Here is a 144,179-nt window from a genome sequence, read left to right on the forward strand (position 1 = left end):
TTGGCTAGTTCTTGTATTTTTAGTAGAGACAGGGTTTTGCCATGTTACCCTGGCTGGTTTCAAACTCCTGGACTCAAGCAATCCTCCTGCCTTGGCCTCTCAAAGTGCTGGGATTGTAGGTGTGAATCACCACACCTGTCTTGAATTCTGAATTCTATGAGTCTTTCTTTTTTTTTTGAAACAGAGTCTTGCTCTGTCGCCAGGCTGGAGTGCAGTGGTGCCAATCTCAGCTCACTGCAACCTCCGCCTCCCGGGTTCAAGTGATTCTCCTGCCTCAGCCTCCCGAGTAGCTGGGACTACAGGCACCTGCCACCACGCCCGGCTAATTTTCTGTATTTTAGTAGAAACTGGGTTTCACCATATTGGCCAGGCTGGTCTCGATCTCCTGACCTCATGATCTGCCCGCCTCAGCCTTCCAAAGTGCTGGGATTACAGGCGGGAGCCATCGCACCTGGCCCTGAATTCTATGAGCCTTTCTAGTGAATTGCTGAACCTAAAGGTGGTCTTGGGGGACCCCTGACAAGAAACCATGGATATCATTTTATTAAGAGAAATAATGATTTTTCTTTACCTTCTTCAGCTCCGCCACTCTTTGAGAATGTAAGAAACATGAGTTGACCCCTCTTCTTGTTGAAGCTGAAACTTCCCTCCTCCCCAAACCTAGGAGAAACGTTTGTTCCCCCTCCCTTGCTCATGCCATCCTTCAAGCCCTCAGCATGTGCTCAGAGAGAAACAGAGACCTTATATACCTTTCATTCCTGCTCCTTTATTTCACTTTTCCCTCCCCCCTAAACGAGTCAAGCAGAACGTGTGTTCAGCCCATGGTCAGTTGGGTGACAGATGTGTCCCCAGGACTCCCCTCCCCAGCCCCCTTCCCTCCTCTCTGGGGGGCAGAGCTGGAGGCCCCTCACATAGCACTCTCGTTGCCTCCCCGTCCCCGGGATGCCCCCTTCTCCTGCGCCATGAGGGACTTGTAGGGTTTCCCCAGGCTGGGGAGGGTGAGCTCAGCTTCCTGAAGCTCCAGCTCCCGCTGAGACAAGTGCTCGATGACGGCCGCTCCAATTGAGTCCCCCAGTACGTTGGTCATTGTGCGAAGCCGGTCACTGGTACAGGGGAAAAAGAAGCTGCCATTAATGGGGGCTTGAAAAACTTCACAGAAGGAGGGTACAGCAGAGGGTGTCCCTGTGCCAGGGAGTCAGAGGCCTCCCATTCCAGTACAATCCATGACCACAAGTCCCCAAGCAGGTTCTTCCCCCTCTCTGTCCTGTTTCTCCTCCTAACAAACAGGATGGACCAGCTCTGAAATGTTCATGTTTGATCTTAGATGTGATTTTTTTTTTAAATGAGGCCGGGCGTGGTTTAAAAAAAAAAAAAGATCATATCATTAAAAAAAATATGATCCCAGAACTTTGTTTGGGAGGCTGACAGGCAGAAGGATTGCTTGAGACCAGGAGTTCAAGGCCAGCCTGGGCAACATAGCGAGACCCTGTCTCTACATAGAATAACTTTAAAACATGGCCTGGGATGGTGGCATGTGCCTGTAGTCCCAGCTACTTGGGAGGCTGAGATGGGAGGGTCACTTGAGCCCAGAACTTCAGGGCTGCAGCGAGCTATGATCATGCCACTCCACTCCAGCCTAGATGACAGAACAAGAACCTGTCTCTCAAAAAAAAGAAAATGAGGCTGGGCGTGGTGGCTCATGCTTGTAATCCCAGCACGAGGTGGGAGGATCACGAAGTCAGGAGTTGGAGACCAGCCTGACCAACATAGTGAAACCCCGTCTCTACTAAAAATACAAAAAAAAAAAAAAAAAAAAAAAAAAAATTAGCCAGGCATGGTGGCATGCACCTGTAATCCCAGCTACTCGGGAGGCTGAGGCAGGAGAATCGCTTGAACCTGGGAGGCAGAGGTTGCAGTGAGCTGAGATCAAGCCACTGCACTCCAGCTTGGGTGACAGAGTGAGACTCTATCTGTCTCAAAAAAAAAAAAAAAGAAAAGAAAAAAATGAACATCTGATACAGACAATTAAGGGTTATGAACTGAAAAGCACATAGAATCTGGAATGGTAAACCAGGGCAGGCCTGAGTCAATACAGGTGTAGACCAGGGCAGGCTGAAGATTATAAAATTGGAACTCAGGCTCAGCTGACAGCTCCCATGTGGGAATGAAAGTTCAGGCTTCTTTTAATGTAAACCTCCTGGCTTTGTTGTTGTTGCTGGTTTTTGTTTTTGTTTTTTGAGATGGCGTTTCGCTCCTGTTGCCCAGGCTGGAGTGCAGTGGTGCGATCTCGGCTCACTGCAACCTCCACCTCTCAGTTTCAAGCGATTCTCCTGTCTCAGCCTCCTGAGTAGCTGGGATTATAGGCGCCCACCACTAGGCCCAGCTAATTTTTGGTATTTTTAGTAGAGATGGGGTTTCGCCATGTTGGCCAGGCTGGTCTTGAACTCCTGACCTCAGGTGATCTGCCCACCTCGGCCTCCCAAACTGCTGGGATTACAGGCGTGAGCCACCACACCCGGCATGTTTTTGTGTTTTTGAAACAGAGTGTTGCTCTGTCACACAGGCTGGAGTGCAGTCGTGCGATCTTGGCTCACTGCAGCCTCAATCTCCCAGGTTCAAGAGTTCCTCCCACCTCAGCCTCCCAAGCAGCTGGGACTACAGGTGTGCCACCACACCCAGCTAATTTTTGTATTTTTTGTAGAGACGGGATTTGCCATGTTGCCCAGGCTGGTCTTGAACTCCTGAACTCAAGCAATCCACCTGATTTGGTCTCCCAAAGTGCTGGGATTACAGGCACATGTCACTGTGTCCTACCCGTAAACCTCCCGTTTTTAAAAATTGAGATTTAAATATATATTTGCAGCTGGGAGTAGCAGCTCACACCTGTAGTCCCAACTACTTGGGAGGCTGAAGCAAGAGGATTGCTTAAGCTAAGGAGTTCAAGGCCAGCCTGGGCAACACAGCAAAACATAATCTCAAAAAAAAACAAAAACAAAAAACAAATCCCAGCACTTTGGGAGGCCGAGGTGGGTGGATCACGAGGTCAGGAGATCGAGACCATCCTGGCTAACATGGTGAAACCCTGTCTCTACTAAAAACACAAAAAAACAAAAAATTAGCCAGGATTGGTGGCGAGCGCCTCTAATCCCAGCTACTTGGGAGTCTGAGGCAGGAGAATGGCGTGAACCTGGGAGGCAATCTCATCTCACTGCCACCTCCACCTCCCAGGTTCAAGCGATTCTCCTGCCTCAGCCTCCTGAGCAGCTGGGATTACAGGCGCATGCCACCACGCCCAGCTAATTTTGTTTTTTGTTTGTTTGTTTGTTTGTTTGTATTTTTAGTAGAGACACCGCACCCGGCCTGGATCACCTTTTTGTGACTTCTACATAAAACAGGTAAAAGAGGAGTTTTTCCGACTGATAGGTAAAGCCCCCATTGCTTGTCTCCAACCCTACTTCCCAAAGATAACTAACTGTGTGGGATTTGGGGTCCAGAGGCCATGGATTGGAGGCCTCTCCAAGGCCTCCTTTTCACTTGAAAATTCTGGACCATTGCATCTTTGCTGGAATGAAAGTTCACAGGTTGAGGACGTTGCAGGGAAAAGCAGTGTGTGCAGAAGCGGGAGCACCAGGGTCCAGCCTGGAGAACACTCACAGGAACCAGTCCACGGCGATGATGAGCGTGATGTCTTCCGTGGGCAAGCCGACCGATGTGAGCACAATGACCATGGTGACCAGACCCGCCTGGGGGATGCCAGCAGCCCCAACACTGGCCGCTGTGGCCGTGATGCTGCAGGGGGAGGGAGAACATGGGGAGCAGGTGGAGGGAAGAAGGCGATGAGGAAGAGAGAGGAAAAGGACAGAGAGAAGGGAAGAGATCAGCTCCCTAAGGCATTTTAAATTAAATACCCAGGCCAGACACAGAGAGAAAAATACTGCTTGATGCCTCGCCTCGCCCCGCCCCGCCCCGCCCCGCCCCGCCCCTCCTTGCCTCCCCTCGCCTTGCCTCCTCTCTCTCTCCCAGGCTGAAGCGCAGTGGTGTTATCTCAGCTCACTGCAACTCACTACTCAATCCCACCTTAACCTCCTGAGTAGCTGGGACCACAGGCACATGCCACAACGCCTGGTTAATTTTTAGTAGAGATGGGGTTTCACCATGTTGGCCAGGCTGGTCTCGACCTCAAGCGATCCACCCACCTCGGCCTCCCAATGTGCCGGAATGACAGGTGTGAGCCACTGTGCCCGACAGAGCTTACATTCTAGTATGGGAAGCAGGCAACAAGCAAAATGAATAAGTAAAATTCATACTATATGGAGATGGTGCTACATGGGGAAACGGTGCCTCCTTAGCAAGACCCAATATGCCATTTTAAACAGGGCTTCCCTGAAAAAGTAACGCTGAAGACCTGAAGGAGATGACAATGTTCACTGTTATTTTTATAATGACTAAGTTGGAACCACTGGATGATGGGACCTATAAATACAGGAATAAATAAACGTATAGGGACTACAAATATAAGAATCTATATACAAGAACCTCGGGTTATCAGGATGCACCAGCCATGCTTTGGACAAATGGATCTCCCACGTGAGAGGGAAACTGACGGGAACGTCTTGGCAGCTCCTGACAGCCTCAGGTGGCAACTTTACCTTTCACCTACCTCATCCGGCGTTGGGCTCTTCCCATATCCCTCTTCCAACATCCGTGGGCTCCTCTGAGCTCCAGCTGTGGCCCCCTCCTCCCTCCCCAACCCTCCCAGCCAAGCTGATGACCTCTTAAGTCTCACCTGCTGGCAGGTCCTACCCAAGCCCCCTCACCTGATGGTTGTGATCTGACCCAGGTTGAGCTCGTAGTTGTTAACTTGAGCAATGAAGATGGCAGCCAGGGCCTCGTAGAGGGCAGTGCCATCCATGTTGACCGTGGCGCCCACGGGCAGCACGAACCTGGTGATGCGGCGGTCCACACCCAGGCCCTCCTCCAGGCAGCGGAAGGTGATGGGCAGCGTTGCGGAGCTGGGGGAAAGAGCCCAGGGCTGAGGACGGGGCGTGGCCTGGTGGGGGGGCGGGGCTGGGAACAGGGTGTGGCCTATTGGGGCAGGGCAGAGAATGGGGCGTGGCCGAAGAAAGGCTGGGAACAGGGAGGGACCTAGTGGGGCACGGCTGAGAATGGGGAGGGCTGGGTCACATGGGCAGGGCTGAGAACAGGGGCGGAGTAGGTGAGGCGGGGCTCAGAGCAGGACGTGGCCAGGTGAGGAAGAACTGAGAATAGGGCGTGGCAAGGCAGGGCGGGGATCAGAGCAGGGCATGGGCTGGGCGTGGCCTGGGCAGAAATGAGCCCAAGGAGCGTTCCCTTTGAGAGCACTGAGCAGGCCAGGTGGGGGCTCCGCAAGAGGCAGAAGACAAGGGTATAACACTTCAGAGGCTGATAACTGTACAAAGGAAAGGAGCAACTCCTTATGATACAGGAAGAAAACAGCAATGAGGGTCTCCCAAGCTGAAGATCTCTTGACCCACTTAAAGCCAATAGCTAAGGCCAGTGACTACACACTAGTTTATGGCACTAGTTCGTTCTACCTATCCATTTCCAGAAAGGACAGGACCAAAGGCCTGCTGACTTCAGGGAGGGCCCCTATTCCAGACTCCCCTGTTTGCACCAGCATTGACCTCAGCTGTGCTAACTTTCACTCTCCATCTCCCCGCCATGTCTTATCGGAGAAAAGTGACCTAACTGATTGGTGAGTTTAGTCAAAGAAGTGGGCATCTCATTTGGGGTAAGTCTGTCCACAAGGCGTATGTTCTGTGGTTCGCTTTACATCATACGGTTGGAATCTTGGACTCATAGAGAGTCTCTGGGTGTCCAGCTCAGCGGCGACTACGTGAGTTTAATTCTAAGATACAGTGACATCAGTCTTATGTAGCCATAGGCCAAGAGGTACATTCCCTGACCAGCGTTATGGGCAATTTTAAAAATTGTGTTTTTGACCAGGTGCAGTGGTTTGTGCCTGTAATCACAGCACTTTGGGAGGGCGAGACGGGCAGATCACTTGAGCTCAGGAGTTCAAGATGAGCCTGGCCAACGTGGCAAAACCCCGTCTCTACCAAAAAAAAAAAAAAAAAACTTAGCTGGGAGGGCTAAAAAATTAGCTGGGAGGACTGGAATCACGCACCTGTGATTCCAGCTACTTGGGAGGCTGAGGTGGGAGGATCACTTGAGCCTGGGAGGTGGAGGTTGCAGTGAGTGGAGATCACACCACTGCACTGTAGCCTGGGTGATAGAGTGAGGCCTCATGTCAAAAGAAAAAGAAAAAAAGATATTTTTGGCTGGGCGTGGTGGCTTACACATGTAATCCCAGCACTTTGAGAGGCCAAGGTGGGCGGATCACATGAGGCCAGATGTTCCAGACCAGCCTGGCCAACATGGCAAAACCCCATCTCTACTAAAAATACAAAAATTAGCCAGGTGTGGTGGTGCACGCCTGTAATCCCAGCTACTTGGGAGGCTGAGGCAGGAGAATCACTTGAACCTAAGAGGCGGAGCTTGCAGTGAGCCAAGATCACACCACTGCACTCCAGCCTGGGTGACAGAGTGAGACTCTGCCTCAAAAAAAAAAAAAAAAAAATTCTTCCATCTTTTTGGCTGTTGTGCTACTTTTCAAATTATTTTGAATTGGGATGATGCTCTTAATTAATCCCCTAAAACTACAAAAGAAGAAGAGGAAGAAGAGGAGGAAGAAGAAAAAGGAGGAAGAGGATGAAGGGGAATAAGAAGGAGGAGGAGAAGGAAGAAGCAGCAGCCAAAAGATTTCCCAGACACCATCTCACAAGTGGAGATGACACTCTCCGAGCCAGGAAACGACTGAGCTCATGGGGCATCCTGGAACCTTCCCTCTTAACCTCAAAATTGGTACCTGGTTCTCCTCCACAGAAAGTTAAAAAACAGGAAAGGAGAAAAGGAGACCAGGAGAGCCAGCCCAGGACAATGACTGGCCCCCAGGTGTTGCGCCAGCTGGAGACCCTCCAGAGCCCTGGACATTATTGGATGACTTAGAAGAGGTGTTTAAGGAACGGAGAGGGCAGATGCCCTAGGAGAGGACATGAAGGACAAGAAGTGCAACCAGGAATGGTGCTGGGGTGGGGAGCAAGGCCATACCTGGAAGACGTGCCCATAGCGGTGATGAGGGCTTGTAGCATGCCCCCAATGAAGGGGAAGGGGTTCCGGTGAGTGACGAGGAAGTAGATGAGGGGAAGGACGCCGCCAGCATGGAGGAACAGGCCCACGATGACGGTCAGGGTGTACATGCCCAGCTGACCCCCCAGGACGGCCATGTCTTCCATCTCCAGAATCTTCCCAGCAATCAGGAACAGGATGCCCACAGGTGCATACCTGTGTGAGGGAGCCACATACCTGTCAGGGCTCCCTCCTGACCTCCCTTGCAGGTCTCCAAGGCTTTGCCCATATAGGGCCGTGGAGCCACACAGTACCCACGATACAGCACCCTACTCCATCCCAGTCTTCCCCGTACACTAATGAATGCCACCGGGCCCCATGAATGAAGCCCACCTCCTCCTCCTCCTCCTGCTCTTCCACATCTCCCCACCATGGTAGAAAAGTTCCTGCAACTCCGGGATATACAACCTTTCAGGTCTCTCCTGTATCTACTCCCCATCCAAGCCCTCTCAATCCTGCCCCAAATAATCACTACCTTCAGTTTCCTTCCTTAGACATTGCCAAGACATTCCCTGTCTCTGGCCTTCTAAGCTTCCCTTATCTTCTGCCCCCAACTCTTTGTTCCACATTTGAAACGTGTATGCCCCTATTCTCTTCCCTATCAGTGCCTGTTATCACTCATTCACCAGCCTAAGCATTTCCCTCTCAAACCACTTGTCCTATCAAAATCACCGATGTATTCATTCATTCCACAGATATTGACTGAGTACCTAATGAGTACCAGGCACATGGCTCCCGTCCTCATAGCACTTACATTCTGTTATGGACTAAATGTTTATATCCCCTCCCCCCTCGAACCAAATTCATATGTTGAGATCCTAACCCCCAATGGGATAGTATTGGGAGGTGATTAGGTCATGAGGGTGGAGCCATAATGAATGGAATTAGTGCCCATATAAAAGACACACCAGAGAGCTCCCTCCACCCTTCTGTCATTCGAAGACACAGCAAGAAGACGCCTTCCATGAACCAGAAGACAGCCCTCACCAGACACGGAATCTGTGGGTGCCTTGAACTTAGACTTCCCACCCTCCAGAGCTGTGCGAAATACATTTTTGTTCTTTAAGCCACGATGTCTATGGTATTTTTGTTACAGCAGCTGACATGAACTAAGACACATTCTAATGGGGAAAGCAGGAGGTACACATAGAAATGCACTAATTGCAAACTTCAAGGCATGATAACAGCAAAGGAGAGTCACTGGATGGGACTGCTTCTGAGCAGATGGTCAGAGAGGGCTTTTCTGAAGAGGTGACATTTAAGCTGAGACTTGCATGATGAGAAGGTACCCTGTGTATCTGGGAGAAACCATTGCAGGCACAATGCAAAGACTCTGAGATGGGCATGCACTAGGAGTGCTGGAGGACCAGAGAGAAGACCAATGTGGCTGGAGTATTGAGTAAAAAGGAGAATAAAAAAGATGAAAGAGGCAAGTTCATCAGGGGCTCACCTGTTTCCCCCCACAATCCAGCCTACTGGTCAATCGTGTAAGCTTCTGCCATCGGCACCATCATTTCATTTCTAGGCTTCAATGGCTACTCCTCTTTCTTTAGAAATTGAAGTCTACGGCTGGGCGTGGTGGCTCATGCCTGTAATCCCAGCACTTTGAGAGGCCAAGGAGGGCAGATCACTTGAGGTCAGGAGTTCGAGACCAGCCTGGCCAACATGGTGAAACCCCATCTCTACTAAAAATACAAAAATTAGTCGGGTGTGGTAGTGCACACCTGTAGTCCCAGCTACTCGGGAGGCTGAGGCAGAAGAATCACTTGAACCCAGGAGGCAGAGGTTGCAGTGAGCTGAGATCGCACCACTGCACTCCAGCTTGGGTGACAGAGCGAGACCCCATCTCAAAAAAAAAAAAAATTGAAATCTACTTTGGCTCACATTCATCATGGATGTGTTGGAGGAGGTGGGGACCTCTTGGGAAGGTGGTACAATAGCTTGAGTCAAAAATGAGGATGCAAGGGACTTCTCCAGTCACATCTGTGTTCTCCAAACTGGGCTCAGAGTTAGCCCTGGGGAGTAGTTGCTGAGTCTTCTCCAAGTCAACAAGACTAGATCCACCTCTATGCTTACTCTGAGTAATCCCTCTCTCAACTTCCTCACCTCCATCCTTCCACCTCATCCCCTGCAAAATTCCTCAGCCCAAGATTAATTGTGCATGATTTCTTACCCTCTACACTCAGCCACCTGGCACATCTGGACATTTCACCCAATCATGCCAATGACACTGCTATAAATTCATTGTTCCCAATTCAGCTGAGCCTTCATTATTCCTTGTTAACTCTCTGCTTATCCTTAATAAGCTCCCCACTCCCATTCCTTTCAGATGCTTTGCCAGGCCCTTAACTTGGCCTCAAGTTCCTTATATGAAGAAAGTAAAAGTTCGTCTTCAAAGTTTCCCTTCTTGTTAAAGAATAAATCTTAAGTGTTAAAAATAGTTTCTTTTAAAGACTAACTTCCTTCAAGCCTCCTTACTTTATGCTAATAACTCTTTGTTAAGCCCTATCCTATGTAGGTGTTAGACATGCTCACAGGCACATGGTACATTCTACATCCTTGTACTTTAACCAAGATATCTGTGCTGGATGTGCTCACAGGCATGTCCCAGCTCACAGCCTATATCCCTTCCTTATTTGGGAATGTTATTACTTTTCTAAGTCCTTTTGTAAGCAACTTCCTCTTTTCCTCTGTTTTCCATTGCTTTTACCTATTCAGAAAAGTTTTAAATTATTAGCCAGTCAGGTTTTAGTTTAGATTGTAAGGTCTGGCTCCAGCCAATGGAGACAGGACACAGTAGCAGGGACAAACTGCATAAGGGATAAAAATTGCTTCTTCCCTCCTTTGTTCAGGTGTGCTCTTGCCATTGTTCAATCTGTGATGAACACCCTTTCTGCAGAAGTAAAAATTGCCTTGCTGAGATAATTAAATTTATGTTCGAGTGCTATTTCTTTATGGCACTGGGGAACAAGCATTCTGTTTCTAAATAAACATTTTACATATAACACTATACAACTTTCCAGTTGTTTGGGATGATGTACAAAGTCTTCTCCCATTTGGGATCTGACAGCCTTGTTAATATCTTCCACCACCACTCCCAACTTACCCCATGCTCTCACCTTCCTGAATGCCCCACCATTCCCCAAACAACTTAGGTACCTTCAAGCTTTGCATGTTCTCTTCTCTCTGCCTGAAATACGTCTCCCCTCTCACTGTCCAGTTGAAGTCCTACTCACCTGTCAAGATGCAGTTAACAGGTGACCTTCTTCATGACTCCCTCTTCAGGAAGCATTCACTGTGTACCCCTCTACTCACTGCTTACTTCTCCATGTTCCCAACACTTTTTAAATGCTCCTTTACTACAGAACCTACCACCTTGTGTTATATTGATCTACAATGTGCCTGTCTCCCCTAAGATTTTGTGAGCTCCTTGAGGACAAGGTATGAGTGCACTGTATCTCTATACTCCAGAGGTCAAAACAAAGTCTGCCTGGGAAAATGCCTGCTGAGTGAATAAAGATATTTCTGAAGGAATGAAGGAATCTAGAGAAGGAAGGAAGGAAGGAAGGAAGGAAGGAAGGAAGGAAGGAAGAAGGGAGGGAGGGAAGGAAGAAAGGAAGGAAGGAAGGAGGGAAGGAAGGAAGGAAGGAAGGGATTAGCAACTGGATGAATAAGTAACGAAATGAGCAAATGAAACAAGTTAGTAGCTGAGTGAACAAATACGTGAACAAATGAGTGAATGAAGAGAATACTTGAATAAATGAATGAAAGAATAACAAATGCACAGATGAATGAGTGGGTCAAAGAATGAATTAGAATGAATAAATGACTTAACTGAGTAAATAAACAGATGAGTCCATCAATGATTTAACTAATGCATGGATGAGTCTGTAAATAAAGTTACGAGTGAATGAATATATAAATGAGTGAGTTAACTGATGCATGGAAGAATGAATAGATGAATAAGAAAATGAATGAACCGATAGAAAAATGAGAATGAATAAGTGAATAAATTGGTGAGTGAAGAGATAAATTAGGAAGTAAATGGGTGAATAAATCATTGCAGAAAGGTATGAATGAATGAATAGTAACTAATCAATGCATAGGAGATGAATAAATCCCTGTCACTTGTGACAACACAGACAAACCTGAATGACATTATGCTAATTGAAATAACCAAGATACAGAAAGACAAATACCACATGATCTCACTTATCTGTGGAATCTAAACAATCAAACTCACAGAAGCAGGGAGTAAAATGGTGGTTACCAGGGACTCGCAGGGAAGGGAGGCTGGGGAGATGTTGATCACAGATACAAAATTTCAGTTAAATAGGAGAAATAAGTTCAAGAGATCTATTGGACAACATGGTAGGTATAGTTAAAAACAATGTGTCGTGTGCTTACAAATCATCAAGAGAGTAGATTTTAAGTGGTCTCTGCCCCCACCCACCTTTTTTTTGTTTTGTTTTGAGACTGGGTCTCATTCTATCACCCAGGCAATCACAACTCACTGCAGCCTCTACATCTCAGGCTCAATCTGTCCTCCTGCCTCAGCCTCCCAAGTAGCTGGGACTACAGGTGCATGCCACCACACCCAGCTAATTTTTTTGTATTTTTTATGGTCTTGCCATGTTGCCCAGGCTGGTCTCAAATTCTTGGGCTCAAGTGATTCTCCCACCTTGGCCTCCCAAAGTGCTGAGATTATAGGCATGAGCCATCACACCCTGCCTAGATCTTAAGTGTTCTCACCACAAAAAAATAAGCATGTGAGGTAACGTCTATGTTAGTTAGTTCAACTGAACCATTCCACAATGTAGAGATCTTTTAAAATATTATGTTGCACATGAAAATATATACAGTTTTTATTTGTCAATCAAAAATACATTAATTTTGTAAAATAAATGAATGACCAAATAAATCCAGAAACCAATGCATGAAAGAATAAATGTAGATGAATAAATGTCAGTGAATGGCTTGGTCAATGCATTGAAGAATGAGTGAATGAACAGATAAGCAATGGAGTGAACAAGTGAACAAATCATTGCAGAAAAGTGTGAATGAATGAATGAGTTAGTGAGTTGGCCAGTGATTTGACCAATGCATAGAAGAATGAATAAATGAATGACGAAATGAGTAAATCAATGCATTGAAGCATGAGTATAGATGAATAAATCACTGAATGAGTGATTTCGTCAATGCATAGAAGAATGAGCGAATGAACAGATGAACAAAGAAGTGAATGAATCATTGCAGAAGGACATGAATGAATGAGTGAGATATTCCATGAATTAACCAATGCATAAAGAACGAATGAATGAACAGATGAACAAGGAAGTGAACTAGTGACGAAATCATTCCAGAAAGACATGATGAATGAATGAGTTGGTGAGTGGGTAAGTGAATTACCCAACACATAAATGAATGACCAAAAGTCCCCAGCAAGCCCTTCAGCAGCTTCCCCACAGCCTGACTTCCTAGCTCTGGCTCCACCTTCCCGTGGGCACAGACCAGGACTCACCAGATAATGATGCCCACCAGCCTCATAATAGCCTCATTGAGGCTGTCGAAGAAGTCCCTGAGGACTCGGCCCTTGTGTTTCATGCCACCAATGACCAGCCCAAAGGCCACAGAGAAGACCACGAGGCCCAGGGCGTTGATGCCATTGGCGGAGCCAGGCACGGGTACAGTCTCCTCAAAGCTCAGCACCTCCTGCAGGGTACCCAAGGCCCGAGTGACATTTTCCAGGAAGCTGGTTCCGTTCTCCACTGAGAATGGAGGAGGCATGGAGGCACCCAGCTCAGACCCGTTCTCTGTTCTCACGATGGTCCTGGTTACCACCCTCGTGCTGTACTGCGTCTTGAACTGAAATAGAGAAAGATTGCGCCCAGATTCAATTCAGCGGATGCATCAGAATCGCCTGGAGAAATTCCTTGTGACCACTGATTCCCAGTTCCCACACCCTGGAAGATCTTATCTAGCAGATCTGAACGAGTGAATGAATGATTTGAACAGCTCACGGAAGAATGAGTGAATGAATCAGTAAACTCATTATGAAAAATCATATGGAGCTTCCTCAAAAAATTAAAAATAGAACTACCGGCAGGGCGTGGCTCACGACTGTAATCCCAGCACTTTGGAAGGCAAGGGCAGGCGGATCATGAGGTCAGGAGTTCGAGACCATCCTGGCCAACAGGGTGAAACCCTGTCTTTACTAAAAATACAAAAATTAGCTGGGCGTGGTGGTGCGCGCCTGTAGTCCCAGCCACTTGGGAGGCTGAGGCAGGAGAATCCCTTGAACCTGGGAGGTGGAGGTTGCAGTGAGCTGAGATGGTGCCACTGCACTCCAGCCTGGTGACAGAGTGAGACTCCATCTCAAAAAAAAAAAAAAAAAAATTGAACTACCATATGACTAGCAATCCCACTACTGTATATATCTAAAGGAAATGAAATCAGTATCTCAAAGAGATATCTGCTCTCCCACGTTTATTGCAGCACTATTCACAATAGCCAAGATACAAAATCAACCTAAGTATCCATCAATGAATGAATGGATACAGAACATGTTGTATACATATACAATGAAATACTATTCAGCCTTGAAAAATGTGGGGATCCTGTCATTTGTGACAACAGGGTTGAACCTGAAAAACACTGTGCTATGTGAAATAAGCCAGGCACAGAAAGACAAATATTGCATGCTGTCACTTATATGTGGAATTTAAAAGAGTTGGACTCATAGAAACAGAAAATAGAATAGTGTTTACCAGGGACTGCGGAGCAGGGAAAATTGGGGAGATGTTGGTAAAAGGACACAAAATTTCAGCTAGACAACAGGAATAAGTTCAAGAGCTCTATTATACAACATGATGACTATAGCTAATAACAATTTATTGTGTATTTGAAAATCACCAAAAGGGTAGATTTTAAGTGTTTTTATCTCAAAAAATGTTAAGTATATAAGGTAACTTATATGTTAATAAGCTTGATTGAGCCACTCCACAATGCAGACATATTTCAAAACATCGTCATACCTCATAAATACATACAATCTTTGTGTGAATTTAAACATAAATAAGTTAAAAATATTTTTTTGAAGAATAAGTGACTGAATAAATGAATGAGGAAGTGAACAACCAATATGTGGAAGTAGTATAGATTCTGAATTTTTCACAAATTCCCTGGGCAATGCTTAACCAGAGTTGAGGGCCTCTCCCCTCAACCATCTATGGTCAAAATTTCTGGAATCTCTTCACCAGCCTTGATGCCTCCTCTAGCCCTGTGCTCAGGAAGTCCTTGGCCTAAGTCCTCTTTTTTTTTTTCCTTTTTTTGAGACAGGGTCTTGCTCTGTCACCCACGTTGGAGTGCAGTGGTGTGACCACTGGAGCTTGATCTCCTGGGTTCAAGCAATCCTCCCACCTCAGCCTCCCAAGTAGCTGAGACAGGTGTGTCCAGCTAATTTTTTTAATCTATTTTTTTTTTGAAAGACAGAGAGTCTCACTCTGTTGCCCAGGCTGGTCTTGAACTTTTGCCCTCAAGTGATCCTCCCGCCTTGGCCTCCCTAAGTGCTGGGATTACAAGCCTGAGCCACCATTCTCGGACCTAAGTGCTTCTTCCTAACCCTCCCAGATCACCATGGAAAATACATCCTTTCTCCTAGACTCCTCAAGAACCCCTGCCCATTGCTCTGTCAGGTCCTTCCTCCCACCTCTTGCCCTTGGACCATTGCTTCAGCCTCAAGCTCCCACCACCCTCCGAATCTCCTTGATCAAACTATGTACTTCCCCCTGACCTGTTTGAAGCAGGCCTCCACAAGGTTTGGTGGAAACATATTTCTGCAGAAAAACATGAGAAGAAGGAAAGTGGTTAGACCATGGAAGGGCATCTAGGGCGATAACAGTAATACTAACACCAAGAACAACAATAATGCAGCCAATATATGAATGCTTCCTCTAGGCTGGGCACTGAGCAAGTATCTTACTATCATCTGATTTAAACACTACAATAACCCTAGACATGAGTGCTATTTAATGCCCCCTTTCACATAGAAACCAAAGCCCAGAGAATTGATGTAAGCTACCCAGAGCCACAGAGCTGCTAAGAGGTGCAGATGGCCCTCAAATCCAGGTCTGTCTGAGCACGTGGCCAGGGCCCTACATCACCTCAAGGACTTTAATTCAAACACACATGTGTCAGTGATGCCTCAAAAGACCACAGAAAACTCCTAAACCCTTTTAACTTTAGGTTTTGCCTAGGCCCGTGATTAAGGTAGAACTACGGCTAGCCTTGATTCTGTGTGGCAAAAATCTTGCTGCTTTAATTAAAACCACAATGAGATAACCACCTTAACCCAGCTAGAACAGGCATCATTAAAGAGTCAAAAAACTATAGATGTTGGCATTGATGTGGAGAAAAGGGGACACTTATACACTGCTGGTGGGAATGTAAATTAGTACAACCTCTATGGAAAACAGTATGGAGATTTCTTTTTCTTTTTTTTTTTTTTTTTTGAGACGGAGTCTTGCTCTGTCGCCCAGGCTGGAGTGCAGTGGTGCGATCTCGGCTCACTGCAACCTCCACCTCCCGAGTTCAAGCAATTCTCCTGCCTCAGCCTCCCAAGTAGCTGGGATTAAAGGTGCCTGCCACCACGCCTGGCTAATTTTTTGTATTTTTAGTAGAGATGGGGTTAGGCAGGATGGTCTCAATCTCCTGACCTCGTGATCTGCCCGCCTCAGTCTCCCAAAGTGCTGGGACTACAGGCGTGAGCCACCGCGCCTGGCCGAGAGATTTCTTAAAGAACTAAAAGTAGATCTACGATTCCACCTAGCAATCCCACTACTGGGTATCTACTCAAAGGAAAAGAAGTCACTATATCAAAAAGACACCTGCACACATATGTTTATCACGTACAATTCACAGTTGCAAAGAAATGGAACCAACTTAAGTGCCTATCAACTGATGAGTGCATAAAGAACACATGATATATGTACACCATGGAATACTACTCAGCCATGAAAAAGAATGAAATAGGCTGGGTGCAGTGGCTTATACCTGTAATCCCAGCACTTTGGAAGGCTGAGATGAGTGGATCACTTGAAGCCAGGAGTTTGAGACCAGCCTGGCCAACATGATGAAATGCCGTCTCTACTAAAAATACAAAAATTAGCTGGGCATGGCAGCAGGCACCTCTAATCCCAGCTACTCAAGTGGCTGAGACAGCAGAATCGCTTGAACCCGAAAGGCAGAGGTTGCCGTGAGCTGAGATCATGCCACTGCACTCCAGCCTGGGCGACAGAGTGAGACTCTGTCTCAAAAAAAAAAAAAGAAATAATGTCTTTGGCATGGTTGGAGCTGGAGGCCATTATTCTAAGTGAAGTAATTCAGGAATGAAAACCAAATACAGTGTTTCTCACTTATAAGTGGGAACTAAGCTATGAGTATGCAAAAACATACAGAGTGATATAATGGACTTTAGAAACTCAGAAGCAGGAGGCGGGGAGAGTAGTTAGAAATTAAAAACTACACATTAGGTACAATATACACTACTAGCAGGACAGATGCACTAAAATCTCAGAATTCTCCACTATATAATTCATCCATGTAACAAAGAAACACTTGTTCCCCAAAAGCTACTGAAATTAAAAATTAAAAAATTTTTCATAGGCCAGGCACAGTGGCTCACATCTGTAATCTCAGCACTTTAAGAGGCTGAGGCAGGTAGATTACTTGAGATCAGCAGCTCAAGACCAGCCTGGCCAACATGGTGAAACCCTGTCTCCACTAAAAATACAAAAATTAGTCCGGTGTGGTGGCACGCACCTGTAATTCCAGCTACTCTGGAGGCTGAGGCACAACAGAACCCCGGAGGCGGAGGTTACAGTGAGCCAAGCTCATGCCACTGCACTCCAGCCTGGGTGATGGAGTGCAAAAATAAAAATAAAAACAATTAAAAGAGTAAAGGCAGCTATTAATAGCAAAAATATTTTTTAAATAATAAGAATAAAAAATCGAAAATTCAGTTAATTTTTTAAAAAATCATGCTGCTTCTATTTACAACAGCAAAGACTTGGAACTGACCCAAGTGCCCATCAGTGATAGATTGGATAAAGAAAATATGGCACATATATGCCATAGAATACTATGCAGCCATAAAAAAGAATGAGTTCATGTCCTTTTCAGGGACGTGGATGAAGCTGGAAGCCATCATTCTCAGCAAACTGACATAGAAAGCTAAACACTATATGTTCTCACTCATAAGTGGGAGTTGAACAATGAGAATACATGGACACAGGGAGGGGAACACCACACAGCGGGGCCTTTTGGGGGGTGTAGGGGCAAAGGGAGGGAGAGCATTAGGACAAATACCTAATGCATGCAGGGCTTAAAACCTAGATGATGGATTGCTAGGTGCAGCAAACCACCATGGCGCATGTATACTTATGTAAGAAACCTGCACGATCTGCACATGTATCCCAGAACTTAAAGCAAAAAATAAAATAAAATATAAATTAAAAAATCATGCTGCTCTAAGAGAATCATTCACTCTCCATTGATGCTTAGACAAATACCAGCTGTTCTGACCCCACCTTGAGGGTCATATTCTAAGATCATATTCTAGCAGCAGCTGCTCTTGGAGAATATATACAAGGCTCCAGGGCAGAAATTGGGTACCAAAAATGGATACTATGGGTGCTGCTATGTCCAAGCTGCGGCAGCCTGTCCCCTTTGTCTCTCCTTCAGTATGGGTTGTTGCAAGTAGAGTCAGAAATCGTATCAGAATGAGTACAGTCACCTGTAAACTAAAAGTGACATCTAAGCCACCACCACCACCAACAGCTGAACAGACTCTCTTGTGGCCAAGTGTACCCCAGAACAACTTTAAAACTGAGTTCCTGGCCATGATGGGACAGGAGGTCAGACACGCCTCCTTACAACCTCTCCCTTTTATAATCTAGACACGACAACTAACCCACAGTAATGTTAAATTAATGTGTTAAATTAATGAAAACAGAAATCATAAGACTGATAGAACAGGCTCTTTGCGGCAATAAGATACCAAATTATAAGGAGGATCTAAGGCCATGCCAGGCAGGGGTTAAGTCATGGACCCTACGCCCAAAGAATAAATTGTGTTCTAGCTGCCAAAAGGTTCTTGTTTTTCTCTAGGAGTTAAACAAACACTAGTCTTAAGATAAGCAATATTAAAATAATTACAACTCATCAGCTCACAGACAAGGACTAATGGGGTCCCTGTTCCACTAGCCATAACTACAGCTTTGATTGGACAAGAGACTGATTTCAGTAACTTTCTCCTGATAACACCACTGACCATGGGCTGGTTCTGGCTCATTGACAGAGGCTGTGCATTTGGGTACCTTCGTGTCCTGAAAAGACCTTTTGATGTAAAAAGCCTAAATGTGATACATTTAAATGTTAAGTAAATGTTAAGTATCCACCCCAAAGTGGATATGGGGTCATATGTTACATGCAACTTTGTTTAATATGCATGCATCGGGGCCACCTACATGAATATTCATAGCTCCTCCTGTAACCTGTTGAATACGGATATTTAGCTAACCCATTCAGCATAAAGCTTCTAGTCCAACCCCTCCTCCTTAGAAGTGCCTGTTTCTGATCTTAACCAGACGCATGCTTCCCAGCCTGTGGGATGACGGCTTTGCAGGCTATAACCTTTTACAATAAATAAAGTCTCCTTTTCCAAATGTGTATATTGTGTTTTTTTAGGTTGGCACACCTGATCAGGTCCATGAAGGCATCAGCTGTGGGGATGGTCTCGATCCGGCCCTCCCGGTGCAGCCCCTCCTTGGAGCCCTTCCCGGGATGGATGATGGTGACCATGAGGATGCCGATGAAGACTGCGATGATGGTGGTCACCATGTAGTACACAGCTGCCCGCATCCCCATCCGCCCCGTGGCCTTGTTGTCCAGGGATGCCATACCTGCAGGACAGATGATGTGGTTCCCTGCAGCTCCATGCATACCCAAAGCCAGCTCTCCTAGCCATCCATTCCACCCTCCCCATATCACCAACTCAACAGCCATCCCACCAAGCATCCCTTTTCCTACAGCCTACCCCCAAACCCACCCATTACCCATTCACCCTCACCACCATCTTTCTACTTCTATTCTATTTTCCAAATACACACCCTCACACTCCACCCCAACCCTTATCCCAAGTAGCATTCCACTATCCTACTGCCCTCCCTCTAGTCCAAGACACCTTTTTCACACTTCCACCCCATCCTCTATTGAGTCTTGTTTTCTCTTGTTTTGCACCATAACCTAACTTTTTTTTTTTTTTTTTTTGAGACGGACTCTCCGCCCAGGCTGGAGTGCAATGGTGTGATCTCGGCTCACTACAACGTCTGTCTCCCCGGTTCAAGCAATTCTCCTGCCTCAGCCTTCCAAGTAGCTGGGATTACAGGTGCTGCCACCGTGCCCAGCGAATTTTTGTATTTTTAGTAGAGACGGGGTTTCACCATGTTGGCCAGGCTGGTCTCGAACTCCTGACCTCAGGCGATCCACTTGCCTCAGCCTTCCAAAGTGCTGGGATTACAGGCGTGAGCCACCGCGCCTGGCCCATAACCTAAATTTCATTCCACTTGTCATCCCACTATTCATCCCAAAATCACACCTTCCTCCAACCCACCTCACTGCACACCCTTTGTAGCACATCTTCTTGGTGCTCCACTCCTACACCCTTTCCCAAGCCAATATGCTGACCCTTCAGCCCCCAGAGCACTGGCTACAAATAGCTCAGGCTGCCCCCTTCTCCTGAGAATTGCCCTCCGCAAAATGGGAGCTGCCTTGCCCACAAAAACCCCAGGGGAGACCTATAGCCAATGAATGACTGTGCAGGGATTCACAATGGCCAACTCCTTTGATTCAGGTGGCAGCAGAGCTGGGGAGGGATTCAATTCTGTGGTTCTGCTCACACTCCAGAGCTCCCCATGCGATCAGGCTGAGAGGCCAGCCTTCTTTTGAAACCCACATCTTTGCTTCACTGGTTTCCCAGCCCTGTCCCATCCCGCAATAAATCACCTGTGCAAATATCCCCATCTCAGTCAGGCTCTGCTTCCAGGAAACCCAACCTAAGAAACCATTTCTTCCTGCCTTTTTCTTCTTCCCCATCCCCAAATCCAGGGATTGGCAAACTGCTACTCATGCCAAATCTGGCCCTCTGTCTGCTTTTGTAAATAAAGTTTTATTGGAACACAACCATGCCCATTTATTTTCAGATTGTCTATGGCTGCTTCTGTGCTACAATGGCAGAATCGAGTACAATTGACCCTTGAACAGCATGGGTTTCAACTGTTCCAGTACACTTATGCATGGATTTTCTTCCGCCTCTGCCATCCCTGAGACAGCAAGACAAGCCCTCCTCTTCCTCCTCCTCAGCCTACTCAGCATGAAGACAAAGGAGATGAAGATATTTATGATGATCCACCTCCACTCAATTAATAGTCCATAAAATTTCTCTTCCTTATAAATTTTTAATAGACAGGGTCTCACCCTGTTGCTCAGGCTAGAGTGCGGTGGTGCCATCATAGCTCACTGCAGCTTCCTGGGTTCAAGTGATCCTCCTGCCTCAGCTTCTCGAGTAGCTAGGACTATGGGCATGTATCACCACATTCTGCTGATTATTTTATTTTTTGTAGAGATGGAGTCTCACTGTGTTGCCCAGGCTGATCTCAAACTCCTGGGCTCAAGCAATCCTCCTGCCTCAGCCTCCCAAAGCACTGTGATTACAGGCATAAGCCACCTCACCTGCCCTGATTTTCTTATTAACATTCTATTCTCTAGCTTACTGTACTTTAGGAATATAGTATATAATGGCCGGGCACGGTGGCTCACGCCTATAATCCCATCACTTTGGGAGGCCGAGGTGGGTGGATCATGAGGTCAGGAGATTGAGACCATCTTGGCTAACACGGTGAAACCCCGTCTCTACTGAAAATACAAAAAATTAGCTGAGTGTGGTGGTGGGCACCTGTAGTCCCAGCTACTCAGGAGGCTGAGGCAGGAGAATGGCGTGAACCCGGGAGGCGGTGCTTGCAGTGAGCAGAGATTGCACCACTGCACTCCAGCCTGGGAGACAGAGTGACACTCCATCTCAAAAAAAAAAAAAAAAGAATATAGTATACAATACATACAGCATATAAAATATGAGTTAATCAACTGTTTATGCTATCTATAAGGCTTCCAGTCAACAGTAGGCTATTAGTAGTTAAGTTTTTCGGGAGTCAAAAGTTACATGTGAGCCAGGCACAGTGGCTCACGCCTACAATCCCAGCACTTTGGGAGGCCGAGGTGCGCAGATCATGAGGTCAGGAGATCGATACCATCCTGGCCAATATGGTGAAACCCCATCTCTACTAAAATACAAAAAATTAGCCAGGCATGTTGCTGCACGCCTGTAGTCCCAGCTACTCGGGAGGCTGAGGCAGGGGAATTGCTTGAACCTGGGAGGTGGAGATTGCAGTGAGCCGAGATTGTGCCACTGCACTCCAGCCTGGTAACAGAGCAAGATTCCGTTAAAAAAAAAAAAAAAAAAAAAAAGTTGTATGTGGATTTTTGACTGTGTGGGGGTTGGTGCCCCTAACACCCAAATTGTTCAAGGGTCAACCCTAGTTGCAAAAGAGACCATATGGCCCTTGAAGCTGAAAATGTCTGCTATCCAGCCCTCTAGAGCAAAAGTTTGTGGACCCCTGCATAAGCCAACCACACTCCCATCCCACCCTCTACCCACTAAGCTGTCACCTCCATCTCACTCACCTTCCACACCTTAATCGACACTCTACTCCCTGCACATCCACACCATATCCCAGCCACCCTCCCTGGCTGCCCCTCCAAGACTTTCTCTCACTTCTTTGTGATACTAAGCCCCTTGCAGGCTGGCATTTTACCTCCAAGGAAAAGGACAGGAAGCCTACTGAGATAAGTGGTGTGGGGTCATATGGGGTCTGGAACCTGAGACCAATCTGGACCTGGGCTTTGTTTGGCCAAGGACCCTGGACCAGACACAGGCTCCATGTTTGAGGTGCCGCGTCAAGGAAGTGGTCCCATGCTTGGGATGGCCTTGGCTCTGGGTTCAAGCTGAGGCTCTGGATGGGTCTTGGAGGCCAACACTGGCCTGGGCTCTCTCACCTGTGACCAGGCTGGAGACAATGAGCGGTAACACCAGCATCTGCAGCATTCTCATGAGAAGCTCTCCAGGAAAAGAGAAGTACTTGATCTGGCGGTAGGTGAGCTGATATGGGCGCAGGGCAAAGGCCAGGCTGACCCCTAGGGCCAAAAGAAGGGGTCCGTGAACTGAAGTCTGGGTCGCTCAGCCCCAGGCAGGGTCCATCCGTCCCAAGAAGGGTAGGGCAAGGGTGGGAGTGAGGGAGAGAAATATCCTATGAGTGTGTATATTTGTGTGTGCACTGATGCGTGCAGACATTGTAGAAATGTATGTATGTATGGGTTACCATATTGATACTGTGTAAATGTGTGCCTGTGTCTGTGTAAATGTAAATGTGTAAATGTGTGTGTATATATCCAGGATATGTGACTGTAGACGTTCACTTGTGAACAGGTATAGGTGTCTGTATACAGGGGCATATACACATGAATATGCACACGTGTTTTCCTGGACATCTATAGGTGTGATTTGTGTGTATGTTACTATTTTCAAACATGGGAGTGTACATGTTTTTAAGCTCATAAGTGTGTGCACGTGTACTCAAGAGAATGCATGTAGAGATGTGAATGTGTTTATAAGTTCCAACATGCATGCACAAGTGTGCATGTAAGTTTCTGTGTTTGCACCTGTAAGTTCAATGCACGCATGTGTGTGCACATAGTAAAGTGTGTTTGTACATTGTATATGTATATACGTGAGTGTGTATGTACACATGGATATGCATGTAACATTGTGTGCACACACAGTTGTGTTTGCACACATGTGTATTCATCTGTGTGGTGTGTCTTTATGTGGGGTTGAGGGTGGCTGGTGGGACGCGGACGTGTGTGCAGGTGAGAATGAGGGGGTGCAGCAAAGAGATGTGTAGGGGCCAGGAATTTCCCTGAAGTCCCCGCCCTCCAGGAGGCAGAGCTCACCAATGACCACGGCGCTGACCGTCAGCAGAATGAAGGCGTTTCGGCGCAGGAAGCGCAGCACGTGCTCACGGGTCATGGTCTGCAGGCGCAGGCGCGTGCGCAGTGCTCTCTGCTGCAGGCTTTCCTGCAGCCGCTGCAGCCAGCCCACCCGGCCCAGCCGCTGGCCGCTCTCCCGCAGGAACAGGCTGTTGCCATGGCTGCTCATGGTCTATCTGCGGGAAAGAGAGAAGCCTGGGGCTGGTGAGGGCCAGGACAGAAGGCAGGCGTGGGCAGATGGCGAAGGCTGCAAAGGGTAATGAGCGCTTCCTGAGGACTCTCAGAAGGCGGGGGTGGCTGGGTGTTTGGGCTCACGCCTGTAATCCCAGCATTTTGGGAGGCGGAGGCAGGAGAATCACTTGCGCCCAGGAGTTCAAGACTGGCTTGGGCAACATAGTGAGAACCTGTTTCTAAAAATTTTAAAAACAGCTGGGGGTGGCAGTCAGGAGGATCACTTGAGCCCAAGAGTTCAAGGTTACAGTGAGCTATGATGTTCCCAGCCTGAGCAAGACAGTGAGACCTCCACCCCTCCAAAAAAGCACAAAGGACAGGCGCAGTGGCCCACACCTGTAATCCCAACACTTTCTAAGGCCAAGGCAGGAGGATCGCTTGAGCCCAGAAGTTTGAGGCTGCAGTGAGCTGTGATTGCACCACTGCACTCCAGCCTGAGTGACAGAGCACAGCCCTGTCTCTAAGAACAACAAGTAAATAAAAATAAAACTAAAAAAAAAGGCAGGGGAGGGGGAAGGTCAGTCTGTTGCCATGTGCCCGGTTCTAAGGTCGGGTCTTGGCAGGAAAAGGTCAAGTCTCCAGAGTCATTCCTGGGAATGGCTGGGAAGAGGAGGAAACCACAAAAATAATGGACCTTTTTGACACACCCTGACTCCAGCCCACTCTTATTTCACTGAGATCGTCACAAGCCTCTGGGGGCTGCCCCAGCGGCTCAAGGGAAATTAACAAGCCTTTGTGAAGTGCCAGCTGCATAGGGAGCCCTAGACAAAGCACCCGGAGGCTAGTCCCCCAAATTAAGACGGTTTTGTGTCCAGCCTGGAGGCTTTTCACAAGGACAAAATCAGCAGCTGCCTCGCAAACAGCAGGTGCCCAGTAAATGCAGCTATTCTGCCTGAATGCCCAGGTGAGCAACAGGGAGAGTGGGGAGTCAGGAGAGTGGGGAGTCCCTTGGGAATGAAATGATGATGATTCTTGGCCACAGCGTGGTGTTCATGAGCCCCTCTGGGGTGGCAGGCACTGTAATGATGTTTCCCAAACTGCAGACTTGTGTGTCTCCTCTTTGTATTTGGCCATATTCATGTGTCCTTATTCACTTATCTAAAAAAACGTACCGAACCAGGCGTGGTGGCTTACACCTATAGTCCCAGCACTTTGGGAGGCCAAGGCAGGCAGATCACTTGCGCTCAGGAGTTCGAGACCAGCCTGGCCAACATGGTGAAACCCCGCCTCTACTAAAAATACAAAAATTACTGGGATGTGGTGGCAGGTGCCTGTAGTCCCAGCTACTCGAGAGGCTGAGGCAAGAGAATCACTTGAACCCAGGAGGTGGAGGTTGCAGTGAACCAAAATCGCACCACAGGACTCCAGCCTGGATGACAGAGTGAGACTCTGTCTCAAAATAAAAATAAGTAAATAAATATTTTAAAAATTAAAATTAAAAATGTATCTAAAATGGAAACTTTAGACCTCTACTTGAAATGTGAATTATGTTTTTCATCAACATTAAATAAAATGCATATAAAAATTAAAACCTGCCCATCCATCTGCAAACTAAACACCTCACATGTACAGGGCGGCTTAGAAATTGTGATTTTCATAGGCCTGAGGAACTTTTCTCTTTGTGCACCCCTTCCTTCATTAAAAAAAGTCTACATTAACATTCTGTTTTACAACTGCATTCATATAAAGAAAAATATGTTATTTCAGAACGAGATAGAGGTGACAATTATTGCACAACATAATGAAAATACTAGATGCTATTGAATTGTACGTTTTCAAATGGTTGCTTTTGTGTTATGTGAATTTCCCCTCAATTTTAAAAATGGAGCCAGCTGCTGTGGCTCATGCCTGTAATCCCAGCTACTTGGGTGGCTGAGTGGGGAGGATCACCTGAGCCCAGGAGTTCAAGACGTGAGACAGAATGTCGCTCTGTCACCCAGGCAGGAGTGCAGCTCACTGCAGCCTCCAACTCCTGGGTTCAAATGATCCTCCCACCTCAGCCTCCAAAAGTGCTGGGATTGTAGGCATGAGACACTGCACCCACCCTAAAAAAATTGAAAATTAAAATGAATATGTTAATATTCTACATTGTAACATTTTCTTTCACCTAAATGCTTGTTTCTGTCTTCTAATTTTGAAAGAGATGAAAACATCAGGGAAATAGTAGAATTGTTTTAGAGGCTGGGAAGGGTAGGCGGGAGGAGAGGATGGGGAGAGGTTGGTTAACATACACAAAACTACAGCTAGATAGAAAGAATGAGTTCTGGTGTTCTGCAGCACCGTAGAGGGACTATGGTTAATGATCATTTATTCTATATTTTCCAAAAAGCCAGTAGAGAAGGTTCTGAGCATTTACACATTAAGAAATGATCAATGTTTGAGATGTTGGATGTGCTAATTACCCTGATTTGATCATTACACATTGTATACATGTATCGAAATGTCACTCTGTATCCCATCAATATGTACAAGTATTTTGTATCAACTCAAAATAAAAGGGAACAACAAAAAAATGAAAACGGCCAGGGCGCAGTGGCTGATGTCTGTAATCCCAGCACTTTGGGAGGCCAAGGCGGGCAGATCACTTGAGGTCGGGAGTTCGAGACCAGCCTGGCCAACATGACAAAACCCCATCTCTATGAAAAATACAAAAATTAGCTGGATGTGTCACATGCCTGTAATCCCAGCTACTCCAGAGGCTGAGGCAGGAGAATCGCTTGAACCCAGGAGGCAGAGGTTGCAGTGAGCCAAGATTGCACCACTGCACTCTAGCCTGGGTGACAAAGCCAGACTTTGTCAAAAAAAAAGGAAAAAAAGAAAGAAAGAATGGAGGGAAGGGAACGGAAGGGAAGGGAAGGGAAGGGAATGGAAGGGAAGGGAAGGGAAGGGAACGGAAGGGAAGGGAACGGAAGGGAAGGGAAGGGAAGGAAAGGGAAGGGAAGGGAAGGGCAGGGAAGGGAAGGGAAGGGAAGGGAGGGAAGGAAAGGGAAAGAAAGGGAAGGAAAGGGAAGGGAAGGGGACAAAGGGAAGGGAAGAGAAGGGGACAGAGGGAAGGGAAGGGAAGGGGACAAAGGGAAGGGAAGGGGAGGGGAGGGGAGGGGAGGGGAGGGGAGGGGAGGGAAGGGAGAGAAGGGAAGGGAAAGGAAAGGAAAGGAAGGGGACTTTTCTGTGGGTCCCTCAAAGCACTGTGTGCTATAGGTACTATACCCCGTAACCTACACTGTTCTCATAACCAAGAAAGGGCGGTGCCCTCCTTCCAGGCATACTGAGAATTCTGTTCTTCCTTCTAGACCCACTCTTAGGCTCCCTCTCCCACGGGCTCCCTTTCGATCTGCCCAGTGGAAAGGACAACAGTATGGAGATTTCTCAAAGAACTAAAAATAGAACTACCATCCCATCCAGAAACCTCCCTACTGAATATCCACCCCAAGGAAAACAAATCATTGTATCAAAAGGATATCTGCACTGGTAAGCTTCATCACAGCAATATTTGCAGTCGCCTAGCTATGGAATCGACCTAAGTGTCCACCAAAAGAAAATGTGATATAGATAAGTTTATCATATTATAGATAAACCTGTATCACATTTATATCAATATCACATTTTCTTGCTACATTGTTGATTATAGTATTTTATCTATGTTTCATTATGTATATCATGGAATACTAATCAGCCATAATAAAGTGTCTTTTACAGCAACACACATAGAACTGGAGGCCATTCTCTTAAGTGAAATAATTCAGAAGCAAAGTGTAATACCGCATGTTTACTTATTTTTAGTATTTTTGTATTTTTAGTAGAGACAGGGGTTTCACTGTCCGCCAGGCTGGTCTCGAACTCCTGACCTCAGGTGATCCACCCACCTCGGCCTCCCAAAGTGCTGGGATTACAGGTATGAGCCACAGCGCCCGGCCGCTCCCCCATCTACTTCCTAAGGGACCAAGGATCCCTGATATTTTTCTCACCCCCACCCCAGCCACACCCCCAGTACCTGAATTCAACCAGGTCGAGCTGCAGGTTTCTTGGAGGTCTCAGTTTTATCAGTACGTAGGTCCCTGGCCTTTGTGTTTTGCTGCCACTGGCTTTTCTGGGCCCTCCTCAACTCCCCACCATATCCAAGGGATAGGACATCTGCCCTGGGTTTCCAGATCCTGCGTCCTCTAGAGCTAATCCAAATTCCCAATGCCAAGCCCCACTTAGGATCCTGCTCCAAATGGACCCATCTCCTGAAACCACAGTGCTGCTTCTCCTTGCTGTGAAAAAAAAAAAAAAAATCCCAAAGAGTGAACCACAGACTACACAGGGAATCCCTCTGGGATATTATGTTTCCAGTCCCTAAGCCACAGCAGGAAGTTGCCTGTAGATACCAAGGGAGATCATTCAGCTAAGATCTGAACAGTCAGGAAAACTGAGGCTAGAGTTTTGTCTGGTTCCTTTTTCTTCCTTACAAGACATAGTACGGTATTGACAAACTATGGTCTGCTAGTCAAATTCAGCCTACTGCTTGTTTTTGTAAATAAAGTTTTATTGGCACACAGCCACACTCATGCATTACCTATTGTCTACAGCTGCTTTCAAGCTACAATGCCTGAGTTGAGTTGTTGGGACAGAGATTGTATGGGCCACAAAGCTCAAAATATTTACTCTCGGGCCATTTGCTGAAAAAATTTGTTGACCCCTGGAGAAGAGCAGACAACACTTAGTATCTGTGCACCAGACGCAGTGCTCATGCCTGCAATCCCAACACTTTGGGAGGTGAAGGCTGGAGGACCGCTTGAGCCCAGGAGTTCATGGCCAGCCTGGGCAACATAGCCAGACCCTGTCTCTTTAAAAAATTAAAAATTAGCCAGGCACGGTGGCCTGTGCCTGTAGTCCTAGCTACTCAAGAGGCTAAAGCAGGAGGATCGCTTGAACCCAGGAGTTTGAGGCTGCAATGAGCTATGATCTTATCACTGCACTCCAACTTGGGTGACAGTGTAAAACCCTGTCTAAAAGAAAACAGCATCTTAGCACCTGATGACCATAAAATAGTTGCCAACTGTGGTTGATAAAAAGCAGAAACCTAACTCACACAAAATTAATAGAGTAAAATGCTACAGTGTGAGAATGTCTTACTATCAATTTTTCTCAGTCCTGTCTGCATCACTTATAAGTATATACCATCATGACTGTCAGTTAATAATAATACTAGTTTTAAAAAATGTTTGACTTGAAATGTGATCTTAACCTCCACTTGGGCCTCTCTGGGTCTCTCTCTTCTCCCCCAACCTGGGCTCTCTCTTTTCTAGGCTTTCCTGGGTCTAGGCTTTCTTTTGGACCTACCTCTTGGGTTTCCTGCTCAGAAAATGTCCCTTCTAGTGTCCCCAGTTTCTACAGGGTGAGAGGGCTGAGGGTGGGTCTTTCCCACTTGGTTCTCCCAACCTCCAGACACTTAGATGTGATGAGATGTGTGGGCTGCCTCTTGGAGCCTCTTACATCCCTAAAACTAAAGCAAGCTACAGTGAGCAAACTGAAAATGCTTTCTATACATTTTATGTCAATGCTATGCTAGCCAGAGGAGTGAGTGAGGGAAGACAGAGACGGCATGGAAACCACGTACATCACACACACTCAGACACACACACGCACACATAACCTGGAAAACCTCTTGTATGCTATTGACATATCCACAACCCCAGACAGACACAGTCACATGCAAACTCTTCAGACATACAACCACACCCACACCCACACACACCTTCAGAAATGCAGCTCCATGCATGCAGTCATACAATTCCTACACACACACACACACTTCCCACATTCATGTACACCCTCAGGCACACAACCACACACCTTCAGAAATGCAATTCCAGGCACACAGTTGTACAGTTCTGCACACAGACACACTCACACACACACTTGCCACATTCATGTACACCCTCAGGCACACAACCACCCACACCTTCAGAAATGCAATTCCAGGCATGCAGTCATACAATTCTGCACACACACATACACATTCATGTACACCCTCAGACACACAACCACACACACCTTCGTGGCTCTGCACAACTACCCTTCATGAATTAAATCCTACAGAGGCAGTGACAGTCATACAATTCGTACATACACACAGAAACACACACACACACACACACACTTTAGGGCACAAAACACAAACTTCAGACGTTCGAAATCATCCTCACATTTAAACATTCAGCTCCACACACCTGTTCAGGACGGCGATGACACTCACAAATTCAGTCTCTCTCTCTTTCTCTCTCTCTCTCTCTCTCTCTCTCTCTCGACACACACACACACACACACACACACACACACACACACACACACACACACACACACACTAATGCCCAGACCTTCTGCAGCCTCAGCCACATCTGATACATCTGAAATTGGTGAAATAAGCCCTCTGACAGAGAAGGCAACCGAGCCCTATAAATGCACAAGGTATCAGGCTGGGTGCTGGAAACGTGCCTGTGCGCGGAGGCCACGGGTTGGGGAGGTGGGGAGATGGGCAGGGAGACCCGGGGATAACTAAGGGGATGGGAAACTCACCAGAACGACCAGGAGAAAAGCGGTGGCAACGGCTCTAAGGGGCAAGGAGGAGCTCAGAGACAAAGGGTGGCGGAGAGGTGGGGACGTGGGCGCAGGGAGCGCCCCACACGCCTGACCCCAGCGACTCGGATCCCCCACCTGCCCGCAACCTCTGCGCCGCAGCCACACCGAGTCCCCGCGCCGAGCCGCGGAGCCCCCACTCACCGGCGTCCGGAGCGGCGGGGGCGGCCTGCCCGCGCCTCGGCCTGCGCGCTGCGCCCGGATGCAGGAGCCGGAGCCCGGCGAAGCGCCCGGCCGGGGCCGCGGGGACCCGCCAGGGACTGTGCAGCACCGGCGCGGGTACCGGACGGTGGAGGCACCGGCGCGGAGCCGGGACGCGCTATGCTGCGGGCGGGATCCGGGCCGGCCCTGCGCTCACGTGGGTGTGGGGGCACCGAGCGGCCGGGGGAGGGGGCGGGATCCCCTCCGCGATGCCCCCCGCCTCCCCCGCGCCCAGCCCAGGCTCCGCAGCCAAGTGGGAGAAGGGGGACCGCGTGTTTGGGAAGGGAGGGGGATTGAGGGTGGGCGGGGGTGAGTGGCCTCTCCGGCATCCAGCCCCCGCCCCCTGCTCGGAGCCGCGCCTCCGCGCCCCCGCCCCCTAAACAGCCTCCGGAGCCCTCGGAGGCCCCAGCATCCCTGGCGGAGCGCAGGAAACAGGCCCTGGCACCGCGGGACCCGCTCCAGCAGCCTCGGCGGAGGCCTGGGGAAGGCGCGGCTCTAGTGTCCCAGTGACAACAGCCAGGAAGAGGGCTCTGCTGCCCCGCTTCTCCCTGCGGGTGCACCTTCCGGCCTTGGCCACTTGGCCGCTGTGTGCCCTTGGGCCAACTCCTCTCCCTCTCTGAGCCTGGCCTCCTCCGCTAAACAAGGAAGATGACTTGGCCGACCCCACAGAAAATTAAAGCTGAGAAAATTAAAGCGCGTGAGGCTGGAAATGCCCCGTGCCAGCGCGAAGTATTGGGCAAATGGGAGATGGATAATGTTGTTCCTATTGTAATTAATATTATTCTTTGCTGTCTTTAGAGCACACCAGGCAAGGTGCACTCGGCTTTTCTTCTCAAAAGGCGATGACTTGGTTGCTTCCCACATCTTCCGCCTCTCCTGAGAGCTAACGCCATTTAAAGATCTGAGCATCAAGTCAGTCGTATGAATAAAAACTCAGTGCAGGCCGGGCGCAGTGGCTCATGCCTGTAATCCCAGCACTTTGGGAGGCCGAGGCGGGAGGATCACTTGAGGTCAGGAGTTCGAGACCAGACTGGAAAACAAGGTGAAACCCCCTCTCTACAAAAATACAACAATTAGCCAGGCATGATGGCGGGTACCTGTAGTCCCAGCTACTCGGGAGGCTGAGGCGGGAGAATCGCTTGAACACAGGAGGCGGAGGTTGCAGTGAGCCGAGATCGCACCACTGCACTCCAGTCTGGGCGACAGAGCGAGACTCCGTCAAAAAAAAAAACACCTCAGTGCACGTTCAATGTTTTTTATTATTGTTGCTGTTATTATTGATGGAGTGTTGATGGCAACCTCCTAAACTAGGCAGGCTCTTTTATTAATACTTATATTTAATCTACACACTCCTATAAAGTAGATATCACTTCCTCTATTTTCAGGGCGGGGACAGGTGCTCAGAAAGGTTCAATAACTTGTCCAAGGTCACACAGCCAGGAAACAGATGCCCCAATTCTAATTCTTTGCATGCATCGCCCTGGCTCTGCTTCTTTGCAACAACTCCTAGATAGGTGATTCTCAAACTTAGCTGTATTTTAAAACTACCTGGAGAGCTTTTAAAAATTCTGAAGCCAGCCTGACATAGTGGCTCATGCATGTAATCCCAGCACATTGGGAGGCCAAGGAGAGAGGATCACTTGAGCCCAGGAGTTCAAGATCAGCCTGGGCAACATAGCAAGACTCTGTCTCTATTTAAAAAACAAAATCGAAAAATTAGCTGGGCACACACCTGTAGTCCCAGTTACTCAGGAGGCTGAGGCAGGACGGTCACTTGAGCCTAGGAATTTGAGGTTACAGTGAGCTATGATTGCGCCACTGCACTTCAGCCTGGACAACAGAGCAAGACCTTGTCTAAAAAAAAAAAAAAAGAAAGAAAGAAAAGAAAAGAAATCTGATGGCCAAGCCACACCCTATACCAAGCACATCAGCATACCTGGAAGTGGGACCCAGGCATCAGTATAGTTGAATGCTCCCCAATGTATGGCTAAGGCTGAATCTCTGTCCTAGATGTCAGATTCCCCTGGACCACATTGGCAACCCCTCTCTGCAACCTTCTCACTCTGCTGCTTCATTCACTCACTGTGCTTAGACGATTCTGCATCCTTCTTGAACCTAGAGCTGCCCCTGAACTCCTGCCTCTTACGGTCATTCACTCCGCAAATACTTACTGTGCACTTGGCTGTGCTAGAGGCTGGAGACTCAGCAGCGAAGACAACAGGGCCCTTGGTCTGTCACACAAAATAATAAGTAAATAAAATAGCAGTAGTTCCCTGGCAATTGGGCCTTGCAAACCCTTTACACCTGTAACAATCAGGGAAGATCCCAAAGAAACCATTACTGAAGCCTAAGCCTGAGAAAAACATCAGACTAATTTCAACAGAGAGGCATCCGATAATCTACCCACGCAGTCCTCTTCAAAACAGTCATTAAAAATTAAGGAACCTCTGGAGCAGGGTTTGGTGGCAGGTGCCTGTCGTCCCAGATACTCAGGAGGCTGAGGCAGGAGGCTGAGGCAGGAGGACCCCTCGAGTCCAAGAGGTTGAGTCTGCAGTGAACTATGATTGTGCCACAGCACTCCAGCCTGGGCAACAGAAGGAGACCCGGTCTCTAAAAAAAAAATTAAAATTAAAAAATGAGAAAACAAGGAATGTCTGAGAAACTGTCACAGCCAAGAGGAGTCTAAGAAGATATGACAACTAAACGTAATGTGAGATCCTAGAAAAGAAAAAGGATATAAGGAAAAAGTTAGGAAATCTGAATAAGTATGGGCTTTCGCTAATAATAATGTATCCATATTGGCCGGGCGTGGTGGCACACACCTGTAATCCCAGCCCTTTGGAAGGCCGAGGTGGGCAGATCACTAGAGGTCAGGAGTTCGAGACCAGCCTGGCCAACATGGTGAAACCCCGTATCTACTAAAAATATAAAATTAGCCAGGCATGGTGGTGGGTGCCTGTAATCCCAGCTACTCGGGAGGCTGAGGCAAGAGAGTCACTTGAACCCAGGAGGCAGAGTTTGCAGTGAGCCAAGGTCGTGCCACTGCACTCCAGCCTGGGCAACAGGGTAAGACTCTGTTTCAAAAAAAGTTATCTGTAACAATAACATTTTGTTAATAAAAAGTTATCTGTAACAATAACGTTTTGTTAATAATGTATCAATATAATAATCTATCAATATTACAATATGGTAATTACACAAATGTGCTATACTAATGAAAGATATTAATAACAAGTGAAACTAAGTCAAAGGAGTATATGGGAGCTGTCTGCACTATCTGTTCATTTTTTGTGTAAATCTAAAACTGTTCTCAGAAACTGTGTCTTAATTTAAAAAGATCCTGGGAGATTCCAAAGAGCTTTTGTTTATATAGGTTATGGCTATTGATCTTTACAGTATCAGAAATTAAAACTGAAAAAGTGTTTCAACATTTATTTTAACATAACAAAAATAAACCTACTACATGTTAACATAAAATAGCATATTTTTACGAAAAATAACTGTATTTTCCAAAACAAGAGCAAAAAAAGAGAGGAGTGACATTGTTTTACACTTTTTCAAATTGCTTTAATGGCTACCTTAATGAAAAGGAAACGGAATTTTTATACAGTTGATTTTCATTATTCATGGATTCTGTATTTGCGAAGTCACTCACTCACTAACATGTATTTGTGACCCCAAAATTAATACTTGCGGAGATTTTGAAGTTATTCTGGGTCATTTGCAGAGAGGTTAACATTTCGAGCTGCACGGCGTGAACGTTTGTAGCTGAGGTGGAATAAAACCATGCTCTGTTAATCTTATTTCAGCTCATACAGTGAACAAGCATCCTATTTGTGGCCTATTTAGTGCCATACTTTTCTAATTTTCATGTTTTTTGTTGATTTCGCTGTTTAAAATGGTCCCGGGCACTTTGCTGAAGTGCTGTCTAGCGTTTCTAAGCTGAAGTGCTTAGTGTGTTTCTAAGATCTAGAAGGCCTTGGGGTAGCTGGGTGTGGTGGCTCACACTTGTAATCCCGGCCGCACTTTGGGAAGCCAAGACAGGAGGATTACTTGAGCCCAGGAGTTTGAGACCAGCCTGAGCAACATATCGAGACTCCCCCATCTCTACAAAAAATTTTTAAATGAGCCAGGTATGGGGGGCGTGCCTGTGGTCCCAGCTACTCAGGAGGCTGAGGTGGGAGGATCACCTGAGCCTGGAAGTTTGATGCTGCAGTGAGCTATGATTGTGCCACTGCACTCCTGCCTGGGCGACAGAGCAAGACTCTATCTCTAAAACAACAACAACGAGAACAACAAGACCAAAAAAAAAAAAAAAGCTGTAAGGCTGTGACGTGCCTTACAGAGACAATATGTATGTTAGGTAAGCTATGCTCAGACATAACTTTTAGTACTGTTGGGCATGAGCTCAATGTTAATGAATCAGCAACATATATTAAATATGGTGTCTTTAAACAAAAACACAAATAAAACAAAGTATATATCAGTTGGCAAAAATGTTGTGACCAGGTGCTTACAGAAACTAAATCTTGTACTTCCCCCTGGAAGCAGTGATTTAGTATTTGCTACTTTACTGTTCAAAGCAACTTTATAAGACTGGGTGCGGTGGCTCATGCCTGTAATCTCAGCACTTTGGGAGGCTGAGGTGGGCGGATCACCTGAGGTCAGGAGTTCGAGACCAGCCTGACCAACATGGAGAAATCCTGTCTCTACTAAAAATACAAAATTATCCAGGTATGGTGGCGCTTGCCTGTAGTCATAGCTACTTGGGAGGCTGAGGCGGGAGAATCGCTTGAACCCAGGAGGCGGAGGTTGCAGTGAACCGAGATCGCACCATTGTGGTGAGCCGAGATCGTGCCATTGCCCTCCAGCCTGGGCAACAAGAGCAAAGCTCCATCTCTAAAGTAAGAAACAAAAAAAAAGCAATTTCATAGAATATAACTACCATGAATAATGAAAATCAACTATATCTGCTTCTGCATTGAATCTGTAATGGTATATTGTTTTGGTTGAAATTAATGAAAAAAATTCAGCCTTACACAGACAGGCAGTTGAAAAGCTGATTATTTTAATCAGCTTTTCAGGTAACTGTGTCTATTCTTTGAGACGACACCAAAATGCTACATATTTTAGTTTCTTCAAGAACAGTTGCAATGTGGAATTGGAAACCCTGTCCGTGAATTCTTGCGTTCTATTAATATTAAAATCCATTAAGCTCGTCTTTTAACCATGCATGATTTTGAAACCTCATGCGTTCATCATTTGAAAGATGTTAGCTCACTAGTTACAGATCTTCTAAATATTAACACATTTTATTATGCAATAGCAAAAAGTCATGTTTGTTAATATCATCACTGACCTCATGGAAAGTTTTAAAGTGTTGGGAAGCTGTCACAGTTGTGAATACAAATTTTTAAAAATCATAATTTTCACTCAAAAGTGCAACTTTTTTTTTTTTTTTTTAGATAGAGTCTCGCTCTGTCTCCAGGCTGGAGTGCAATGGCGCAATCTCGGCTCACTGCAACCTCCAACTCCCTTGTTCAAGCGATTCTCCTGCCTCAGCCTCCTGAGTAGCTGGGATTACAGGCGCATGCCACCATGCCTGGCTAATTTTTGTATTTTTAGTAGAGACGGGGTTTCACCATGTTGGCCAGGCTGGTCTCAAACTCCTGATCTTAGGTGATCCGCCCGCATCGGCCTCCCAAAGTGCTGGGATTACAGGCGTGAGCCACCACGCCTGTCCAAAAAGTGCAAATTTTATCATTGACAATAATGACTGTGAATCATTTTCCTTGAAGTGACAGATATATTTCTTTCATTTTTGCAAAAATGTTTGTCAAACCTCCTTTGCTATGGTTTGAGTGTTCTGTCCCCTCAAATCTCATGTTGAAATGTGACCTCCAGTGTTGGAAGCAGGCCTAGCGGGAGGTGTTTGGGTCACGGGGGTGGATTTTTTGCAAATGGCTTGCTGCCATTCTCCTAGTAATGAGTGAGTTCTCACTCTGTGCGTTCATGGGAAAGCTAACTGTTTAAAAGAGCCTGCCACCTCCTCCCTCTCTCTTTCTTGCTCTCTCTCACCATTTGACATTTCTGCTCCCCTTCACCTTCCACCATGACTGGAAGCTGCCTGAGGCCCTCACCAGAAACAGATGCCTGTGCCATGCTTCCTGTACAGCCTGCAGAACTGTGAGCCAAAATAAAGCAGTTTTCTTTACAAATTACCCGGTCTCAGGTATTCCTTTATAGCAATGCAAACAGTCTGGCCAGGCACTGTGGCTCACGCCTATAATCCCAGCCTTTGGGAGGCCAAGGAGGGAGGATCATTTGAGGCCAGCCTGTCCAATATGGCAAAAATCCATCTCTACTAACAATACAAAAATTAGCTGGGCATGGTAGTGCACACCACTCAGCTACTCAGGAGGCTGAGGCAGGAGAATTGTTTGAACCCAGGAGGTGGAGGTTGCAGTGAGCCGAGATCACACCACTGCACTCCAGCCTGGGCAGCAGAGCGAGACTCTGTCTCAAAAAAGAAAAAAAAAAAACCAGACACACACACAGACTAATACACCATGTCAGAATAGCTGAGGTTTATCTGTCTAAAAATGGAATTCCATGAAAAAAAGTAGCTGGTTCAGCTTGCAATTCAAACACTCACACAAGTGGTAATTTTTTTTTTTTTTTTTGTCTTGGAGACAGCTACCATGGTACTTCTGTGTGTAGAAAAATTTTTTATCCATACTTCCTGTTGCATCACACAGAATATTAAAAAGACATACACTCAAGAATCAAGATTTAATAAAATGCGCCAGGCGTGGTGGCTCACGCCTGTAATCCCAGCACTTTGGGAGGCCGAGGTAAGTGGATCACCTGAGGTCAGAAGTTCAAGACCAGCCTGGCCAACATGGTGAAACCCCGTCTCTACTAAAAATACAAAAAAAATTAGCCCAGCATGGTGGTGGGTGCCTGTAATCTCAGCTACTACAGAGGCTGAGGGAGAATTGCTTGAACCCGGGAGATAAAGGTTTGCAGTGTGCCGAGATTGCACCATTGCACTCCAGCCTGAGCCGCAAGAGTGAAACTCCGTCTCAAAAAAAAAAAAGGATTTAATAAAATGAAAAATTGTATTGCTTTATCAAGTACAAGCCTAAATGAAACTGGCTTTTTTTTTTTTTTTTTTTTTTTTTAGACAGGGTCTCCCTCTGTCACCCAGGCTGGAGTGCAGTGGTACGATCATAGCTCACTGTAGCCTTGACATCCTGGGCTCCAGTGATGCTTCCACCTCAGCCTCCTGAGTAGCTGGGACCACAGGTGTGCACCACCAGGTCTGGCTAATTTTTCCTTTACTTTTTTGTAGAGACCAGGTCTCAAACTCTTGGGCTCAAGTGATCTTCCTGCCTCGGCCTCCCAAGGTGCTAGAATTACAGGCACGAGTCACTGTACCTGGCCTGAAAATGGCTTTTGTTAAAACCGTGAGTGTGTGGCAATGAAGAATATAATGACCCCTAGTACAGTTTGGTGCTGCTGCGTTGATTCCCTTTTAGATGATAGACACTGTTACTCGCCCTTACTTTTGCTCCGTGAGTGCATAGACTAACACAGTGAAAAAAGGCAAATAATATCTTAGAATGGTTATTAAAATCATTTTGACCTTGCAGACCTCCTGAATGGTCTCAAGGCTGCCACACCTGGATTTGCAGGCTACACTTTGTAAACCATTGTCAGATGGTGATAAGTCCTATGGGGAAAAAACAATAATCAGGGCTGGATGCGGTGGCTCACGCCTGTAATCCCAGCACTTTGGGAAGCCGAGGTGAGCGGATCATGAGGTCAGGAGTTCGAGACCAGCCTGACCAACATGGCGAAATACCGTCTCTACTGAAAATACAAAAATTAGCCAGGCATGGTGGTGCACACCTGTAATCCCAGCTACTCAGGAGGCTGAGGCAGAAGAATTGTTTGAACCCCAGGAGGCGGAGGTTGCAGTGAGCTGAGATCGTACCACTGCATTCCAGCCTGAGCAACAGAGCAAGATTCTGTCTCGAAAAAAAAATATTTTTTAAATTAAAAATAATAACGATAATCAGGAAAAGAACATATGGAGGGTGAGGAGAGAGTCACAGTCTTCATTAAGCAGTTAGTGGATGTCCGCGTGCAAAGGTGATACTTGAGCAAAGACGCAAAGCAGATAAGGAAGTCGGCAGAGAGGATGACTAGAGGAAGAGCAATTCAGGTAGCGGGAACAGCAAATGCAGAGACTCTGAGCACAATATGCCTGTGCTGTTTGAAGCCCACCAAGGACATCATGAGTCTCCCCGAATATGTTCCACAGCAGCTCAGACTCAAACCATGCCCAACTAGAAAACATTTGCAAAGCAACTCAGAGAGCCTAGTCCAGCAGAGCCTGCCTTTTCGGTTTTGGTTTTATTGTTTGTTTTGGTTTGGTTTTTTGAGACAGGATCTCACTCTGTTGCCCAGGCTGAAGTGCAGTAGGGCAATCATAGTTTACTGCAGCTTTGAATTCCTGGGCTCAAGCAATCCTACTGCCTCAGCCTCCCAAGTAGCTGAGACCACAGATGTGTACTAACAATACAAAAATCAGCCGGGCGTGGTGGTGCACACCTGTAATCCCAGCTACTCAGGAGGCTGAGGCAGGAGAATTTCTTGAATCCAGGAGGCGGAGAGCCTCCTGGCATATTCCCCAAGTCTGCTTTTAGCTTCCTTATCTTAGCGCACCTGAAGGGAAAGGAATGTGTTTATTAAGGCCCACTGTTTTACTGGGGCCCATTGTATGAGGGTGAAGTTTGGCAGTTACCCAAGAGACTTTCTCCCCACCTGCCTCTGTCCCCCAGCTGTCTTATTTGTGTCTTATGGTCTGTTCTTTCTGTCTTCTTGTAGTTAGAAGAGAAGTGATCTCCCTGAAATGCATGAGGCTAGAAAAGGAGCTGGAACTTAAAGTGGCTGTGTTTGTCCAAGATGACGGTGCTCCTGCTCTGTGAAACCTTATGTTCAGAAAACAAATAACCCAATTAGAAAATGGGCAAAGGACTTGAATAGACTTTTCTTAAAAGAAGACATACAAAATGGCCAACAGGTTCATGAAAGAAAAAATGCTGAATAGAATTAATCATCAGGGAAATGCAAATTAAAACCACAATGAGATATCACCTAATACCTGTCAGAATATACACCATAGAATACTACTCAGCCATTAAAAAAAGAATGAAATAATGTCTTTCACAACAACTTGGATGGAGCTGGAGACCATTATCTTAAGCGAAATAACTCAGACACAGAAAGTCAAATACTAGCCGGTGTGGTGGCTCATGCCTGTAATCCCAACATTTTGGGAGGCTGAGGAGGGAGGATCCCCTGAACTCAGGAGTAGGAGATGACCAGCCTGGGCAGCATAGCAAGATCCCGTCTCTACAAAAAATAATAATAATAATTACCTGGGTGTGGTGGTGCACAACTGTAGTCCCAGCTACTCAGGAGGCAGAGGTGGGAGGATCACTTGAACTGAGGAGCTCAAGGCTGCAGTGAGCCATGATCATACCACTGCACTCCAGCCTGAGCAACAGAGCAAGATCCTGTCTTTAAAAAAAGAAGGAAGAAAGTCAAATACCGAATGTTCTCACAAATGGGAGCTAAACGATGGGTACCCATGGTTATACAGACACTGGCAACTCCAAAAGATAGGAGGGTCGGGGGCTGAGGGATGAGACACTACCTGTTAGGTACAATACACATTATTTGGGTGATGGCTACACTAAAAGCCTAGACTTTATGAGTATTCAATATATCCATGTATCAAAACTGCACTGAACCCCCAAAATCTATTTAAAAAAAATTTTTTTAAGAAGGAGTTTCACTCTTGTTGCCCAGGCTGGAGTGCAATGGCGTGACCTCGGCTCACTGCAACCCCCACCTCCTGGGTTCAAGTGATTCTTCTGCCTCAGCCTCCCGAGTCGCTGGAATTACAGGCATGCGCCACCACGCCTGGCTAATTTTGTATTTTTAGTAGAGACGGGATTTCTCCATGTTGGTCAGGCTGGTATTGAACTCCTGACCTAAGGTGATCCGCCCACCTTGGCCTCCCAAAGTGTGGAATTACAGGCGTGAGCCACCGTGCCTGGCCAAAAATTTTTTTTAAAGATAAAAGATAAGTGGTCAGGGGAATTTGGAGAAAAGACAGCCCATGTGCTCTGTTGGTGGGAATGTAAATTAGTACAGCCATTATAAAAAACAAAACAAAACAAAACAAAAACAGTATGGAGGCCGGGCACGGTGGCTCATGCCTGTAATTTCAAAACTTTGGGAGGCTGAGGGGCGGGGGGTGGATCACCTGAGGTTAGGAGTTCGAGACCAGCCTGGCCAACATGGTGAAAACCCATCTGTACTAAACATACAAAAATAAGCCAGGCATGGTGGTGCGCACCTGTAATCCTAGCTACTGGGGAGGCTGAGGCAGGAGATTCACTTGAACCCAGGAGGTGGAGGTTGCAGTGAGCCAAGTCCATGCCACTGCACTCTAGCCTGGGCAACAGAGCAAGACTCTGTCTCGAAAAAATAGAAGAACAGTGTGGAGGTTTGTCAAAAAGTTAAAATAGAATTACCATATGATCCTGCAGTCCCACTACTGGATATGTATATCCGAAGGAAATGAAATCAGTATCTCAAAGAGATATCTGCACCCCCATGCTCATTGCAATGTTATTCACAATAGTCAAGATATGGAAGCAATCTAAGTTTCCACCAAGAAATGGATTTTTAAATGTACTATGCTATGCAGTTGTAAGAAAAGAAAATCCTGTCATTTATGGCAACACGAACAAATGACAGGATTTCCTTTTGATGAACCTGGAGAACATTATGTTGGGTGAAATAAGCCTGGCACTGAAAGGCAAATACCACGATCTCACTTACATGTGGAATCTAAAAACAATTGAACTCATAACAACAGAGAATAAAATGATGATTACCAGAGACTCAAGTGGGGGGACTGGGGAGATGTTGGTCAAAGGATACCGAATTTCAGTTGGTAAAGAGGAATAATTTTGGCCGGGTGCAGTGGCTCACGCCTGTAATCCCAGCACTTTGGGAAGCTGAGAAAGGCAGATCACCTGACGTCAGGAGTTCGAGACCAGCCTGACCAACATGGTGAAACACTGTTTCTAGTAAAAATACAAAATTAGCTAGGAGTGGTGGCGCACACCTATAATCCCAGCTACTTAGGAAGCTGAGGCAGGAGAATCTCCTGAACTTGGGAGGCGGAGGTTGCAGTGAGCCAAGATCGTGCACTCCAGCCTGGGCAACAAGAGTGAGATTCTGTCTCAAAAAAAAAACAAAAACAAAAACAAACAAACAAAAAGAATAATTTCAAGAGATCTGTTGTACAACATGGTGACTCTAGTTAATAACAATGCATTGTATTCTAGACAAATGCTAAGAGAGTAGATTGTAAATGTTCTTACCATGAAAATGAACTTTGGAAGGCAATGCACATATTGACGAACTAGATTTAGCCATTCCACAGTGTGTGTATATATTTCAAAACATCATGCTGTACACAATAAATACATACAATTTTATCTGTCATTTAAATAAAATTTTAAAATAAAAATATTTTCAAAACACACCTTAAAAAACATAATGCTGAGTGAGAGAAGCCCGATACAAAAGGCCACATAAATGTATATAATTCTATTTATATGAAATGTCCAGAGCAGGCAAATCTTATCCTAGATTTAGAAAGCAGATTCGTGGTTGCCAGGGGCTGCAGGCGGGAGAAATGTTGAGTGACTGCTAAAGGGTATAGATTTCCTTTTGGGGCGATTGAAATGTTCTGGACCTAGATAGAGGTGATGGTTACAGGACACTGGGAATTGTACTCTTTAAAAAAGTTAATTTGACTAAGTGCAGTGGCTCACACCTGTGATCCCAGCACTTTGGGAGGCCAAGGTGGATGGATCACTAGAGGTCAGGAGTTCGAGACCAGCCTGGCCAGCATGCTGAAACCCCATCTCTACTAAAAATACAAAAATTAGCTGGGTGAGGTGATGCACACCTGTAATCCCAGCTACTCAGGAGGCTGAGGAAGAGAATTGCTTGAACCCGGGAGGAGGATGTTGCAGTGAGCCGAGATATCGCCACTGCACTCCAGCCTGGGTGACAGAGGGAGACTCTGTGTCAAAAAAAAAAAAAAAAAGACTTAATTTTACATTACACAAATTTCACTTCAATAAAACAAAAGTAAAGGAGTGCCAAAAAAACCCTCAGTACTAAAGAGAACAATATTTCAACGAAATCTTTTTAGAAATCAAACTGAATGCAAAAAAAAATCCACAATGAACAAATAGATCAACATGTTAAATAAAGACAGGACCAAAGTTCCTACTTTTCCTTCTGCTTTTTTCTTTTTTTTCTTTTTCTAGAGGGAGTCTTGCTCTGTCGCACAGTGGCGTGATCTTGGCTCACTGCAACCTCCGCCTCCCGGGTTCTAGCGATTCTCCTGCCTCAGCCTCCCGAGTAGCTGGGATTACAGGTGCCCACCAGCACGTCCAACTAATTTTTGTATTTTTAGTAGAGACGGGATTTCACCATGTTGGCCAGGCTGGTCTCGAACTCCTGACCTCAGGTGATCCACCCGCCTCAGCCTCCCTAAGTTCTGGGATTACAGGTGTGAGCCACCAAGCCCAGTGCCTTCTGCTTTTTAGGCTCGTGTATGGCTCAGTTCAACACTCTTACTGATTCTATCTTGAACATTCTGCTATTTGGTTTAACCATGGATTGTTTGCATTAATTTCATGAGTTTTTTTTTTAATTATTGACATTGGAATATTATTTAGCTTAGTCGCCGAGTTTTTTGGTGCTACCTTGTATTTTGTATGTGGGACTGGTATCTCAACCTCACTGTGGCCTTGTGGGTCTCTTGCTCTCTCAACAGCAAAGGCTGCCAGCTCCCTTTTACAGATAAGAAGGGTCTCAAAGAGGTTAAGCAGCAGGCCTCAGAATTAATAAAGAGCGGGGTCAGGGCCGGAGGTAGTGGCTCACGCCTGTAATTCCAGCACTTTGGGAGGCCGAGGCGGGCAGACAGGTGGTGCGCACCTGTAATCCCAGCTACTCAGGAGACTGAGGCAGGAGAATCACTCGAACTCAGGAGGTGGAGTTTGCAGTGAGCCAAGATCGTGCCACTGCACTCCATCTTGGGCTACAGAGCAAGACTCTGTCTAAAAAAAAAAAAAAAAAAAAAAATGAGCGGGGTTAGATTGGAGCCCACATCTGTCTGGCTCAAACCTCCAGCCACCCCAGGTCCACTCTGACCAGAGGCTCCAACTCTGGCCCTAGCATTAGGAGGGCAGGGCAGTGCAGACGGAGCACCCCAGGCTGCCCCAGACGACTGCCCCAGCTGCAAGGTGGAGCTTGAACACGAGCTGAGCCAAGAAGAGTCTGAGACTGAGGAATTGAGGCTAATTCCTCTGTGGGAAACGCTCCCTATTAATTAATTAGGGCAGAGCTAGCCTGAGGCATCCCCGCAGCCCCCAGAGTCATTAAGGGAGAGGGGGTCTCATTATCGGCTAACAGCTTCCCCACCGTTCCCAGGGCCCCAGAGGGAGCAGAGGAGGTGGGAGGAGGACCAGGTCTCCCCGTCCTGATCCCCTGTCTTTCATTACCAGAGTGGCCTCATATGCAAGCGAATTGTCTAAAAGTAGAATTTCAGGGGAGGTAAAAAGGGGAAAGTCAGAACTGAGGGATTCAGGATACCCTCTCCCAAATTCAGTCTGCACTTATATTTATATAAAATACCCAGCACAGGTAAATCCATAAAGATAGACATCCAATTAGTGGTTGCCCAGGGCTGGAGTCAGGGGGCAATGGTGAGTGACTGCTGATGGGTAGAGGGTTTCCTTCTGGGGCGAGTGAAAACTGTAGTCAAACTTGATAATGCTGATGGTAGTACAACACTGCAAATGTACTCAAGTCACTGAACCATGAACTTTCAAATGGTCAATTTTATGTTATGTGTATTTTATAATTTTAAAAAATCAATCTCCTTCTCATTCCTGGCTATTTCATCAACATTTATTAACATGTGCTTTCTACCCGGCATTGTACTGGGAGGGGAAGCCTGGTGCCACCCTGGCAACTCTGTCTTAGTGAGAGATGTCATGGTCAACAACTGTTTGAGGCCTGCATGCAAGGGGTAAAGGAATTTACCAAGACTAGAGTGAGTTTTAAAAGGCAGATTTATTAAAGAAAGGGGGACATGCATTGCAAGGATGCAATGGGTAAGACAGCAGAAGGAGGGTTGTCTGCTGTCTGCAAAGAGGCAGGGGCTGGAGGGAAAGTTTTATAAGGTGGTGCTGCTTGAGCTGAGTGCTCGCAGACAGGATGGTTGGGTGCAGGTGGGCAGTGAGCTGAATGCTTGCAAACAAGATGCTTGTGTGCAGATGGGCTGTGAGCTGAATGCTCGCAGACAGGATGCTTGGGTGCAGGTGGGCTGTGAGCTGAATGCTCGCAGACAGGATGCTTGGGTGCAGGTGAGCTGTGAGCTGAATGCTTGTAGACAAGATGCTTGGGTGCAGGTGGGCTGTGAGCTGAGCACTAGGTGCTAGTGGGCCTTTTGCAGTTGACCCCATTTCTCAGAACATTTGCTTCTCTCAACCCCAGATAAGCCCATTCTTTAATTTCTCTTTAACTCCTTAGGGCTCCACACGAAATGATGCTGGAGTCCTTCAAGATGGCCTCCAGGGATGTTCTCCATCTGTCCTCCCCTTGTTCTGTGTCCAGGTTCATGGATCAAACCAACAAGAAGCCTTGTCTTCTGTCTTCTGGTTGGCTTCAAGCAATGGGAAGCCCTTATAGGAGGCAAGAGGGATGAAAGAGGGTGAGGCCAGAGTATTTATTTCCTGGGGTGCCTCCCTGCATCCCCCTGCAAATTGGCCCTAGACTGCAGAGCACAAGGTCCTGGCTGGCAGCCCTCTCTAGGTTCCAGTAGTAACAGCTCCCTCTGCTCTCTGCATCTGCCCAGGAGTGGTAATAACTCCCAGATGCTGACTGCTCCAGGTAACTGCATGGATTCTGCAATCCTGTGTGGTTTCTTTACCCCCTACCACACCTTGACCCAACTCCCTTCAAACTGCCCAGTCTGCCCTCCATCTTTCTCCAGGGGTTAGAGAGAATGCAACCCTCCGACTTGCTCTGCGCCCCAGAAGGTGGGTTTTTGTGGCTATCAATGGGCTGCCTGCCTTGGAGAATCTGGTGGGGTTGGCTTTGTGAAAGGAAAATAAATTTGGGGACCCCAAAATCACTAAGCCAAAGGGAAAAGTCAAGCTGGGAGCTGCTTAAGGCAAACCCCCCTGCCATTCTATTGCTTAAAAAGTTTGATATTTTCCAAAACATCATTCTCAGTAAACTATCGCAAGGACAAAAAACCAAACACCGCATGTTCTCACTCATAGGTGAGAATTGAACAATGAGAACTCATGGACACAGGAAGGGGAACATCACACTCCGGGGACTGTTGTGGGGTGGGGGGAGGGGGGAGGGATGGCATTAGGAGATATACCTAATGCTAAATGACGAGTTGATGGGTGCAGCAAAACAACATGGCACATGGATACATATGTAACAAACCTGCACATTGTGCACATGTACCCTAAAACCTAAAGTATAATAATAAAAAAATAAATTAATTAATTAATTAATCAATTAATTTAAGGGATACACACACACACACAAAAGTTTGAGTGCGCCATCCTGAGTCTCTTTCTGTTCAGACTTCCCTCTTGATAGGTATTTAGAAGAGGAAGAAGAAAAATAAGCAGGCAGGTAGTAGAGTATAATCACAATGGGACAGTATTCAGCCATAAAAAAAATAAGGAAATCCTGCCATTTGCAACCACATGGATGAACTCGGAGAACATGATATTACAGGAAATAAGCCAGATACAGAAATACAAACACTGCATGCACTCATATATGGAATCCTAAAATGTTGAACTCATAGAAAAAGAGAGTAGAGTGGCCGAGTGTGGTGGCTCACACCTGTAATCCCAGCACTTTGGGAGGCCAAGGCGGGTGGATCACCTGAGGTCAGGAGTTCGAGACCAGCCTGGCCAACATGTTGAAACTCCGTCTCTACTAATAATACAAAAATTAGCCAGGCATGGTGGCGCATGCCTGTAATCCCAGCTACTTGGGAGGCTGAGGTAGGAGAATTGCTTGAACCCTGGAAGTGGAGGTTGCAGTGAGCTGAGATCACACCACAGCACTCCAGCCTGGGCAACAAGAGTAAAACTCCATCTCCAAAAAAAAAAAGAAAGAAAAGGGAAGGGAAGGGAAGGGAAGGGAAGGGAAGGGAAGGGAAGAAAAAGAAAGTAGAACAGTGAACAGTGGTTACCATAGGCTTGGGTTGTTGAGGAGATGTTGGTCGAAGGATGCCAAATTTCAGTTAGATAGAAGAATAAAGTTCAAGAGATCTATTGTACAGCATGGTTACCCTATTCTCAAAAAATACTAAGCGAGCAGATGCAAATGCTTCACCACAAAAATGATAACTATATGAGGGAATGCATATGTTAATTGACTAGATTTAGTCATTCCACAGTATATATATACTATAAAACATTATGCTATACATGATATACAGATACAATTTGTGTTAATTTTTAAATTTTTAATTAAAACATATATTAAAAGTCCAGATCCCCAATGTTGGCATCAATAGTTGCTTAAGTGTGAACAAAAATACAATTTGACATTAAAAAAGTAAAGTATAGTAGTAGAAGTGTCCTCAGTTGACCTCATAGAAGAAGAGAGATGGTAGATCCAGGAGCTAGGGTACCCCAGAAAGGAACATTAGACAGCAATATCATTGATGAAGAAGAGAGAGGGAAGGAAAAGGGGGTGTCCATTTTAAAGATCTTAAAGATTTTTTTTACTATCAAGGTAATTTATGTTCATTGCAGAAAATCTGAAAAATGCAGAAAGAATAGAAGGAAACACCGTAGAAAAAAATTCAACCAAATCCTATTTATAATCAACACTAAATTGTTGGTGAACTGCTTTCCAGGTGGAGATATTTGTCTTAGTTCAAAATTAGAATCATGCCTACTTGCTACATGAATAAACTTTGAGGACAGTGGGCTAAGTGAAAGAAGCCAAATGCAAAAGGACAAGTATTGTATGATTCAACTTATATGAGATACATAGAATAGCCAAAGCAAAGACAAAAAGTAGAACATGGGTTACCAGGGACTGCAGAGTTGCAAGGAGAATGGGGAGTTATTGTTTGATGGGCACTGAGTTTCAGCTGGGGAAGACAGATGAAGGTGATGGTTGCACAACAATGTGATTGTACTTAATGCCACTGAACTGTACACTTAGAAATAGATATGTTAGAATCCTGCCAATTGGTCAGTTTGTTCTCCTCCTCCTCCTTCTCCTTCCCCTTCTTTCTTTCCTCCTCCCCCTCCTCCTCCTCCTCCTTCTCCTTCTTCTTCTTCTCCTCTTCTCCTTCTTCTTCTCATTGTACCTTAAGCCGTTACTTCTATCTGACATGATCTTGATGGTTTATTTTAGTTTTTCATTTTTCCCACTGACTGACAAGCTTCAGGAGAGAAGAGAAACTTCATCTTACTGCTCCACTCTCCTGGCTCTTAGCCTGGTGCCTGACACAGAGCAGATGCTCAATAAATATTTGTCAAGTCACTCAATCAATCAATCAATCAAGCCATTAGGAAAGAAAGATTTTCTAGTGGGCCCCCAAGTCTACTCTCCATCCTTCTCCAGGAGGTAGAAAGGATGCACCCCTCCAACTTGCTCTGCACCCCAGGAGGTGGATTTTTGTGGATATCAGTGGGCTCCCTTCCTTAGAGAATCTGGTGGGGTGTGAAAGGAAAATCAATCTTGGGACCCAGAAACCACTAAGCCAAAGGGAAAAGTCAAGCTGGGAACTTCTTAGGGCAAACATGCCTCCTATTCTATTCCTAAAAAGGATAGCTACTAAGATAAAAGAGATACATATATCCCTCACAAGGAATTTCCTTGCAGGCAAAGGACGGACAGAACTCAGTCATCCCTCTGCCCACTGAGATAAATGCATATCTGCTTGCCTCCTTTGGAAAGGTGAATCAGAAACTCAAAAGAATGCAACCATTTGTCTCTTACCTACCTATGACCTGGAAGCCTCCTCCCTGCTTTGAGTTGTTCTACCTTTCTGGATGGAACCAATGTACTTCTTACATATATTTACTGATGTCTCATGTCTCTCTAAAATGTATAAAACCAAGCTGTGCCCAGACCACCTTGAGCGTATGTCATCAGGACCTCCTGAGGATGTGTCACAGGCACTCATTTTTAACTTTGGCAAAATAAACCTCCTAAATTGACTAATACTTGTCTCAGATATTTGGGGTTCATAGCTTAAAAGAATCCCCAGAAAATGGCAGCATTGGGGCAGATTAAGGTGGGAAACCAGGATATTAGAAGATGAGCTTCAGACAGCCAAGAGAGCAAGTGGCTGCTTCTCTCTTGCTCTGCTATTTGAGATGCTTCCCCAGTGCACCTACCTGTGATAGGCAATGCCACATAGAGACAGGCCAGGAATAGGCAGGGGACCCTCAGCTAAAGGAGCAGAAGCCATTATATTAGTTTTCTAGGGCTGCCATAACAAATCACAGCAAACTGTCTGGTTGAAAGCCACAGGAATTTATTCTCACACAGTCTTGGAAGGCAGAAGTCTGAAATCAAGGTGTTGGTAGGGCTGTGCTCCTTCCAAAGTTCTGGAGGAGAATCTTTCCTTGCCTCATTCTAGTTTCTCATAGCTGCCAAGAATCCCGGGCATTTCTTGGCTTGTATATCCTCTACTCCAATCTTCATGTCTTTTTTTTTTAAATGACAAGTAAAAATTGCATAGATTTATGATGTACAATATGATGTTTGTGTGTGTGTGTATGTATGTGTGTGTGTGTGTGTGTGTGTATGCATTATGGAATGAGTAAATCAAGCTATTAACATATGCATGTAAACTAAAAATAAAATTCTATGCCCTACCAACCATCTGAATGGACCCCTGTTGGCCAAGGGCATTCCAAAGTTAACCTGAAAAACTAGTTCAGGCCATGATGGAAAGACGGAATCAGACATGCCTCATTACACTCTCCTCCCTTTGGAATTCAGGTATAGCTGGCCAGCATTAACATTAAAACAGAGATCTTGGCCAGGTGTGGTGGCTCACACCTGTAATCCCAGAACTTTGGGAGGCCGAGGTGGGCAGATCACTTGAGGTCAGGAGTTCAAGACCAGCCTGGCCAACATGGTGAAAGCCTGTCTGTACTAAAAATACGAAAATTAGCCAGTCATTGTAGCACATACCTGTAATCCCAGCTCTTCAAGTGGCTGAGGCAGGAGAATCACTTGAACCCAGCAGGCAGAGGTTGCAGTGAGCCAAGATCATGCCACTGTACTCCAGCCTGGGCAACAGAGTGAGACTCTGTCTCAAAAAACAAAACAAAAACAAACAAACAAACAAACAAAAAAACCCCAGAGATCTTAAGACTTTTTGTAGCAATAAGACACCAAATTCCAAATTACGTTAGTATAGTATCACATGACAGATAGCAGGTCCTGAAAGAAATTGAGGTATTTTACTCTAAAATATATTTTTTTGACATATTTTGAAATGGCCCTGCAAAGCTGTCTCTTGTGGGGAAAATCTACACTCTTTAGAGCATCACTTCTCCTTTCCAGGTCTTCTCCCTGATCGAGGAGAGAATTAACTGGGTCTGGAAACTTTTTAAGTCTGATAAGAAACATTTATTATTATTATTATTATTTTTTTAATGGAGTCTCATTCTGTCACCCAGGCTGGAGTGCAGTGGCGCTATCTCGGCTCACTGCAGCCTCCGCCTCCTGGGTTCACGCCATTCTCCTGCGTCAGCCTCCCGAGTAGCTGGGACTACAGGTGCCCACCACCATGCCCGGCTAATTTTTTTGTATTGTTAGTAGAGACGGAGTTTCACCATGTTAGCCACGATGGTCTCAATCTCCTGACCTCATGATCTGATGCCTCGGCCTCCCAAAGTGCTGGGATTACAGGCGTGAGCCACCGCACCCGGCCAAGAAACATTTATAATCTACTCTCTCTGAAGCCTGCTACCTGGTGGCTTCATCTGCAAAATAAGAACCTTGGTCTCCACAACCCCTTATTTTAACCCAGACACTCTCTTCTATGGATTCCAGGTCTTTATATGAACTCTTTCAACCAATTGCCAATTGGAAAATCTTTGAATCCACCTATGACCTGGAAGCCCCACCAACTCCTACCCACCTCAAGTTGTCCCATCTTTCTGAGTCGAACCAATGTACACTTAACATGTATTGATTGATGTCTCTTGTCTGCCTAAAATGTATAAAACCAAGCTGTAGCCTAAAGACCTTGGGCACATGTCATCAGGACCTCTCCTGTGTCACAGGTATGTCAATAACCTTGGCAAAATAAACTTCTAAAGTGATTGAGATTCATCTGAGATACTTCTTGGTTTACATGCATTATCTCACATACTTATCATTTTTTTTGTGGTGAGAACACTGCAAATCTCTTTAAGCAATTTTCAAGTACAGTCTCCAACTTACAATGGTCCAACTTGTGATTTTTTGACTCTACAGTGGTGCAAAGTAGAAACCATCCTTTGAGCAGCCACACAATCATCCTTGTTTTCACCTTCAATACAATAGTCAATAAATTACATGAGATAGTTAACATTTTATTATAAAATAGGTTTTGTGTTAGATGATTTTGCCCAACTCTAGGCTAATGTAAGTGTTCTGCGCATGTTTAAGGTAGATGAGGCTAAGCTATGGTGTTCAGTAGGTTGTATGTATTAAAAGCATTTTGACTTAAGATATTTTCAACTTATGATGGGTTTATCAGGATGTAACCTTGTCATGAGTTGAGGAAAATCCCTATGCAATATACTGTTATTAACTAGAGTTGCCACGATGTATAATAGATCTATTGAACTTATTCTCCTAACTAAAATTTTGTGTCTTCTGACCAACATCTCCCCAGTTGCCCCCAATCCTAGCCTCTGGTAACCACCATTTTATTCTGTTTCTATGAGTTTGACTTTTTTACCTTCCACATATAAGTGAGAAGATGCAGTATTTGTCTTTGTGCCGAGGTTATTTCATTTAGCCTAATGTCCTCCAGCTTCATCCAGGTTGTTGCAAATGACAGGATTTCCGTCTTTCTAATGGCTAAATAGTATTCTGTTGTGTATGTGTGCCACATTTTGTTTACCCAACCTGATGGACTCAGGTTCATTCCATATCTTGGCTACTGTGAACAGTGCTGCAATAAACATGGGGAGTGCAGATATCTCCTTGACATATTGATGCCATTTGCTTTGTTGATCATAATGTTTTCACACAGCATTCTCCCCATGCGTCTCTGCTCTGTTATACACATGGCCAACTTGTCATAAGGACACCAGTAGGATCCACCCTACTCCAGTACCACCTTACCTTAATTACATCTGCAATGACCCTAATTCCAAATGACATCACATTCACATGTACCACAGGGGAGGACTCCAACATATCTTTTTTTGAGAGGCACAATTCAACCCATAACAGTAGATAAGGCCTTTCATCAGTTCTTCTTCCCACCTAATTTGGGTTATCCCACAAACAGAAAAGACGTTTGAAGGTTGAACAGCTAGAACAGGAATGTTCACAGCAGAAGCAGAAGAAAGTCCTTGGTTGGTCCACACACATGGAGTATGTTTTAGCATGACAGAGCAGCCATCATTATGTCATTCAACGAACAAATATTAAGGGTCTATTTTGTTCCAGGAACTGGGCTGGGGATTGTAGATTCAGTAATAACTAAGACAAATGAGATGCCCACCAAGGAGCTGACATTCCAGAGAGGGAAGGAAAAGAATCACAATCTGACAAGAGCTACGAGGGGAGGAGGGATGACGTATAGCCCTGTGGTGTGAGACCTCAAACCAAGTGGTCAGAGAAGAGTTCTTTAAGAGATAATATTTGAGCACAGACCCAAAGCAAGAAAGGGAGTAGGCCATATAAAAATGCAGAATAAGACCATTTCATAGGAGAAAGAACATTTCAGAGAGGGGAAAAACAAATGCAAAGACTATGAGATTAAACACGGATGGTGAGCACTTCATGACTGATCCTTTATAATCTTTGGACGGAGAGGTGGGAGATGGAAGGAAAGGTGGGATGGGGCCAGATGGTAAGAAATTGGGATTCTGTAGATTATGGTAAGGAACTTGGATGCTATTCTAAACTTGAGGTTCACTTCATTGAAGCTACCCATTGGTTGTAAAGCCACAGTCTTCCTAACCTTTTTATTTTCTTGAGACAGGGTCTCACTCTGTCACTCAGGCTGGAGTGCAGTGGCACAATCAGGGCTGATTGCAGCCTCGACCTCCCTTGGCTCAGGTGATTCTCTTTCTTCAGCCTCCAGAGTAGCTGGAACCACAGGCACACACCATAATGCCCTGCTAATTTTTCTATTTTTTGTAGAGCCAGGGTTTACCATGTTGCCCAGATTGGTCTCAAACTCTTGGGCTTAAGCAATTCACCCGCCTCAGTCTTCCAAAGTGCTGGGATTACAGGTGTGAGCCACCACACCTGGCCCTAACCTAACTATTTATACCCAGAATCACTAATGTGAAAAAGATTTTCCAAGGAAAAAGTGAGGAATGAGAAGTGAATGGAGAATGAAAACCTGATGCACGTGCTATTTCTCTTTTTTTATTTTATTTTTGTTTTGTTTTGTTTTGAGACAGGATCTTGCTGTGTTACCCAGGCTGGAGTGCAGTGGTATGATCATAGCTCACTGCAGCCTCCAACTCCTGGGCTCAAGCGATAGTCCCACCCCAGCCTCTTGAGTAGCTCAGATTCCAGATATGCACCACCACACCCAGCTGTTTTTGTTTGTTTTGTTTTGTTTGTTTGTTTGTTTAAGAAACAGGGTCTTGCTATGTTGCCCAGGCTAGCCCTGGGCTTCAAGCAATCCTCCTACCTCAGCCTCCCAAAGTGCTGGAATTACAGGCATGAGCCACCATGCCTGGCTTGGATTTCTTTAGAGTGAGCAAGTGAAAGAGCAAGCAAGAGAGAGCAGAACAGAAGCCATGATCGCTTTGTAACCTAATCTCAGAAGTGGCATCTATCGTGTTTGCCATAGCCTTTTGGTTACAAGTGAGTCATCAGGTCCAGCCCACACTCAAGGGATTACACAGGGCATGAGGATCAGGAGGTGGGGACCATTCAGGGCCATCTGAAGATGTCTAACCCAGCTGAAAAAGAAACCTACCATATATATATATATATATATATATATGTGCAGCACACCAACATGGCACATGTATACATATGTAACAAACCCGCACGTGGTGCACATGTACCCTAGAACTTAAAGTATAAAGAAACCCACCATTTTTGAGGGGTGGATGGCGGACAACCAGCTAGTAAAGAACACAGACTATAGGCAAAAAAGAAAACATGTGAAAGCGCAGGTGGGGGGATTCAAGTCACAGAGGGCTGACAGTTTCAAAGCTCCCAGGAGGTCAAGTTGAGCAGGATGGAAAAGAAACTATGGAATTTGTCCATTGCGGGAAGACATTGATGATGGATGCCTGAGCCATTATTTTTGTTTGTTTGTTTTTGGTTTGTGTTTTTCGTTTTTGTCTTTTTGTTTTTTGTGGGGTTTTGTTGTTTTGTTTTTTTTTTTTTTTTTTGTAGTAGAGTCTCTGTCTCACCCAGGCTAGAGCACAGTGGCACAATCTCAGCTCACTGCAACCTCCGCCCCCCGGGTTCAAGCGATTCTCATGCCTCAGCCTCTTGAGTAGCTGGGATTACAGGCGTGTGGCACCATGCCCAGCTAATTTTTGTATTATTAGTAGAGACGGAGTTTCAACATGTTGGCCAGGATGGTCTCGAACTCCTGACCTCAGGTGATCCACCCGCCTCGGCCTCCCAAAGTGCTGGGATTACAGGCATAAGCCACCATGTCTGGCCTGCCTGAGTCATTTTGAGGGACTGATCGGGGGTACAGCCATAGACCTAGGTCCTTGTCACTCACTGACCAGCAAGGTCACTGCCTTTGCAGGAGATGACAGGGAAGAACCAGGAAGCTCCTCCTCTCCCAGCCTGGGGCTTCCCACCATCTCCTAACACCTCCACCAGAAAAGCGACCTCATTTCTCAAAGACAAAACAGATTCTAGGTCATATCCCCCTGGAATGAGAGACCAATTGATGTGATTATCTCCAAGAGAAAAAGGGGCACCTACTAAAAGTAGAACCTGGTGTCCCAGAAGGGAAGACATTGGGGAACCTAAAAAGGGGTCTCTGATAATTACCTGCCAAGATTTCAAAGCGAAGGGCATCTCCATGTAATGCCAAAAAAAAAAGAAAAAGAAAAAAGAAAAAAAAGAAAAAAGGCTAGAAGTTTTAGAAGGTTCTCCTTCTTCATCCATTCTGCAATTTCACTGATTTTGCCCAAAAGCAGAATTCTGCTCCCTACATTGCATGAATCAGTATATAGAACAGGTGGCCCTAGCGAGGATGGTTGCAAAAAGGAATTTCCGTAAAGTGTTCTTTATTATAAAAATCAAGAGAGCTGCCAGGTGTGGTGGTTCATGCCTGTAATCCTAGCACTTTGGGAGGCCAAGGCGGGTGGATTGCCTGAGCTCAGGAGCTCGAGACCAACCTGGGCAACATGGAGAAACCCTGTCTCTACTAAAATACAAAAAATTGTATTTTTGTATACAGGGCGTGGTAGTGGGCCCTGTAGTCCCAGCTACTCAGGAGGCTGAGGCAGGAGAACTGCTTGAACCCAGGAGGAGGAGGTTGCAGTGAGCCACGATCACACCACTGCACTCCAGCCTGAGCAACAGAGTGAGACTCTGTCTCTAAAAAAAAATAATAATAATACATAAATAAAATAAATAAAAATCAGAGAGCTAATTTCACAAAGAAATATAACTCCCTATTGGCCTGATTTAGAAGTATTTGGGCTTCAGTATATTGGCAGGAGGGAAATATGTATAATTGTATACATGCATGCACATATACACACACACACACACACACACACAGAGGCATGGTGGGGGAATGAATGTGGAAATGGTTAGAGTGAAATCAAGAGCAAGTTCAGAATAGGTATCTCTGGATAGTAAAATAAAAAATAAGGCTGGCCATGGTGGCTTGTGGCCATAATCCCAGCACCTTGAGAGGGTGAGGCAGGAGGATGGCTTGAAGCCAGGAGTTCAAGACCCAGCCTGGGCAACATAGCAAGACCTAATCTCTACCAAAAAAAAAAAAGTCAGGTGTGATGGCATGCACCTGTAGTTCCAGCTACTCAGGAGGCTGAGGCAAGAGATCTCTTGAGACCAGGAGTTGGAGGCTTTAGTGAGCTGAGATTGTGCCACTTCATTTCAGCCTGATGACAGAGTGAGACTCTGTCTCCAGAAAAAAAAAGATTCTTATTCATTTCATTATGTTTTCCCATATTTTATACATCTTATACAAGGTGCATACCTTGCTTTCACAGCTTATTTGTTAGTTTAAGAGAGGTATTTAGGCTTAGAGAGTAGTGAAAATTTTTCCCAGTCCTTGGGCTTATGTACATAATGTTTCTGTAGGATTTTTTTGAACATCATTGTTTCTGTTCAGACCCACATAGGTGAATCACTTGGAAACTGAGAGCTAATCCCAGCCGGGCAATGAATGGTTCCTTCCAGACAGGCCAGGCACTGTTGCTCACATCTGAAATCCCAGACTTCTGGGAGGCCAAGGCAGGAGGATTGTTTGAGCCCAGGAGTTTGAGACTAGCCTGGGCAACATAGCAAGATCCTGTCTCTACAAAAACATTTTTAAATTAGCCAGGCATGGTAGCACATGCCTGTAGGGCCAGCTACCCAGGAGGCTGAGGCAGGAGGATTAGGCCCAGGAGTTCAAAGTTGCAGTGAGCCATGATTGTGCCACTGTACTCTACCCTGAGTGACAAAGCAAGACCCTGTCTCAAAAAAAAAAAAAAGCAGGGCATGGTGGCAGTCAGGAGTTCGCGAATAGGCTGGCCAACAACGGTGAAACTCCGTCTCTACTAAAAATACAAAAAATTAGCTGGGCGTGGTGATGGGCCCCTGTAATCCCAGCTACTAAGAAGGCTGAGGCAGGAGAATCACTTGAACCTGGGAGGCAGAGGTTGCAGTGAGCCGAGATCGCACCACTGCACTCCAGCCTGGGCAACAAGAGTGAAACTCCTTCTCAAAAAAAAAAAAAGCAGATAACTCACCTGTTCTTCAAATACATATCAGGCAGGCTAGAGAAGTGTCCAAAATGGGTCATCAAAGCCAGGAGCTAGCAGTGAGTTTTTGGAAGTTGATATAGAGAATGGAAACTGGGGTTGGGAGATGGAAATGAGAAGTTGGCCCAATTAAGCAATGGTCTGCACCAATTTCAATGCTTAGATAATAGTATAATATACTAGCAGCGTGTTGGTGCCAGCGTGTTAAACTAATAAAAAGCCAGAATGTAACAGCCTGCATAGCCCTAATGCATTTCACCAGAGAGCCATGTGGAAGCCAAAACCTTCACATGTAGATCTGGCATGAGGAAGCTTCCTAAGCGTCTCTCAGGTAGCTTGGTACAAGTTCTGCCCAACAGAGGTGCTTCATACACCAGGCAGCAAGCCTACCCAAATGAGATCCCCTGGTTGGGAAGGTGGACGTACTTCATGAACAAAGCAAAGGTAGATGGCTGTGTGCAGAAGGACATCTCACGTGAGGTGTCTCCCCGGTTCTTGTGAAACCCTCTCTGGACCTCTTCTGGTTTTGAAGTAGCTCATTCATGGGTTCATTCCATTAATAAAAGTCAAAAGTAAACACTTACATAATGCTTACTAGGTGTCAGCCACAGTGCTAAGCACTTCATTCATATTAACTCATTGTCTGCATGCCACAATCCTATTATCTGAGTTGACAGATGGGGCAACGCAGGCACAGAGATGTTAAGTGAATTGCTCGAGATCACGTAGACAGCAAGTAGCAAAATCATAATTTGAATCCTAGTTCATCTGGATCCAGAATACAGACCATAATATTCTCCTGATGCTCATGAAAATTTGTTGAACCAGTTACCACTGGTCCCAGCAACAAATGACTGTGGTAACCCCATATTCCCAAGCCTCCATCACCAAAGTTTATCTGGCCCCATTTCTTGCTAGTGGCCCTAAAGAACATAATGGCGGGTCTCCAGGACGGCTGGCGTGGGAGTCGCTGGTTGCCATCTTATTTCTCCCACCCCCCGTTACCGAATGATCCCTTGGTTACAAACCCAGGGTCATTCATTCTTTCTTGACTGTCGCACCTCTCATTCACTCAATATGAAAATATTTGGACGGGCAAGATGGCTCATGCCTGTAATCCCAGCACCTTGGTAGGCCGAGGCAGGAGAATTGCTTAAGGCCAGGAGTCCAAGACCAGCCAGGGAGACACAGCAAGACCCTGTCTCTACAAAAAAAGAAAGAAAGAAAGAAAGAAAGAAAGAAAGAAAGAAAGAAAGAAAGAAAGAAAGAAAGAAAGAAAGAAAGAAAGAAAATTAAAAAGTAAGCCATGCATGGTGGCACATGCCCATAGTCCTAGATACTCAGGAGGCTGAGAGTGGGAGGCTCCCTTGAGTCCGGGAGGTTGAGGCTGCAGTGAGCCATGATTGTGCTACTGCACTCCAGCCTGGGTGACAGAGTGTGACCCTGTCTGAAAAAATAAAATAAAATAAAAATAAAACATGTATCGATTCTTCCCCTTACAAATTCCTCTAATAAATACGTATTGAGTGCTTGCCATGAGCCACTATCTGTGCTGGGTGCTCGGTGGTGGAATACAATGGTAAATAGGAGAGACGAGATCAATGCCCTCATGAAGCTCACAAGTGAAAAGCAAATGTCCATCATTGGTCAGATGGATAAACAAAGTTATGGTATATACATGCAATGGAATATGATTCAGCCATGAAAAGGAAGGAAGCACTGATCTGTGCTACAACATGGACAAATCTTGAAAACACGATGCTGAGCGAGAGAAGCCAGATACAAAAGGCCACATAGTGTGAGAGTCCATTGACACGAAATGTCCAGAACAGGCAAATCTACAGAGACAGGGAGCAGATGAGTGGTTACCAGGAGCTGAGGGGACAGGGGAATGAGAGTGAGTGCTCGTGGGGATGAGGTTTTATTTGGGGATTGGTGAAGTGTTTTAGAAGTCGATACAAGTGGTGATTGCACCACATTGTGAAGGTGTTAAACAACTCTGAATTGTGCACCTTAAAATCATTCATTGTATTTATGGAAATTTCATCTCACAAAAAAAAAAAACAAGTAAAATGATCACAGCATGCGATTGATTCCATCCTTTTCTTTATCCTATGTGTATTAAGGACCCACTATGTGCCATGAGCTATACAGACACCGAGGATACGAGACTAGCATGCTTCCTGCTCTAGTGGCTCTTAGAGTCAATCAACAGAGAAATGCCAATTAAAATCACAACGAGAGGCCGGGCACGGTGGCTCACGCCTGTAGTCCCAGCACTTTGGGGGGCCGAGGCAGGTGGATCATCTGAGGTCAGGAGTTTGAGACCAGCCTGGCTAACATGGTGAAACCCCATTTCTACTAAAAATACAAAAATTAGCTGGGTGTGGTGGCGCGTATCTGTAATCCTAGCTACTCGGGAGGCTGAGGCAGAAGAATCGCTTGAACCTAGGAAGCAGAGGTTGCAGTGAGTCGAGATCATGCCACTGCACTCCAGCTTGGGCAACAAGATCAAAAGTCTGCCTAAACACACACACACACACACACACACACACACACACACACGAGTCTGGGTGCAGTGGCTCAGGCTTATAATCTCACCATTTTGGGAGGCTGAGGTGGGAGGATTGCTTGAGCCCAGGAGTTTGAAACCAGCCTGGGCAATGTCAGCAAGACTCTGTCTCTACACAAAATTTAAAAATTAGCCAAGTGCAGTGGCGTGCGCCTATAGTCCCCGCTTCTTGGGAGACTGAGGCAGAAGGATGGCTTGATACCAGGAGTTGGAGGCGGCAGTGAACCATGATCCCCCCATCGCACTCCAGCCTGGGCCACGAAGTGGGGCTCAGTCTCTTTAGAAAAAGATATATATATATTATATAATATATATATATTTATATATTATATTATATATTATATCATATTATATATATATAGAATATCCATTATTTTAAAACTAAAAAGAAAAGAAAACAGAGGTCGGCAAGGATGCAGAGAAAAGGGAAAGCTTATACACTGTTGGTGGAGATGCAAATTAGTACAACCTCTAGGGAAACAGATGGCAATTTCTCCAAGGCCTAAAAATAGAACTGCCCTTTGATCCAGCAATCCCACTGCTGGGTATATACCTAAAGGAAAAGAAATCATTATATTAAAAAGACATCCACGCTTACATGTTGATGGCAGCACTATACACTGTAGCAAAGTTATAGAATCAACTTATGTGCCCATTAACAGATGATTGGATGTTAAAATATGGTATACAAGCTGGGTGCAGTGATTCCCCCCTGTAATCTCAGCATTTTGGGAGGTCGAGGAAGTCGAAGTGCTTGAGTCCAGGAGTTCGAAACCAACCTGGGTAACATGGTAAAAACCCCATCTCTACTAAAAAAACAAAAATAATTAGCGTGGTGGCAGGCACATGTAATTTCAGCTATTCAGGAGGCCAAGGTGATAGAATCACCTGAGCCTGGGAGGCAGAGGTTGCAGTGAGCCGAGATCATGCCACTGCTCTTCAGCCTGGGAAATTGGAGTGAGACCTTGTCTCAAATATATAAATATATATATACAAATATATATATAATATACATATATGCTATCTAAAGAGATCACATAGATAGGCTATCTAGATAGCATATATATGTCAGATACAAATGCCCTATAAATAGCATATCTATCACATATCTAGATAGCATATATATATATCACATAGATATGATATCTAAAGAGGATATATATAGCATATCTATACCAAATACATATGCCCTATATATAGCACATCTATCACATAGATATGCTATCTAAATAGCATATATATCACATAGATATCTATATATCTATAAATATCATATATATGCTACCTAGATAACATATATATCACATAGATATCCTATCTAGATAGCATATATACAGCATATATGTCACATGCATGTGCTCTATATATAGCAGATATATATCACATATATATGCCGTGGAATACTTACTCAGCCATAAAAAACAGTGAAATCATGTCTTCTGCAGCAACATGGAGGGAACTAGAGGCCATTGTCCTAAGTGAAATGACAGAGAAATAGAAAGTCAAAAAAACTCATGTTCTCACTTCTAAGTGGAAGCTAAACCATGGGTACACATGGACAAACAGAGTGGAAAACGGACATTGGAGGCTCCCATAGGTAGGAGGGTGAGAAGGGGGTGAGGGATACAGTACTACCTATTGGCTACAATGTACACTATTCAGGTGATGGCTGCACTAAAAGCCTAGTCTTCACCACTACGAAATATATCCATGTAGCAAAACTGCACTTGTACCCCAAATCCATAAAAATAAAATTTTTTAAAAGGCTCTTAATTCTTCTAGGGCAAGTGAGAGATGCCCAAAAGTTAAAAAATAAACCAATAAATGAATAAGATAATTTCAGATAGCTGTGAGTGCTATGAAGACACGAAAGAAAATCTAAGACTAGGCCAGGCGTGGTGGCTCATGCCTGTAATGCCAGCACTTTGGGAAGCCGAGGCAGGAGAATCACGAGGTCAGGAGTTCGAGACCAGCCTGGCCAACATGGTGAAACCCCATCTCTACTAAAAAAAAAAAAAATACAAAAAATTAGCTGGGCATGGTGGTGGGCGCCTGTAAGCCCAGCTACTCAGGAGACTGAGGCAGGAGAATCTCTTGAACCCGAGAGGTGAAGATTGCAGTGAGCCCAGATTGCACCACTGCACTCCAGCCCAGGCGACAGTGCAAGACTCTGTCAAAAAAAAAAAAAAGAAAGAAAGAGAGAGAAAAGAAAAGAAAAGAAAGAAAAGAAAAGAAAAGAAAAAGTAAGACGAAAAGAGCTACTTTCGGGTAGTCAAGAATACCAAGAACCCAGCCAGCAAAAATCTGAATACTGCAAAGTGGCCAGCCATGGGAGTATTCTACCAGTGGGAACAGCAAGTCCCAAGCTTCCAAGTGGGAAAGCGCTTAGGACATCCTGAAGCTGAAAGAAGGGCCATGTGCTAGAAGGTAACGGTGATGGGAATGCCTGGTGAGAAGCCTGGCCCGTCTTCCATGCTTACCGACATGCCACAGAGTGTGACCTAGACAGCTGGAAGCGCTTAGGACAACCTAAAGCTGGAAGAAGGGCCATGTTGCTGGAAGCAACGGCGAGAGGGATGCTAGATGGGCTCTTTCTCAAGGAGTCAGGATGCCAACGCACTTAGGCCAAGTTCCAAAGCCAAGACTCCATCCTACTCCTCCCCCCACCTCTAGAATTCCACCTTCTTTGTTGAGCCCATCGCTATGGTGACGGGCGCTCTCAGTACACTCTCTCCACAGGCCAGGAAAGAGTTGTGTGTCTTTGGGGTCCCTTCCGCTCCGCCTAGAGGTCCCCAGCCAGGCCGAGAGACCAAGCAGGGACCATGCGCTTATTGGCACCCCCGGCTGAGCGCAGCCAGGACACACGCGTTGGGGCCTCAGCATGGCGCGAGGCAGCTCAGGCCATGGCGAGGACCGCGCACACTCTGACCGATCGCTGCGGGCAGGAGGCGGTGACCATGTGGCAGCCCAAGGACAGCGTGCTGGACCCGAACGTGGCCCACCACCTCGGCTGCGCCGCCTACATCCAGCCCTGGCGCTTCCACGTGGAGATGATCAAAGGCGGCGGCACCTTGGAGAAGCCGCCGCCAGGCGAGGGCGTCACGCTGTGGAAGGGCAAGATGAAGCCGCCTGCCTGGTACGCCCGCCTACCGCTACCCTTGCACCGCAAAGCGCGCGCCCTGCAGACCACCGAGGTGGTGAACGCGCACGCGCGTGGAGCGCGACTCACCGCCGCCCGCCTCGGCCGCGCGCAGCACCAGATTAACGGGCGGGTGCGACAGCTGCAGCGCCAGCGCGAGGTCACCGACCACAGGCTCAGCGAAGTGCGAAAGGGTCTGCTGATTAACCAGCAGAGCGTCAAGCTGCGGGGCTACAGGCCCAAGTCTGAGAAGGTGAGACCCTTCCCCCCGCCCCCAACCCCAGCCTAATTGCAAAGACCAAGGCCTCCGCTATGCGGTGTTCAGCCCCGGAAAAACCCTTTCCATACTTTGGGAGGCCGAGGCTGGTTGATCACCTGAGGTCAGGAGTTAGAGACCAGCCTGACCAACATGGTGAAACCCCCGTCTCTACTAAAAATACAAAATTAGCCGGGCCTGGTGGTGCATGCCTGTAATCTCAGCTACTTGGGAGGCTGAGGCAGGAGAATCACTTGAACCCGGGAGGCAGAGGTGGCAGTGAGCCGAGATCGTGCCATTGCACTCCAGCCTGGGCAACAAGAGCAAAACTCCATCTGAAAAAAAAAAAAAAATCTTTCCATAGAGAGAATACCCAACTCCAGTGAATAAGGGCACAAGAAGATGAGGGCTGGGTGCAGTAGCTCATGTCTGTAATCCCAGCACTTTGGGAGGCCTAGGTGGGAGGACTGCTTGAGGCCAGGCCTTCCAGGTTGCAGTGAACTATGATGGCACCACTGTGCTCCAGCCTGGGTGACAGATGAGAACCTGTCTCTACCAAAAATTTTAAAAAGTTAGCTGGGTGTGTTGGTGCACACCTGTAATCCCAGCATTTGGGGATGCCGATGCAGGAGGATCGCTTGAGGCCAGGAGTTGGAGACCAGCCTGAGCAACATAGTGAGACCTGTCTCTACAAAAAAAAAAAAAAAAAAAAAATGTTTTAATGGCCCAGCGTGGTGGCATACAGTTATGATCCCAGCTATTTGGAGGCTGAGACAGGAAGATTGCTTAAGCCCAAGAGTTTGAGGCTGCAGTAAGCTATAATCAGGCCAACTGCAAACCAGCCTGGGCAACACAGTGAGATCCCATCTCTCAAAAAATTGGAGGTAAATTAGCCAACTTTGGTACTTTGTGCTTGTAATCCCAGCACTTCAGGAGGCCAAGGCAGGAGGATTGCTTGAGGCCAGGAGTTTAAGACCAACTTGGACAACACAGCAAGACCCTGTCTGCACCAAAGTTCAAAAAAAAAACAGCCAGGCATGGTGGTGCATGCCTCTAGTCCCAGTTACTTGGGAGGCTGAGGCAGGAGGATTGTTTGAGCTCAGGAGTTCAAGGCTGTAGTGAAATATGATAGGGCCACCACACTTCAGCCTGGGAGATAGTAAGACTCGAAAACAAACAAACAAAAAAAGATGATAGAGACAGGCCCAGGAAGAGATGCCTAAGCCCCCAAGACCCAAAGAGTGAGCCCTGCCCAAGGAGATGAGATCCTCAGCTTCCCTGCCCCAGAGGAGAAAATTATCCAAATCTCCCAGCCAGGGAGGGAGAGTGCAGCCCCTGATTCAGACTCCATGAAAATCTCCCCAAAAAGTAAAACCCACAGCCCTCAGCCCAGGCATGAAATCATCCACCTAGACCCCAGGCCCAGAGGGTAAGACCCTTCCATAGGTGTGAGACCCTCAGTGCCCCAGTCCTAGTGAAAACACACTCCCAACTCTCAGCTGAGGAGAGCAGCTGATACCCTGGTCCCAATCCAGGTGAAACTCCCCCCAGAATGTTGAATGAAACCCAACTCCCCTGGCTTCAGGAAGTGAAAATCCACACCTCCAGGCCTCATCTGTGGTGAAAGGAAGAAGTCCTCCCTACAGAGAGAGACTTCAGACTCCCAACCCTCACACCCAAAGGTTAAGCCCCCATCCAGGGAGAAAGAGTGAGACTTCTAGTACCAGTCCTGGTGAAATCTTCCCCTGAAAGTGAAACCTCAAATCCCCACCCCAAAAGGTACAAAAATTCCTGCCTCCTGGGGGAGAGATGAGAGCCCACTCACAGAATGGGATTCCTACCCTCAGCCCCCAGACCCAAATATTAAGACTCCAAAAAGGTAAACCCTCATCATCCCTGTGATATGATCCCTCCACCTGCAGCCAGGGAGAGGAGATAAGACCATCAATGAGGAAGGGGTGCCCAGCTCCCAGCCTCAGGGGGTGAGAACAACCCTCCCCCAAGTTGAGACACCTTCATCTCAGCCCCCTGGGCTCCTATCTGTAAAAGAGAGACACCCCCAACCTCAAGCTCCAGAGAGCAAGACACCCCAGGTGAGAGAGCCCACTGAAAAGATCAAACCTTCTCAAAGAGTGAGACACCCCACCCAAAGGATGAGAGTACCCCCAACTTCATCCTTCAAACTCAGAGTTTATGAGGCTGGCAAACCCTCTACCACCCGGGAAAGAGGAATCTCTTCCCAGCCCTTTCCCAATGATGTGAGGGATTCTCTCCTTGTTTTCTAGGTCCCTGACAAAGCTGACAGTATGCTTACGTGGGAGAAAGAGGAGCTGAAAAGCATGAAGAGGAAAATGGAGAGAGATATGGAAAAATCAGAGGTCCTACTCAAGGTTAGGGGTGCCTGGGGACAAGTTACAGGGGCTGGAGGGGGATCCCTGGCTGCCTAATGGACAAACCGCTCTGACCTGGGGACTGTCACAATAGCAATTCCTTCAAGCCACACTGACCAGATATTCATTGCATTTCACTTTGCGAAATGGAAAAAGTGAGGCCGTGGGAGATGAAGTTGGGTCTCAGAATAACAATGAACACCCACTCTGTACCAAACCCTGCACAGTCATTGAATCCACTCCTTAAGACTGTCCTGTGAAGCAGAAACTATGATTTCCTCATTAGAGATGGGAAACTTGAGACTCAGAGAGACGACCTCACCTAATGAGCAAAGCCATCAATGACAACCCTGCGGTTTCAGCCCAGGTGACTGGAGTCTAGCTCTTTGCACTCTAACACGTGCTCCAGCTTCAGCCAGATTTGATCTCTCGCTGCATCCTTCACACGCAATGAGAACTTCTTCATGAGGGCAAAAATGAAGGGGGAAGAGCAGACAAACTTCAGGAGGCCTTTGGGACCTGTTAAGGTTCGCTGGCAACTTGTGTGCTTTCGACTCATCCCTTTGATAAATACTAATCTGGTACCTGCTTCCCAGGCACCGGGCTTGGCATCATAGATAAAGTGGTGACTGAGAAAGAACTAGTCTTGTCCTTGAAGAGTTAACATTCTAAGGCATTCAAAGAAAATACAGGCTGGGGACTTGTTTTATTTCCTATTGTGAGATTGAACTGTCAAGTCTTTTACTGTTGTTGAACTTTCCTTGCTTTTATATAGAAAGCTCCTCAACTAGACTACATTTTAAAAAGCATTGGACCTTGAAGGCAGATACAGTACTAAATTATATTTCACGTAGCAAAACTCAGTAAGGTTGTGTTGACTGGGGAGTGGGGAGGAGGGGAGAAGAAGGGACAGGCTGGGGGACGAGGGTGTGGATGAGGCAGGAGACTCAGGGGCTGGTGAAACGCTGTCCGTGGTGCTGAATTGGAATAGGGCGTATCTTCTGGCCGCTGTCATATTCCTTTAAATCTGATGGTTCCTGAAATATCCTTCCAGGAAGTTGGAGGCAGAGAATGGAGAAGCCCCTGAGGATGGACGTGGGAGCAAAGGGCTATAAAGAGGGAAATGGATCATGCCCATAATCCCAGTACTTTGGGAGGCCAAGGCAGGAGGATTGCTTCTTGAGGCCAGAAGTTCAAGACCAGCCTGGGCAACATAGCAAGGCCTCATCTCTATTTTAAAATAAAATAAAACTAGCCAGGCACAGTTGCACGTGCCTGCATTCCCTATTCAGGAGGCTGAGGGAGGAGGATTGCTTGAATCCTGGAGCTCAAGGCTGCAGTGAGCCATGATCATACCTCTGCACTCCAGCCTGGGTGATAGAGGAAGACCCCATCTCTGCAAGAGTGAGAGAGAGAGGTGGGAAAGGACAGATATAGATAGAAACAGAGACAGGCTGCTTGTCAGGACCTAGTCTGAATATTGCTGGAGAAAAATACTTACCACCAATCAGATTTGTTTCAACTTAAAATCATGAAGTCAAACCTCAAATTGGCACTCAAGCCTTTCCCAGATACCTCGCCTTAAGTCACTAGAAGACTTGCTGACCTGCTTGGCAAGTGATTTCATACCTTCTCTTCCTTTAGTCCTCTCCAGCTCCCTGTGCCTTCCTTGCTCTACAGTGATTTCAATGAAAACCACCAAAGGGAACCTCTCTCATTTTTCCTCTGTCAATCTTATAATTCCACCCTTCCACCCTTCTCCTGAATCATCAACATTTCCTTCTCTCTTGGCTCATTGTCACCAGTGAACAAAGGGAGAGTTATTCTTTCATGGGTACAGATCTGTTGGGATGATGAAAAAGTTCTGGAGATGGATTGCAATCCAGCCTGGAAGACAGAGCAAGATTCTATATAAATGAATGAAGGAAGTAGGGAAGAAACAGAACAGGTAAAATTAATCTCCAAGTCAGCTTACTGGAGATGATGGTTGTACAAATACACTTAATGCCACTAAACTGTACACTTAACAAGGTTAAAATAGCAACATGTTACATCTATTTTACTACAATAAAAAGCCCACCTCTCTTGATCTACATGCCCCTCTAGATACCCATTTCTCTAGTCCACTGGATCTTATTTGCATATGTCAACTTGCTCATGTTGACTCCAGACAGGCTCCTCAGCTAAACTGCATTTGAACAAGCATTGGACCTTGAAGGCAGATGCAGTACTAAATTATATTTCATGTAGCAAAGCTCAGTAAGGATATGTTGAGTGGGGGGTGGGGAGGAAGGGAGAAGAAGGGACAGGCTGAGGGTCGAGGGTGTGGATGACATAGGAGACTCAGGGGCTGGTGGAATGCTGTCCGTAGTGCTGAACTGGACAGCTGTCCTTTTTTTTTTTTTTTTTTTTTTTTTTTTTTTTGAGTCAGCTCTATTGCCCAGGCTGGAGTGCAGTGGTGTGGCGTGATCTCAGCTCACTGCAACCTCCGCCTCCCGAGTTCAAGCAATTCTCCCACCTCAGCCTCCCGAGTAGCTGGGATTACAGGTGCCTGCCACCACACCTGGCTAATTTTTGTATTTTTAGTAGAGACATGGTTTCTCCATGTTGGCCAGGCTGATCTCAAACTCCTGACTTCGTGATCCACCTGCCTCGGCCTCCCAAAATGCTAGGATTACAGGCATGAGCCACTGCACCTGGCCTGGACGGCTGTCTTGCTGGTCACTGTATCCCCACCACCTGGCACATCGCCTGGCATCAGTAGGGGTTTAATTACTATTTGAATTCATGAACAAAAGACTTTTTAAGTCCACTTTTTAACCAAATCAATAAGTCCCAAAGTTATCATATTCAGAGAAAGAAGCTGGACATAAAGTGTACACCCTGTAAGATTCCATTTATGTGAAGTTTTAGATTCAGCAAGGGTTTTCTTCAAGGGACAGTTGGTAAATGCTTTCAGCCTTGTGTGCTCTGCAGTTTCTGTCACAACTACTCAACTTGGCCAGTGTGCTATGAAAACAACCAGAAGTGATATGCATATGAATGGGCATGACAGTGTTTCAATAAAATTTTACTTACCAAAACAGGTCTGCCATCCATAGGATGGAAATTTATCAACTCCTTAAGAACAGGCAAAACTCGGCTGGGTGCGGTGGCTCACATCTGTTATCCCAGCACTTTTGGAGGCCCAAGCAGGAGAGCTGCTTGAGGCCAGGAGTTTGAGGCCAGGAATTTGAGGCCAGCTTGCACAACATAGCAAGATATCATCTCTACAAAAATGTTTAAAAAATAACTGAGCATGATTAGCATGCACCTGTAGTCCTAGCTATTTAGGAGGCTGAGCTGAAAGGATCTCTTGAGCCCAGGAGTTTGAGGCCACAGTGAGCCAGGATCATGCCACTGCAATCCAGCCTGGGAGACAGAGCAAGATTCTGTATAAATGAATGAAGGAAGGAAGGACTAAAACAGGTAAAACTAATCTCCAAGTCAGCTTACTAGAGGGGGTCAGGGAGGGAGAGAGGAAAGGGGAGCCAGAGAAATGTATGGCATGATGGAAATATTTTATATCTTGATGGAGAGTGTTTATAAGGGTGTATACATGTGCAAATGACTTGTTTTGATATAACTCTCAAATAATTGCAAATATCAAAGGAATATGATATGCATCCCTTCTCGGCCTTTTGGCTAAGATCAAGTGTAGGAATATGATATGCTTCATTTTATTGTGGAGGCAGTAAGATTTCGATGGCGGGATGCTGTCCAGATGAGATACAGCCTGGTGGGAGGGGGGAACTCAGAGAATAGCAGTCCCTTAATATTGATCAGAGCAGACGAAGGGAGACTTCAAGGCTAGAGGTGTGGATGGGATGAGTGCCAGTTGAGAATCAAGGGGGTGACACAGGAAGATCAAGATGTGGGTATAGTGAGTGCCAGCTCTCCATGTTACAGTGGGGAAATGCATGAGACAGGCTGCTTTCTCAGGGTGCCAGAACAGAGCCAGGCACAGAAACCAAGCAATTGACACCCAGCACAGGGAAGCTGTTGCTGTCTCTTACTGCTCCCCTCACCCCAGCCCCAAAGAGTCACTGAAGGCTTCTGAACTGGATAAGGAGGTAGGAGATGTCTGAGCTTCAACTTGGAAATTGCTTCTTCCCAAGAACACCAACAAGAGCTGGAAAGGGGCCGGGTGTGTTGGCTCACACCTGTAATTCCAATACTTTGGGAGGCTGAGGCAGGAGGATCACTTGGGCCCAGGAGTTCAAGACCAGCCTGAGCAACATAGCAAGACCCTGTCTCAAAATAAAAGAACAGGAAAGGATCAAGAATGAAGTGATGAAGGAAACCAATTTCTCAGAACCAATCCATATCCCAGCACTTTGGGAGGCTGAGGTGGGTGGATTACCTGAGGTCAGAAATTTGAGACCAGCCTGGCCAACATAGCAAAACCCTGTCTCTACTAAAAAAATACAAAAATTAGCTGGGTGTGGTGGTACATGCCTGTAATCCTAGCTACTCGTGAGGCCAAAGCAGGAGAATCCTTTGAACCCGGGAGGCGGAGGTTTCAGTGAGCCAAGATAGCACCATTGCATGATCTGTCTGGAAGTGAGCAGACTCACTTTTACCTGATTATTATGCGCAGTGCCATAAACAGAAGACAACTTTGTGAATAAAAAAGTGATTTTAAGACATTTCTCCAGCTGGGCACAGCAGCTCACGCCTGTAATTCCAGCACTTTGAGAGCCCAAGGTGGGTGGATTGCTTGAGCCAAGGAGTTTGAGACCAGCCTGTACAACATAGTAAGACCTCGTCCCTACAAAAATTAGAAAAAAAAAATTAGCCAGTGTGGTGGCATGTGTCTGTGTCCCAGCTACTTGGGAGGCTGAGGTGGGAGGATCGCTTGAGCACAGGATGTCCAGGCTGCTGTGAGCTGTGATCATGCCACTGCACTCCAGCCTGGGAGACTGAGTGAGACCCTATCTCAAAATATATATATATATATATATTACTTCCCTGGATTACCTGACATCCAAGTGAACACCCATCACCTGGGAAAAATGTAAGCAGAATTGCCTGACCTTTGACTCTTATTTCCACGTTCCCATACCTTAACACACCTTCCCTTCTCTAAAAGCCACGTTTGAGGGAATGTCTATTCAGCACCACCAACTCATCCATGTGTTTATCTGTAATGGCTATTGAGGAGACTGTACTGTTCATGGTTGTTTCTGTTTTTGTTTTAAGACAGGGTCTCACTCTGTTGCCCAGGCTAGAGTGCAGTGGTGCAGTCATGGCTCACTGCAGCTTCAACCTCCTAGGCTCAGATGACCCTCCCACCTCAGCCTCCTGAGGAGCTGGGATTACAGACGTCAATCACCACGCCTTGCTAATCTTTTGCTTTTTTGTAGAGATGGACTTTCACCATGTGGCCCAGGCTGTTCTCGAACTCCCAGGCTCAAGCAGTCCTCCCACCTTGGCCTCCCAAAGTGCTGGAATTAGAGGCATGATCCACCACACCCAGCCTGAATGCAGTGATTTTTTCAATGTGTTCATAGGTCAAAACATCAAGTTGTACACCTTAAATAAATGCAATTTTTATTTGTCAGTTATACCTCAATAAAGCTGGGAAAATTAAGTGGAAAAGAATACATTTTAAATGAACTTACTACAAAAAAAGATAAGTATGTGAGAAAATGGATATGTTAATTAGCTTGATAACATCCTTCCACATTGCATACACAGATCAAAGCATCACATTGCATACCATAAATATATACAATTATTATTTTTCAATTGAAAACAAAAATTTAGTAAAATAATAAAGTAAACCTTGAGGGGTGGTGTGAGGTGAGTCAAAGGAGGAAAACAAATCATTTTTTCATAAGATGTAGACATGTCTCTCCTAAAAAAGATTTCATGAAAGAAAATATTTATCTGGAACATTGGGGAAATGAGTTAAATAAAAAAATATTTCCCAGACAGGCACAGTGGCTCACGCCTGCAATCCTAAAACTTTGGGAGGCTGAGGCAGGAGGATTGCTTGAGCCTAGGAGTTTGAGACCAGCCTAGGCAACATAGTGAGACTCTGTCCTTACAAAAAAAAATAAATAAATAATACAAATTAGCTGTCTCAGGAGGCTGAAGCAAGAGGATCGCTTGAGCCCAGGAGGTTGAGGCTGCAGTGAGTTATGGTTGCACCACTGCACTACAACCTGTGCAACAGAATGAGACTGTGTCTCAAAAGAAAAAAAATACATATATATATATATATATATATATATATATATATATGTAGGCACACTGCCTGAAGCCTGTAATTCCAACACTTTGGAAGGTCAAAGCAGGAAGATAGCTTGAAGCCGGGAGTTCAAGACCAGCCTGGACAACATAGCCAGACCACTTCTCTACAGAAAAGTTTTAAAAATAGCAGGGCATGGTGCTTCACTCCTATAGTCCCAGCTACTCAGGAGGCTTAGGCAGGAGGATCACTTGAGCCCAGGATGTTGAGGCTCTAGTGAGCTATGGTGGCACCACTGCATTCCAGCCTGGATGACAGAGCAAGATTTTGTCTCAAAAAAAAAAAAAAAAAAAAAGAGAGAGTCGGTTTCTGTTTAGAGGTAGAAATGCTTTACAGCCTATAAGGCTCAAGCCTGCAGCAGAGAAATCACTTTCATCCAGTTCCCTCAACCTCTCAGTTCTCACTCTGCCTTCTCCTCCTCCCTTCCCCACCTAGACCCTGGCCTCCTGCCGAGACACCCTGAACTTCTGCTTCAAGGAGCGGCTCCAAGCCGTGGACCTCATGAACCAGCCTCTGGACAAGGTTCTGGAGCAGGCCGGACGCCACTCATGGGTGAACCTCTCCCGGGCCCCCACCCCACGCGCGCAGGGTCAGAAAACGCCTCCTCCAGACCCTGTGGGCACTTATACCCCTGGTAGGAGTCCACTGTACTGGGTCGTACTGGTGCCCACCCAGATCCCCTTGACTGTCAGTGCAGCCTCTCGCCCACTTAGCTTTCCCTTTCCTGGGAAATAGCCCTAGAGTCAATGGGAGGACTGAAAGCCTATCTTGCTGAGCACACATTGTCACTCAGCTTTTCCCCCTGTGCTCTCCTGCCCACACTCACTGAGGACTCAGTCATTCACAGGCTCTGCTTTTTTATTTTTTTTCTTTGAGATGGAGTCTTGCTCTGTCACCCAGGCTGGAGTGCAATGGCCTGATCTCAGCTCACCGCAACCTCCGCCTCCCAGGTTCAAGTGATTCTCCTGCCTCGGCCTCCTGAGCAGCTGGGATTACAGGCGCCCGCCACCACGCCAAGCTAATTTTTGTATTTTTAGTAGAGGCGGGGGTTTCACCATGTTGGCCAGGCTGGTCTCGAACTCCTGACCTCGGGTGATCCACCCGCCTCAGCCTCCCAAAGTGCTGGGATTACAGGTTACAGGCTCTGCTTCTAAGGAAACCAACCCAAGACGCTGCTTACACTATCCCCCGCGCCCCCTGGACTTTCACCCAGTCCCTCAATAAAACTCCCTCGCCCAGGGCCCACCACCACCTGAGAATAGAGAGAGGGACAGGGGCTCTGGGAACGGAAGGCTTAGCACCCCCATGCGCATCCTGGGCATTTGCAGCGTGTGCCTTGGCGCTAAACGAAGCTAAGCGGTTGTTGGTCGAGTCCAAGGACACCTTGGTGGAAATGGCGAAGAACGAGGTGGACGTCCGGGAGCAACAGCTGCAGATAAGCGACCGCGTGTGCGCCTCGCTGGCGCAGAAGGCGAGCGAGACCTTGGTGCTGAAGGTGAGCGCATTACCTGCGGCTGCGGGAGAGGGTGAGACAGGGGAGGAGAGGGGGACTGGGAGCCAGCGTGATCCCCCTGCGTTTCCCTGCCCCCAGGAAAGATTAAATATGACGTTAGGACTGATGAGGGGAACTATCCACCGGTGTACGAAATATAACCAAGAGATGTACACCACCCACGGTCTCATCAAGGTACGGTTCGGGGTGAGAGCCTTCGGGGGTGGAGGCGGGGGTGGAGACAGCGGTGCCGGTGGGTGGAGGCTGGGTTTCAATGCGCTTGCACATCGCACCCCACCAGGGTCCTCTGTCGAAAGTTCACCTGGAGACCGCAGAAAAGCTGGACAGACCCCTGGTTCGCATGTACCAGAGACACGTGGGCACCCAACTGCCTGAGGCTGCGCGCCTCGCACAGGTAAACCCCCTCCCCCATACCCCTCTAGGCGCAGCCCCGCCAATGGTAAGGCTCCTTCCTCAAACACATCTGGACCACGTATGATCCCCCGCTCACCCATGTCGGCCTGTCCTTCAACTCCTGCCACGAAGTGGGGAGGCGGGGGCTTCAATACCCACACCTGGCTCAAATAAGTCCCCTCAACCCCTGTCCTCCCCCCTCACACACACCCTCACTGTCCTGCTCTGGCCTTAGTCTCTCTAACCTGTAAAATGAGGAGCACGTCAGCACCCACTTCAAATGGTGGTGGTGAGGACAGATGAGTTCATGAATGAAAGGCGTGTAGCATGGCACCTGCATAGAATACCCTTAAAGCAGCCAAGCTGTTATTGTCATTATTATTATTATTATTATTATTATTATTATTATTATTATTATTATTTGAGACAGAGTCTCGCTCTGTCGCCCAGGCTGGAGTGCAGTGGTGCAATCTTGGCTCACTGAAACCTTCACCTCCCGGGTTCAAGCGGTTCTCCTGCCTCAGCCTCCTGAGTAGCTGGGATTACAGGTGCGTGCCACCACACCTGGATAATTTTTGTATTTTTAGTAGAGACAGAGTTCTGCTATGTTGGCCAAGCTGGTCTTGAACTCCTGACCTCAGGTGATCCGCCCGCCTCGGCCTCCCAAAGCGCTGAGATTACAGGTGTGAGCCACCGCGTCCGGCCCTGAGCTGTTATTATTAAGCACCCTTCTTAAGGAGGATCCTTCCTACACATCTTGACTAGATGCATTCCCCTCCCTCAGCCTGCCCTGTCGCGGTTTTTTTTTTTTTTTTTTCCAGGCACGCCTGGCCCACTCAGATGTGTTCCCCTCGTCAGCTGTGTTCCTTACACACACACCTGGCGCAGGTGTGCCTGCCCACCGCAGTAGCTCCCTGCCATCTGCTCTGGCTCACGGGTCTGCCCTGCTCCCTTTCCAGGGCACCGACAAGCTGCAGCACCACATCAAGTACCTGGAAAAGAACCTGGACGAGCTGCTCGCCACGCACAAGAACCTCACCTGGGGCCTCAACTGCAAGAACATCGGGCACGAGGTGGACAACAACGTGGTGCGACTGCGCCTGCGCCAGCGGCAACCGCACGTGTGCTACGAGCAGGCGCAGCGCCTGGTTAAGGACTGGGACCCGCGCACGCCGCCGCCGCTCAGCAAGAGCAGCGCCGACCCCTAGTGACCCCAGCGTCCCCCGCCCCAGCCGGCTGGTTGGATGCTGGCTGGCACCTCAGAGAGCAGACACAGCCCCATGGCCCTCCCTCTCCCCTGATGCACCCTCCCTCTAAGCACCCTCTAGGAGAATTTTAATTAAAAATAACAATAATTATCACGTATTAGGCACCTACTGTATGTCAACCACTTACCCTAGGACACGTCATAGGCAGCATATCCTGGTAGTTAACAGGGTGAATTTGGGTGCCAGATGGCTGGGATTTAAATTCCAGCTTCCCAGTTTCAAGCTATGTGGCCTTGGATGAGTCACTGTCCCTCTCTGGCTTTGGTCTCTCCAACCTGTAAAATGAGGAGCATGACAGCACCCACTTCAAATGCTGGTTGTAGGCGGGGCGCGGTGGCTCACGCCTGTAATCCCAGCACCTTGGGAGGCCGAAGCAGGCGGATCACCTGAGGTCAGGAGTTCGAGACCAGCCTGGCCAACATGGTGAAACCCGGTCTTTACTAAAAATACAAAAATTAGCTGGGCCTGGTGGTGCGCACCTGTAATCCCAGCTACTAGGGAGGCTGAGACAGGAGAATTGCTTGAACCCAGGAGGCGGAGGTTGCAGTGAGCTGAGATCAAGCCACTGCACTCCAGCCTGAGTGACAAGAGCGAGACTCCGCCTCAAAAAAAAAAAAGGTGGCTGTGAGGACAGATGAGTTCATGCACGAAAGCCCTATACTATGGCGGCTGCATAGTATATCCTCAAGGCACCTGAGCTGTTATTATTGGCATCTCCATTTTACAGTTGAGGAAACAGGCACAGAGAGGCTGTGCAGCTTGCCCAAGGTCACACAGGAAGTAGCAAAGCTGGAATTTTCATTCCAGACTCAAGAGCCTGAACTCTCAGTGGAACTTCTAGGAGCTCTGCTCTGTCCTACCCCATGCGGTGTCTGGTCCTGAGCCCAGCACTGAGAATAAATCAGTGAGCAGGGCTGATGTGGTCCTCACCCTCAGGGAGGTCACAGGTTGATCCGGTGCAGCTAACATCATCCATCTGGGTGTGGCTCTGGTTCAGGTCTTTCTAGGTTTTCCAGTAGCCTCTTGGACACCCCACCATCGCAGGACTCCTCACACTGAGCTGTGATTCTTATCTGCTCTTCCCAGGAAGATCCAGGGTGTTGCACACATACAGAAGGAATGTGCATTACAGCCACAGGTATCTCCTAAGCAACTGCTCTGTGTCAGAGGCTGTGTGAGGTGCCAGGGATACAGCAAGGATGTGTCCCTCCGTCGTGGAGCTCACAGTGTATATGCCGAGAATGGCCCTCACAAATGTTGGTATCCTTTTGGCAAAGCCAGCCAATCATATGGACCTAAGCACCAACATTTAGCAGAGAAGAAAATGAAGCTCATTTTTCTTCTCATTTTCCCAGCGTTACACAGCCAGAGGTGGGTAAAGCAAGATTTGAACCTGTCATGCTCCACATCTCAAGCAGGGACCAGGATCTGAATGAGTCCCTAAAACAGGAGAATGGAGATTGGGTAAATTATGGCCATTGGACAGAAAAACTCATGGGCAAAAAAGAGAGCCATCTGCCCAGGAAGACAGAGCTGGGTAGGAGTTCAGCCGGGGCTCAGCTCCATTGGTCTGACTCAGAAGCATTGTGTGTCACAGCCAGCTCTCTTATGTCAAGACGGACTCTACAGCTTGGGGGTTACAGGCCCCCAGTCTCCCTGGGGCTCAGACTCCCACATAAAGTGTTCTTCTTCAAGCACTTCTTCCCAGTACCAATCAAGATATCAACAAGAAACAGCACACTCTATTTGAAAGAAGTTTAAGGGCCGGGTGCAGTGGCTCACACCTGTAATCCCAGTGCTTAGGGAAGCTGAGGCGGGCAGATGACTTAAGGTCAGAAGTTCAAGACCAGCCTGGCCAACATGGTGAAACTCTGCCTCTACTAAAAATACAAAAATTAGCCAGGCCTGGTGGCGGGAGCCTGTAGTCCCAGCTACTCAGGAAGGCTGAGGCAGGAGAATTGCTTGAATCCCAGAGGTGGAGGTTGTAGTGAGCTGAGATCGCCCCACTGCATTCCAGCCTGGGTGACAGAGTGAGACTCTGCCTCAAAGAAAAAAAAAAAGAGAGAGAGAGAGAGAGAAAGAAGTTTAAGAAAGAGACCACAGTTGATCCTCATTATCCCCAAATTTACTTGCTAATTCACTTACCGAAATTTATTTGTCACTTCAAAATCAGTACTTGTAGTGCTTTCACGATCATTTATTTGCAGGCATGCACAGAGTCGTGAAAACACTTTTAGCCACGTGATGCGCACACTGCCCCTCTGAGGTCAAACAAGGTGATGCTGCCTTTTTGCACCAGCTCTCTTGTCGTAAACAAGTGTCTTTGTTGCAGCCTATTTAGCATCTCTCTCTCTCTTTTTTTGTGCATTTTGTTGGTGGTTTTTGCTGTTTAAAATGGCTTCCAGGGGTTAGTGCTGAAGTGCTGTCCACTGTCCCTGAGCACAAGAAGGCTGAAATGTGTCTTAGGGGAAGGATACATGTGTTAGATAAGCTTCATTCAGGCATGCATTATAGTGCTGTGGCCGTGACCTCCATGTGCATGAATTCATCACACATATTAAGTGAGGTGTCTTTTTTTTTTTTTTTGAGACAGAGTCTCACTCTTTTTGCCCAGGCTGGAGTGCAGTGGTGTAATTTTGGCTCATTGCAACCTCCACCTCCTGTGTTCAAACGATTCTCCTGCCTCAGCTTCCCAAGTAGCTGGAATTACACACACATACTGCCACACACAGCTAATTTTTGTATTTTTAGTAGAGACAGGGTTTCACTATATTGGCCAGGCTGCTCTCGAACTTCTGACCTCAAGTGAACTTCCGACCACCCGCCTCGGCCTCCCAAAGTGCTAGGATTACAGGCATGAGCCACTGCACCCGGCCAAATAAGGTCTCTTTAAATAGAAACACCTAAAACAAGGTTATGTCTTGATTCGTTGACAAAAGGGCTGTGACCACAGGCTCACAGAAACCTAATCCTGTATCTCCCCATGAGCCATGGTTCAGCGTTCACTGATTCAGTGTGCGTGGTGGCTTTATGGACCATTACCCTAAATAACAGGAATTAACTGTGTTTGCAAAGGTGTGGGCAGCTAGTAGGGAAACCTCAAAGGATAGCTAGCATAATATCCACATGCCAGTGATTGCGGGGAGACTTTTCCACCTGTGGGTCTGAAGGGAAAGGGCTGTTAGCAGATGGGAGCATCTAACTCTGTGATGCTGCAGTGTAGATGCTGGGAAATGCCCCTACCCACCTCTCTGTCCATTGGCCAGTGTCCCCTATGGGCTGAACCATCCTGCTGACTTTTGACCCTCATGCAGGTCCTTCCCGGAGCTGGGAATTATCCCTTTACCCTCACCTTTGCCCATCGTGATGCCCAGAAATCTTGCATAGGATTCAAATGCTCCCCTTGCAAGCAATGTCTTGCCTGGGGTTTGCAGCCTGCCACCCTCATCCTTGCTGTCACCGCCCCAGTTTGTGACCTCAGCTCACACAATGTCCCCAAACAGCATTTGCACAATTCCCCCCATTGCCTCAGAGCTGAGATTTCAGCCGCTGCCCCAGATGTGAGTCCTGTGCACCCAGCAAGCTTCTTCATGACACCATGAGGTGGGTGTCATCATCCCAACCTTAGAGATGAAGAAATAGGCTCAAAGCAGTACAAAATGTATAGATGCCACCACCCAGCAAGTAAGGGGCTAAGTGTGGGCTGTAAAAACTGTAGGCAGGGCATGCACGGTGGCTCATGCCTTAATCCCAGCACTTTGGGAGGTCAAGGCTGGCGGATCATTTGAGGTCGGGAGTCCAAGACCAGCCTGGCCAGCACGGTGAAACCCTGTCTTTACTTTAAAAAATGCAAAAATTAGCTGCACATGCTGGCACACAGCTGTAGTCCCAACTACTCAGCAGGCTGAGGCGGGCTTGAACCCAGGAGGCAGAGGTTGCAGTGAGCCAGGATCACACCATTGCACTCCAACATGGCCAAAAGAGCACGACTCTGTCTCAAAAAAAAAAAAAAAAAAAAAAAAACTGTAAGGAGTCCCCTTACCCCCTAGAAGTCCTCCTGGCTGGACACAGTGGCTCACACCTGTAATCTCAGCACTTTGGGAGGCTGAGGTGGAAGGATTGCTTGAGTCCAGAAGGTTGAGACAAGCCTGGGAAACACAGTGAGACCCTCATCTCTACAAAAAAAGTTTACAAAATTAGCTGGGCATGGTGGCCCATGCCTATAGTCCCACCTACTTGGGAGGCTGAGGCAAGAGGATTGCTTGAGCCCAGGAGTCTGAGGCTGCAGTGAGCTGTGATCACACCACTGCACTCCAGCCTGGGTGACAGAGCAAGATTCTATCTAAAAAAAAAAAAAAGTCCTCCCATGCCCCTCAAACAATGATCGGGTATCACCTGCATGAGAACACCTACATGCACCAGGTTCCAGGGTCACACTCCAGACCTACGGAATCGGAATCTCAGAAGGCAAAGCACAAAAATCCGCATTGCTCACAAGATTTCTAGGAGGGTCCAATGCACACCAATGCTTGAAATGCATTGCCTGCTGTTGCCAGTTTCCCAGGGCTGACTTCTGCATTGGGCATAGTAAACACTAATGAAATAGCCCACAAAAATATTTTTATTGTAATTTATTTCTTCTTCTTCTTTTTTTTTTTTTTTTGAGACACAGTCTCGCTCTGTCGCCCAGGCTGGAGTGCAGCAGTGCAATCTCGGCTCATTGCAACCTCCGCCTCCCAGGTTCAAGCGATTCTCCTGCCTCAGCCTCCCGAGTAACTGGGATTACAGGCACCCACCACCATGTCCAGCTAATTTTTTGTATTTAGTGGAGACGGGGTTTCACCATGTTGATCAGGCTGGTCTCAAACTCCTGACTTCAGGTGATCTGCCCACCTCAGCCTCTCAAAGTGCTGGGATTACAGGCGTGAGCCACTGTGCCCGACCTGTAGTTTCTTTTTAAATCAGAAGAAAAACACGAATATAATAATAAATATATGACATATTTCACTGTATGTTATTTATGTGATACACAATTTATATTCATCTCTATACCAATATAGGGGTGTTTTTCATGTTTTGGGGGTTTTGGGGGGTTTTTCAGACAGGATCTCACTCTGACACCCAGCCTGGAGTTCAGTGGCATAACCATAGCTCACTGCAGCTTCAAACTCCTGAGCTCAAGTGAGCCTCCTGTCTCGGCCTCCTGAGTAGCTGGGACTACAGATGCATGCCCCCACATCTGGCTAATTTTTGTATTTTTTTGTAGAGATGGGGTCTTTCTCTGTTGCCCAGGCTGGTCTCGAACTCCCGGCTTCAAGTGATCCTCCCACCTTGGCCTCCCATAGTGCTGAGATTAGAAGCATGAGCCACTGCACCTTGCCTTTTCAATTTTTTTTTTCATTGTGGTAAACTACACATAACAAAATTTACCCTCTTAACCATTTTTAAGTGTTCAGTTCAGCAGCATTAAGTACATTCACAGTATTGTGCAACCTTCACCACCATCCATCTCCAGAACTCTTTAAATCTTGCAAAACAGAAAGTCTATACCCTTTAAACGATAACCATTCCTTTCCTCCTTTTCATCTCCCAACCCCTGGCAACCACTGATACCACGGATACCACTTTCCAGATATGACTTTGACTATTCTAGGTACCTCACATAAGCTACATCAGTAAAGTTTTATTTATTTATTTATTTTTGTTGGAAGAAGGAACTCACAAAGGTAAATGTGCCTCAGGCCCATAAAACCCAGAATTTGGCCCTACAACTTCCCCTTAAAATATTGGGCACATTCCTCTCATTCATGTATTTATTTTACTTATTTAATTTATTAATTTTTTATTTTTTGAGACATCTTTTCACTCTTGTTGCCCAGGCTGGAGTGCAATGGCGCAATCTCCGCTCACTGCAACCTCTGCCTCCTGGGTTCAAGCGATTCTCCTGCCTCAGCCTCCAGTATAGCTGGGATTACAGGCATGCGCCACCACACCCAGCTAATTTTTGTGTTTTTGTTAGAGACCGGGTTTCACTGTGTTGGTCAGGCTGGTCTCGATCTCCTGATGTCAGGTGATCCACCCGCCTAGGCCTCCCAAAGTGCTGGAATTACAGGTGTGAGCCACCACTCCTGGCCGACATTGGGTAAATATTTGAGTGAATACATGAACAAATAAGCAGATAAAGTTTGCAGAGGGTTACTGTGTGCATTGCCTTATTTAATTTTCCACTTTAGACCTGGAAAGTTCCCTTTGTAGTCATCCAGTTCATCATGCTTTGCTGTCTTCCTTGCTATCTTTCCAATTTTCCTGGAAAGTGAGAAACTGACATGGGGAAGCAAGCAGCACAGCATCTGCTGTGGGAGAGATGCAGACATGGGCTTGACCCTTTAGAGCTGTGTTACCTCAGGCAACTTGCTCAACCTCTCTGACCCTCTGTTTTCGTGACCTATAAAACTGTGAATGGGCAAGGCACGGTGGCTCAGTGAGCCTGTAACCCCAGCACTTTGGGAGGCCAAGGCAGGTGAATCACCTGAGGTCAGGAGTTTGAGACCAGCCTGACTAATGTAGTGAAACCCCATCTCTACTAAAAATACAAAAGTAGCCAGGTGTGGTGGCGGGCACCTGTAATCTCAGCTACTCAGGAGGCTGAGGCAGGAGGATCATTTGAACCTGGGAGGTGGAGGTTGCAGTGAGTGGAGATTGCAGCACTGCACTCCAGCCTGCACGACAGAGCGAGACTCTGTCTCAAAAAAAATTAATAAATAAGATAAAATAAAATAAATAAATAAATAAAATAAAACTGGATGATAAAAGTACCTCTCTCATCAAGTTGCTGGGAGGATCCATTAAGACAATGGGGTTTTTCATTTAGTTCAGGGCCTGGCATGGGGGGAGGTCTCCACACATGGTTTATGCTCTTTTTGTTTATCAAAATGACATTCACATAAAATGAGCCATCTTAAAGTTAGTGGCATTTGGTGAATTCACAATTGTTGTGCAACCAATGCCTCTATCTAGTTCCAAGGTATTTACATCCCCCCAAAAAGGAGACCCTGTGCCCATCACCAGTCACTCCTTATTTCGCTCTAAGAAAGACCTTACTGCTTCTAACCATGGAGGCCATGCTTTGCAAAGTAGTGAGCTCCCTGGCCAAGAAGCAATCAAGCACGGGCTATAGTTTTTCAGGGAGCCTCACACAGGACTAAAACAGTGGGCTTTTTTGTTTTGTTTTGTTTTTTTTAAGAGAGTCTCGCTCTGTCACCCAAGCTGGGGTGCAGTGGTGTGATCTCAGCTCACTGCAACCTCCGCCTCCCGGGTTCAAGCGATTCTCTTGCCTCAGCCTCCCAAGTAGCTGGGACTACAGGCGTGTGCCACCATGCCCAGCTAATTTTTATATTTTTAGTAGAGACAGGGTTTCACCATGTTGGCCAGGGTGGTCTTGAACTCCTGACCTCAAGTGATCCTCCTGCCTTGGCCTCCCAAGGTGCTGGGATTACGGGTGCGAGCCACTGCACCCGGCCTAAAGTAGTGTTTCTTGACCAGGCGATTCTCCCACTACTCTTGGGGACATTTGGCAATGTCTAGAGACATTTTTGGTTGTCACAACTGGGGATGGAGTATCTTGCCGGCATCTATTGGGTAGAGGCCAGGGATCCTCCAAAATATCCCACAGTGGACAGGGCAGCTTCCTGCCATGACAAAGAAATCCTCAGTTGAAAATGTCCATTGCATCACGGTTGAGAAACCCCACACCAAACTAAGATAACTCATAATCATCTTCAAAGTCAAAAACTCTTGAACAAAGCCTGGAAGTAGAGACAGGAGCATATTGGGATTGGTTATTTCAGTGCATTCTTCTTCCCATCTATAGGGACACTCCAAGGTCTCATCACCAAGTATTTCTTCCACCTAAAACTGTAGGATATCTGGGGGAATGAGCAGCTCTCTCCATCAAGTCCAAATGTGTTGTGATATGGTTTGGCTGTGTCTCCATCCAAATCTCATCTTGATTTGTAGCTCCCACACTCCCATGTGTCATGGGAGGGGCATCTTACACGGTGGCAGGTAAGATGATTAATTTACTATAGCTTCCACATTGTATTCCCAAATAACTATCCCAGCACCCCTCCTCATGCCTGTGGTCAGCAGGAAGAAGGAAGGAGGAAGGAAGAAGGAAAAGACATGTTCCTCCCCTTTAAGGGCATGACCTGGAAGTTGTACATACAACTTCTGCTCACTTCCTATTGTCTAGTACTTAGTCACATGGCTACCTCGAGTTGCAAAGGAGCCTGGGAGACATAATCTTTAGCTTGGTGGTCATATGCCAAACTCATATTTATATAACTCTACCACTAGATGCAGTACGGATTTGGGGGAAACTTGAGGTTTTCGTGCCACTCTTCATCCATCAACAAAGAATACTTGAGGCTGCAGACTTGAGGAAATGCTTGAAAGATGGAATGAGGAGTTGAGTGATCTAGGGAACAGGTTGACCATGAATGAAGAAGGGACAAGTCTTTCAGTCCCAACAAAGTATTTAGTTCATGGAATTCTGCAGAGGATGGTGACGCACTTTCTAGAACCTAGAAATGGGAAAGGGCCCAATCACCTCATTTTACAAATGAAGCTGCTGAAACCCAGAAAGGAGAAGCAATTTCATTTAGGTCTTTCACTGAGTTTGTAGCAGCTCAGGGCTAAAATTGAGGTCCCCGACTCCATTCTCAGTGCTCTCTTCACAACTCCATTCATCCTCTAGAGCTGTAGACTGAGAAAGCAAACCATGAGGCTTGTGGCTTTGACATGAAGGAAGCAGGACTCTGCTAGATCCTTGAGGAGGCATATCTGGCTAAGAATAGGCTGAGAGGGCATGGAGAATCCATTGAGACCCGTTGTGGCTAGGGAACTATATTCTGGCCAAGTAAATGGGAGTAGAAGGGATATGTGAAATATTCCAGCAATTCCTTTAAAGGAAAGGAGCATGCTTCTTTCCCCTTCCCCTTTCCTCTTTCTTCCCAACTGGAACATAGGATGTGATGACAGGAGCTGAAGCAACCACTTTGGGTCACATGGTAAAGATACATGTTCAGGGAAGCAGAGCAACAAAACAGAGAAAGTTTGGCTCCGTGGTGATTACTGAGCCTCCACTCCAGCTCTGAGGTATCTGTCTGTATTTCTGCATGAAAGAAAAATATATAATTCTATTTCTTAAGTCAGTTACATATGTGTGTGTGCGTATACATATATATATGCATATATATATATGTATATATTTTTTTGAGACAGAGTCTCACTCTGTCACCCAGGCTGGAGTGCAGTGGCACGATTTCAGCTCATGCAACCTCTGCCTCCCAAGTTCAAGTGATTCTCCTGCCTCAGCCTCCCAAATAGCTAGGATTACAGGTGCCCGCCACCACACCCAGCTATTTTTTGTAGTTTTAGTAGAGATGGGGTTTTGCCATGTTGGCCAGGCTGGTCTCAAACTCCTGACCCCACGTGATCCACCCACCTTGGCCTCCCAAAGTGCTGGGATTACAGGCGTGAGCCACTGCGCCCGGCCCCGTCACTTATATTCTATAAGACTTCCAAACTTATAAGTAATATATGGGGTCGGGAGGGGGCGGATTATTTCTTTCAGTTCCCACATTGTGTTAGTAGAAGTCCAGGGTCCCCTTTGCCTCTCCACCTCCAGAGGCATAACCATGGACCACTAAGCAGCTCTCTCCTCCCACCTCCCCCAGTTCATCACTGGAGTCATCTACTGACCTAACCGTATGTCCCTGCAAAGCATTGTATCTCTGTTTGGTAAGACCGAAAAGGGGGTTTAATGATCCCTGTTGTTTGTTTGTTTGTTTGTTTGAGATGCAGTCTTGCTCTGTTGCCAGGCTGGAGTGCAGTGGCACGATCTCGACTCACTGCAACCTCTGCCTCCCAGGTTCAAGCGATTCTCCTTCCTCAGTCTCCTGAGTAGCTGGGACTAGAGGCGTGCGCCACCACATCCAGCTAATTTTTGTATTTTTAGTAGAGACAGGGTTTCACCATGTTGGTCAAGCTGTTCTTGAACTCCTGACCTCGTGATCTGCCTGCCTCGACCTCCCAAAGTGCTCGGATTACAGGCGCGAGCCACTGCGCCCGGCCAATGATCCTTGTTTTACAGGGTAAGTTCTGAGTGCCAGAGGGGGCTAGGAAGGGCAGAGTCATCTTGCTCTGAAAAGCCCCTGCATACTTGTCCAGCCTCACCCCTCCTCCCTCTATGCTGCAGGAAGTATTAGAGAATGTGGATTCTAGACTCAGCTATCAGTTCAAATTGTGATGTGGGTGATTATTAATTGAGAGACCTTGGCCAAACTATTTAAACTCTCTGTGCCTCGGTTTCCCCCATATATATTTGTTATAATAAAGATTCTTATCTTGCAGGGCTGTGAGAATTAAATGAGATAATGCTTCTTAAAGTGCTCACTATAGCACCTAGCAGACAGCTAGTGAGTGCTCCATCAACAGAGAGGACAAATATTGACCTGAGTCATTAAAGGGATCAAAGGAGGGCCAGGCACGGTGGCTCATGCCCGTAATCCCAGCACTTTGGGAGGCTGAGGTGGGTGAATCACGAGGTCAGTAGTTCGAGACCAGCCTGGCCAAAATGGTGACACCCTGTCTGTACTGAAATTACAAAAATTAGCCAGGCATGGTGGTGCATGCCTATATGCCTGTAGTCCCAGCTACTCAGGAGGCAGAAGTGGGAAAATCACTTGAACTCGGGAGGCAGAGGTTGCAGTGAGCCGAGATGGCACCACTGCACTCCAGCCTGGGCGACAGACCAAGACTCCATCTCAAAAAAAAAAAAAAGGATCAAAAGGAAGAGGGACAGGTGTGATTGATGCATAAAATGAAGGAGATCTTACCCAGTGGAAGTGAAAGCAGGTCAGGGACGTCCCTAAGAAAGCTGACATTAAAGCTGACATCTGAAGTATGAATGGACATCAGTCAGGTAAAAAAGAGAGAGTGGGGAAGAGTCAGGAAAGCATAACAGCCTGTACAACGGTCCTGGGGTAGGCGGGAGAGCATGTGATGTGTTTGGGAAGTTGAAGATATTTTTCAGATGGTGGCAGATGAGGCTGGGGAGGTGGCTTAGGGGCTCAATGCTGCAAAACAGATTCCTCTTTGAATGTCATCTGGATGCATTTTTCCTTCATATTTATTTCACTTGGGACCCCTCTTTTTCTGTACATCTTCCTTGCTGGAAAGTCACATTCTTCCAACAGAAATCTCATTCTCATTGATGAAAAATTCTGCAATGCATCAGTATACTTGAAGACTCAAGGACCCTTGTACTGTCAGACAGCAATCCTGGGTACCCAGACTTTATACACAGATTCTTAAAGAGGTTTCCCCACTCTGGGGCACTTGCAAAATGCCTGGCCTAATCGAAGCCTTATAAATAGAGGAAAGTCTTCTCTGGCTCTGATTTGAGCAGTCTTGGATGTACTTATCTCCCTCGGTTCTGACACTACCACCTGTAGTGATTGGAGGCCAGTGTGGAGAAGTTCAATTCCATTCTGTTTGGAAAAAAAGCCTTGCTTGAGGACAGAAGCCTGCAGGGCTGGCTTCTGCCTCTCTTTCTCCATTCAAATCTCGGGCCATCCCCCGGGCTTGGTGGCTCACACCTGTAATCTCCCAGCACTTTGGGAGACCAAGGTGGATGGATCACTTGAGGCCAGGAGCTTGAAACCAGCCTGGCCAACATGGCAAAACTCTGTCTCTACTAAAAATAAAAAAAAAAAAAAATTAGCCCGGAGTCAGGGCGGGCACCTGTAATCCCAGCTACTAGGGAGGCTGAGGCACGAGAATCGCTTAAACCCAGGAGGCAGACGTTGCAGTGAGCCGAGATTGCACCACTGCACTCCAGCCTGGGCAACGGAGAGAGAGAAAAAAAAAAATAGGGGGCGCCATTCCCCCATCACCCTTCCCATTGGCTTCGTCTCCAGCTATAGGGATTTTGTTCATGTTTGTTCTGTACCTGGGCCACCCTTTCTCACTCCTCCTTTGTCCCACACCTTTGCCCAGAAAATTCTCACTCAAGTATGTCTCCTCCTCAGGGAAGTCTTAGTAGTGGAGCCGTGGCAGGTCCCTTCATGTTCTCAGAGAACCGGCTTCTCTCCTTCTGTGTGCTTATCTCAGCTTCCAAATATATATTCATTCATGTGACTGTTTTGCTAATGATTGTCTCCCCCTAGTAAACTTAAGGTCCATGACGGCATTTTTTCCACTGCATCTGCCACGCCTGGGGCATAGTAGGAAGGCAATAGATGCTAGCAGGAAGGAGGGAGAGAGAGAAGGAAGAAAAGAAAGAGGAAGGAGGAAGGGAGGAGAAGGAGGGAGGAAAGGAGGAGAAGGAGGGAGGGAGGGAAGGAAGGAAGAAGAGGAGGAGAGAAGGAAGGAATAAAGGAAGGAGGGAGGAAGGGAAAAGGAGGGAAAAGAAGAGGAAGAGAGGAAGAGAAGAGGGAAGAAAGAAAGCAAGGAAGGAGGGAGGGAAGGATGGAGGGAAAGAGAGGAGAGAAGGAAGGAAAGAAGAAATGAAGGAAGGAGAGGAGAGGAGAAAGGAAAAAAGGAAGGAAGGCAGAAAGGGAGGGAGGGGGCAGGAGGGAAGAAGAAAGGAAGGAGGGAAGGAAGGAAGAAAGAGGAAGAAGGAAAAAAGGAAGAAAGGAGAAAGGGAGAGAGAGAATGAAGGAAGGAAAGAAGAGGAGAAAGGAAGAGAGAAGGAAAAAAGGAAGAAAAAAGGGAGGGAGGGAGGGGGAGAGGGAGGGAGAGACGGAGGGAAGGAGAGGAGGAGACCTTCTCTAGGTCAGTCTTTGGGGGATCTGATTTCACATAGACATTTTCCACTTCTGGCCTTTCAGGTTCTAGAAGGCCTCTACATCTCATCAATAGATTCCCTTAGATTCACAATGCCCCATGAGTTGATACGTTGTTGACAACAGTGGACTTTCATGTCATCGTTCTGTGGAGAAAGGGCCTGGTGCAGGCAATTCTGCTGAAACCTCTCTTCCAGCTATCATTTTCTACCCAAGCACCCTTTCACATATTCGCTGGGACTGTCTTCCAGCTATCATTTTCTACCCAAGCACCCTTTCACATATTCGCTGGGACTCTCTCACCCGTTCTTTCCTATCTCTTTCCTCACCCCTTTCTTGAACACAGAAACATGTTTGTGACTGTTCATTGTGAGAGTAACCACCGTTGCCATTTCTGCTTGTTCGTGGTACTAATACACAATAATTATTCCTCTATCTTCATCTCCTGCCTCATTAACACCTCAATGATTACAGGCATCATTAATTGCTATTAGGTCATCTCATCCCACGTTGGTGTGAACCAGCTCCTCCCTGAAGACTTGGCCCAGCTCATGGATAGTATCGGTTTATGGCCACCTCCTTTCCTCCACCTTCATCATGAAAAAGACGTGCAACGCACACACCACGCAGCTTCCAAAACACCAGCCGACTGACCAGAGACAACCTCCTTGTGGACACTAAAGAGGTGGTTGTCCTGGGGTGTGGCGTGGGCCTTTCCAGGTCACACAACCAGCTAGTAGGGATTTATTAGGAGACTACATCTGCTCCCCAGGTCACAGATATTGGACATCTCAACTAGGGCACAGAAAGGGATGTTGGAGAGAAAAGGACGAAGTCAAGAAGTATTTAGGGAGTAAAATAGAATGCTTCCTAGATGACAGAAACTCTTCCAAGTGTTTTAGATACATTAACCCCTCACCACACTCCAGTAACGTGGGTATTACTATCGCTTCTTTACAGATAAGGAAACTCAGCCACCAAAAGGTTACATAATTCGGAATTCGAGTCACTAGAGTCGGAATCCCAGAAAGTCTGATTTCAAAGGATACATTTTTACCGTCGTGCTGTTGTGCCTTCCATTCAATTATCTGTTTGCTACAGAATGAAAATTCCTCACTTGAATTTGCACCTCTACCACTTGCACCCCTCACACCACACACATGCACGTGCACACACACACACATATCTATAGCAACTTGGTAGGGATAGAAGCAACATATAAATGGTCAAAAGATGCACCACATCAGAAAATGCAGATGTGCAGCCTTGCAGGTTAAGGTGAGAGAGGGAGAACTGCCTTTGTTACCAAACCTGCTTCAGTTCCCCCAGAGCAGCTTTGACTAACTCATTCATTCTGCCAAACTCATGTGGGCTTCTCAGGATGGACCTAGAGAGTAGCCAAGCATTTCCTTCATTTCTTTTTCATGGATCCCATCCTTGGGCCATAAAGGAAGGGAAATAAGAAGCCTTGGGAGCTCCAGAGAGCTGCTGTCAGAGCCCAGCTGCAACACTTGGGAGCCAAGTTATTTAACTGTTCTTAAACCTCAGTTTTCTCCATGCTGTTGCACAGCTGTTGTCGGGATTCGCATTTCTATGCTTAAAATGCTCTAAGTCCTCACTCTTGTAATCCCAGCTCTCTTTGAGAAGCCGAGGTGGGAGGATCACTTGAGCCCAGGAGGAGTTCGAGAGCAGCCTGGGCAACACAGCAAGACCCCTTGTCTATGAAAAAGAAAAAAAAATGCTCTAAGTGAATGAAGAGCATCTCTCAATCCTGTGACTCAGGTAAGTGAAGGTCAGTAAAAGATACCTATCACACCTGAAATATAGGTATTCTGTATTAATTGACAGCTTCCGTGTATACTTTATATAAATTTTGTTTTGAAAAGTGACATGTGTGGCCAGGCTCGGTGGTTCATGCCTGCAATCCCAGCACTCTGGGAGGCCGAGGTGGGTGGATCACAAGGTCAGGAGATAGAAACAATCCTGGCTAACACGGTGAAACCCCGTCTTTACTTAAAAAAAAAAATACAAAAAATTAGCTGGGCATGGTGGCGGGTGCCTGTAATCCCAGCTACTTGGGAGGCTGAGGCAGGAGAATGGCGTGAACCCGGGAGGCAGAGCTTGCGGTGAGCCGAGATCGCGCCACTGCACTCCAGTCTGGGTGACAGAGCGAGACTCCATCTCAAAAAAAAAAAAAAAAAGAAAAAGAAAAGTGACATTTGTGATATGCATTCCTTGCCTTGATGATAAATCAACTCCCTTCTTCACAGAGCTGAGTTGCAAGAATAGTTGCAAATGCAATCAAGATTTTCATCCTACTACAACAACTACTACTACTGCTGGTATGACTGCTACTAAACGTATTTGAATTTTTTAATTGTGCATGCACATGGCAATAGACACCCAGAAGGAACATAAAAAATAAGATGAAGTAAAAAAAACAAAGAATTATCTTGGGGATTGCTTGAGAAATTACAGCTGCACAGCTGGGCTCCCCATTGCATTGCAAGCTCAATGGCTTGCAAAACTTTCATACTTTCAGGAAGGAAAGGAACACCTGGGGTGCTTGGATGTCTTCCCAGATTGTGGAGAACAAAATCCTGCCTGACAAGATGCTGTCTCATCTTGTCGCTGGCCCATGGATTGTTTACCCCTCAAGGAAGCCCAGAATGATGAAAAGTTGCCAAAGATCTTTGAGCAACACCACCTCCTTTCATCACTGTGATCAGCTCTCACTTCTGTAACTCCCAACAAAAGTAAAGGGGGCCCCAGAGGTCAGGACCTGAGATTCAGAGAGAAGCATGGGCTGGTGACATAGATGCAGATATGGACTCCAGGCAGACAAACAGCGCTGTGGCTACAAAGATGAATTCATGGATGTGTCCAGGGGGCGAGCATAAACAATTTAGATACATGGCCATTCTCTGACGGTGTGTGAAGGCAGAACGTATCCACCAAGCCTGTGAACTCTCAGGAAAATCATGCCCAGGAAGCATGAGCATGTTCAGTGAAACATATGCACTTGCTGTTCTGCAAAACAACCCAAGAGATTTGGGCTGCTTGGAGACGGGGAGCCCTCACCCACATTGACTTTCAGGCATAAGATGCCATTGCTGCTTTTGTGTTTTGTTTTTGTTTTTGGTTTTTGGTTTTTTTGAGATGGAGTCTCGTTCTGTAGCCCAGGCTGAAGTGCAATGGCACAATCTAGGCTCACTGCAACCTCCACCTCCCAGGTTCAAGGGATCCTTCTGCCTCAGCCTCCCGAGTAGCTGGGACTACAGGCATGTGCCACCACACCTGGGTAATTTTTGTATTTTTAGTAGAGATGTGGTTTCACCATATTGGCCAGGCTGGTCTCAAACTCCTGACCTTGTGATCCAACCGCCTCAGCCTCCCAAAGTGCTGGGATTACAGGTGTAAGCCACTGCACCGGGTCCATTGCTGCTTTTTTAAATGAATAATAGTATTTTTATTTTAATGAATAATAGTATTTTATTTCATTTTTAATTGACAATAATTGTATATATTTACGAGGTACAATGTGGTGTTTTCACATATGTCTATATGTGGAATGAATAAATCAAGCTAGTAAACATATCATCACTTCTGCTTTTTTTCTCTAATAAGAATATTTAAAATCTACTCTTTTTTGAACTCTAGATATCACCAAAAAAAATTTAATGTTTAAAAATTGAAAAAACATAGCCAGGCATGGTGGCGGGCACCTGTAATCCCAGCTACTTGGGAGGCTGAAACAGGAGAACCACTTGAACCCGGGAGGCAGAGGCTGCCGTGAGCCAAGATCACGCCATTGCATTCCAGCCTGGGTGACAAGAGCGAAACTCCATCTCAAAGAAAAAGAAAAAAGAAAATCTACTCTTTTAGCAATTTTGAAATGTACAATATTATTAACTATAGTCACCATGCTGTACAAATCTTAGATCTCAAAAACATATAATTTCTAGTGCTCTAAAGCACTGTGGGGTGATCATAGTTAACAATAATTTATTCTATATTTTCAAATGGCTAAAAGAGAAGATGTTGAATGTTCTCAACACAAAAAAAGATACATGTTTGAGATGATGGATACTCTAATCGCCCTGATTTGATCATTGTACATTGTTTGTATGCATCAAAATATCACTGTACTCCATAAATATATACAATTATTATGTGTCAATTAAAAATAATAACAACATAGCAAGACCCATGCCTCTAGTAAAAAATTAAAAAATAAAGCTGAGGCGGGCAGATCGCCTGAGGTCAGGAGTTCATGACCAGCCTGGCAAACATGGTGAAACCCCATCTCTACTAAAAATACAAAAGTTAGCCTCAAAAATAACCCCATCTCTACTAAAAATACAAAAATACAAAAAAATTCAGCGCCCAGGCTGGAGTAGCTGGGATTACAGGTCAAATACTATTCAGCCTTTAAAAGGAGGAAATTCTGTCATTTGCCACATGGATGAACTTAAAGAGAACATTATGGTAAGTGAAATAATCCAGACACAGAAAAACAAATGCTGCATGATCTCACTTACACATGAGATCTAAAAAAGTCCGACTCATGAAAGTCGAGAGGTAGAATGGTGGTTGCCAGTGGCTGGGGCAGGTAATAGGGAGATATTGATCAAAGCATACAAAATTTCATATTACATTCTTTCTTTTTTTTTTTTTTTTTTTGAGAGACAGGGTCTTGTTCTGTTGCCCAGGCTGGAGTGCGGCAGTGGTGCAATCATAGCTCATTGCAGCCTCAAACTCCTGGGCTCAAGCAATCCTCCCACCTCAGCCTCCCAAGTAGCTGGGACTACACCACTCCTGGCTCATACTATATTCTTAAGGAAGGACGTGGTATTATTTCCAGTTTATATCTGTAGAGCGTCTGTAGAGCAAAGGAGCGGAAGTACCAATTCTGACAACTTCAGGCCTTTGCTCTCAATGCACATTGAACATTTTCCATGTGTCATGCCGGGCACTGCATAAACACAGCATGCGTGGCTCCCACTCTCACTGGCTGACTGTCTTTGGGAGAAAGAAGATATCAAAGGAGCTTTATAAGAGCAAAATGACTGCCCAGGAGAAGTGCAGGCAGCCATGGTAATTTGGAACCACGTGGTCCATGAAGGGTTCAGCAGAAGCTTCCTGCAGAAGCTTTGTTTTACTTGAGATCTGATTAATCTTTATTGTTTTTGTTTTTGTTTTTTAATTATACTTTAAGTTTTAGCGTACACGTGCACAACGTGCAGGTTTGTTATATATATATATATACATGTGCCATGTTGGTGTGCTGCACCCATTAACTCGTCATTTAACATTAGGTATATCTCCTAATGCTATCCCTCCCCCCTCCTCCCACTCCACAACAGGCCCCAGTGTGTGATGTTCCCCTTCCTGTGTCCATGTGTTCTCATTATTCAATTCCCACCTATGAGTCTTTTAACAACCAAGAGTCCTTGTGTCACTCTCCAGCTCCGAATTCCTCAATGGTTCCCCACTGCCTGTTTGGATCAGAGACCACCTTATTCACTTTGCCTAGGACTTCTCTGGCTTCTTAGCAGTGAAATCCCCAAATGCCAGAAAACTCTGCAGATCTGGGCAAACCAGGACGGTTGGTCACCCTACGATCCAGCCAAATTCAGACTCCTTCAGCGCGACTTCAAGCACCTTCATGATCTCACCCTTTCCTGGAATCATCTCTCACCATTTGGACTCACTTCCCATCACCAGGACTCATCTCTCAGTAAAGGGACTCTCATCACTGGGCTTACCTTTCACCATCAGAACTCAAGTCTCACTGCCTGGCCTCACCTACCTGGACTCACTTTTCATCAGCTGGGCTCCTCTCTCACCACCAGAACTCACATCTCACCACCTGGACTCACTGTCACCTCCTGGATTCACCCATCTGGACTCACCTCTCACCACTTGGACTTATCTCTCACCCCCTGGATTCACCTCTCACCAGCTAGACTCATCCCTTATTACCTGTACTCATCTCTCCCCAGCTGGACTCACCCACCTGGACTCATATCTCACCACCTGGACTCATCTCTCACTACCTGGACTCACCTCTCACCACCTGGACTCACATCTCAACTGAACTCATCTCTCACCACCTGGACTCACCTCTCACCACCTGGACTCACCTCTCACCACCTGGACTCACAGCTCAACTGAACCCATCTCTCACCACCTGGACTCACCCACCTGGACTCACCTCTCACCACCTAGATTCACCCCTCACCAACTGGACTCACCTCTCAACATGACTCATCTCTCACTACCTGGATTCACCTCTCACCACCTGGACTCACCTCTCACCAACTGGATTCACCTCTCAACTGGACTCATCTATCACCACCTAGACTCACATCTCACCTGAACTCATCTCTCACCTGAATTCATCTTGCAGCAGCTGTACTCACTTCTCAACACCTGAACTCGCCCACCTGGACTCACCTCACCTCTCAACCTCTGGACTCATCTCTCACCTGGAGTCACCTCTTAACACCTGGACTCACCTCTCACCTGGACTTACCTCCCACCACCTGGATTCACCTCTCACCCCCTAGGCTCACCTCTCACACCCTGGACTCATGTCTCACCATGTGGACTCACCTTTCACCTGGACTAACTTCTCAACAACTAGACTCATCTCTCACCACCTAGATTCATCTCTCACCACCTAGACTCATCTTCCATCACCTAGACTCATCTCCCATCACCTGAACTCACCTCTCACCACCTGGACTAACTCTCACCACCACTGTCTCTTACACTTTATTCTCTGGCCACATGGAGGCAGACATGGTGCCTTGCATCCACCAAGCTCACTCATTCACCTCTGTTATTTCCCCATGTTGGGACCCCTCTGCATTGCTGCCTCTCCCATATGCCCACCTGAAAAGCACTTACTCATTCCTCAAGTCTCAGGTGACATATACCTCCTCTGTGAAGCCAACTTGTAACCCTGTAACCACTTTGGGAGTCAATGCATGCATGGAGGCATGCATTCCTCCACGGAGTCCTTACACCAGGTTGCCTTTCTTGGACCAGCCAGTTGCCAGATAACTCTGATTAATATAATTAATCAATTTAATTACTTAATTAGTTAACTCACAAGTACTCCAGCCCATGGTGATGCATTCTCTCACATACTGATACTGTATAAATATGTGTCTCATCAGAGAAGCCAGGATTTCCTGATATTTCATCATCATTGGACTGAGGAGAAATTCATGAGGAACCATCTCTGCCAACCTCCATTTTAGGAGACAAAACTAAACTGAGCATCCCAGTACACTCCTCCACCCAGTTCTTCCTTCTTGGGCTCTCACTGTGTGCCTGGTTCCAAATGAAACACTCAAGCACAACTTTCAACCCAAGAACTGGGCAGTCTAAAACCACCTGCCTCCACACAGGGGCAGGGGCTGCCTCAGAAATGCCCTTTCAATCCTGGGCTAATCCAAGGCTAGTTCTTCCCAACTCTGCATTCAGTGATGCCATGTTTGTAACTTGAAATCAGCTACAGCAAGAGTATATACACCATGGAAATTGGCAAACATTACAAATGAGGACATTTTTTGCTTTTTTTTGTTTGGGAGGTTTTTTTGTTTTACTTCCTTTTTTTTTTAACGGAGTTTTGCTTTTGTCGCCCAGGTTGGAGTGCAATGGCGCAATCTCGGCTCATTGCAACCTCTGTCTCCCAGGTTCAAGCACTTCTCCTGCCTCAGCCTCCCAAGTAGCTGTGATTACAGACGCATACCACCACACCTGGCACATTTTTGTATTTTTAGTAGAGATGGGGTTTCATCCTGTTGGTCAGGCTGGTGTCAGACTCTGACCTCCAATGATCTGCCAGCCTCGGCCTCCCAAAGTGCTGGGATTACAGATGTGAGCCACCACACCTGGCCATCCTCTTTATTTTTTAATTGACACATAATAATTGTACATATTCATGGAGTACATAGTGATGTTTTGAGGCATATGACATACAGTAATCAGATCAGGGTAACTGACATGTCGGTCATCTCAAACACATCATTTCTTTGTGTTGGGAGCATGCAATATCCTCCTTCTAGCTATTTGAAACTATGTAATATATTATTGTTCACTGTAGTTACCCTACAGTGCTGTAGAACACTAGAACTTATTCTTCCTACCTAGCTGTATTTTTTGGTGGGGAGATACAGTGGGGGACAAGGGCAAGTAAAAATGCCATAAAATGCTTCTACCATTTTGAAATTACCTTTATCTTTCTTTCTTTTTCAATTTTTATTTTAAATTCGGTGGTACATGTGCATATTTGTTACATGAGTTTATTAATCTGTTTTTATACTCTGTAAAGAAATACCCAAGACTGGGTAACTTATAAAGGAAAGAGACCTAATTGACTTACAGTTCCGCATGGCTGGGGAGGCCTCAGGAAACTTACAATCACGGCAGAAGGGGAAGAAGCACGTCTTACATGGTAGCAGGAGAGAGAAGTGAAGAGCAAAGTGAGAAAAGCCCCTTATAAAATCATGAGATTTCAGGACAACTCACTCACTATCACTAGAACAGCATGGGACAACTGCCCCCGTGATCCAATCACCTCCCACGAGGTCCCTCCCCCAATACCTGGGGATTACAATTCGGATTACAATTCAAGATGAGATTTGAGTAGGGACACAGAGCCAGACCATATCAGTGGCTACACTACATGCTGCTAAGGTTTGCTGTATGAATGATCCCATCACTCAAGTAGTGAGCACAGGACACAGTAGGTAGTTTTTCAACCCTCACCCCCTCTCCTGCCCTCCTCCCTCTAGTAGTCACCAGTGTCTATCGTTTCCATCTTTATGTCCACAAGTAGCCAATGTTTTGCTCCCACTTGTAAGTGAGAACATGTGGTGGTTGGTTTTCTGTTCCTGCATTAATTTGCTTAGGATAATGGCCTCCAGCTGCATCCATTTTGCTGCAAACGACATGATTTTGTTGTTTTCTTTTGTTTTTTTTTTTGTTTTTTTTTTGAGGCAGAGTGTTGCTTTGTCACCCAGGCTGGAGTGCAGTGGCACGGTCTTGGCTCACTATAGCCTCTGCCTCCTGGGTTCAAGCAATTCTCCTGCCTCAGCCTCCCCAGTAGCTGGGATTACAGGCATGTGCCACCACGCCTGGCTAATTTTTGTATTTTTAGTAGAGATGGGGTTTCACCATGTTGGCCAGGCTGTTGTCAAACTCCTGACCTCAGGTGATCTGCCCACCTTGGCCTCCCAAAGTGCTGGGATTACAGGCATGAGCCATGCACCCAGCCATGATTTTGTTATTTTCTATGGCTGCATAGTATTCCATGGTATATATATATATATATATATATATATATATATATATATACACACACACACACACCATATATATATATATATATACACACACCATATATATATATACATATGTATATGTGTATATATACACACCATATATATACACATATGTATATGTATATATATGTGTATATATATATAAAAACACGTTTCTTTATCCAATCCACTGTTGATGGGCACCTAGGTTGATTCCATGTTTGTGCTGTGGTGAACAGCACCAGCTGTAATTTTGTATCCTTTAACAAATCTCTCCCTAGCCTCTCTTCCCCCTACCATTCCCAGCCTCTAACATCCTCTGTTCCACTTTTTGCTTTTACAGAATCAACTTACTTTTTTAGCTTCCACATATGAATGAGAACATGTGCTGTTTAACTTTCTGTTTCTAGCTTATTTCACCTAACATAATGTCCTCCAGCTCCATCCATGTTACCACAAATGACAGGATTTCATTCTTTTTATGGCTGAATAGTATTGGGGGATGTTGGTTTGTTGTGGTTTTTTGGCTTCATTTTGTCTTGTTTTTAGAGAGCCAAGTGTTAAACATCTTCCAACACATCATTGCAAACACTCCGAGTCCTGACCGATTCCCCTAAGATCCAACCTTCTTAACGGACCAGACCCTGTCAAACAATGAGATTTCAAGGAGGAAGAAGAAAGCAAAAGCATGCTTTAGCTAAAATTTTGGCATGGGGTAAGAGTAGGATGTTATGTCCAGTTTAATTTGGTGTTTCCCTGGGCTTTGTTTCTCTTTTAGTGAAAAGTGTGTACTTTCTATGCCATTGCAGAATTGATTCAATAGCTCCATTGAATTGTCAGTCACGTGGGTATGTTCAGTTTTAAAAAAATTATCAAGCTGCACATTTAAGAGTTGTGAACTAGGCCAGGCGCTGTGGCTCATGCCTGTAATCCTGGCACTTTGGGAGGCTGAGGGGGACAGATCACGAGGTCAGGAGTTCGAAACCGGCCTGACCAACATGGTGAAACCCCATCTCCACTAAAAATACAAAAATTAGCCAGGTGTGGGAGTGAGTGCCTGTAATCCCAGCAACTCAGGAGGCTGAGGCAGGAGAATGGCGTGAACCCGGAAGGCGGAGGTTGCAGTGAGCCGAGATCACGCCACTGCACTCCAGCCTAGGTGACAGAGCAAGACTCCGTCTCAAAAAAAAAAAAAAAAGAGTCGTGCACTTTTCTTCACATAGGTTATTCTCAATAGTTGTTTAAAGAACACAAAAAATTGAGTTTGTTCCATATGTGCTAACATGGAAAGATGAACCAGACATATAATTCGGTGAACAAGGCAAGTAACAGGACAATTTTGTAGAATGAGCCTACCTATGTAACTAACACTGCAAATGTGTGTAAGTCAATGCGGAAATAGGAACTGAAGGGAAATTGCTCAGTCTTGTGCCTGGGTTACCTGGAAGCAAAGGGAAGAATTGGAAGGATGAGAATAGGCCAGTTTTGCTAAAAAACATTTATGTATTGCTAGAAAGTTGCACTACTAGGAATGGAATTAAAACATGCATCAGGCTAAGTGTGGTGGCTCACGCCTGTAATGCCAGCACTTTGGGAAGCCCAGGCAGGTGGATCGATTTGAGCTCAGGAGTTTAAGACCAGCCTGGGCAACATGGCAAAATCCCCTTTCTACAAAAAACACACAAAAAATTAGCCTGGCATGGTGGTGCATGCCTGTAGTCCCAGCTGCTGGGGAGGCTGAGGCTGGAGAATTGCTTGAGTCCGGGAAGCAGAGGTTGTAGTGAGTTGAGATCGTGCCATTGCACTCCAGCCTGGGCAACTTTGTGAGACCCTGTCTCAAAAAAAATCCACATAAAACTTGTACATAAATATGTATAACAGCATCCTTCAAATAGCCAAAAACCTAACACAACTCAAATATCCCTCCACAGATGAATAAATAAACAAAATGGACTATTATTCAGTCAGAAAAAGGGATGAAGTACTAATATATGCCACAATGTGGATGCTATCTTCCTCCTCCTTGAAATCTCATTGATTTATAGGGTCTGGTCAGCTAAGAAGGCTGGATCTTAGGGGAAGGAATTGGAATGGGAGTGTCTGCAATGGTTTGCTGAAAGATATCTAACACTTGGCTCTCTAAAAACCAAAACAAAATGAAACAGGAGACAACAAACCAACATCCCTGCAACACTGTTCTTGAAAACATCATGCTGAATTAAAGAAGCCAGACACAAAAATTACGTAGTGTATGATTCTATTTCTGTGAAATATCCAGAACAGGGAAACCTGCAGAGACAGAATGTTGGCTAGTGGTTGCCTGAGGCTGGGATGTATGGAGAGATTGGGAGTGATAGCTAAACGGTACTGGGATGCTTTTGGGGGGTGATAAAAATGTTCTAAAATGAGCCAGGTGTGGTGGCTCACACCTGTAATCCCACACTTTGGGAAGCCAAGTGGGGAGAATCCCTTGAGGCCAGAAGTTCGAGACCAGCCTGGGCAACATAGCAAGAGTTTGTCTCTACAAAAAATCTTAAGGAAAAAAGCAACCAGGCATGGTGGTGCACACCTGTAGTCCCAGCTGCCCAGGAGGCTGAGGTGGAAGGATTGCATGAGCCCAGGAGTTTTAAGCTGCAGTGAGCTGTGATCGCTCCACTGCACTCCAGCCTGGGTGACAGATCAAGATCTTGTCTCCAAAAAAAGAAAAAAACAAAATGTTCCAAAATGAACTGACGCAATGGTTGCATCACTGTGAATATATTAAAACCCACTGGATTGCACACTTTAGGTGGGTGAATTGTATAACACATAAATTATATCTCATTTAAGCTGTTGCTATCAAACCAAGTTTGTTCTTCCTCTGTGCAGCAAGCCAATCACTGTAATGACAGATTTTGCAGAAGAGAAAGAGTTCATTCATGAGGCAATTAAGCGAGGAGGTGGGAAAACAGGTCTCAAATTCTCCTCCCCAAAAATAGGGTTTGAGGGTGCTTATGGGATAGAAAACGGGGTGGTCTAAAGTATGGAGAAAGGTGACTGGCAGGTAGGGAAGGTGAGGTAATCAGGATTTCTGAGCAAGCATGGTTGAGCTACATGGCTTTAGATAGGACATTTGTGCAGAAAATAGCATTTAGCATGATCTGAAGGTGGAGTTTACGGCCCTCTGATATCAGCTACCCACATAGGTCCAGATGAAGGGTCAGTGATCTCCACTGGCTTAAACTAAACAAGAGCTGCCTCCTACCTAGTTCCTGAAAAATAACTTTAAGCACCCATTACTATAGTGTCCCACAGTCAGAGATGTTATCTGTAAGGAAGCTAGTGGGAGTTTAGTTATGCGTTATTTGGCTACGTCACTTGCTAGTGGCACTTTTAAGATCAACTATAAGTAAGCAATTAAAAGCAAGTAAGCAATTAAAAGCAAGTAAGCAATTAAAAGCAAGGCAGATTAAGTTTGGAGGGCTTAATCAGGTTCGCCTTTGGTTTCACTATTAACATAAGTAAAATAAAGTGAAATAAAATGAAATAAAATGGCTGAAAAATAATACAGGAGGACGAAGAGAGGAATCAACGTGATGCATCAGTTAAGGCAACTGGGCTGGAACCTTTTAGGGGTTATTTGTTTGTTTGTTTTTATATTTAAGACAGAGTCTTGCTCTGTCACCCAGGCTGGAGTGCAGAGGCACAATCTTAGCTCGCTGCAGCCTCAAACTCCTAGGGTCAAGCCAGCCTCCTACCTCAGCCTCCTGAGTAGCTAGGACTATAGGTGTATGCCATCATTTTTTTGTTATTATTTTTTTAGTGACAGGGTCTCACTATGCCCCAGTTGGTCTCAAACTCCTCACCTCAAGCGATCCTCCTGCCTTGGCCTCCCAAAGCTCTGGGACTACACATGTGAGCCACGACACCTCACTCCTTATAGGTTTGAATGCCAACTGTGCCAACTGCTGACCTTGGGCAGTCATTTCACCTCTATGAGCCTCAGTTTCCCCATCTGCAAAATGGGAGCAAAAATACTGATCTCTCTGGACTCTTGAAGACTCAATGAGATAATAAGTAAGTGAAGTCGGTGTTATCTACACAGTGGAAGGTGAGATGAATAAACGAGGCATATTGAGGATGGTAATAACCAGATGGGCTGGCTATGGGATGGGGGTTGGGAGAGGTTGTGGCTGGGCTGGCACAGATATCTGACTAATTTAGACTCTCTGCCTAGGCCACCTTTGCCAGAGGGAGTCCTCTCAGCCTTGCGATCACTCATCCCATGGGCACTGGCTCCATTTCCACACCACAGCTGTGTGCCAAGGGTGTGTCATGAGGTTTCCTGAGTGACAGAAAACTCACTGACAATAAAGGGCCAGATGATTGTGCCACCCGATTCATAGACCAGGCCTCTCAGGAGAAACCCTGGGAGATTCCACACTGTCAGCCCCTTCTCCAAGATCAGTACGTGGGCCTGACTCCTCCTCGGTGCCCAGCTCAGTATTGGCAACTAGAAGAGTAGTGAGATTGAACTTGGCCTTGAGAAACAGCTGCCTCTAGAGTCGGTAAGTGATTTGGTGGATATTAGCCTCTCTCTCTCTCTCTCTCAGACACACACACACACACACACACACATGCACATACACACATACGCTCCCTCTCCCTTCATGAATTAATGCTCTGGCCAGTTTTGGCAGAATGGAAGAAATTTCCATCCATCCCCTTTCTTTCATCTGTTCATTTTTTTCTTATTTGTTTACTCAGCAAATTCTCTCCAACACCACCTCTGTGCTCCCTGCCACACTGTTGGCCGTGATGGAGACAGAGATAATGAAGTCAGGCTTTCAGTCCTGAAAACTGAGCTGCCAGTTCAGCCATGAGAGTAAGAATCAAAAACACTGCTGTAATTCAAGTAGGAGCAAGCAGAGCTGTGAGAGTCCAGAGAAGGAAGAGGAAAGTTCCAGGAGGTCAAGAGGGATCATAAAACCTAACTGGGTTGCCATTGCTGTTAAGCACCTAGAGCTCTCCCCAAGTCCTTTGCGGATGGGAAAATCGAGTCTCAGAGAGGAGAATGAGATGCCGAAGGTCACACAGCTGGGAAGGGACTGAGGCAGGATTTGGTTCTGGCTCCAGGGCTATGCTCCTTCCGCTTCCTCCCTCACAACCTTTGGTTCCTCTTTCATCACAGCACTTGTTGTGTGTGTGTGTGTGTGTGTGTGTGTGTGTGAGAGAGAGAGAGAGAGAGAGAGAGAGAGATTTAATATTCATTTCTGTCACAGACTAGCGCTACAGAAGGACAGAAGATCAGGGTGCATGTCTGTCTTACTTAATGGATTCTAAGTGCATAACACATAATAGATACCCAGAAAATATTTGCTGGGTAGGTGGGTGAGTGGGTGGGTGGATGGATGGATGGATGGATGGATGGATGGATGGATGGATGGGTGGATGGGTGGATGGATAAGTAAATAGGTGGATGGATAGATGGAAGATAGAGATGATGGATGAAGGAATGGATAGAGGAAGGGCTAGATGGAGGGATAGTTGGAAGGTAGAATAGATGGAGGGATGGAAGACAGAGAGATAATGGATGAATAGATTGATGGATGAGTGAATGAGTGGGTGGTTGGATGGATAAGTGGATGGATGGGATGAGTGGAAGGTAGAATAGATGGAGGGATGGAAGACAGAGAGAGATAATGGATGAATGGATGGATGGATGAATGAATGAGTGGCTGGATGGATAAGTGGATGGATAGATAGATGGATAGATGGATGGGTAGATATATGGGTTGACGGAAGAATGAATGGGTATATGGGATGGCTGATTAATAGATGGGTAGACAGACAGATGGATGAATAAATGTGTGAGTGGGTGGATGGATGGATGGATGAGTGGATAGATAGGTAAGTGGAAAGATAAATTGGTGGATGGGTTGAAGAATAAAAGGATGGATGTTAAATTGGATTGATGGATGACTAGATAGATGTGAGGGTGGAAGGATTGGTGGATGGGATGACTGATTAATAGATAAGTAGATGGATGGATGAGTGGGTGAATGGATGGATAGATGATGAATTAATGGATAGATGGTAGATGGATAGGTGAATGAATTGATGGGTGACTGGACAGATAGATGGATAAGAAGATAGGTTAAAAAAAAAAAAAAGCATTCCCGGTGGGGTGCAGTGGCTCACGCCTATAATCCCAGCACTTTGGGAGGCCGAGGCGGGCAGATCACGAGGTCAGGAGATCAAGACCATCCTGGCTAACACAGTGAAACCCTGTCTCTACTAAAAATACAAAAAAAATTAGCCAGGCATGGTGGCGCGTGCCTGTAGTCCCAGCTACTCGGGAGGCTGAGACAGGATAATCACTTGAACCCAGGAGGCAGAGGTTGCAGTGAGCCGAGATCATGCCACTGCACTCCAGTCTGGGTGACAGAGTGAGACTCCATCTCAAAAAAAAAAAAAAAGCATTCCCTACTGAGGAGAAAGTGTAGGAAAAGGCAAAGAGATGGGGAAATGCCAAGAGTATGACAAAAGTCTGTCTGTGCAGCCAGAGAACAGAACTCAGAGATGAGAACGGAGAACGTGGACAGACATTCGGACTCAAGGAAGAGCGAGGGAGGTGGATTGATCCCTTCATATTGGAGACCCAATGAGATAATATCAAAGTTGCATTCCCCACTTTGATGGCATTCTCCTTTTAAACGCTCCTCCAAGGCATCTCCTTGAGATGGCTTCCCCAGCCCGTCATCTCCTAGGTAGAAGAGGGAAACACATGGGCCACTTGCCCTGCTCCTCATTCCAGGGTTTTCAGGGGAAGTTCAGTCCACCGCAAGCTGGTGAATGACCCAAGGGAGACATAGGAATTTTTTGGGGGCGGGGTGGGGGACATTGTGGGGTAGGCCCAGCAGTTCTGAAGAAGACATCCAGAAACGGAAGACATCACGAAATTATCATTCTAGGGGTGATATATTACTACTTCATGGATTATCATCTATTGCACAGATCTGTCCACGGACCAAATCCTCACCACTGGAGTGCTATTGAGTCTCAAAAATCCAGATACGTAAGCCAGTTTGTCCCCCGAGCCCCTCGGCCTCCCTTTAGAGACCTTTAACCTATCTTCTTTTGAACCCAAGGATCAGACAAGGGTGCTGAGAGCCGGGGCTCACAACCAAAGGAGAAATGAGCAATCTGCGGTCTTTGGAAGAGGTAGGCTGGGTGCAGGTTGAGGGGAGGGTGATCATAAGGGGAGAAGGAAGGTGAGGATCTTAATGTTTTGGAAAGAGTGGAGGGACTGAAAAAATCATGACCTGAACTCAGAGCTAGGAGGTACTTTGTAGTCAATCAAACAGCAAAAAAAGACTCAGAGATGGAACCGAAGCTGGGTTGGGGGGTGGGGGCAGTCAAACACAGCTACCTCTGTCTCCAAAGATCAAGTTCTTCTCAACACATTAAACATTCTGAGAAGTCCTGCAATAAACAATTGTATGTTGATTTTTTAAAAGATGAAGTTCTTACCACTGTGGTGCTCAGTACCCTGCTTCTGTTCTGAAAAGAAATGTTGACCCCCAATATTCTTCTTCCTCAGACGGGATCTCAGTATTAGCTTCAGAAACTCTGAGACCTCTGCAAGTGAGGAGGTGATAGAGGAATGCTTAGAACACTCTTGGGGAGGATGAGGAGACTTGCAAATCCACAAAATACGACAACTGGAAGGGATCTTCAAAATCACACACACGCTCATTGTCTATATTGGAAACTGAGGCTCAGATGGGAGCAGTGACTTCCCCCAAGTTCATACCAAGCTAGAACAGGGCTGGACCCCAGGTTGGGTTGCTGTATTTGGGAACTAAAAATAAAGGACACCAAATTCAATTTGAGCTTCACATCAACAACAAATAATTACGTAGTATAAGAATATCCCATGCAATATTTGGGATATACTTATACTAAAAAGTATAAGTATACTAAAAAGTATAAGTATATTGGTTTTTATTTGAAATTTAAATGTACCTGAGCATCTTGTATTATACCTGGCAACCCTAAGCCCAAGCCTCTCTTGTTTCGTTTGTTCGTTTTTGAGACAGGGTCTGACTTATTGCCCAGGCTGGAGTGCAGTGGCAAGATCATGGCTCACTGCAGCCTCAACCTCCCAGGCTCAAGCGATCCTGCCACTTCAGCCTCCAAAGTAGCTGACTACAGGTGTACAGAAGCACACCCAGCTAAGTTTTTCATTTTTTGTAGAGACAGAGTCTCACTATGTTGCCCAGGCTGGTCTTGAACTCTTGGGCTCAAGCAATCCTCCCGCCTCAGCCTCCCAAAGTCCTGGGATCACAGGCATGAGCCACCACACCCAGCCTGCATGCCTCTTTTGACTATATCTGCTTCTCTTTGAACCTCCTCATGCTGATTTTTGTCTTCTCTTGGCCCAGGAGAAATATGATATGTCAGGTGCCCGCCTGGCCCTAACACTGTGTGTCACCAAAGCCCGGGAAGGTTCCGAAGAAGACCTGGATGCTCTGGAACACATGTTTCGGCAGCTGAGATTCGAAAGTACCATGAAAAGAGACCCCACTGCCCAGGTATTGGGGTGCCTACTCCAGGCCTAGCTGGGGGAATGGTACTAGGTTGGATATGTAGGCTATGGGGACCCAGCTGAGTCTGGTTCTTCCTCTCACTCCAGCAATTCCAGGAAGAGCTGGAAAAATTCCAGCAGGCCATCGATTCCCGGGAAGATCCCGTCAGTTGTGCCTTCGTGGTACTCATGGCTCACGGGAGGGAAAGCTTCCTTAAGGGAGAAGATGGGGAGATGGTCAAGCTGGAGAATCTCTTCGAGGCCCTGAACAACAAGAACTGCCAGGCCCTGCGAGCTAAGCCCAAGGTGTACATCATACAGGCCTGTCGAGGAGGTGGGGACAGATCCAAGAGCACAGAGTCTCTGGTTTGTTTTCTGTTTTGTTTTTTGAGACAGCACCCAGGCTGGAATGCAGTGGTGCAATCTCAACTCACTGCAATCTCCATCTCCCAGGCTCCAGCCGTCCTCCTGCCTCAGCCTCCTGAGTAGCTGGGACTACAGGCTCCCGCCACTATGTCAGGCTAATTTTTGTAGACAGGGTCTGATTATGTTGCCCAGGCTGGTCTCAAACTCCTGAGCTCAAGCAATCCTCCTGCCTCAGCCTCCCACCATGCCCAGCCAAGTCTGTGTTTTTATCCAAGCCAGTCCCAGATCCAAAGCCCCAGCTGAAGCCAGGCACCATGGCTCATGCCTGCAATTCCAGTACTTCGGGAGGCCCAGGCGGGAAGATTTTTTGAGGCCAGGAGTTCAAGACTAGCTTCTGGGCAACATAGCAAGAACCCAGCTCTATGAAAAATATTAAAAATCAGCAAGGGCATGGTGGCATGGGCCTGTGGTCCTAGCTACTCAGGAGGCTGAGGTAGGAGGATCACTTGAGCCCAGGAGTTAAGAGGCTGCAGTGAGCTATGATTACACTATTGCACTGCAGCCTGGGAAACAAAGCAAGCCCCTGTCTCTAAAAAGTTAAATTAAATTAAAAAGCCCCACTGCACGTGGCATACCACAAGACCATCCTTTTTTTTTTTTTTTTTTAGACAGAGTCTTGCTCTGTCACCCAGGCTGGAGTGCGATGGCACGATCTAGGCTCACTGCAACCTCCACCTCCCAGGTTCAAGCAATTCTTCTGCCTCAGCCTCCCAAGTAGCTGGGATTACAGGTGCATGCCACCATGCCCGGCTAATTTTTGTATTTTTAGTACAGATGGGATTTGACCATGTTGGTCAGGCTGGTCTCAAACTCCTGAACTTAAGTGATCTGCCCTCCTCAGCCCCCCAAAGTGCTGGGATTATAGGCCTGAGCCACCATGCCCAGCCCTTACCTTTCTTTTTAAGAGGTGACATCTCCCTCTGTCTCCCAGGCTAGAGTGTAGTGGTGCAATCATGGCTCACTGCAGCCTGAAACTCCCAGGTTCAAATGATCCTCCTGCTTCAGCCCCGCAAAACGCTGGGAGTACACATGTGAGCCACCCTGCCCGGCCCCTTTCCTTACCTTTCTCTCTGACTTTGCCTCCTCCTCTTCTTGTTGTTTCAGAACAAAGGGACTCCGGTGAAACAGTAGGTGGAGATGAGATTGTGATGGTCATCAAAGACAGCCCGCAAACCATCCCAACGTACACAGACGCCCTGCACGTTTACTCCACGGTAGAGGGTATGAGCTCCCAGCTGGCCCAGGGCTCCCTCTGCTCTTCCCCCTCTCCTGCCACTCCCAACTCCTGAACCTCTCCTCCAGGACCCGCCCCCTTCCAGGATCCCCTCTACCTACCCTCTGAAGCTCGCCCGAACCCACCTCTCTGGAATTCCCAGGATACATCGCCTACCGACATGATCAGAAAGGCTCATGCTTTATCCAGACCCTGGTGGATGTGTTCACGAAGAGGAAAGGACACATCTTGGAGCTTCTGACAGAGGTGAGTTGACATAAGGTAGCTAGGACCACCGCCCAGGCCAAGAAGGGTGCAGGCAAAGGGGGCTGAGCCTCCTAACCCCTCTCCATTTCCCTCAGGTCCAAATCCAACCCAGATCTCAATACAGAAACTAAGATGCCCACTTTCCAACAACTTTCCCAAATGCAGGGACTCTTAAAACCCACAGTATGTGAGATAAATTACTATAAACAAACCCCCCTTGGATATAAACAATGTTTGGGCAAACTGTTTTCTTTTAATGTTTATATGTTTTTATTGCAAATTAGAAAAAAAAATGCCCAGCCAAGGATTCCATACAAACTACGATATAGGAGGAGACCATAAAGGTCTCTTATCTTAGGACAAGAATACCCACCTGCCCTGTTCCCTAACCCTCCCCCCATAAGTCCATGACACTGACTCCTCCAAGCTCACCACACCTGTTGCTGCAGGTGACCCGGCAGGTGGCAGAAGCAGAGCTGGTTCAGGAAGGAAAAGCAAGGAAAACGAACCCTGAAATCCAAAGCACCCTCCGGAAACGGCTGTATCTGCAGTAGAAGTAGAAAGGCCGGGAGGAGCTTTCCTTCCAGCATTCTTTCCGTCTCGCAGAAATTTAGAGGCAGCTCTTACCACTCCCCAAGGTCTTCTCTTCCCAAGGCTAAATGGCACCCAGTTTCTTTTCCATCACACCCCTCATGCAGGTCCTCCTGTCCTTCTTAGAGCAAGCCAGCCAAAACTTAGAACGAGGCATGGTGGCAACATTAACATCACCTCCCTCTGGCTGGACTTTCTATCTTTATTAACGCAACCTAAGAGACCTAAGAGTGCATTCACTTATCCCACTTTCTGTTCCTGTGGTCTTCTTTCTCCCATGAAGCAGAAACTGGATAAAGCTCAAGATTTTCCATGGACAAACCAACGCCCACTCATCCCCTCCTACGCCAATCCAACCTCTGCTTGCATCTCACTTGGAGGTAAAACCTCCTCCTGAGGCCAATGCATTCCCAACTTCCAGTTCTCTCCTTTACCCTGGAGAGTTAGTAAGGCAAGAACCATTCTTTCTCTCCAAAACCACTCCTCCTTGGCTAGCAAGTTGGTGTCCTAACTCTGTTCTCTTCCTAGCTCATGGCCTCTCTAGATAATAAAGTTGTCTCTTCCTTTCTGGATCTCTTCCTCCTAACACCCCTCCCCTGAAACCCTGGACTCTGCCCTCTCTCCAAGAAAATCCATCCATTCAACTATTCTTGCATTCAATTACTCTAAATGAGAGCGTGTTGGAGCTATGGCAAATTCCCTGTTGTGACGTTGCTATTTTGCAGACAACATAATATTTAACCTCTCATAACCAGAGAGGTTAAATAATTTGTCAAATGCAATACAGTAAGACAGAGGCAAGGACAAGGTTTGACTTCCAGCCCAGCCTCTTTTCCACAACCTGCTAAATCTTGATCCATCTGAAAACGTTTCTAATTAGTGAAGATGCCTAATAAAAATTGTCCTTTCCTCCAAGGTAAGAGCTTTCTGGAAGTTTCTAGAAATTTTCAATAACCACCAGCCAAGGTTACCTCCAGGTAACCTTGCAGCACCAGGGTGGAAGTCAGATCGGCTTCACTGTCTTCCAACTCTACAGCCTGTATCTCCCCATCCTCAGCTTTGACCTTTCCTGCTCAAGTAACCTATGGGCACATCCAGCGTCACTAAAAACTCAGGGCTTTTCTTCCTGGTTACTCCTCCAAGCGTTCCCTGGTATCCTCAACCTCAGATCCCAGGTTCAGATTTCTGCAGTTAATCTATGACCCCTCTCTTCTTGCATCCTTCATATGCCACCAGACACCATGCCCAGTCCAGCCTGATTTTGAAACAACTTTCATGCCGGTCTTCTCTTCCCTGACATGTTACTGTCCAGGCTCAAGTCCTCAGCTTCTCATATCTGCATCTTTGCAACCAACTTCCTCCCTCGCCTCTCTGCTTTTCCATCCCACTTTTCATGTGTCCTCCATACCCTCTATAACAGTGATCTCCCCGGAACACTCAAGAAGACACAACATATCCTATTATTTAAAGACCAGGGGACTGGACACAGTGGCTTACACCTGTAATCCCAACTTTGAGAGTCTGAAGCGGGAGGATCACTTGAAGCCAGGAGTTAAGAGACCAGCCTGGGCAACACAGCAAGACCCCGGCTCTACAAAAAAAAAAAATTAATTAACTGGGTATGGTGGCACATGACTGTAGTCCCAGCTACTCAGGAGGCTGAGGTGGGAGGATGACTTGAGCCCAGGAGTTTGAGGCTGTAAGGAGCTATGATCATGCCACTGCATCCCAGCTCTAGGTGAGACAGTGAGATCCGGTCTCCAAAATCAATCAGTCAATCAAATGAAGACCAAAATCAAACCGCACATCAGGATCTCTCACACTCTTCCAGTTTTGCCATCTACCAGCACTTAGCTAAACTCATCTCCCATCTCTTCCACCATTAATTCACTCTTTCAACAAGGCTAATGTCCTCTTACTCACCCTTACGTCTAAGCCTTTGCTATCACCATCTCCCCCAAGCTGGAGGGCCCTCCCTCTCCCTTTACCCCTCTTCCACTACCTCCCACCCCTACTTTTTCCAGAAAGCCATTTCCTCTCTCTTTTCTGATTGATCCTTCCCTCTCACCCAGGATTAGATGCTGGAAATGACCACTTCTGGAGGGCAGGGAACAAGCCCTTAATCTGCATAATAAGTGTTCAATAAACAGTTGTCAAACTTTGAAAGAAAATGTTGAAACCTTTGTTCTGTGCTGAAACCGTGAGGCTGATACGAAAGGAGTTATGGATTTAATTTCTTTTTTCCCGGTGGCTTGCTTCCTCCCAGGTGTGTCTATCATGAATGGAGAATCAGGAGCTTCATCTTCTGTCTTCTTTCCTTTTTTTTCTTTAAGAGATGAGATCTTGCTCTGCCACCCAGGCTGGAGTACAGTGGCGCCATCATAGCTCACTGCACCCTCGACCTCCTGGGCTCAAGCAATCCTCCCACCTCAGCCTCTCGTGTAGCTGGGACTACAGTTGTGCACCACCACACCTGGCTAATTTTCTTATTTTTTTATAGAGATTGGGTCTCACTATGTTGCCGAGGCTGGTCTCACACTTCTGGTCTCAAGCAATCCTCTTGCCTTGGCCTCCCAAAGTGCTGAGATTATAGATGTGACCCACCACACCGAGCTCCTGCCTCTTTCACAAAAACAGAAGTGTTAGGAACTTGTAAAGTTACAGGCCACACTTTCATGCTGAATGGCTATCTTTTACATAATTGTTCCATCTCCAGAATGTTTCCAAGGAACTATGCAGACACAGAAATGTCATTTTTCAGAACTATAAGGGACACTGGAGGTGGGCTAGTTACAGCATCAAAGACATTTAGCAAGTGTGCCACCTCTCTCTAGCCTGGTGCCCCTGGCAGACGTGACTAATCAATCACATCTATTTTTCCTAATGAACTCAAGTGTAACCTCAAAGCCTTTCTCCTCTGAGCACTTGGGAAGCTGACACCTGTCTATTGGCATAAGTACATCATTCCTGATCCATTTGAACGTCCACCTTAGGGAGTAAATTGTCTATGGTCATTTTATGTGGTACACCCAGGGATCTAGCCATGGCAGTAACTGGGGTTTTATCCATGGAAATGGCAAACCAAGTGGCCAACATAGGGGTGGGTTCGAAGGGCCAAGAGATCTGGGGTGATGCATGCACTGAGTTCTATACACTTACTTACATGCCAACCTGCGGTCCAAACACCCAGTGATTCTGGGAGTCTCCGAATATGAGGGTCAGAAAACTGTGTCCCACTCACCAGATCCAGTCTGCAGTTTGTTTTTATCAACAAAGTTTTGCTGGCACACAGGCATGTTTATTCACTTACATACTGGCTACGGCTGCCTTCAACCTACAATGGTAGAGTTAAGTAGTTAGAACAGACAGCATATGGCCCACAAAGCTGAAAGTTTTTACTATTTGGCCCCTTACAGAGAAGGTTTGACAACCCCTACCCTAATATCTTTGTAAAAATTCCAATTTTGCTGTCAATACTAATTTTGATGTCGATGAGGTATCACCTCACACCTGTTGGGATGGCTATTATCAAAAAGATAGGAGATAAGCGTTGGTGAGGGTGTGGAGAAAAGGGAATCTTTGCTGGTGGAAAATAGAATGGTGCAGCCATGTGGAAAACACTACAGAGATTCCTAAAGAAATTAAAAACAGGCCGGGCGTGGCGGCTCACACCTGTAATCCCAGCACTTAGGGAGGCTGAGGAGGGTGGACCACTTGAGGGTGGGAGTTCAAGACCAGCCTGGCCAACATGGTGAAACCCCGTCTCTACTAAAAATACAAAAATTAGCCAGGTATGGTGGTGGGCGCCTGTAATCCCAGCTACTTGGGAGGCTGAGGCAGGAAAATCACTTGAACCCGGGAGGTGGAGGTTGCAGTGAGCTGAGATCCTGCCACTGCACTCCAGCCTGGGAGACAAAGTGAGACACTGTCTGAAAAAAAAAAAAAAAAAAAAGGAAGAGGCCGGGCGCGGTGGCTCACACCTGTAATCCCAGCACTTTGGGAGGCCGAGGTGGGCGGATCACGAGGTCAGGAGATCGAGACCATCCTGGCTAACACAGTGAAACCTCGTCTCTACTAAAAATACAAAAAATTAGCCGGGCATGGTGGCGGGTGCCTGTAGTCCCAGCTACTTGGGAGGCTGAGGCAGGAGAATGGCGTGAACCCCGGAGGTGGAGCTTGCAGTGAGCCGAGATCACGCCACTGCACTCCAGCCTGGGCGACAGAGCAAGACTCCCTCTCAAAAAAAAAAAAAAGAGGAAGAAAATAAAGAAAAAGAAAATTAAAAACAGAACTACAAGATAATCAAGTAATCCCACTCTTAGGTATATATGCAAAATAAAGGAAATCAATATATCAAAGAGATATCTGCACTGCCATGTTAATTGCAGCGCTATTCACAATAGCCAAGATATAGAATCAACCTAAGTGTCCATCAATAGATGAATGGATAAAGAAACTGTGGTATATATGCACAATAGAATACTATTCAGCCATAACGAAGAACAAAATCGTGTCATTTGCAGCAATGTGGATGAGCTTGGATGACATTATATTAAGTAAAATAAGCCAGGTACAGAAAGACAAACATCACATATTCTCACTCATTATGTGGAAGCTAAAAAAGTAGATCTGGTGAAGACAGAGACTGGGATGGTAATTACCAGAGGCTGGGAAGGGAAGCAGGGAGAAGACGTGAAGAGAAATGGCTTACTGGGTACAAAAGTACAGTTAGGTAGGATGAATAAGTTCTTGTATTTGGGAGCACAGTAGGAAAATTATCATTAACAGTAATTATTTGTATATTTCAAAATAGCAAGAGGAGAAGAATAGCAGTGTTCCCAACACAAGGAAAAGATAAACGTTTAAGGTGAATGGATATCTAATTACCCTAATTTGATCATTACCCCAAAAATCTGTACAACTATGATATATCAAATAAAAAACGGAACTGTCCAGGCATGGTGACTCACGCCTGTAATCTCAGGATGCCAAGGCGGGAGAGTCACTTGAGCCCAGGAGTTTTAAACCAACCTGGGCAACAAAGTGAGGCTTAGTCTCTACTAAAAAAATTTTTTAAATTAGCGAGGTGCAGTGTAGTCCTAGCTACTCGGGAGGCTGAAGTGGGAGGATCGCTTGAGCCCAGGAAGTCAAGACTGCAGTGAACCGAGATTGCACCTCTGCGCGCCAGCCTAGGTGACAGAGCAAGATCTTGTCTCAAAAAAAAAGAAAACAAAACAAAACAGAAAAAAAACAGACCACCATATGACCCAGCAGTTAGACTTTTTGAATATATATCCAAAGGAAATGAAATTAAATCTAGTAAAGATATCTGCACTCCCATGGTCACTGAAGCATTATTCACAATAGGCAAAATGTGAAAAAATCGAAGTGTCCATCTATGGATGAATGAATAAGGAAAAGACTGTGCGTGTGTGTGTGAGAGAGAGAGAGAGTGTGTGTGTGTGTGTGTGTGCACAATGGAATGTTATTCAGCTTTAAAATAAATAAATAAATGAGATTCTGCCATTTGCCACCACATGGATGAACCTGAAGTATATTATGCTGGATGGAATAAGCCAGCATTGAAATCTACTGTTGTATTAGTCTGTTCTCATACTGCTATAAAGAAATACTTGAGTCTGGGTAATGTTTAAAGAAAAAAGGTTTAAGGCAGGTGCGGTGGCTCAAGCCTGTAATCCTAGCACTTTGGTAGGCCGAGGTGGGCAGATCACTTGAGGTCAGGAGTTCAAACCCAGCCTGGCCAACACGGTGAAACCCTGTCTCTACTACAAATACAAAAAAAAATTAGCTGGGCATGGTGGTGCATACCTGTAATCCCAGCTACTCGGGAGGCTGAGATGGGAGAATCGCTTAAACCCAAGAGGCAGAGGTTGCAGCAGGCACTCTAGCTTGGGTGACAGAGCAAGACTTGGTCTCAAAAAGAAAAAAAGGTTTAATTGGCTCAGGGTTCCACAGGCTGTATGGGAAGCATGGCTGGGGAGGTCTCAGGAAACTTACAATCATGGTGGAAGGCAAAGAGAAAGCACACATGCCTTACTTAGCTGGAGCAGGAAGAAGGGAGGTGGGGAGGTGCTACATACTTTTAAACAACCAGATCTCGTGATAACACACTTGCTAACATAAGAACCTCACCTAAGGAGAAATCTGCCCACATGACCCAATCACCTCCCACCAGATCCCACCTCCAACACTGAGGGTTACAATCTGACATGAGATTGAGCAGAGACAGACCCAAACCATATCAATGGCTTTGTTCTTCAAGACCTGCGACTAAAGGTTTTCCGCAATTATTAAGCAAGGATGTGTAGGTTTAGCCTGGAAGTTTCATATTCAGCATCAGGAACTGATCCAGGCTTTGTAGGACCTATACAATTGGGCAGAAAGAGTCCCTCTTTAAGAAGAGGACAAACAGCAATGCAGAATTAGTGCAGCCACATAAGCACATTGTCAGGGTCTCTCCTCGGGCCATGGAGAGGCCCATAAAAGTGGGGATCCTGCAGCTTTTGCCACATCAGTTCCAAGGCAAGTCCCCCTTTGTTTATTTGTTCTCCAAGACACTCACTGATAGCAGCAGAAACAGTCGTTTTAAAATGCAGATCTGAGCCAGGTATGGTGGTGTGCGCCTGTAAGTTCCAGCTACTTGGGAGGTTGGGGCAGGAGGATCACTTCAGCCCAGGAAGTCAAGACTGCAGTGAGCTATGATTGTGCATTGCAGCCTGAGCAACAGAACTACCTCTAAAAGAATAACAATAATAAATGTGAAATAAATCTTTGAAAATGTAAATATGACCTGCTGTGCTTCTTCTTAAAATCTTTCTGTGACCTCCCACTGCCCTTTGGATAAGGAAAAAAGTCTTAACTTCTAGATCCCTACATCTTTTTATCTCTACTCCTTCAGTCTTTCTGAAGTCACTTTGGACTTCTTTCTTTTCCAAAATAAGCTATTTCCTATCTCAGTTACCTCTGCTTAGATCACTCCTCCAAACCACCTTGTTATCCTTTATACTGTAGCTCAAATACATTTCTGAAGGGAAGTCTCCTTGTCTACCACCTCAGACAAGACCCGAGTTTAGAGTTCTTTGTAGACTTTTTCTCCAAACCACAAATCACACTTTAAAATTATGTCTTTTGAGATATGATTATTTATTCAAAATCCGGCTCTTCCACTTGATGGATCCAAGATTAAACATCGATTGTCATAAGCCAGTGAGCTTTGGAGTCATTTGTTACTGCAGCATAACCTAATCTGTGCTGACTGACACATGAGACCAGCCAGGTTAAAACAGCACATTGGAATGAATGACATTCATTCTACCAGCTACCTAGGAAATGTGCAGAATCCATGAGATAAAAATAAATCCACTTCCTTTACCTATGAGCAGTTTCTATTTAATCATGTTTACATTTTATTCACTAATAAGAATGAATAAGCAACTTCCAAAGGTTCCAAAGTGCAGCACCCAGTTCAGCGTGAGACACAAGAAAAGGGAAGGGAGTTCTAGCTTTGAGAATTTGGAACATGAACTGTTCACCTTCATTCTGATTGGTCGGGTTATGTGGGAATAAAATATTTCGGCTGTTTGTGAAGTTGCTCTTGCAGATGATCAATTATAAGAATGAGGTCACCTTCACCCTGGCCAATTCAGTAAGCCAATCACCCTATTGCTGTGTATGCTCACCCACAGTCCACACCCATGGCCTCAAGTCTATCTCAATACACCCAGTTGGCTTGCTGTTAGCTTCTGATAGTACAAGGCACAACAGAGAGGAGGAAATGGGAAGAGGACAAAAAAAGAGGATTCTTCCTCTTGGAGTCGCCAGTAGCATCACATCATTCCAGTTTCCAACTTTTTTTGCCCCACACACAAAACCGGCATCATTGTGCCCCCTGAAATATACATGCATCAGCTGGCCAGCAGCTCCGTCTCAGATATATGCACAGATATGCACATGGCACTGTCTTCTTCCTCTTCTAAGATTCTAGAGTCTGATAACCTCAACTCTTCCCAGTGTTTCCCAGGCCTCAGCTTGTCAGCTGATTCCACAGAAATTATTTCTGGGTTAGCACTAGTGTTAACCAGGTCCTTGTTAACTAGTCTTGCCTTCTTGCTTTTCTGGTCCTTCACTACCTGTTTAATTAATTCCCATGTTAAATTCTTTCTGTTAAAAGACATCAGCAGATGATTGGGTAATGAAAATATGGTATATATACAGAATGGACTATGATTCTGCCATAAAAAAAAGAGTGAAATCATGTCTCAGAAAGTCAAATAGCACATGTGTATTAGACCGTTCTCATGCTGCTAATAAAGACATACCCAAGACTGGGTGATTTATAAAGAAAAGAGGTTTGATGGATTCACAATTCCATATGGCTGGAGAGGCCTCACAATCATGGTGGAAGGTGAAGGAGGGGCAAAGGCACATCTTACATGGTGGCAGACAAGAGAGCATGTGCAGGGGAACTGCCCTTTATAAAGCCATCGGATCTCCTGAAACTTACTCACTATCACGAGAACAGCATGAGGGTAACTGGCCCCATGATTCAATTACCCCCCACTGGGTCCCTCCCATGACACATAGGGATTATGGGAACTACAATTCAAGATGAGATTTAAGTGGGGACACAGCCAAACCATATCAACATATTCTCATTTGTAAGTGGGGGCCAAATAATGTGTAGACAAGGACATACAGTGTGGAATTATAGACACTGGAGAGGCAGAAGGGTAAGAGAGTAGCAAGAGATGGAGGATGAGAAATTACTTTATGGGTACAATGTACATTATTTGGGTGACGGTTACACTAAAAGCCCAGACTTCACCACTAGGCAACACATCCATGTAACAAAACTGGCCTTGTACTCCTTAAATTTATGCAAATTTTTTTCTTTTTTTTTTTTTTTTGAGACGGAGTCTTACTCTGTCACCAGGCTGGAGTGCAGTGGTGCAATCTTGGCTCACTGCAATCTCCACCTCCCAGTTCAAGCAATTCCCCTGCCTCAGCCTCCCAAGTAGATGGGATTACCGGTGCCCACCACCACGCCTGGCTAATTTTTTGTATTTTAGTAGAGACGGGGTTTCACCATGCTGGCCGGGGTGGTCTCCATCTCCTGACCTTGTGATCCACCCACCTCAGCCTCCTGAAGTGCTGGGATTACAGGTGTGAGCCACTGCGCCTGGCCCTATGCAAAATTTTCTCGATGATGGCTTCTGGAAAATGTCATCTATAAGAAACTATAAGTAGAACGCAAATAAATGATAGAATATGAGCTTTCAGTGTCTACATTCCATAAATCCAGTAAATAATAAATATTAACATACAGGCCAGGTGTGGTAGCTCACATATGTAACCCCAGCACTTTGGGAGGAGGAGGTGGGCAGATAGCTTGAGCTCAGGAGTTTGAGACTGCCTGGGCAACATGGTGAAACCCCACTTCTAAGAAAAATGCAAAAACAAATAGCCAGGCATGGTGATGCATGCCTATAGCCCCAGCTACCAGGGAGGCTGAGGTGGGAGGATCACCTTGATCCTGGGAGGTGAAGGTTACAGTGAGCCAAGATGGCACCACTGCACTCCAGCCTGGGTGACAGAGTGAGACCCTGTCTCAAAGAATAAATAATTAACATACAAAAAAAATTATCTCTGTTAAAATATCTTGAGTCCTCCCACAACATGGATAAATCTTGAAAACATTGTGTTAAGTTAAATAAGCCAGAGACACGACACACAAATATTATGTGATTCCACCTTAGAAGGTACCCAGAATAGGCAAGTTTATAGAGGCGGAAAGTCGACTAGAAGGTTTCCAGAGCTGGGGATAAGGAGGAACAGGGAGTGATTGCTTAATGAGTTTGAGTTTTATTTGGGGGGTGATGAAAACATTTTGGAAATAGTGGTGATGGCTGTACAATGTTGTGAGTGTAATTCATGCCACTGAACTGCACACTTTAAAAATGGTTAAAGTGGCCAGGCATAGTTGCTCACACCTGTAATCCCAGCACTTTGGGAGGTCAGGGCAGGAGGATTGCTTGAGCCCAGGAGTTCGAGACCAGCCTGGGCAACCTAGCGAGAATCCCCCCATCTCTTCCAAAAATCTAGAGGAAAAGAAAGACTGTCAAAAAATCATGAAAAACAAGGAAAGGCTGAGAAACTGTCAGACCAAAGGAGACTAAGAAGACAAGATGACTAAATGCATTGTCAGATCCTGGATAGGATTCTAGAAACAGAAAAAGGACATTTGTGGGAAAATGGGTGAAATATGAATAAAACCTGGAGTTTAGTTAGTAGTACTGTACCAATGTTAGTTTTGACAAATGTATTCCGGTTATGTAAAATGTTAACATTAAAAGAAACCAGATGAAGGAGCAGTGTAGGAATTCTCTCTACTGTTCTTGCAACTTTTCTGTAAACTTAGAATTATTTCCCAAAGTAAGTTTATTTAGCGTTGCAATGAACATGGGAGTTCAGGTATCTCTTTAGTATACGGATTTCAACAATTTAATCGTGGCACAATGTAAACGTATGTTACAGTGTCACATTGTACCCCATAAATGTGCACAATTGTTATTGTCAATTGGAAATAAACAAAGTTTATCTAAAACAAACAAAAAAAATAACTGGGGTAGTTTTCATTAACCTTGATTGCAAGGGGGTATAATCATCATTGATTATCAAGCAGGAGAAACAAACCTAAAGTATCTAATCCACATAAATGAATTTGTCGGTTCTCATCTGTTGCTATTAAATGAATACAATGTAATATCCAATTGGCAAATCATTAATTTTGATTTATACTTAATTTGAGAAGTGTTTGGATTTTGTACCTGGTGCTGGGGGTCAGAACAGTACTGTGTCATTTAATAGCTGCGGGATTCTGGGTGGGTTTAGCTTTTTAGGCAACATATCTATTCCTTTGGATAGACTCTTGGTAAGAAGTGGGTTGAAAGAGATTAGGGAACAGATATTGAGTATTTCCTGACCATGCCCAACATTTTCCCGTTGATTATTCTGTAGAAACCAGCATTGGTGGGAAGACTGAATAAATGATCCGCCCACGCAAACCACGGAATTAAAGAATGTTTGCACACCCAGAAGGCACACCCCTGGTTGTTCACGTTGACTGTGCATATATCCAAACGGGATTTCTATACCACAATTTCCCAAATGTTGTTCTTTTACATGTAAACTTCATCCCATAACTGCATATCCCCGTGTGATTGTTCCATTAATATTTTTCTTTAAAATAATTCTATTTTCTTTAATTCAAAAAGAAACTGTCTCAGAATTCACCACTATATAATTCATCCATATAACAAAAACCATTTGTACCCCCAAAAGCTATTGAAATTTAAAAATTGCTTTAAAAAGGAAACGGTTGGCCAGGCACAGTGGCTCACGCCTGTAATCCTAGCACTTTGGGAGGCTGAGGCGAGTGGATCACGAGGTCAGGAGATTGAGACCATCCTGGCCAACATGGTGAAACCCCATCTCTACTAAAAATACAAAAATTAGCGGGTGTGGTGGCACGCACCTGTACTCTCAGCTATTCGGGAGTCTGAAGCAGGAGAATTGGGAGGTGAAGGTTGCAGTGAGCTGAGGATGCAGAAGTTGCAGTGAGCCAAGATCTCACCACTGCACTCCAGCCTGGCGACAGAGTGAGACTCTGTCTCAAAAAAAAAAGGAGGCGGGGGGACTGTTATCCATACAATAAAATATTATTCGGTAATAAAAAGGAATGAAGAGCCAGGTGGAGTGACTCTCACCTGTAATCTTAGCACTTTGAGAGGCTGAGATGAGAGAATTGCTTAAGGCCGGGAGTTCAAGACCAGCCCCAGCAACAGAGAGAGACCCTGTCACTACCAAAAAAAAAGAAGAAAACATTAGCTGGGTGTGGTGGTGCCTGCCTATAGTCCCAGCTACTCAGGAGACGGAAGTGGGAGGATCACTTGAGTCCAGTAATTAGAGGGTGCAGTGAGCTAGGATCATGCCACTGCATTCTAGCCTGGGCAACAGATCAATACCCTGTCTCAAAATAAAATAAAATAAAACAATTAAATTTAAAATAAGAAAAGGAATGAAGAACTAATACAGGCTACAACCTGAATGAACCTTGAAAACATTATGCAAAGTGGGAAAAGCCCATTGCAAAAAGCCACATATTACACAGTTCCATTGCTATGAAATGTTCAGAACAGGAAAGTCCTTAAAGACAGGAAGAGGCCAGGCATGGTGGATCGTGCCTGTAATCCCAACACTGGGAGGCTGAGCCAGGTGGATCATGAGGTCAGGAGTTCAAGGCCAGCTTGACCAATCTGGGGAAACCCGGTCTCTACTAAAAATACAAAAAGTAGCCGGGCGTGGTAGTGCGTTCCTGTAGTCCCAGCTACTCAGGAGGCTGAGGCAGGAGAATTGCTTGAACCCAGGAGGCAGAGGTTGCAGTGAGCCAAGATCGCGCCACTGCACTCCAGCCTGGGCAACAGAGCGAGACTCTGTCTCAAAAAAAAAAAAAAGTGTATGAGCACTTTAATTTCAATAGATTTGTTCACTCATTCATTGCATTAAAATAATTTATCAAATCTCTGTCAAATACCTAATGCTGTACTAGGTGCTGGAAGTAGTGTCATCAACAAAGACAAAGTCATTGATCTCATGGAACTGACATTGTGCATGGAAATGCTGTGATAAGCAAACACATAGCACTACAATATATATTTTTAGTAGTGCTAAGTGTCATGGAGAAAAATAAAACATCGTAAGTGGGTTACAGAATCATGCAAGCAAGATGCATTTTTATTGTGGTAAAATACACATAATATAAAATGTATCGCTTTAACCATTGTTTTTTGTTTTTTGGTTTTTTTTTTTTGAGGCAGAGTTTTGCTCTTGTTGCCCAGGCTGGAGTGCAGTGGTATGATGTCGGCTCACTGCAACCTCCACCTCCCAGGTTCAAGGGATTCTCCTGCCTCAGCCTCCCAAGTAGCTGGGATTACAGGCGCCCACCACCATGCCCAGGTAATTTTTGTATTTTTAGTAGAGGCGAGGTTTCACCATGTTGGCCAGGCTGGTCTCAAACTCCTGACCCCAGGTGATTTTCCCACCTCAGCCTCCCAAAGTGCTGGAATTACAGGCATGAGCCACCATGCCCAGCCTCGCTTTAACCATTTTAAAATATTCAAGCAATGGCATTTAGTGCATTCACAGTGTTCTGCAACCAACACCTCTAGTCCCAGAATATTTTTATTACCTAAAAGGAAACTCTACACCCAGACAGATGGTCATGGAGGTGACATTTGAACAGGAATCTGAAGGAAGAGCAAGTGAGTGCCATGTCAAGACCTGATCTTCTTTGCTTACTACCTTCATCCCATATCAACAAACTCCTGTACTATTATTTCGTTCATATTTTCCTTTAAAGCGAGTCTGTCTCTTTACTTAAGAGTATAGTTATCTGCTGGGTACGGTGGCTCATGCCTGTAATCCCAGCACTTTGGGAGGCTGAGGCAGGTGGATTGCTTGAGGTCAGGAGTTCAAGACCAGCCTGACCAACATGGTGAAACCCCATCTCTACTAAAAATACAAAAATTGGCCTGGCGTGGTGGTGGGTGCCTGTAGTCCCACCTACTTGGGAGGCCGAGGCAGGAGAGTTGCTTGAACCCGGGAGGCAGAAGTTGCAGTGAGCCGAGGTCATGCCACTGCACTCCAGCCTGGGCAACAGAGTGAGACTCCATCTCAAAATAAATAAATAAATAAATAAATAAACAAACAAATAAATGTACAGTTATCCATAGAATAGAATATTATTTGGCAATTTAAAAAAATAAAGTACCATCTGTTGCTGAAAAGAGTCAAACTCTGTAAAATGTTTGAAGAAATTTATTCTGAGCCAAATATCAGTGACCATGGTCCATGACACAGCCCTCAGGAGATCCTGAGAACATGTGTCCAAGGTGGTCAGGGTGCAGCTTGGTTTTATACATTTTAGGGAGACATGAGATGTAGGGAGCCAAAGGCCCGTGGGACGTGACCAACTCAGCATTCCAACGGAGGCTACATGATCAAACATCAAACTGTTTATCATGAATGCAGGATGTGAGCAAACTCATGGCTGCTCCTGCCAGAAGGTTTGCTGGAGGCAATCTCTGGCGCAGAGGTTATCTACTGTGACATCTAGAGCCTGCTGTTCGAGGAATGCAGTCTTGCAAGCCTACTCTGGACTGAGCCCCTGACCCCTTCTTCCACCCCCCTTCTCACTATCTCTTTTGCCTAATAAATACGGAGGGCTGTGTAAAGCTCAGGGCCCTTGTCCACTAGAGGCAAGGTGCCCCCGACCCCTTTTTCCAAATATACTCTTTTGTCTCTTGTCTTTTATTCCTGTGTTCGCCCCCTTTGTTCAGTCCACCAGGGGTCATGGCAGGTTACATAGTGGCACCCCAAACAGCGACAGAATCAGGCTCTCAACAATGAGAGCTTACATCAGTCAATACGTGTAAGATGTACACTGGCTCAGTCCGGAAAGGCTGGACTACTGGAAGCAGGGGCCTCCAGGTCGTAGGCAGATTCAAAGATTTTCTGATTGGCAATTGGTTGAAAAGAGTTATTATCTAAAGACCTGGAATCAACAGAAAGGAATGTCTGGGTTAAGATAAGGGATTGTGGAGACCAAAGTTTTATCATGCAGATGAAGCTTCCAGGTAGCAGGCTTCAGAGAGAATAGATTATAAACGTTATCAGACTTAAAAAGGTACCAGACTCTTAGTTAATTCTCTCCTAGATCAGGGAAAAGATCCAGAAAGGAAAGAAGATTCCGTATGTTAGGAATAACGCTCAAAATCCTCAGGAAATTGAACACTCAAACAAAGGATTCTTAGCAAAGCAATTTTACTTCTGTGGAGAGGGGTACCTACTTGGCAAGTCACCATAAGAGCACACCTGAACCAAGGGGCACGAGAGCCTTTATTCCTGATGCAAGTCCTGCCCCTGTACCCTTTCCCCATTGGCTGGGGTCAGGTCGTACAATCTAAACTAATCCCAGTTGGCTAAACATTTGATTTTGTTAGTTAAGGTGGGCACATAAAAGAAAGCAGAGAGGAAAGGGGAAGCGGTGTCTGTAGTGAGCTAGAAAGTTAGTCTTCTTTTTAAATAAGGGAAGGAATGTGAGCTGGTTCTGATAACGCCTGGTACTGTGGCGTGCCTGGGCATCTAACAAAGGCAAAAAGGAAAAAAGGGAGAAAAAGGAAAAAGAGTGGGGGGTACTATGAATTAAAGAATAAAAGATTGATCGGGTTATTTGAAGAGAAACCTCATCCTATCCCACACCTATAGCATGTAAGTGTGTAAATTTTCCCCACAAGAGATAGATTTGCAGGGCCATTTCAAAATATGTCAAAGAGATATATTTTAGGGTAAAATAGACTTTGATTTCTTTCAGGGCCTCCCATCTGTCATGTGATGCTATCCTAGAGTCAGGCTGGAATTTGGTGTCTTATTGCTACAAAAGGTCTTCTTGTCAGTGTTAAGATCTTTGTTTGAATGTTAATGCTGGTCAGCTGGGCCTGAATTCCAAAGGGAGGAGGCTGTAATGAGGCATGTCTGATCCCTTTGTCCCATCATGGCCTCAACTAGCTTTTCAGGTTAACTTTGGAATGCCCTTGGCCAAGGGGAGGATCCATCAGTCGATTGGGGGCTTAGAATTTGATTTTTGGTTTAAAAGTCACCCCTCTGTATATCCTCAGAGGATTGGTTCCAGGACTTCCCATGGATCGTGTGGATCAGTACAGTCAACTCTCTTCTCAGATTCAACCAACTACAGATGAAAAATATTTTTTAAAAAAATCCTAAAAAAAAAAACAAAATAAAAATACAAAGAAAGAACAACATAGTATAACAACGATTTATGTAGCATTTACATTGTATTAGGTTCCAATACAATCCAAGGATGCTCAAGTCCCTTATACAAAATTGCATAATATTTGCATACAACCTACACACATCCTTCTGTATACTTTATATTACCTGCAGGTTAATTATACTACCTAATACAATGTAAATGCTACATAAATCATTGTTATACTATAGTGTCCTTTATTTGTGTTTTTATTGTTGTATTGTTATTTTTTATTGGACTTTTTTCGAATATTTTTCATCTATAGTTGGTTGAATTTGAGGAGAGGGTTGACCATGTTGATTCACGCTACAGCATGAAGGATCCTTGAAAACATTATGCTCTTAAAGGGGAGACTTGAAGGGGAAACTCCTGGTGGCTTTAGGAGAAACGCAGGCACCCACAAGTAGAAATATTGAGAAAGCAGATTTTAGCTTAACCTCAGGAAGAACCTTCCAACTCCGTAAACCATTCCCCAATGAAACTACCCAGCTCTAAATTCCAAGATCTCCCTCCACACAACCCTGAAGCTACTTAGGCAGAGCTCGTCCACAACAATCCCCAGAAAAGAACAAACCTGTCTCAGGCAAGCACGCAAGGAAATATTCTTCCACAATTATCGATCAAAGACACGCAAATTCCACCGGCCCTGCAAGGAACGACCTGTTAAAACTCTACCAGATTAGGCCGGGCGTGGTGGCTCACACCTGTAATCCCAGCACTTTGGGAGGCCGAGGCAGGCAGATCACGAGGTCAGGATATTGAGACCATCCTGGCTAACACAGTGAAACTCCGTCTCTACTAAAAAAAATACAAAAAATTAGCCAGGAGTGGTGGCGGGCACCTGTAGTCCCAGCTACTTGAGAGGCTGAGGCAGGAGAATGGCGTGAACCCGGGAGGCGGAGCTTGTAGTGAGCCGAGATCGCACCACTGCACTACAGCCTGGGTGACAGAGCAAGACTCTGTCTCAAAAAAAAATAAATTAAAATTTAAAAAAAACTCTACCAGATTAGCAAGAAGTTTTATGAGCTGGAAGTAAAATTCCTTGAGGCCCTATAAATTATTACAACCTTTGGAAATCAGCGGTTTTGTCAAGAGCTGTAAAAATATTCTCTCCCTTTGATCCAATAATTCCACTTCAAGGAAGTTATTTTTTAAAAAGCAGCAATGTTCTCATTTGTGGGAGCTAAAAATTAAACCAATTGAACTCATGGAGATAGACAGTAGAAAGATGATTACCAGAGGCTAGGAAGTGTAGTGGAGGTGTGGGAAAGGTTTAATGGATATGAAAAACAGAGAAAATAAATAAGAACTAGGATTTGCTATCACAGCAGGGTGACTATAGTCAAAAGCAATTTAATTATACTTTTTTTTTTTTTGAGACGGAGTCTCACTGTATTGCCAGGCTGGAGTGCAGTGGTGCGATCTCAGCTCACTGCAACCTCCCATTCCCTGGTTCAAGCGATTCTCCTGCCTCAGCCTCCTGAGTAGCTGGGATTACAGGCATGCACCACCATGGCCAGCTAATTTTTGTATTTTTAGTAGAGACAGGGTTTCTCCATGTTGGTCAGCATGGTCTCGAGTATAATTGGATTCTTTGTAACACAAAGGATAAATGCTAGAGGGAATGGATACCCCATTTACCCTGATGTAATTATTATGCATTGCATACCTGTATCAAAATACCTCATGCACCCCATAAATATATACATCTACTATTGTACCCACAACAATTTAAAATTATAACTTTTTCTTATTTTCTTTTCTCTTTAAAAAAGAAGTAACACAACAAAATAAGAAAAAATTTTAAGTGGTTACTTCAGCCTTATGGACAATTTTTTAAAGCAATAAAAATGTTATGTTAGTCATTATTTATGCATCCCATGGAATGATAAGAAGCCACTGAAGTGGTCATTATGATGGGTATTTGGCAATAGAGGGGAGCATGATCTTCTGATGTTATGTGGGGAAAACACAGAGGGAAATGAGATGCTCCATGCACTTCCAACTAAGCCCAAATAAATTGGATACAGGCCAAGAGTAAAAGGAAACTAAACTGTGCAAGATTCCCCAAATGTAGCTTGATTTTTTGCACATCCTGTTTCCTCTGTCTGCAACTGTATTTCTCTCTTTCTGTCTGCCTCTCTCTCTCTCTCTCATACATACATATAAATATGTACACATTCACATACACACATTATATGCTCAAATACACACATATACATAAGCCCGCACAATATACATACAGTCACACACACATACATGTGTATGCATTCACTTACACATATTATAGCTCATATGCACACATACACATAAGCCCACACTTATACACACAGTCATACATAAACCTAAATATGTACACATTCACATACACACGTTGTATGCTTGTATACACACATACACCTATGCCCGCTCAATAGACATATACACATACACACACACACACACACACACACACACAGTCGCAAACACTCTCTTCTCCTTCAAGACATGGCTCACATTGTCACTTCCATGAAGCATTCCTTGGCCCTTTTTTTTTGAGACAGGGTTTCACTCATGTTGCCCAGGCTGGAGTGCAATGGCACCATCTTGGCTTACCACAACCTCCACCTCCCAGATTCAAGCAATTCTCTTGCCTCAGCCTCCCGAGTAGCTGGGATTACAGGCATGTGCCACCATGCCTGGGTAATTTTGTATTTTTAGTAGAGACAGGGTTTCTCCATGTTGGTCAGGCTGGTCTCGAACTCCCAATCTCAGGTGATCTGCCCGCCTCGGCCTCCCAAAGTGTTGGGATTACAGGTGTGAGCTGCCTCACCCAGAAGGCCCTTTCATGTGCTCTGAATTGCTCTTTCCCCTGTCATCTGACACTTTGAAGAGCTCTGTTCATTCATTCATCGCTTCACCCCACAAATACTGTTTTTAGACCTTGAGTGTTTGTTTGGAGGTTCTAGCAGGGGAGTGTAGCTACTCCTATACCCTTGACTGAAGGCCATTCCTCCTCTATCGGAGATGGTCGTCCTCTTTGACTGAGCATGCAGCTTCAGGAGGGAGGCACATGGAGTGGTGAAGAAGGAAGGAGACACCAGCCTAGCCAGCCAGATCAACTGAATCAACCCTGGCAATCAATGGGGTGACAGTTGTCACAGCCAAATCACCCTCACATACCCACAGATATTGTTTTCAAACTGAACTGGAGTGTGCTCACCCAGAACAGTATAGCCAAGCACTGACCTCAGGACAATAGCAAGAGAAAGTGAAGCATTTACTTCAGGGCACCAAGCACGGAGAATTTGGCTAGTCAGGCTTAAGACTTGAACTCCCAGCTGGCTTACAGGTAAGAGTTTTTAAAGATGGGGAGACAGCAGTTACAGGCAAAGCACTATTCACAATAACAAAGACATGGAATCAACCCAAATGCCCATCAGTGATAGACTGGATAAAGAAAATGTGGTACATATACACCATGGAATACTACGCAGCCATAAAAAAGGAATGAGCTCATGTCCTTTGCAGGGACACGGATGAAGCTGGAAACCATTATCCTCAATAAACTAATGCAGAAACAGAAAACCATATGCCATGTGTTCTCACTTATAAGTGGGAGCTGAACAATGAGAACACACGGACACAGGGAAGGGAACAACACACACTGTGGCCTGTTGCGGGGTATGGGGAGGGAGAGCATCAGGATAAATAGCTAACGCTTGTGGGGCTTAATACCTAGGTGATGGGTTGATCGGTGCAGCAAACCACCATGGCACAAGTTTACCTATGTAACAAATCTCCACATCCTGCACAAGTATCCCAGAACTTAAAATTAAATTTTTAAAAAAGAAGTTATGAGCAAAGCCATAAATCAATACATGGAAGTTATCCATTGGTTTGACCTGAAAAGGTGAGGCATTTCGAAGCTGAGGCCCAACACTCACAGGCAGATTGAAAGATCTTATTATTTGCTATTGGTTAAGGAGGGAAAGCTTTGTCTAAAATATCAGGATCAGCAGAAAAGAATGTTAGCTCTGGCTCATGGGTGTGGCCTCCTCCAGGCCCCTCAGGAAGAATTTTAGAACAAAGAAGCCCAGTCAGAATTCAGACCTCAGTTTCCCTTATGTGAGATCTACATGCCTGAAGATCCATTTGGTGGGAGTCCAGGCTTCTGAAAAACAATTCAGGAACATATGTTAGGATGTTATCTTTTTTTTTTTTAATGTTGTCACTTTTTAAATTTTTTTATTTCCATGGGATTTTGGGGAACAGGTGGTATTTGGTTACATGAGTAAGTTCTTTACTGGTGATTTGTGAGATTTTGGCGCACCCATCACCCAAGCAGTATACACTGACCCCAATTTGTGGTCTTTTGTCCCTCACCCCCCTCCTACCCTTTCCTCCAAGTCCCCAAAGTCCATTGCATCATTCTTACGCCTTTGCATCCTCATAGCCTAGTCCCCACTTATGAGTGAGAACATACAATGTTTGGTTTTCCATTCCTAGAATAATAGTCTCCAATTCCATCCAGGTTGCTGCAAATGCCATTAATTCATCCTTTTTATGGCTGAGTAGTATTCCATTATATATACCACAGTTTCTTTATCCACTTGTTGATCGATGGGCATTTGGGCTGGTTCCATATTTTTGCAATTGTGAAATGTGCCAAATTGTGCTGATATAAACATGTGTGTGCAAGTATCTTGTTGGTAAAATGATTTCTTTTCCTCTGGGTCAATACCCAGTAGTAGGAATGCTGGATCAAATAATACTTCTACTTTTAATTCTTTAAGGAATCTCCACACTGTTTTCCATAGTGGTTGTACTAGTTTACATTCCCACCAGTGGTGTAGAAGTATTCCTTTTCCACCATATTCACACCAACATCTATTTTTTTTTAATTTTTGATTATGGCCATTCTTGCAGGAGTAAGGTGGTATTGCATTGTGGTTATCTTTAGTTTCTATGGGAATCAAACACCTCCTGACTCTGTCTTCCTTAGCTGTTGTTTTAAGCTACTATTACCTTCTTGCTTATCAAGTTGATCATTTATTTTTAAGGCTAGTTAGGTGCCTGGAATTTCCCATGAAGGAATTCAAGATTTTCCTTTATTTCTATCCTTGGCAGGAGTCATAGGCCCCTAAGAGGGGTCCCTGCTCCGTCTCAATATTAGTTGAACATTAACATTGCTCTAGGAGCTGGGAACACAGTAGTGACCAGACCCAATCTCTTCTTCCTAGCACTCACGCTCAGTGATAACACTCATCTCACTGAATGGGAGTGTTTTTGTTTAAACTCCTTGTCTTCTCACTCAAGCTAGGAGCTCATGAAATATCTACCTAAGGACTTTTATATCTGTAGAGTAGGGGGCTTACTAGATTTCTGTTGGGTTCATGGATTAGATGGCCGGATAAATTTGCCAAAATGAAACACCATATTAGATTGGTAGAAATCTGGGTTCCTTGGTTTGTTAACTTGGATTCCTCCAAAAGCGACATGGAGACAAGGCTTTGGGTTGCCTAAAGCTACCTCCTTACGTATTTTAAGTTTGGCCTAAAGGTTTGTCTCTACATAGAGAACTATAAGTTAAACGAAAGTGTAAACAAACTGTGTGACCTTCTCTTGTGCCAATCATCAAGTTTTGGCCAATCAAAGGGGGCCAACAGTTCACGCCATATTCAAATAAGGGAAATGTTGAACTGTAACCAATCTGGTGGTTTCTATACCTCGCTTCTCTTTTCCATACATCTCTTTCCTTTTTCTGTCCATAAATCTTCTTCCGCCATGCGGCTGTGCTGATGTCTCTCTGAGCCTACGGTGGCCTGGGAGGCTGCCCGATTCACAAATTGTTCTTTGCTCAATTAAACTCTGTTAAATATAATTTGGCTAAGGTTTTTCTTTGAACAGGGTGCAAGGTGATTCCAGGAAAAATGATGATGGAGCTGAGATGTGAGAAAAGAGGCAACTGGGAGACTGATCAAACATAGCTCATAATTGTCCCACTGAGTAGCAATGGATAAGGGTGTTTATCCATCATCTCTCCTCTCTCACCAGTTTGGGGTTGCTTGTGTGGGTTTGAATTCCCTTGGTAAGTCCAGTCCTTCTCAGACACAGATGTTAACAGAAAAAAAAGTCTTCTGTAAAACATTCTTTTTTTTTTTTTTTTTTTAGGCAGAGTCTCACTCTGTTGCCCAGGCTGGAGTGCAGTGGTGCCATCTCTGCACACTGCAAGCTCTGCCTCCCGGGTTCACGCCATTCTCCTGCCTCAGCCTCCCAAGTAGCTGGGACTACAGGCGCCCGCCACCACGACTGGCTAATTTTTTGCACTTTTTTTTTTTAGTAGAGACGGGGTTTCACCGTGTTAGCCAGGATGGTCTCCATCTCCTGACCTCGTGATCCACCCGCCTCGGCCTCCTAAAGTGCTGAGATTACAGGCGTGAGCCACCGCGCCTGGGTTTATTTCAGCCAATATAAGTAACCATGGCCCAGGGAGACACAACCTCAAGCGGTCCTGAGAAAGCGTGCCCAAGGCAGTCAGATTGCAGTTTGGTTTTACACATTTTAGGGAGGCAGAAGTTACAGGCAAAGCTCTAAATTAATACCTAGAAATTATACATTGGTTTCACCCAAAAAGGCATGACATCTTGAAGCAGGGAGGAAGCTTATAGGTCATAGGTGGATTCAAACATTTTTCTGATTAGCAATTGGTTGAAAGAGTTAAGCTTGCTCTGAAGACTTGAAGTCAGAAGGTCAGAGGCATTTGAACAAGAGCAACTCAATCTTGAATAAGGGCTGGGTAAATTAAGGCTGAGACCTACTGGGCTGCATTCCCAGGAGGTTAAGGCATTCTCAGTCACAGGATGAGATAGAAGATCAGCACAAGGTACAGGTCACAAAGACCTTGCTGATAAAAGGATGCAGTAAAGAAGCCTACCAAAACCCACCAAAACTAAGATGATGAGAAAAGTGACCTCTGTTCATCCTCACTGCTCGTTATACACTAATTATAATACATTAGCTGCTAAAAGACACTCCCACCAGCGCCATGACAGTTTACAAATGCCATGGCAACGCCAGGAAGTTACCTTATATGGTCTGAGTTACCTTATATGGTCCAATGGGGAGGAACCTTCAGTTATGTGAATTGCCCACCCCTTTCCAAACTCATGAATAATCCACCCCTTGTTTAGCATAGAACCAAGAAATAACTTAAGTATTATCAGTTGAGCAGCCCAAGCTGCTGCTCTGTCTATGGAGTAGCCATTCTTTATTCCTTCACTTTAATAAATTTGCTTTCACTTTTTGGATTCGCCAAAATTCTTTCCTGTGCAAGATCCAAGAACCCTCTCTCGGGGTCTGAATTGGGATCCCTTTCAGGTAACAAATAGAAAGAAATGTCTAAGTTAAGGGGGGTTGGCCTGGCATGGTGGCTCACACCTGTAGTGCCAGCACTTTGGGAGGCTGAGGCGCACAGATTGCTTGAGCTCAGGAGTTCGAGACCAGCCTGGCACCACGGTGAAACCCCATCTCTACCAAAAATACAAAAAATTAGCTGGGCGTGGCAGCAGGCACCTGTAATCTCACCCACTCAGGAGGCTGAGGCAGAAGAATCGCTTGAACCTGGGAAGTAGAGATTGCAGTGAGCCAAAATCTCACCACTGCACTCCAGCCTGGGTGACAGCATAAGACCTTGCCACAAAAGAAAAGAAAAGAAAAGAAAAGAAAAAGGAAAGGAAAATAAAAAAGAAAGGAAAGGAAAGGAAAGGAAAGGAAAGGAAAGGAAAGGAAAGGAAAGGAAAGGAAAGGAAAGGAAAGAAGGAAGGGAAAGGAGAAAAGAAAAGAACTCAGGGTAATTGTTTTCTTTGGCAGGTCCAGACTTGAGACAGATAAGGAACTTCAGAAAACAACTTAATTCTGTGCTTTGGAAGATAACAGGATTGAGAGATGGAGCAGGAGGGTGAGGTCAGAGAGATATTGAAGCTGCTTCTCCAGTGCAGTATGTCAAAGTGCCATGTTCTGGAGCATCGGTTTCTGAGCCCCAGTATTACCATGCATCCCACATTGTGCTAGGTTCTTCACATACGCCTTGCTTTTAACTTCATGTTTAAGGTAACCCCGCTGACTCTGCACAAAAGACATCATTATCTTATATCTTATATCTTATTTCCATAGCACCTCACTATCTCAGTCTTCAGGGAAAAGATGGAAGCTGCAAGAGATGAGTGTTTCTGTTCAAAGCTGCAAACCCAAAAGTGATGCAGGCCAGTCCTATCTGTGCCTACAGCTCTTCCCACGTCTGGTTTCCTAAAAGGGGCACCAGGATGAATCGAGCTTTACACCCAAGACAGGGATAGAGACTCTGCAGCAAACCTCTGAGCCACGGTGAATCAGGGACAAAGATGATGGAGAGGCAGGAACGTGAGGCCAGCGTGGAGGTGCGACAGATCCTGCTCTAGCTGTTAGGAAAGAGCCTGACTTTCCAAATCCGGGAGGCGGCCCGCCATGGGGCAGCTGTCAGCCTGCCAGTCATCAGGACATCACAGAGCTAAAGTGCCATGTTTTACCACATGTTCTCACTTATAAGTGGGAGCTAAAGAATGCGTACAGGCCGGGCACGGTGGCTCACACCTGTAATCCCAGCACTTTGGGAGGCTGAGGTGGGCAGATTTCTTGAGCCCAGGACTTTAAGACCAGCCTGGGCAACATGCCAAAATCCCGTCTCTACAAAAAAATACAAAAATTAGCTGGGTGTGGTGGTGGGCACCTGTAGTCCCAGCTACTTGAGAGGCTGAGCTGGGGGGATCACTTGAGCCTGGGAGGTGGAGGTTGCAATGAGCTGAGATCACGCCACTGCACTCCAGCCTGGTGGCAGAGACATACGCTGTCTTAAAAAAAAAAAATGGATACACATGGCCGTACAGAGGGGAAAGGGAGTGGAAGGAGAGGGATGAGGGTTGAACCCAGAGGGTTGTACCTACTGGGTACAATGTTCACTATTCCAGTGGTGGTTACACTAAAAGGCCACACTTCACACCCATGCAATATATCCCAGTCACAAAACTACACTTGCACTCCCTGTATCTATAAAAATAAAGACAAAGCACTATGATTTATCTCACCTTCGTACTCTATAAAGCCTAAAGGGAAGGGTATGGAAGCTGAGCCTCGGTGACTTCTGACAAATATTGATAGTCAAGAAGGTATTCTGAGACCACGGTAGGCAAAGAACCCCTTAGCACTGTATTTCTTTTTTTAATTTTTAAAAATTTATGGCCAGGCATAGTGTCTCACACCTGTAATCCCAGCACTTTGGGAGGCCAAGGTGAGCGGATCAACTGAGGTCAGGAGTTTGAGATCAGCCTGGCCAATATGGCGAAACTCCGTCTCTACTTAAAAAACACAAAAAAAGGCCAGGCGAGGTGACTCACGCCTGTAATCCCAGCACTTTGGGAGGCCAAGGTGGGTGGATCAGCAGGTCAGGAAATCAAGACCATCCTGGCTAACACGGTGAAACCCCATCTCTACTAAAAATACAAAAAAATTAGCCGGGCGTGGTGGTGGGTGCCTGTAGTCCCAGCTACTCTGGAGGCTGAGGCAGGAGAATGGTGTGAACCCAGGAGGTGGGGCTTGCAGTGAGCCGAGATCAGGCCACCGCACTCCAGCCTGGGCGACAGAGCGAGACTCCATCTCAAAAAAAAAAAAAAAAAGTGTATATGTTCATTGGGTACAAGTGCAATTTAGCCACATTGATATATTGCACTGTGGAGAAATTAGACCTGCAGTGCATCCCTCACTAAAGCAATGCACATTGGATCCACCAAGCAACGTCCCATCATCCACCCGCTCCCACCCCTCTGAGATGCCATTGTCCATCATTCCAAGCTCTGCTTCCATATACATTGTTCAGCTCCCAGTTATGAGTGAAAATATGCAGTGTTTGTCTTTCTGTGTCTGACTTGTTTCACTTAAAATAACAGCCTCCAGTTCCATCTGTGTTTCTGCAGAAGACATAATTTCATTCTTTTTATGGTTGAATAGTATTCTCTTGTGTATATACACCACATTTTCTTTATCCAGTCATCCACTGATGGACACAGGTTGATTCCACATCTTTGCTATTATGAATAGTGCTGCAATATGCAGACAAGTGTAGGTGTCTTTTTGAAATAATGATTTCTTTTCCTTTGGGGAAATACCCAGTGGTGGGATTGCTGGATCATTTGGTAGTTCAAGCACTGTGGTTCTTGATCCTGGGTATATATCACAGTCACACTCCTGAGCCCAGAAATTCTCATTCAAGAATTCTAAAATAAATTCCAGGCAATAATATATTTGAAAACTCCTCTAGATGATGCTATGGGAAGCCTGGGTGAGAAACCACTGCCTAAGTACTTTCTTTTCTTATTTTTATTACTTTTTTGAGATAAGGTCTCACTTTGTCATCCAGGCTGGAGTGCTGTGGCTCGATCATAGCTCACTGCAGCCTTGACCTCCTGGGCTCAAGTGATCCTCCTACCTCAGACTCCCAAGTAGCTGAGACTATAGGCATGTGCCACCAATCCCAGCTAACTTAAAAAAAAAAAGGTTGGGCGTGGTGGCTCACGCCTGTAATCACAGCACTTTGGGAGGCCGAGGCGGGCAGATCACAAGGTCAGAAGATCTCGACCATCCTGGCTAACACAGTGAAACCCTGTCTTTACTAAAAATACAAAATTAGGTGGGTGTGGTGCAAGGCGCCTGTAGTCCCAGCTACTCAGGTGGCTGAGGCAGGAGAATGGCGTGAACCTGGGAGGCAGAGCTTGCAGTGAGCCAAGATCGCACCACTGCACTCCAGCCTGGACAACAGAGCAAGACTCCGTCTCAAAAACAAAAAAAAATAGTAGAGGCCAGGCATGGTGGCTCACTCCTCTAATCCTAGCACTTTGAGAGGCTGAGGTGGGAAGATTGCTTGAGGTCAGGAGTTCAAGGCCAGCCTGGAGAACTGATGAAACCCCATCTCTACTAAAAATAAAAAATTAGCCGGGCATGGTGGTGCATGCCTGTAATCGCAGCTACTTGGGGGACTGAGGCACTAGAATTGTTTGAACCTGGGAGGTGGAGTTGCAGTGAGCCGAGATCGCACCACTGCACTCCGACCTGGGTGACAGAGTGAGACTGTCTCAAGAGAAAAAAAAATTAGTAGAGACAAAGTCTTGCTTATTGCCCAAGCTGGTCTCCAACTCCTGGCTTCAAGTGATCCTCTTGCCTCAGCCTCCCAAATCTCTGGGATTACAGGCATGAGCCACTGCTCCCGGCCACCATCCCTTTTCTGATTATATAAAATGTACCACAGTACTTTAGTATCATGATAATAATAACTTATTATGCCTTATTTAGGAAAAAATAACTGATTATTATATTTTCTCCTGGATTGAATTGTATGTCAATAGAAATTTACTCCGCAGACTATTTTTACTACAAAACATAGTCTGGTCTGAAAGTGTTTAGGAGAGAAACTCTGAGGTTTTAGAATAAAGATGTAAACATCTGGACATGGTGGCTCATGCCTGTAATCCCAGCACTTCGGGAGGCCAAGGCGGGCAGAACAACCTCAGGTCAAGAGTTCCAGACCAGCCTGACCAACATGGTGTAACCCTGTCTCTACTGAAACCACACACAAAAAAAAATTAGCCAGGCGTGGTGTCTGTAATCCCAGCTATTCAGGAGGCTGAGGCAGGAGAATCCCTTGAACCCAGGAGGCAGAGGTTGCAGTGAGCCAAGGTTGTGCCACTGCACTCCAGCCTGGGTGACAAAGTGAGACTCCATCTCAAAAAAATAATAAAATAAAATAAAGATGTAAATAATCAAAACCTGGGTGTTTTTAAGGCAGGGGTCCCCGGTTCGTAGGCCAAAGACTACTACTAGTCTGTGGACTGTTAGGAACCAGGCTGCACAGCAGGAGGTGAGCAGCAGACAAATGAGCAAAGCTTCATCTGTATTTACAGCCATTCCCCATTGCGGACATTACCACCTGAGCTCTGCCTTCTGTCAGATCCGCAGCAGCATCAGATTCTCATAGGAACATGAACCCTATTGTGAACTGTGCATGTGCGGGATCTAGGTTGTATGCTCCTTATGAGAATCTAATGCCTGATGATCTATCACTGTCTCCCAACACCCCGAGATGGGACCGTCTTGTTCCAGGAAAACAAGCTCAGGGCTGCCACGGCTTCTACCTGATGGTGAGTTGTATCATTATTTCATTATATATACAATGTAATAATAATAGAGACAGAATGCACAACAAATGTCATGTGCTTGACTCATCCTGAAACTACAACCCCCAACTCTTGGTCGGTGGAAAAATTGAAACCAGTCCCTGGTGCCAAAAAGGCTGGGGGTCCCTGGTCTAGACTTTGCATGGGGAAGTAATATGAGTAAGTCAGAACTTCAGTAATATCACTGATATTTAAGTCTAAACTTAATTGTAGATGGAGATTCAGAGAGTTCCACTTCTAGGATAATAATAATGTTACCACATCTTAAAGACGTTGTGCCAGGAGCTGACCTAAGCACATTCCATATGTTAATTATTTTCATTTAACCCTCACCACAACCCCATAAAGTAGGCATGACCAACTCTGTTTTAAATACAATGAGGCTGGGCGCGGTGGCTCATGCCTGTAATCCCAGCATTTTGAGAGGCCGGGGCCAGCAGATCACCTGAGGTCAGGAGTTCAAGACAGCATGGACAACATGGTGAAACCCCATCTCTACTAAAAATACAAAAATCAGCTGGGTAAGGCGGCACACGCCTGTAATCCCAGCTACTCAGGGGTCTGTGGCAGGAGAGTCGCTTGAACCCGGGAGGTGGAGGTTGCAGTGAGCTGAGATCACACCACTGCACTCCAGCCTGGGCGACAGAGTGAGACTCTGTCTTAAATGAAAGAAATAAAGAAATACACAACGAAGAAAATTGCAGGGGAGTGGACCTGCTTGCTTAATATTTCATGGCTGGGAAGTGACAGAGCTGAAATTTGAACCAAAGACTAAATCCAAATTGTGTGCTTCCTTCAGATTATCATGCTAATCTGTGAATTAACATGTAATAGAGCTTTTCTTGGGTGGGAATAAATAGTAGTAATGAATTCTATTTACTGAGTACATTATATGCACCAGGCATTTTATGTGTGTTATCTCTAATTCCTCTAACTCTGCAGTAGAAATATTGTCACTCCATTTTATGGATAAGATGACTGAGACTCAGGCAGGTCACATAAGATTTACCCAGGCAGGGCCAGGCACAATAACACACGCCTGCAATCCTGGTGCTTTGGGAGGCCGAGGCTGCAGGATGGTTTGAGGCCAGGGGTTTGAGACCAGCCTGGGCAACATACTGAAACCTCATTTCTACAAAAAATTTAAGATTTAGCCCCATATGGTGGCTTGTGCCTGTGGTCCCAGCTATTCAGGGGGTGCTGAGGCAAGAGGATTCCTTGAGCCCAGAAGGTTGACGCTGCAGTGAGCTATTATGGCACCACTGTGATCCAGCCTGAGTGACAGAGAGAAACCCTATGTCTAAATAATAATAAAGTATAATCAGTGTATTCTGTATAGAATTTTATTGCTTTCAGCTGGGTGCAGTGGCTCATACCTGTAATCCGAGAACTTTGGGAGGCCAAGGCGGGTGGATTGCTTGAGGCCAGGAGTTTGAAACCAGCCTGTGCAATATAGTGAGACCCCCATCTCTGCAAAAAAAAATGCAAAAATTTTGCTGGGTGATGGTGTGCACCTGTGGTACCATCTACTCGGGAGGCTGAGGCAGGAGGGTCTCTTGAGCCTGGGAGTCGAGGCTGCAGTAAGCTGTGATTATACCACCACACTTCAGCCTGGGGGACAAAGTGAGATCCTGTCTCAGAAAAAAAAAAATTACTGTTTTCTTCTACTCATCATTTCTAAGTTAAATCGTTTTAAGTTAATATTTTTAGATTTTGAATATATCCCATTGGAACTTTATGGTTTCTCCCTGGGGTTAGTCATCCTTATAGGCCATAAATATTCCCTGATCATCCTCCAATGAGAATAAAAATAAATAAAGAAGGTAGGCCGAGTGCGGTGGCTCGTGACTGTAATCCCAGCACTTCGGGAAGCCAAGGCGAGTGGATCACAAGATCTGGAGTTCAAGAACAGACTGGCCAAGATGGTGAAACCCCGTCTCTACTAAAAATACAAAAATTAGCCAGACGTGGTGGCAGGCACCTGTAGTCCCAACTACTCAGGAGGCTGAGACAGGAGAATCGCTTAAACCCAGGAGGTGGAAGCTGCTGTAAGCTGAGATCACACCACTACACTCCAGCCTGGACAACAGAGCAAGACTCCATCTCAAAAAAATATATAAATAAATAGATAAAAAAATAAATAAAGAAGGTAAATCAGTGGCCATGAGATCAAATTGTTACTACCTGAAAATTGAATAACAGGGGAACGAGCTTCTCCAAGAGCATCCAAATAAGGCTCTGGTTGTAAAATCCCACAAAGGGATTCATTGTTGCTTAAGCAGCCCATTTTTCTTGTATCCTTGATCAATGTTCCCAAAAAAGACTAATATCTTAATTCAGGACTATAGATCACTGAGCCACAGTAGCAATTCCTGATGCAGACTCATGCCATATAAACAGGAGACACTCAAAACTGTTTAGCTTCTCTCTCTCTCTCGAGCCCCAGGAAGAAACCCCACACCGGGAGTGTAAATTAGTTCAACCATTGTGGAAGACAATGTGGCGAATCCTCAGAGACCTAGCAGCAGAGATACCACTTGCCCCAGCAATTCCATTATGGGGTATATATCCAGAGGAATATAAATCATTCTGTTATAGATACATGCATGCATTGTGTTCATTGAAGCACTATTCACAATAGCAAAGACATGGAATCAACCTAAATGCCCATCAGTGATCGACTGGATAAAGAAAATGTGGTACAGATACACCATGGAATACTATGCAGCCATGAAAAATAACAAGATCATGTCCTTTGTAGGACATGGATGGAGCTGGAAGCCATTATCCTCAGCAAACTAACGTAGGAACAGAAAACCAAACACTGCATGTTCTCACTTATATGTGGGAGCTGAATTATGAGAACACATGAACAAATTGGCAGAGGAGCAACACACACTGGAGCCTGTCGGGGGGTTGCGGGAGGGAGAGCATCAGGAAGAATAGCTAATGGATGCTGGGCTTAATATGTAGGTGATGGGATGATCTGTGCAGCAAACCACCATGGCACATGCTTACCTGTGTAACAAACCTACACATCCTGCACGTGTACCCCAGAACTTAAAATAAAAATTGAAGGAAAAAGAAGAAGCCCCACACATAGTACACTGAGCACTTTTTTATCCTCTATAAAATCCTACTGGCAGTGATTTTTTAAATTAGATGACAGTGATGAAAGATTGGAGCCTCTGCAGAACTAAGTGACAATGCACCTGTGTCCTCAAGCAGGAGGCACCTAATTAATTGGGATGGCCTCAATTGGTGCCACAAGGGCACCGCCAACAGCAGGATTTTTCCTTGATGTTGCCAAATGGCTCCTGGTGGAAGTCCAAGTTCAAAGACAGGGGTGACCAGGATATTCATCAGTGAATGATAATTGGATGATAAGGTCCTTGGCAAAATGTGGGATGAACTTGAACCACTTGAACTCATCATTCTGAGTTTCAAAACTGAGTCTTTCTTGCTCTGAGTTGCAGAGGCTGTCAAGATGGGATCAAATTCCAAACCAGAAAATTCCACTAGAACCAAAAATGAGAAGAAAATAAATCAAAGCATCCCCAAGATTCACCCTGGGACTGGGAAATAAGTTTATTTCTTGATAAGATTATTGATTGGATGCTAAGTAAATCCAGAGCTGCCGTTTCTCCTCAGGACAAAGGACTTGCTATGAAATCTTAATAAGATTTCCCTGACCCACAGTATCTGTTCAATGAACAGGACTTGGCAAATCTTCAAAAGTCACCTGAGTAGCCCCTGGCTTAATAAATAAATGTAAGCCAAACGTGGTGGTGCGCACCTGTAGTCCCAGGTACTCAGGAGGCTGGGGTGAGAGAATCCCTTGAGCCCAGGAGTTTGAGGCTGCAGTGAAATATTATCAGGCCACTGCACTCCAGCTTGGGGGACAGAGTGGGACCCTGTCAAGAGGGAAGGAAGGAAGGAAGGATGGAAGGAAGGAAGGAAGGAAGGATGGAAGGAAGGAAGGAAGGAAGGAAGGAAGGAAGGAAGGAAGGAAGGAAAGGAAGGGAGGGAGGGAGGGAGGAGGAGGAGGGGAGGGGAGGGGACGGAGGGGAGGGGAGGGGAGGGGAGGGGAGGGGAGAAAGGACAAGTCTGGGCAACATCAGCAGATCCCATCTCAACAAAAAATTTAAACATTAGCTAGGTGTGATGGCTCACACCTGCTATCCCAGCTACTTGGGAGGCTGAGGCAGGAGGATCACTTGAGCCCAGGAGTTCAAGGCTGCAGTGAGATATGATCGCGCCACTGCACTCCAGTAGTCTAGGCAACAGAGTAAGAGCCCAATTCAAAAAATAAAATAAAATAAAAAACCTCCTGATGTCACAGAAATGTAAAATAGTGCGGCTGCCATGGAAAACAGCTTGGCAGTTCCCCGATGAGCTAAACATAAAATTAGCATATGATCCAGCCACTTTGATCCAAGGAATATACCCAAAAGAACTGAAAACAGGTGTTCAAAGAAAACCTTGTACTCAAACGTTCATCGCAGCATTATTCAAGACAGCCATACAGTGGAAACAATTCAAATATCCACCAACAGATGAATGGATAAAGAAAATGTGGCGTATGCATACACCAGAGTATTATGCATCCATGAAAAGAATGCAGTACCAGCCAGGTGCAGTGGCTCGTGCCTGTAGTCCCAGCACTTTGGGAGGTTGAGGAGGCAGGAGTTCAAGACCAGCCTGGCCAACTTGATGAAACCCTTTCTCTACTAAAAAATGCAAAAAACTTAGCTGGGCATGGTGGTGTGTGCCTGTAATCCCAGCTATTCGGGAGGCTGAGGCAAGAGAATCACTTGAACCTGGGAGGTGGAGGTTGCAGTGAGCTGAGATCACGCCACTGCCCTCCACCCTGGGCGACAGAGCAGGACTCTGTCTCAAAAACAAAAACAAAAACAAAAACATTAGAATGCAGTACCGATTCATGCTACAATGTGGATAAACATTGAAAATAGGCCTGGCTCAGTGGCTAATGCCTGTAATCCCAGCACTTTGGGAGGCTGAGGCAGGAGGATCACTTGAGCTCAGGAGTTCAAGACCAGCCTGGGCAACATGATGAAACCACGTCGCTACAAAACATGCAAAAATTAGCCTGGCGTGATGGTGTGCATCTTAGTCCCAGCTACTAAGGAGGCTGAGGTGGCAGGATTACTTGCTGCCTGGAAGTGGAGGTTGCAGTGAGCCATGATCACACCACTGCACTCCAGCCTAGGCAACAGAGAAAGACCCTGTCTCAAAAAAGAAAAAGAAAAGAAAGAGAAAAGAAAGCATGATGCTGAGTGAAAGAAGCCAGACAAAGAGGGCCTCATAGTGCATAATTCCATTTGCATGAGTGTCCAGAATAGATAAATCCACAGACACAGAAAGTAGGTTAGAGGTAGCCATGGGCTAGGGAGTGGGAATGGGGAGTGACTGCTCATGGGAATGGAGTCTCCTTTTGAGGGGGTGAAAGTGTTCTAGAGCTAGATAGAGGTGGGGTTGAACAACCTTGTGAATGTACTAAATGCCACTGAATTGTACACTTTAAAACGATTTAAATGATGACTTTTATATTATGTGAATCTTACTGTGATAAAAATATCCTGATTTCTGTCTCCCAAACCATTGAAAGCTAAATCTTGGGGAGCTGGGCCCTGCCACCAGGCTTCAACAATATCAACCCTAGCTGCCCCAGTGATTCCAGTAGGCAGCAAGGGTTGATGTACTGGGGTCTAGAGACCAGTTCAAGCATGCAGATGTGTCAAGGTTAATGATATTTTGTGCAAGTCCTGGGCCAGATAACAGTTGTTACAACTAAAAGGTCAATACACATAAAATACAAAGATTTTCTGCAAATAAGACACAAATAACCTAAATGTGTCCAAATATGCAAATAATCTTTGAAATGGGCAGCCACAGGAGAGAAGCTCTTTAAAAAATTAAAATAAACAGGCTAGACCCAGTGGCTCATGCCTGTAATCCCAGCACTTTGGGAGGCTGAGGCAGGCAGATCGCTTGAGGTCAGATGTTCGAGACCAGACTGGCCAACATGGCGAAACCCCGTCTCTACTAAAAATACAAAAATTAGCCGGGCCTAGTGGCGCATGCCTGTAATCCCAGCTACTCAGGAGGCTAAGGCAGGAAAATCACTTGAACCTGGGAGGTGGAGGTTGCAGTGAGCCAAAATCGCACCACTGCACTCCAGCCTAAGTGACAGAGTGAGACTCTGTCTGAAAATAAAAGAAAATAAAAATAAAATAAAATAATGAAAAGGGGTCTTTCCAGCTAGTGAAGTTAAAAGATAAAAAAGAAAAAGAGGTCAACTTCACTATCAGTCAGGGAAATGAATACCCTAGAAGTTAAAGTATAATATAAATATATATTATACTTTATATATATATAATATAAATATATATTATACTTAAAGTATAATATATATATATTAAGAAAATGAGAGTAATGATGACTTACTAGTTTTCACTCATCAGACTGGCAATCATTCAAAAAATAATAATGCAATGAAACCCAGTGCTTGCAACTGTGTGTTGAAAAGGGCACACCTATGTGTTGTTCGTGGGAATGGGATTTATTATTGCATTTTTGGGAAGTTACTAGAACAATACCTAGTTGAAATTCCACACTGGGAATCCACCCTATAGAATGATATTTATCAAGGGATTATTCGTAGTAGCAACAAAAAACAAACTGTAAATAACCTGTGTGCCCTCAATGGTGGAAGGGTTGGATAATCAGAGTACACTCCTATCATGAGCCAGTAGGTAGCTATTAAAAATAATGAGTTAGATATCTATCTATTCGCCTGGAGGAATTCCATGATGTACGTGCTGCCAAGTTTTTTTAAAAATGGATAAATAAGTAGGTTTCAGAGAAACATATACAGTCATGTGTCACTTAATGACAGGGATTCTTTCTGAGAAATGCTTCATTAGGCAATTTCAACATTGTGCCAGTAACCTAGAGTGAGCTTACATAAACCTAAATGGTATAGCCTACTACACACCAGGGCTATACGGTCTAGTCTATTGCTCCTAGACTATAAACCTGTACAGCATGCTACTGTGCTGAATACTGTAGGCAACTGTAACACAACAGTAAGCATTTGTGTACCTAAACATAGAAAAGGTACAGTAGGCCTGGCGTGGTGGCTCACGCCTGTAATCCCAACACTTTGGGAGGCTGAGGCGGGTGGATCATGAGGTCAAGAGTTCAAGACCAGCTTGACCAATATGGTGAAACCCCATCTCTACTAAAAATACAAAAATTAGCTGGGCGTGGTGGTACACATCTGTAGTCCCAACTACTTGGGAGGCTGAGACAGGAGAATCGCTTGAACCAGGGAGGTGGAGGTTGCAGTGAGCCAAGATCGCGCCACTGCACTCCAGCCTGGGTGACAGAGTGAGATTCCATCTCAAAAAAAAAAAAAAAAAATACAGTAAACATAAGATATAAAACAAAAAATGATATGTCTATATAGAGCGCTTACCAGGCTTGCAGCACTGGAAGCTGCCCTGAGTGAGCTAGCAAGAGAGTGATGAGTGAATGTGCTGCTACTGCACACTTAGCATACACTAAATGCATTTTTTAATTCTGTTTATAATCAGCACATAATAATTGTACATGTTTATGGGTACCTGTGACGTCTCAGTACATATGTATATTGCATAATGATCAAATCAGGGCAGTGAGCATGTCCATCACCCAAATCTTTATCATTTCTTTGTGGCAGTTACATTCAAGATCCTCCATTTTCTAGCTATCTTGAAATAGGCAATACAGGCCAGGCACAGGGGCTCATGCCTGTAATCACAGCACTTTGGGAGGCCGAGGCAGGCAGATCGCCTGAGGTCAGGAGTTGGAGACCAGTCTGACTAACATGGTGAAACCCCGTCTCTACTAAAAATACAAAAATTAGCTGGTCATGGTGGTGGGCACCTGTAATCTCAGCTACTCAGGAGGCTGAAGCAGGAGATTCACTTAAACCCAGGAGGCAGAGGTTGCGGTGAGCTGAGATAGCACAATTGCACTCCAGCCTGGGTGACAGAGTGAGACTCCATCTCAAAAATAAATAAATAAATAAATAAATAAATAAATACAGATGAAGGTTTGTTCGCCTGCCCCACTGCTCACCTCCTGCTGTGTGGCCCAGTCCCTAACAAGCCA

The 144,179-nt window shown here is 45.7% G+C and overlaps 3 protein-coding genes and 1 long non-coding RNA gene across 9 annotated transcripts; 2 read left to right on the forward strand and 2 right to left on the reverse strand.

Annotated features, from left to right (window-relative positions):
• Nucleotides 1–741: 741 nt before the first annotated feature.
• On the reverse strand, nucleotides 742–30,945 carry SLC1A6 (solute carrier family 1 member 6). 6 transcript variants are annotated; one of them, XM_055235538.2, is made up of 11 exons: nucleotides 30,379–30,735; nucleotides 27,608–27,869; nucleotides 23,350–23,561; nucleotides 22,396–22,533; nucleotides 18,983–19,187; nucleotides 15,020–15,062; nucleotides 12,749–13,092; nucleotides 7,150–7,383; nucleotides 4,818–5,012; nucleotides 3,655–3,789; nucleotides 742–1,103 (listed from the first exon to the last, which is right to left on the reverse strand). In XM_055235538.2, exons 3-11 carry the CDS (start codon nucleotides 23,552–23,554, stop codon nucleotides 908–910), a joined length of 1,695 nt encoding a protein of 564 aa, XP_055091513.1. In that variant the 5' UTR covers nucleotides 23,555–23,561; nucleotides 27,608–27,869; nucleotides 30,379–30,735; the 3' UTR covers nucleotides 742–907. The 6 variants fall into 6 exon arrangements, with proteins under 6 accessions (XP_055091513.1, XP_055091510.1, XP_055091514.1 ...); XM_055235535.2 differs by lacking the exon at nucleotides 30,379–30,735 and adding an exon at nucleotides 30,175–30,343; XM_055235539.2 differs by lacking the exon at nucleotides 30,379–30,735 and adding an exon at nucleotides 28,939–29,040.
• Nucleotides 30,946–44,678: 13,733 nt separating this feature from the next.
• On the reverse strand, nucleotides 44,679–61,995 carry LOC134732310 (uncharacterized). The gene is made up of 3 exons (XR_010115344.1): nucleotides 61,830–61,995; nucleotides 60,758–60,823; nucleotides 44,679–45,290 (listed from the first exon to the last, which is right to left on the reverse strand). It is a non-coding gene; the product is annotated as an uncharacterized lncRNA (long non-coding RNA).
• Nucleotides 61,996–62,069: 74 nt separating this feature from the next.
• On the forward strand, nucleotides 62,070–74,696 carry TEKTL1 (tektin like 1). The gene is made up of 7 exons (XM_055235541.2): nucleotides 62,070–62,741; nucleotides 65,030–65,134; nucleotides 71,865–72,063; nucleotides 72,758–72,924; nucleotides 73,021–73,116; nucleotides 73,223–73,336; nucleotides 74,295–74,696. The coding sequence occupies exons 1-7, from the start codon at nucleotides 62,172–62,174 to the stop codon at nucleotides 74,541–74,543; spliced, it is 1,500 nt and encodes a 499-aa protein (XP_055091516.1). The 5' UTR covers nucleotides 62,070–62,171; the 3' UTR covers nucleotides 74,544–74,696.
• A 26,474-nt stretch (nucleotides 74,697–101,170) lies between these two features.
• Nucleotides 101,171–110,021, forward strand: CASP14 (caspase 14). The gene is made up of 7 exons (XM_055235571.1): nucleotides 101,171–101,336; nucleotides 103,920–103,992; nucleotides 105,216–105,365; nucleotides 105,467–105,692; nucleotides 106,889–107,005; nucleotides 107,161–107,264; nucleotides 107,714–110,021. The coding sequence occupies exons 2-7, from the start codon at nucleotides 103,966–103,968 to the stop codon at nucleotides 107,816–107,818; spliced, it is 729 nt and encodes a 242-aa protein (XP_055091546.1). The 5' UTR covers nucleotides 101,171–101,336; nucleotides 103,920–103,965; the 3' UTR covers nucleotides 107,819–110,021.
• The last annotated feature ends 34,158 nt before the right edge of the window (nucleotides 110,022–144,179 follow it).

This window comes from Symphalangus syndactylus, chromosome 13, assembly GCF_028878055.3.
Source record: "Symphalangus syndactylus isolate Jambi chromosome 13, NHGRI_mSymSyn1-v2.1_pri, whole genome shotgun sequence".
In the NCBI taxonomy this organism is placed as follows: domain Eukaryota; kingdom Metazoa; phylum Chordata; class Mammalia; order Primates; family Hylobatidae; genus Symphalangus; species Symphalangus syndactylus.

Coding starts and splice junctions, on each gene's coding strand:
- SLC1A6 (XM_055235536.2), bottom strand. CDS start 23,554: ATGAGCAGCCATGGCAACAGCCTGTTCCTGCGGGAGAGCGGCCAGCGG. Junction 5,013..7,149: donor GCTATGGGCACGTCTTCCAG/GTATGGCCTTGC, acceptor TCTTTCCCCCAG/CTCCGCAACGCTGCCCATCA. Junction 1,104..3,654: donor ATCGCCGTGGACTGGTTCCT/GTGAGTGTTCTC, acceptor CCCCTGTACCAG/TGACCGGCTTCGCACAATGA.
- TEKTL1 (XM_055235541.2), top strand. CDS start 62,172: ATGCGCTTATTGGCACCCCCGGCTGAGCGCAGCCAGGACACACGCGTT. Junction 62,742..65,029: donor ACAGGCCCAAGTCTGAGAAG/GTGAGACCCTTC, acceptor CTTGTTTTCTAG/GTCCCTGACAAAGCTGACAG. Junction 73,117..73,222: donor CCACCCACGGTCTCATCAAG/GTACGGTTCGGG, acceptor GCACCCCACCAG/GGTCCTCTGTCGAAAGTTCA.
- CASP14 (XM_055235571.1), top strand. CDS start 103,966: ATGAGCAATCTGCGGTCTTTGGAAGAG. Junction 103,993..105,215: donor ATCTGCGGTCTTTGGAAGAG/GTAGGCTGGGTG, acceptor CTCTTGGCCCAG/GAGAAATATGATATGTCAGG. Junction 107,265..107,713: donor TCTTGGAGCTTCTGACAGAG/GTGAGTTGACAT, acceptor CTGTTGCTGCAG/GTGACCCGGCAGGTGGCAGA.